Genomic DNA, 143,331 nt, shown 5'->3' with positions numbered 1-143,331 from the left:
GCTTGGGGAAAGGAGATTCGTCTCTTGTTTTCATGGGATGTTAGAATGGCTTAGGGACTTTGGCAATAATGCATAGCTACGTTTCTGACATTGTTGCTGTGTGATTTGCAAAGAAAAGATCAGTGAACATTTTGCAATGCATACCTCTTTTTTTTTTTTAACCTAGATCTCAGAAACTAATCACTTTAGCAAGAGGCCTGTCACCTGGGTACCTGAGATTTGGTGGAACTGGTGCTGACTTTATTCTATTTGAGCCAAATGATCATTCGTCCTTCCCTCAAGAACATGGCTGGAAATATCCAAACACTCAAGGTAAACTCTAGCCTAGGCATAAACCACAACACAATCATTTATACTACGATATTCTCTCTGGATTGAAAAGCATGTTGCAATTATTAAGTTAAGACCAGTATCAAAAGAATTGCTTGTGGTCTGACAAAAATGTTTTATATTTAGAATCATCGAATGGTTACAGCACAGAAGAAGGCCATCCAGCCTGTTGTGTCCATACTAATTCTGTATAAGAGCTACTCAGATAATTCCACACCCTGGCTTTTCCCTGTCGCCCTGCAAATATTTTCCCTTCAGATGCTTTACTAATTTGCTTTTGAAAGAACCAATGAATCTGCCTCTGCATCACACTGCATTCCAGATCCTACCCACCTGCTGCGTTTTATGCACAGGGAAAAAAAATCCTAATGTCACCTCTGGTTCTTGCCAATCATTTTAAGTTGGTATCCTATGATTTTCGACCCCTTTCTGCCAATGGGATCATTTCTTTCTATCTACTCCAGGCAGCTTCAAAACCTCTTCTCAACCTTCTCTCAGGAACACAGGCCCATCTATCCACTTTACTTACAATTTGGCTTTTTCCTCCATCGCGGCTTTTCCATCTCGAACCATGATGGATCTCGGTATATGATGATGCCGTTTCCCCTTGCCACAGCAGTGTCTAATATTCCTGGCCTGTGACTACTGGGTACTCTACCAATGTCTTCACATCCGTCCTAAAGAGTGCTGCTCAGTACTGGACACGCTACCTCAATTGAGGACAAGCCCCTGTTTCATAATGGTTCATCATGACTTACTTGCTTTTGCATTCTGTGCCCCTATTTATAAAGCCCAGGATCTATGCCTTGTTAAAAGCTTTCTCAGCCGGCACTGACACCTTCAACAATTTGTTCACTGCAACTCCTTTAGAAATCTATCATAGAAACATAGAGACTAGGAGCAGGAGGAGGCCATTCGGCCCTTCGAACCTGCTCCGCCATTCATTATGATCATGGCTGATCATCCAACTCAGTATCCTAATCCCGCTTTCACCCATAGCTTTTGATGGCCTTCATCCCAAGTGCTATATCTCACCTTTTTTGTTTATTTGCCTTTTACCATTTACCAGTTGCTTGACCAGCAGTTCTGTTTTTATTTGAAGAAAATTTCATTCCAATTCTCTTCCTAAACCTAATGATGCACTAAAGCAGACTTTTGTCTGTTTCCATAGCTCGTAATTCCCTGAACAGGACGCTAGTCTGTTGCCAGGATCTTGTAGCTTGAGAGGCGCCACTCCACATCAAGTGTGGCTGACCAGGAGTCTCTCCCACTCTTGCCGCCAGCCATTGGTGAGTTGGAAGGATTTGTAGGTCGACACTCCTCCCCCTGTTTGGCTGGGTTATAAGCTCCCCTCCCTTGGCCATCATGTTGGGCGGTGAGATTCAACCCTGCAGCTTCTGGCTCAGAAACAGGGGCACCACCCACTGCGCCACAAGACCCCGCTTGAAGAAAAAGTAACAGTAATACTCGCATTGGGTCTTGCTACCAAATTAGAGGACATTGCAACTGAAGGAGGATGCAACGTTCACTAAGTAGGGAGATAGATGTCAGTTCGCAGCAGTTCAGCGCGGAGCAATGTAAAATAGCACATTTCTGGAGAAGGAATGTTGAAAGAAAGGATATTCTAAATCCTAAATTACTGGGGTGGTGGCCGTGCATGCAGTAAGCTCCTCACAGCTACACTTTATCAATTATAAGGTATGAATATTGAAAATGGCTTTTTGGACACGCCCAAATCAAAAAATAAATCCGTGTTTCCACCCCCCCTTACAAATCATGATTTAATATAACAAATGACTGATATTTACACGTTTAAAATCACCATGATCTGCCTGTGACTAGGATAACAGCCCAATTTAAAACTAGACACAAAGGCAAAAACCTTGTTTGAACATGCTAAATGTCTGCTGCATTCCTGTCTCTCAGATGTGAATTGTTTTATTATTGTTTCTCCCATACCCTTGAGGCAGTGTAGCAGTGTCCTAAGCCATAGACCAAACAAGTCAACAGTTCAACTTGCCTACACCCGAGGAATAAGCATGGATTGCAGAGTAAGCGAGTGTGCTGGATGCAAATCGCACATGAAATGAAAAAATGAAATGAAAATCGCTTATTGTCACAAGTAGGCTTCAAATGAAGTTACTGTGAAAAGCCCCTAGTCGCCACATTCCGGCACCTGTTCAGGGAGGCTGATACAGGAATCAAACCGTGCTGCTGGCCTGCCTTGGTCTGCTTTCAAAGCCAGCGATTTAGCCCTGTGCTAAACCAGCCCCTGTTACCAGACGATCGTTTGTTTTTGACAGTGGCCGACAGGTAAAGTGAGGAGACCCTTTTCTATTGAATGGTAATAATTTTTCAGAACCGCACACTGCTGCTGTTCTGTGCTGACACTGGGTTTTAATATTCACACCAGTGTGTCACAACAAGGCGAGTGTGACTTGAGCAAATCAGCGGTGAATCACGTGCTGACTCATCTTTACTGCTACAGTTCCCTGAAAGGAGCCTGTGGCAAAAAAAAGTTCAGTGGCTTTGACGTTCTCCTGCTGCTGATAGCACACTGTTCAAGTCACATGTTACCCCTCAGTGAGTTCTCTGTTTCTTGCAGCTGACATCCTGCCTGTGATGCTGTGTGTTACTTCCTCTTTACAGTTGCAAGGGCGTGCCATCTTGGACCTATATTTGAGTCATCGGAATTTCTCCAGCTTTGTTCCATTGCTAGATCTATGAGTCTTTGCACCCTTGATGCCAGTGTGATGGGATGGGGCTGGGGCTCACTTGATGAGTGAACAGCTGGATGTGGCAATGTTCACATTCTCCTTTTTAATTTGTGTTTAACGAAACCCTCATCCCTCCGACATGATGGGTGAGGTTTTAACCCACCCAAAATGCATTCAATTTCACAAGAGGGTGCGAGTTCAATGAAAAAAGTTCAGAGTCTGTTTTTGGGCGCGTTTAGCGGGGTGTTTCTCGGTACTGAAAGATCCGCTATTCAACTGCACCTTGCCTTTTTTTGGGCCTTGGCGAGTGTGGTAGTACCAGGTATTGCGGTACCTGAGAGGCTGATGACCATTGGTTAGACCCTGGAGTCTACCATTGGCTGTATTGCGTAGCTCCGCCCTGAAGGTGGGGTATAAGAGATGGCGCCGTCCCAGCAGCCTTCACTTTCTGTATCGAAACTGCTGTGGAAAATGCTAGCAAATTTGCTAGCAAATGCAATGTTGTCATTTATCTCAAGAGGCTTGGAATATAAAAGCAGGGATGTACTTCTGAAGCTTTATAAAGCATTAGTTAGGCCCCATTTAGAATACTGTGAGCAATTTTGGGCCCCAAACCTCAGGAAGGACATACTGCCACTGGAGCGGGTCCAGCGGAGATTCACACGGATGATCACAGGAATGGTCAGCCTAACATACGATGAACGTCTGAGGAACCTGGGATTATATTCATTAGAGTTTAGGAGGTTGAGGGGAGATCTAATAGAAACTTACAAGATAATGAATGGCTTAGATAGGGTGGACGTAGCGAAGTTGTTTCCATTAGCAGGGGAGACTAGGACCCGGGGGCACAGCCTTGGAATAAAAGGGAGTCACTTTTGAACAGAGATGAGGAGAAATTTCTTCAGCCAGAGAGTGGTGGGTCTGTGGAATTCATTGCCACAGAGGGCGGTGGAGGCCGGGACGTTGAGTGTCTTTAAGACAGAAGTTGATAAATTCTTGATTTCTCGAGGAATTAAGGGCTATGGAGAGAGAGCGGGTAAATGGAGTTGAAATCAGCCATGATTGAATGGTGGAGTGGGCTCGATGGGCTGAATGGCCTTACTTCCGCTCCTATGTCTTATGGTCTTATGGAAAAGGTTCCAGCAGATTAAAGCCTTCAGTTATGGAATCACTTCGTTTTAGTGTAATTGATTGCGCATCAATTTAATCTGCTACAACTTAAGTTGGAAGGATGGATCTCCGCATCAAACCGGAGTGCCTCCAGCTCAGCCCCCACGCGGATAACTCTGCTGCTATTTTTAAACACTGGCTGGCGTGTTTTAAGGGCCACCTCGACACGGCCGTAGGCACCCCCACGGAAGGACAGAAGATGCATCTCCTGCGCTCCCGGGTCAGCACTGGGATCTACCCCCTTATCGAGGAGGCGGAGAACTATGCTGCCGCTATCGAACTGCTAGAAGGACATTACATCCGCCCGGTAAACCAGGTCTACGCTCGTCACCTGCTTGCGACTAAGTGGCAAAGCCCTGAGGAAACGTTGGAAGATTTCTACCGGGCGCTACTGGTGCTGGGCCGAAACTGTGGCTGCCCTCAAGTTTCGGGGAGCGAGCACACGGAACTTTTAATCAGAGATGCTTTCGTTGCAGGTATGAGCCCCCGATATCCGCCAAAGACTCCTAGAAAGGGACACTCTGGGACTTACAGAGGCACGGGCCCTGGCAGGGTCCATGGACGTTACCTATAAAATCGCGCGGCGGGCCCCTGGGCTGTGTGGCACCCTGCAGCGGCAGCCCCTCAGACCTCCCCCCTGACCCCGCAAGCCTGCATGGCGAGACGGCCCACTAACTCCGCCGGGCCCCGCTGTTTCTTCTGCGGGCAGGCGAATCATCCCCGCCCGCGCTGCCCGGCCCACACCGCCACCTGCAAAGGGTGCGGCAAGAAGGGCTCTTTGTGGGGGTCTGCCAGGCCCGCGTCATGGCCGCGGTCTCCAGCGACTATGGACCGCCGCGGCAACCCTCCCTTCAGGCCCCGACGGGCCAGCGCTCACCACCACCCCCTATCCTAACGCCACGTGCGACCCTCGGGCCATCTTGCCCCCCAGACTCCACGCTGGACGGGTGGGCGCCGCCATTTTGTCCATCGCCACCGCCATCTTCTTCATCCCCAGACACCATGTGCGACCCATGGGTGACGCCATCTTGGTTGGGGCCCCAGGCCCCCAGCTCGGTCGACTACACGCTGCCCGATCAGAATTCGCAACTGCTTCACCTGGCCTCGGTGACACTGGACCAAAGTCGACCCCGGACACTTGCAACGGCTACGACGGTCTTCATCAACGGCCACGAGACGTCGTGCCTGATTGACTCAGGGAGCAGGGAGCACGGAAAGCTTTGTTCACCCTGACACGGTAAGGCGTTGTTCACTTGTAACCCACCCTGTATATCAAAGGATCTCTCTAGCCTCCGGGTCACACTCGGTGGAGATACAGGGGTTCTGCTTAGCGAACCTCACTGTCCAAGGCAGGAAATTCAACAATTTCCGCCTGTACGTCCTGCCACACCTCTGCACGGCTACTCTTCTGGGGTTGGACTTCCAATGCCATTTGCAAAGCCTGACTTTTAAATTCGGCGGCCCTATACCTCCCCTTACTGTCTGCGGCCTCGCGACCTTTAAGGTCGACCCGCCTTCCCTGTTTGCGAACCTCACCCCGGATTGCAAACCTGTCGCCACCAGGAGCAGACGGTACAGTGCCCAGGACCGGACCTTCATCAGGTCAGAGGTCCGAAGGCTGCTGGGGGAAGGGGTCATCGAAGCGAGCAACAGTCCCTGGAGAGCTCAAGTAGTGGTGGTAAAGACCGGGGAGAAGCATTGGATGGTCATAGACAACAGCCAGACCATCAGCAGGTTTACGCAGCTGGATGCATACCCTCTCCCCCGTATAGCCGACCTGGTAAACAGGATCGCACAATACAAGGTCTTCTCCACGGCGTGACCGCAAGTACACTGCCTTCAAAGCAGATGGGCGGCTCTATCAATTTTTAAGAGTTCCCTTTAGTGTCGCTAATGGGGTCTCGGTCTTCCAGCGAGAGATGGACCGAATGATTGACGGTACGGCTTACGTGCAACGTTCCCGTATCTGGATAACGTCACCATCTGCGGCCATGACCAGCAGGACCACAACACCAACCTCCTCAAATTCCTCCAGACCGCGAAAATCCTTAATCTGACATACAATAAGGATAAATGCGTGTTTAGCACCGACCGCCTAGCCATTCGAGGCTACGTAGTGCGAAGTGGAGTCATAAGCCCCGACCTTGAGCGCATGCGCCCCCTTATGGAGTTCCCCCTCCCTCATTGCCCCAAGGCCCTGAAGCGCTGCCTCGGGTTCTTCAGCTATTATGCACAGTGGGTCCCCAATTACGCAGACAAAGCCCGACCTCTGATCCAGTCCACGACCTGCCCCCTGTCGACGGAGGCCCGCCAGACCTTCAAAGCAGACATTGCTAAGACCACGATGCGCGCTATCGACGAGTCCCTCCCCTTCCAGGTCGAGAGCGATACGTCCGACGTAGCTCTGGCGGCCACCCTCAACCAAGCGGGCAGGCCTGTGGCTTTCTTCTCCCGTACCCTCCATGCCTCCGAAATTCGCCACTCCTCAGTCGAAAAAGAAGCACAAGCCATAGTTGAAGCTGTGAGACATCGGAGGCATTACCTGGTCGGCAGGAGATTCACTCTCCTCACTGACCAACGGTCGGTTGCCTTCATGTTCGATAATGCACAGCGGGGCAAGATTAAAAACGACAGGATCTTGCGGTGGAGGATAGAACTCTCCACCTTCAACTACGAGATCTTGTACCGTCCGGGGAAGCTGAACGAGCCTCCTGTGCCCTGTCCCGCGGCACTTGTGCCACTGCACAAGAGGACCGCCTCCGAGCCCTCCACGAGGACCTCTGCCACCCAGGGGTCACTCGTTTTTTCCATTTCGTCAAGACCCGCAACCTGCTCTACTCAATCGAGGAGGCCAGGACAGTCACCAGGGACTGCCAAATCTGCGCGGAGTGCAAACTGCACTTCTACCGGCCAGAGAGGGCGCACCTGATAAAGGCTTCCCGTCCCTTTGAACGCCTCAGCATGGACTTCAAAGGCCCCCTCCCCTCCACCGACCGCAACACGTACTTCCTGAACGTGATTGATGAGTACCCCCGGTTCCCATTCGCCATCCCCTGCCCAGACATGACCACAACCACCGTCATCAAGGCCCTCCAGGGTATCTTTACACTGTTCGGTTTCCCCGCATACATTCATAGTGATAGGGGGTCCTCCTTTATTTTTTTTTAATAAATATTTTATTGAAAATTTTTGGTCAACCAACACAGTACATTGTGCATCCTTTACACAATATTATAACAACACAAATAACAATGACCTATTTTATTTTTAACAAACAATGAATAAATAATAAATAACAAAAATGAAAACTAACCCTAATTGGCAACTGCCTTATCACAAGTAACACTCTCCAAAAATATAATTTAACAGTCCAATATATAATTATCTGTCGCAACAACCTATACATATTATACAGTATATATTAACAACCCTGAGAGTCCTTCTGGTTCCTCCTCCCCCCCCCCCCTCCCCCCCCCTCCCCACCCCCCTCTTCCCCACCCCCCCCCCCCCATCCCCCCGATCCTGGGCTGCTGCTGCTGCCTTCTTTTTTCCATTCCATCTATCTTTCTGCGAGGTATTCGACGAACGGTTGCCACCGCCTGGTGAACCCTTGAGCCGACCCCCTTAGAACAAACTTAATCCGCTCTAGCTTTATAAACCCTGCCATGTCATTTATCCAGGTCTCCACCCCCGGGGGCTTGGCTTCTTTCCACATTAACAATATCCTGCGCCGGGCTACTAGGGACGCAAAGGCCAAAACATCGGCCTCTCTCGCCTCCTGCACTCCCGGCTCTTGTGCAACCCCAAATATAGCCAACCCCCAGCTTGGTTCAAGCCGGACCCCCACTACTTTTGAAAGCACCTTTGTCACCCCCATCCAAAACCCCTGTAGTGCCGGGCATGACCAAAACATATGGGTATGATTCGCTGGGCTTCTCGAGCACCTCGCACACCTATCCTCCACCCCAAAAAATTTACTGAGCCGTGCTCCAGTCATATGCGCCCTGTGTAATACCTTAAACTGAATCAGGCTTAGCCTGGCACACGAGGACGACGAGTTTACCCTGCTTAGGGCATCTGCCCACAGCCCCTCCTCGATCTCCTCCCCCAGCTCTTCTTCCCATTTCCCTTTTAGTTCATCTACCATAGTCTCCCCTTCGTCCCTCATTTCCCTATATATATCTGACACCTTACCATCCCCCACCCATGTATTTGAGATAACTCTGTCCTGCACCTCTTGTGTCGGGAGCAGCGGGAATTCCCTCACCTGTTGCCTCGCAAAAGCCCTCAGTTGCATATACCTGAATGCATTCCCTTGGGGCAACCCATATTTCTCGGTCAGCGCTCCCAGACTCGCGAACTTCCCATCCACAAACAGATCTTTCAGTTGCGTTATTCCTGCTCTTTGCCACATTCCATATCCCCCATCCATTCGCCCCGGGGCAAACCTATGGTTGTTTCTTATCGGGGACCCCCCAAGGCTCCAGTCTTTCCCCTATGCCGTCTCCACTGTCCCCAAATCTTCAGTGTAGCCACCACCACCGGGCTTGTGGTGTGTTCCTCGGTGAGAACGGCAATGGGGCTGTCACCATAGCCTGTAGGCTAGTCCCCCTACAGGACGCCCTCTCTAATCTCTTCCACGCCGCTCCCTCCTCCTCTCCGATCCACTTACTCACCATTGAAATATTAGCGGCCCAATAATGCTCACTTAGGCTCGGTAGTGCCAGCCCCCCCCCTATCCCTGCTACGCTGTAAGAATCCCTTCCTCACTCTCGGGGTCTTCCCGGCCCACACAAAACCCATGATGCTCTTTTCAATCCTTTTAAAAAAAGCCTTCGTGATCACCACCGGGAGGCACTGAAACACAAAGAGGAATCTCGGGAGGACCACCATCTTAACCGCCTGCACCCTCCCTGCCAGTGACAGGGATACCATATCCCATCTCTTGAAATCCTCCTCCATTTGTTCCACCAACCGCGTTAAATTTAACCTATGCAATGTGCCCCAATTCTTGGCTATCTGGATCCCCAGGTAACGAAAGTCCCTTGTTACCTTCCTCAACGGTAGGTCCTCTGTTTCTCTACTCTGCTCCCCTGGATGCACCACAAACAACTCACTTTTCCCCATGTTCAATTTATACCCTGAAAAATCCCCAAACTCCCCAAGTATCCGCATTATTTCTGGCATCCCCTCCGCCGGGTCTGCCACGTATAGTAGCAAATCGTCCGCATACAATGATACCCGGTGCTCTTCTCCTCCTCTAAGTACTCCCCTCCACTTCTTGGAACCCCTCAACGCTATCGCCAGGGGCTCAATCGCCAGTGCAAACAATAATGGGGACAGAGGGCATCCCTGCCTTGTCCCTCTATGGAGCCGAAAATATGCAGATCCCCGTCCATTCGTGACCACGCTCGCCATCGGGGCCCTATACAACAGCTGCACCCATCTAACATATCCCTCTCCAAAACCAAATCTCCTCAACACCTCCCACAAATAATCCCACTCCACTCTATCAAATGCTTTCTCGGCATCCATCGCCACTACTATCTCCGTTTCCCCCTCTGGTGGGGCCATCATCATTACCCCTAACAACCTCCGTATATTCGTGTTCAGCTGTCTCCGCTTCACAAACCCAGTTTGGTCCTCGTGGACCACCCCCGGGACACATTCCTCTATTCTCATTGCCATTACCTTGGCCAGGATCTTGGCATCTACATTTAGGAGGGAAATAGGTCTATAGGACCCGCATTGTAGCGGGTCCTTTTCCTTCTTTAAGAGAAGCGATATCGTTGCTTCAGACATAGTCGGGGGCAGTTGTCCCCTTTCCTTTGCCTCATTAAAGGTCCTCGTCAATACCGGGGCGAGCAAGTCCACATATTTTCTATAGAATTCGACTGGGAATCCATCCGGTCCCGGGGCCTTTCCCGCCTGCATGCTCCTAATTCCTTTCACCACTTCTTCTACCTCGATCTGTGCTCCCAGTCCCACCCTTTCCTGCTCTTCCACCTTGGAAAATTGAGCCGATCCAAGAAGCCCATCATTCTCTCCCTCCCATCCGGGGGTTGAGCTTCATATAATTTTTTATAAAATGTCTTGAACACTCCATTCACTCTCTCCGCTCCCCGCTCCATCTCTCCCTCCTCATCCCTCACTCCTCCTATTTCCCTCGCTGCTCCACTTTTCCTCAATTGGTGTGCCAGCAACCTGCTCGCCTTCTCCCCATATTCGTACTGTACACCCTGTGCCTTCCTCCATTGTGCCTCTGCAGTGCCCGTAGTCAGCAAGTCAAATTCTACATGTAGCCTTTGCCTTTCCCTGTACAGTCCCTCCTCCGGTGCTTCTGCATATTGTCTGTCCACCCTCAAAAGTTCTTGCAGCAACCGCTCCCGTTCCTTACTCTCCTGCTTCCCTTTATGTGCCCTTATTGATATCAGCTCCCCTCTAACCACCGCCTTCAACGCCTCCCAGACCACTCCCACCTCGACCTCCCCATTATCATTGAGTTCCAAGTACTTGTCAATGCACCCCCTCACCCTTAGACACACCCCCTCATCTGCCATTAGTCCCATGTCCATTCTCCAGGGTGGGCGCCCTCCTGTTTCCTCCCCTATCTCCAAGTCCACCCAGTGTGGAGCGTGATCCGAAATGGCTATAGCCGTATACTCCGTTCCCCTCACCTTCGGGATCAGCGCCCTTCCCAGCACAAAAAAGTCTATTCGCGAGTAGACTTTATGGACATAGGAGAAAAACGAGAACTCCTTACTCCTAGGTCTGCTAAATCTCCACGGGTCTACACCTCCCATCTGCTCCATAAAATCTTTAAGTACCTTGGCTGCTGCCGGCCTCCTTCCAGTCCTGGACTTCGACCTATCCAGCCCTGGTTCCAACACCGTATTAAAATCTCCCCCCATTATCAGCTTTCCCATCTCTAGGTCCGGAATGCGTCCTAGCATCCGCCTCATAAAATTGGCATCATCCCAGTTCGGGGCATATACGTTTACCAAAACCACCGTCTCCCCCTGTAGTTTGCCACTCACCATCACGTGTCTGCCCCCGTTATCCGCCACTATAGTCTTTGCCTCGAACATTACCCGCTTTCCCACTAATATAGCCACCCCCCTGTTTTTCGCATCTAGCCCCGAATGGAACACCTGCCCCACCCATCCTTTGCGTAGCCTAACTTGGTCTATCAGTTTCAGGTGCGTTTCCTGTAACATAACCACATCTGCCTTAAGTTTCTTAAGGTGTGCGAGTACCCGTGCCCTCTTTAATCGGCCCGTTCAGCCCTCTCACGTTCCACATGATCAGCCGGGTTGGGGGGCTTCCTACCCCCCTTGTCGATTAGCCATCCCCTTTTTCCAGCTCCTCACCCGGTTCCCACGCAGCTGTATCTCCCCCAGGCGGTGCCCCCCTGCCCATCCCCTCCCATACCAGCTCCCCCCTCTCCCCAGCAGCAGCAACCCAGTAATTCCCCCCTCCTACACCCACCGCTAGATCCCCCGCTAGCGTAATTACTCCCCCCATGTTGCTCCCAGAAGTCAGCAAACTCTGGCCGACCTCGGCTTCCCCCCGTGACCTCGGCTCGCACCGTGCGACGCCCCCTCCTTCCTGCTTCTCTATTCCCGCCATGATTATCATAGCGCGGGAACCAAGCCCGCGCTTCTCCCTTGGCCCCGCCCCCAATGGCCAACGCCCCATCTCCTCCACCTCCCCTCCTCCCCCCATCACCACCTGTGGAAGAGAGAAAAGTTACCACATCGCAGGATTAGTACATAAAACTCCTCTTTCCCCCCTTTTTAACCCCCCTCTTCGCCCCCCACATTCGCCCCACCACTTTGTTCAAACGTTCTTTTTAATAACCCGCTCATTCCAGTTTTTCTTCCACAATAAAAGTCCGCGCTTCATCCGCCGTCTCAAAGTAGTGGTGCCTCCCTCGATATGTGACCCACAGTCTTGCCGGTTGCAGCATTCCAAATTTGACCTTCTTTTTATGAAGCACCGCCTTGGCCCGATTAAAGCTCGCCCTCCTTCTCGCCACCCCCGCACTCCAGTCTTGATAAACGCGGATCACCGCGTTCTCCCATTTACTGCTCCGAGTTTTCTTTGCCCATCTAAGGACCATTTCTCTATCCTTAAAACGGAGGAATCTCACCATTATGGCTCTGGGAATTTCTCCTGCTCTCGGTCCTCGCGCCATCACTCGGTATGCTCCCTCCACCTCCAACGGACCCGCCGGGGCCTCCGCTCCCATTAACGAGTGCAGCATCGTGCTCACATATGCCCCGACGTCCGCTCCCTCCGCACCTTCAGGAAGACCAAGAATCCTCAGGTTGTTCCTCCTTGCGTTGTTTTCCAGTGCCTCCAACCTTTCCACACATCGTTTCTGATGTGCCTCATGCGTCTCCGTCTTCACCACCAGGCCCTGTATGTCGTCCTTATTCTCGGCTGCCTTTGCCTTCACGACCCGAAGCTCCCGCTCCTGGGTCTTTTGTTCCTCCTTTAGCCCTTCGATCGCCTGTAGTATCGGGGCCAACAGCTCTTTCTTCATTTCCTTTTTGAGCTCTTCCACACAGCATTTCAAGAACTCTTGTTGTTCAGGGCCCCATGTTAAACTGCCACCTTCCGACGCCATCTTGGTTTTTGCTTGCCTTCCTTGCCGCTGTGCTAAAGGATCCACTGCAATCCGGCCACTTTCTCCTCCTTTTTTCATCCGTATCCAGGGGGGATTCCCTTCTGGTTTACCGCAGTGTTTTTAGCCGTCAAAATTGCCGTTGGGGCTCCTATCAAGAGCCCAAAAGTCCGTTTCACCGGGAGCTGCCGAAACGTGCGACTCAGCTGGTCATCGCCGCACCCGGAAGTCCCCGGGGGTCCTCCTTTATGAGCGACGAACTGCGTCAATTCCTGCTCAGCAAGGGCATCGCCTCAAGCAGGACGACCAGTTACAACCCCTGGGGAAACGGGCAGGTAGAAAGGGAGAACGGAACTGTCTGGAAGACCGTCCTACAGGCCCTGCGGTCCAGGAATCTCCTGGTCTCCCGCTGGCAGGAAGTCCTCCCGGTGGCCCTCCACGCCATCCGGTCACTGCTCTGTACAACCACAAATCAGACGCCTCATGAACGTCTCCTTGTTTTCCCCAGGAAGTCCACCTCCGGGACCTCGCTCCCAACCTGGCTAGCGACACCCGGACCCATCCTGCTTCGGAAGCACGTGTGGGCGCACAAGTCGGACCCGTTGGTCGAGGGGGTCCACATGCTGCACGCTAACCCCCAGTACGCCTACGTGGCATTCCCTGACGGCCGACAAGACACAGTTTCCCTTCGGGACCTGCCGCCTGCCGGATCCCCACACGCACCCGAGCAGTTGCCCCCACCCCCGCCTCCCCCACAGCCCCTCACTGGAGGGTCAATGCTCCCGCCGCTCCTGCCCAGGCCCGGCCACCCACCGGCGCCCCCTACAGGCGCCCCCCGCCTGTTAATCTTTTGCCCTACAGCGCCGCCTAGGGGTGACGAAGTTGCCAGGGAGGACGACACCATGCTCCCGGAGTCGCAACCGCCGGGACCCTCGTCAGAATCACCGCCGAAGCCCAGACGCTCCAGAAGGACGACCAGGCCGCCCGATCGACTGATTGCTGCACTATGAACACTTTGTACATATCCTCGACATCACGGTACCTCCATACCTGGTCATACCATGCTAAAGGCGACTATTAACGCTGGCCACCACCCCACCGGGCTCTTTTTTAACAGGGGGTGAATGTGGTAGTACCAAGTATTGCGGTACCTGAGAGGCTGATGACCATTGGTTAGACCCTGGAGTCTACCATTGGCTGTATTGCGTAGCTCCGCCCTGAAAGCGGAGTATAAGAACCGGTGCCATCCCAGCAGCCTTCACTTTCTGTATCGAAGCTGCTGGGGAAAAGGTTCTAGCAGATTAAAGCCTTCAGTTATGGAATCACTTCGTCTTGAGTGTAATTGATTGCGCATCAGCGAGGAACACGTTGTCAGTGCAGGAAGACTACTCATGGATTGGACTGCCTTTTTAAATGCCTTTCGACCATTCCCACCGCGGCCTCCCCCTCCCCACCCTCGCACCCAACTTGCCTCTTCCGGGTCCTCGAGCCCCGATCACCCCACCTGTTAAGGGCAAGGCATCCTGGCAGTGCCCCTGCCAACGCCACCCTGGCAGTAACAGGATGCCCAGGTGGCAGTGTCAGGCTAACAGTGCCAAGGCGCCCATGTGCCAGCTGGAGTATCACCCTGCCCAGAGCCCAACCTCACGAGGGGGTCTCCAATGGCCTGGGAGACACCCCCAGTTAACATTACGACTGGTCCACCTTTGTGGGGACCAGTGCTAAACTGCATCCAGTCGAGGTCTCGCTGGGGAGGCTGGTAGTTCCCGGGCCCTGGGAGAATACGACACAGATATATTTAAATAAGCCTAATGGCTCAGTTAGATGTGCTGCTCTGGATCACGCCCAGTGAGGGCGAGATCCAGATTGCAACGTCTGGTGAGATTCTGTTGAATCTCACGAGATGTCTCCAACATCGCAAATCTCATGAGAGGCTTTACGAGAGATTCAACAACTTTGTCTCGTCATAAAGTCAGGCGCGACAAGGTCGGTACATCCTGCCCAATGTGTTGACATGTATTCAACTAATCCACTCGGGAGCAATTTTGGGAGCGTGGGGAAAAATAATGTGCTATGGCTTCAATCATGCTCATACACCAGTGACACATTAAAGGCAGTCACTGCTAATGTCACCTTTAAAGCACTTAGTAATGCAACCCCATAGCGAGTTTCCAGTTTATTAGGCGTTGCGGTGCTGAGGAGGGTGGAGAAGGTGCAATGCCACATTTAGGTTCAGATGCTGAGTACAAATGAGACATTCTAACACATCTTATTGCAAGCAGTGAGACATCTGCTGTTTTCCATAGATTGGAAGATCAGAGGTCAGGAAATAAGGGTGGATGGGAGAAGGAGGCAGTGTGAGCAAGTATCTTGTTCACTAGCTCTGACACCTCAGTCTTCATCCTCTCCAGGGGAACAAATAGCAGCTTAGGATATTTAAGTGAAAAGTGGTTTGAATAGAAACTCCAATCATAGAATCCCTGCAGTGCAGAAGGAGGCCTTTCGGCCCATTGAGTCTGCTCCGACCCTCCGAAAGTGCACCCTATTAGCCCCAATCCCCCACCCTATCCCTGTCATCCTACTTTTTTTTTTAAATAGTACCCATTTTAAAAAAAAATTCCAATTAAGGGGCAATTTAGCGTGGCCAATCCACCTAACCTGCACATCTTTGGGTTGTGAGAGTGAAACCCACGCAGCCATGGGGCGAATGTGCAAACAATTTTGTCGAGGAGAATACTGAGATTCAGGCTACTAGACTAGAAGGGCTTGAGGTTCATAAGGAGGAGGTGTTAACAATTCTGGAAAGTGTGAAAATAGATAAGTCCCCTGGGCCGGATGGGATTTATCCTAGGATTCTCTGGGAAGCTAGGGACGAGATTGCTGAGCCTTTGGCTTTGATCTTTAAGTCATCTTTGTCTACAGGAATAGTGCCAGAAGACTGGAGGATAGCAAATGTTGTCCCCTTGTTCAAGAAGGGGAGTAGAGACAACCCCAGTAACTATAGACCAGTGAGCCTTACTTCTGTTGTGGGCAAAATCTTGGAAAGGTTTATAAGAGATAGGGTGTATAATCATCTGGAAAGGAATAATTTGATCAGACATAGTCAACACGGTTTTGTGAAGGGTAGGTCGTGCCTCACAAACCTTATTGAGTTCTTTGAGAAGGTGACCAAACAGGTGGATGAGGGTAAAGCAGTTGATGTGGCGTATATGGATTTCAGTAAAGCGTTTGATAAGGTTCCCCATGGTAGGCTACTGCAGAAATTACGGAAGCATGGGATTCAGGGAGATTTAGCAGTTTGGATCAGAAATTGGCTAGCTGGAAGAAGACAAAGGGTGGTGGTTGATGGGAAGTGTTCAGACTGGAGTCCAGTTACTAGTGGTGTACCACAAGGATCTGTTTTGGGGCCACTGCTGTTTGTCATTTTTATAAATGACCTGGAGGAGGGCGTAGAAGGATGGGTGAGTAAACTTGCAGGTGACACTAAAGTCGGTGGAGTTGTGGACAGTGCGGAAGGCTGTTACAAGTTACAGAGGGACATAGATAAGCTGCAGCGCTGGGCTAAGAGGTGGCAAATGGAGTTTAATGCAGAAAAGTGTGAGGTGATTCATTTTGGAGGGAATAACAGGAAGACAGAGTACTGGGCTAATGGTAAGATTCTTGGCAGTGTGGATGAGCAGAGAGATCTCGGTGTCCATGTACATAGATCTCTGAAAGTTGCCACTCAGGTTGAGAGGGTTGTTAAGAAGGCGTACGGTGTGTTAGCTTTTATTGGTAGAGGGATTGAGTTTCGGAGCCATGAGGTCATGTTGCAGCTGTACAAAACTCTGGTGTGGCCGCATTTGGAGTATTGCGTGCAATTCTGGTCGCCGCATTATAAGAAGGATGTGGAAGCATTGGAAAGGGTGCAGAGGAGATTTACCAGAATGTTGCCTGGTATGGAGGGAAGATCTTATGAGGAAAGGCTGAGGGACCTGAGGCTGTTTTCGTTAGAGAGAAGAAGGTTAAGAGGTGACTTAATTGAGGCATACAAGATGATCAGAGGATTGGATAGGGTGGACAGTGAGAGCCTTTTTCCTTGGATGGTGATGTCCAGCACGAGGGGACCTAGCTTTAAATTGAGGGGAGATAGATATAAGACAGATGTCAGAGGTAGGTTCTTTACTCAGAGAGTAGTAAGGGCGTGGAATGCCCTGCCTGCAACAGTAGTGGCTCGCCAACACTAAGGGCATTCGAATGGTCATTGGAGAGACATATGGACGATAAGGGAATAGTGTAGATGGGATTTAGAGTGGTTTCACAGGTCGGCGCAACATTGAGGGCCGAAGGGCCTGTACTGCGCTGTTATGTTCTATGTTCCACATGGCCAGTGACCCAGGGCCGGGATTCGACCTGTCATCCCACTTAACCTACACATCTGTCACCCCACTTAATCTACACATCTTTGGACACTGAGGGACAATTTAGCACGGCCAATCCACCTAACCTACACATTTCTGGACTGTGGGAGGAAACAGGAGCACCCGGAGGAAACCCACGCAGACACGGGGAGAACGTGCAGACTCCGCACGGTCACTCAAGATCAGATTCAACCCATGTCCCTGGTGCTGTGAGGCAGCAGTGCTAACTGCTGTGCCACCTTTAATCCTGTTTAAAATACACTATGAACAGAAACTGTGCTGAGCATTACTAGAAAAGTTATATGGTGAAATGCCCCACCTTATTTTTGTTTGGCGTGAATAGTTGGAATTAGACAAAGCTTTGAAGCCATTTATGTAAAATGAAATTACTGCCATTCATCAAATTAACCAATTGCCTACACACTGGACCTGCACCCCAAATGCAGTAATCATTGATTTTGTGGCAATTTTGCAATAAACCTCCAGCTTATCTTTCCAAACTTTATTATGTTTACGATATTTATGATGAGAATATGATTCATATGAACACACTGAGCCTCTGGTTTGACACAAGACCAGACTAGAATCTGCGGAACAAGCAATGGTGCATTGAAACCTAACTGAATAGATTTTGTTAATTCATTGCTAAATTATAGGAATGGATTTTTTCTCCCCCTTCTCTGCCTCTGTTCTTCTATTCCCTCTACATCTCCAGGATGAACTTCACTCCTGAAGTGGTCCTTAAACAAATACAGATGCAAGCAGGAAGATGGCAATCTTCAGGGCATTCAACTTTTTTTTAAATTCTAAAATGGCTGCTCAGTTTCCCCAAGGATCAACTTTTTTACCTTTCCCCCAACAGCTCCCAAGGTTATTTTGGAGCCTGAGATGCCAAGTGAGACTAATCATTCACTTTTGTGTCGCTTCGAAATGAACAGTGGCTCCCTTCTGCCGCTGATTGCTGTACTATTTAGACATAATAAACCTTCTATGTTATTTGCATGGAATGTCTGAGCTAGCCATACTTTTCTTGAAATAATCAGTTTGTGTCTGCAAGAGGGTTACGTTTTAACCCTAGTAATTTCTGTGTAATCTCCCCCCAGATGAGCATGTTTTTAAAAATCTAATTTTGGTCTGCATCTATCCCATTGATGTACTGCAGACTGGATGGTGGAAACAAAAGATGTCTGGGGGGATGGGGATGGGGATAGGGAGAGGGGATGGGGAATGGGTTGGGGAGTGTAGTGATCTGTACATCTGCTGGTATGTAACGGGTTAACATCTGTATTATAGTGCTAGACAGCCACTAGTTGGCAGCACCAGATCCATGTATATAAACTGCACTCAGAGGAGATTCCCGCCTCTTCGTATCAGGAGTGACTAGTGAGCAGAGTGTTAGAGATATAGCTTAGTTGGCACGTGTAGTTAAACATTATTTATACTTATACTTTTAAAGGATTTAAAAAATAAATTTAGAGTATGCAATTCATTTTTTCCAATTAAGGGGCAATTTAGCTTAGGGTTCAATCCACCAACCTTGCACATCTTTGGATTGTGGGGGCGAAACCCCCGGTAACTATAGACCAGTGAGGTCTTGGAAAGTTTATAAGAGATAGGATGTATAATCATCTGGAAAGGAATAATTTGATTAGAGACACTGTCTGTGTGGAGACTGCACATTCTTCCCGTGATTGGGTGGGTTTCCTCCGGGTGCTCCGGTTTCCTTTCACAGTCCAAAGATGTGCAGGTTAGGCGGATTGGCCAAGCAAAATTGCCCTTCGTGTCCAAAAAGGTTAGGTGGGGTTACTGGGTTATGGGAATAGGGAGGAGGTGTGGGCTTAAGGGGCGGTACAGACTCAATGGCTTGGGGTGGCACAGTGGCATAGTGGTTGGCACAGTTGCTTCGCGGCTCCAGGATCCCGGGTTCAATTCCCGGCTTGGGTCGCTGTCTGTGCAGAGTCTGCGCGTTCTCCTCGTGTGTGCGTGGGTTTCGTCCGGGTGCTCCGGTTTCCGCCCACGACCCGGGGATGTGCAGGTTAGGTGGATTGGCCCTGCTAAAGTGCCCTTAGTGTCCAAAAATTGCCCTTAGTGTTGGGTGGGGTTACTGGATTATGGGGATAGGGTGGAGGTGTGGGCTTGGGTAGGGTGCTCTTTCCAAGAGCCGGTGCAGACTCGATGGGCTGAATGGCCTCCTTCTGCACTGTAAATTCTATGATTCTATAGTCAACTCGGTTTTGTGAAGGGTAGGTCGTGCCTCACAAACCTTATTGAGTTCTTTGAGAAGGTGACCAAACAGGTGGATGAGGGTAAAGCAGTTGATGTGGTGTATATGGATTTCAGTAAAGCGTTTGATGAGGTTCCCCACGGTAGGCTATTACAGAAAATACGGAGGCATGGGATTCAGGGTGATTTAGCAGTTTGGATCAGAAATTGGCTAGCTGGAAGAAGACAAAGGGTGGTGGTTGATGGGAAATGTTCAGACTGGAGTCCAGTTACTAGTGATGTACCACAAGGATCTGTTTTGGGGCCGCTGCTGTTTGTCATTTTTATAAATGACCTGGACGAGGGCGTAGAAGGATGGGTGAGTAAATTTGCAGATGACACTAAAGTCGGTGGAGTTGTGGACAGTGCGGAAGGATGTTACAAGTTACAGAGGGACATAGATAAGCTGCAGCGCTGGGCTGAGAGGTGCAAATGAAGTTTAATGCAGAAAAGTGTGAGGTGATTCATTTTGGAAGGAATAACAGGAAGACAGAGTACTGGGCTAATGGTAGGATTCTTGGTAGTGTGGATGAGCAGAGAGATCTCGGTGTCCATGTACATAGATCCCTGAAAGTTGCCACCCAGGTTGAGAGGGTTGTTAGAAGGCGTACGGTGTGTTAGCTTTTATTGGTAGAGGGATTGAGTTTCGGATCCATGAGGTCATGTTGCAGCTGTACAAAACCCTGGTGCGGCTGCATTTGGAGTATTGCGTGCAATTCTGGTCGCCGCATTATAGAAAGGATGTGGAAGCATTGGAAAGGGTGCAGAGGAGATTTACCAGAATGTTGCCTGGTATGGAGGGAAGATCTTATGAGGGAAGGCTGAGGGACTTGAGGCTGTTTTCGTTAGAGAGAAGAAGGTTAAGAGGTGACTTAATTGAGGCATACAAGATGATCAGAGGATTAGATAGGGTGGACAATGAGAGCCTTTTTCCTCGGATGGTGATGTCTAGCACGAGGGGACATAGCTTTAAATTGAGGGGAGATAGATATAGGACAGATGTCAGAGGTAGGTTCTTTACTCAGAGAGTAGTAAGGGCATGGAATGCCCTGCCTGCAACAGTAGTGGACTCGCCAACACTAAAGGCATTCAAATGGTCATTGGATAGACATATGGACGATAAGGGAATAGTGTAGATGGGCTTTAGAGTGGGTTCACAGGTCGGCGCAACATCGAGGGCCGAAGGGCCTGTACTGCGCTGTAATGTTCTATGTTCGATGTTCTAATGTGCAAACTCCACACAAGACAGTGACCAAGAGCCGGGATCGAACCTGGGGCCTCAGCGCCGTGAGACTGCAGTGCTACAACTGCGCCACCGTGCTGCCCCTTATTCTTATTTACTTAATCATCAGTCATAGTTGTAGAAGAGTGAACAAATTCACAGATATTTATATTCGTTATTCAATAAATGTTATTTGTTTAATTTGAAGACTGTTAGTTTTACTGAACTACAACCACCAGACCGTTCTGGAAGTAAGCAAAAGAGTAACGACATATTACTATCACGTAATAGGACAGGGAGAGTAAAAACAACACCCGATCCTAGCAAGAGGGAGAGACCAGAGAGACGGCATCGTGTAAATATCGACCCCGGCTCCGCAGTCTGTTTGTGTATCTTGATGTGTTTGTTTACACAAGGAGTTATGCAGAGAATTTTGCTATCCCTATCCCAAACTAAACACACGATCATGATGGTGTGAAGGTCGAATTTGCGGGTGGGTTCTGGGAGAAATAGAAGGAAAGGCTGAAGGAATGAATGAATGAATGGAAGTGCTTTGTTGACCATGAGTTTCCTCTATTGATATTTTTGGGATGGGGTAAATTTGAAAAGTTTTCCTTTATCCTTTTTGGGTGAAATGCCAAATGCTGGTTTTGGGAAGACCTGACATTTGCTTCTGTTTCTATTTTCTTATAAATTCAGTGTACCCATTTTTTTCCCCAATTAAGGGGCAATTTAGCGTGGCCAATCCACCTAGCCTGCCCATCTTTGGGTTGTGGGGGTGAGACCCTCGCAGACACGGGGCGAATGTGCAAACTCCACATAGGACAGTGACCCAGGGCTGGGATCGAACCCGGGTCCTCAGTGCCGTAGGCAGCAGTGCTAACCACTGTGCCACTGTGCCGCCCTCCTTCTGTTTCAGATCAGACTTGGTTGAGTTAGTGAACTCTGATTTTAAGTTGCCTTGTTTTTGATTGAGTCATGTGTTTTTGACACTTTTTTGTTCTTACCACCGGAACTCTTGGTTGCGCATCTGTGAAAAGCAGGGATAAGATTACACGGTGCAATATTGTCAAATGTTTCTTTTGTAAATGCAGTTGAAAGCAATGCTTGAATGCATAAACCCATTTGACACAAGAACATGTGTGTTTTTCACTCCAAGTGGAGCTTGTGTGACACTAAGTTCTGTCCCTGTATTGGATCATACTTTGTAAATTTAAAAAATCCAATCCCCTTCATTTGGGCTCCCAACTGCAATGGAGGAGCCTAATTTTAAATACAACAATAAGCCTCCCACCTCTCTATGCCAGAATACAATGGCATCCCAAAAACGGTGAGGCAATGTGGGTGGCATGTTGCGGTCTAGTCCTGGATTTTCACATGTCAACCCACTCACCCCCCCACCCCCTCTCAAACCAATCATTTTGGGGGGTGGGGATGTTGAGTCAATGAAATCCACTTAAAAATGAAATTCTGACGGGTGGCGCAATGCTGCCTTATGACACCTAGGACCCGGTTCGATCCCGGCCTGGGTCACTGTCTATGAGGAGTTTGCACATTCTCCCCGTGTCTGCGTGGATCCCACCCCCCACAACCCGAAAAGATGTACATGGTAGTTGAATTGGCCACGCTAAGTTGTCCCTCAATTGGAAAAAGAAGAATTGGGTACTCAAAATTCATTTTTTAAACTTCTGACAAATTGAAATAGATTCTCCATCAGCACTCGATAGTTTATATTAATTGTATTTTAGTTTGAAAATCAGTGTGAGTGGTGTCACCTTTTGAATATTTTAACAACATGCCTGACCTATTTTATTGGAGACAAGGGGCGGGATTCTCCTGGAATTCGCGGAGCGGGCAGAAATGGCGCAGTGGAGTGGCGGGAACCACTCCCGCGTTGGGCCGCCCCAAAGGTGCGGAATCCTCCCCTTCAGGGGCTAGGACGGCGGCGGAGTGGTTTGCACCCCGCCGGCCGGCGTGGGAGGTCTTTGGCGCCGCGCCAGCCAGGGCCGATGGGACTCCGCCGGCCGGCCTAGGTCCACGCATGCGCGGGAGCGTCAGCGTCTGCTGACGTCACTCCTGCACAGGTCCGCCCGCAGATCGGTGGGCCCTGACCACGGGCCAGGCCACCGTAGGGGCACCCCCCGGTGCCAGATCACCCCCCCCCCCCCGCCCCCACCGAGGACGCCCACGTAGGTGGGTTCCACCAGCAGGGACCCACCTTGATTTACACCAGCGGGACCCGGCAAAAACAGGCGGGAACTCGGCCCATGGCGGGCCGGGGAATTCAGGCGACCCCGGGACCCGTTGAGTCGCACCGGTCCCTGCCATTCTCCGAGGCGGGCGGCGATTCACGCCGCGGGAGAATTCGGAGACCGGCGGGGGCGGGATTCACGCCGACCCCCAGCCATTCTCCGACCCGGCTGGGGAGTGGGGGGGCAGAGAATCCTGCCCAAGGACTGTGGGGGGAAAATTGCGAGGAGTTTGATATAAAAATACCAACACTGCGCGATAAATCGCTCATTCCAGTATGAAGATGCCCATACACATTGGGTGTGATTTCCATTCTCGGCTTCTGCTACTCCTGTGAAGATCAGAGTTTATTTTTAAAATGGAGAGCAGAAACTTTTTTTATTGGTTCATGGGATCGTTTTATATTGCCCATCCCTGAGGGCATTTAAGAGGCAACCAACCACATTGCTATTTATCTGCAGTCACAAAGGACAACAGATCTTCTTCCCTAAAAACATGAGTGAACCAGATGGGTTTTTCGAACAATCGACAATGGTTGGACTTTTAATTCCAGATTTTATTTTAATCACGGTGGGATTCAAATCCAGTCTCTGGATTACTAGTTCAACGACAATACCACCACGCCACTGCCTCCTTTTCAAGCAACTGACCATTATTGTGCTTTATCTCCTGGCAGGTGATTGTCTAAATACAATTCCTTTCAACGTAGAAAAGTATCTGACGTACCTTTTGGCCTTGCAAGCACCTGTCGTCCTGAAAGAGGAATTCCAAAAGGACTTTAAGAATATTACAATTTCAGGTAATATAAGAATTTTTCTACCATTTTTGTACAAAAACTGTAGTGATATTAACATTCTATAAAAACAGGTTTTCTTCACTATTTGACTTTTGGTGTTGGGTTGCGTATCTTAAAAGGTTCTACTCAATCGCTGGAAAATATAAGTCTCAGTGTGTGATTGAGCATGTGCTGTGGGTAAAATTAATTGCAAAGCTGAACAATGCACCATTATTGTGTCAGTGAAGTGTATGAACACAAGAATCTAATGTGACCTATAATTGACTTGTTTTTAACTTGTAGAAAGATCTGTGGATATCTTGCACAGTTTTGCAAACTGCTCTGGACTTCACTTAATCTTTGGTCTCAATGCCTTATTGAGGAAACACCATGCATGGGACAGTTCAAACGCTCAAAAGCTTCTGCGGTACTGTGCATCGAGACAATATAACATGTCCTGGGAACTTGGCAATGGTAGGTTAATGCTAATTTGTCTCAGGAAATGGAGACAGAGGAAATATATCATTAAAGAGATTCTCTTTGGAAAAAGCTACAAATGTGTTTATGAAGTTCATGTTCCAATGTATATTAATGATTTAGACGAAGAGACCGAGGGTAATGTATCTATGTTTGCTGCTGATACAAAGTAAGTTGGGATTGTAAGCTAGGGAGGACCCAAATATGCTGCATTCAGGAAACTAAAGTAAATGAGCAACAAGTGAATGGGGTGGCACAGTGGTTAGCACTACTACCTCACAGCGCCAGGGACCTGGATTCGAATCCAACCTCGGGTTGGACTGTCTGTGTCGAGTTTGAATTTTCTCCCAGTGTCTGCGTGGATTTCCTCCGGGCGTTCTGATTTCCTCCCACAGTCCAAAAATGTGCAGGTTAGGTGGATTGACCATGCTAAATTGTCCCTTAGGTGTCCAAAGGTGTGCAGGTTAGGTGGAGTTACAGGGATAGGGTGGGGGATTAGGGTGCTCTTTCGGAGGGTCGTTGCAGACCCGGTGGGCCGAATGGCCTCCTTCTGCACTGTAGGAATTCTATTCTATGAACAAGTTGGTAAGTGAAGTATGAGGTCATTCACTTTGGGTAGCAAGAACAGAAAAGCGTAAATATTTTTCAAAAGGTGCAAACGTCTTCTCCGATCTCGTACAAGAGACTCAAGGTAGCATGCAGGTACAGCAGGCAATTAGGAAATCACATGGCATGTTGGTCTTTATTAAAAGGGATTTGGAGTACAAGAATAAGGAAGTCTTGCTTCAGTTGTATAGGGCTATGGTGAGACCACACCTGGTGTACCGAGTAGGGTTTGTCTCCATATTACTGAAGGAAATACTTGGTAATGGAGGCGGTAGAAGTGAAGATTTGGTTGGTTGGTTCCTGGGATGAGAGGCTGAGTAACAATCTCTTTGAAACATACAGGATTCTGAAGGAACTTGCCAGGATAGACACATGCAGGATTCTGAAGGAGCTTGCCAGGCTAGACACGAGAGGTTGTTTTCCCTGGCTTGGGAATCTGGATCACGGTGGTCACATTCCCAGAATACGGGGTTGATCATTTGGGTCTGAGTTGAGAATAATTTTCTGTATCCCTTCGGAACTCCTTATCCCCACAGGGTTAAGGATGCTCCATCATTGAAGGAAATGGATGGTATTCAAGCAGTAAACTTAGCGGCACTCGAATTGATCCCACTCTCACTGGATTGAAGAAGTTGTTACTACCATTAGTTTGCATTTATATCGGTTTGCTCTTCTCATACATTACATATATGCATGGCAGGTAGGGTCCTTTTACTGAAACACTCAAACCTACTTAGTTCTGTGAAGATGGCAACAAGTTGTTATCAGTTGTGGCCAGATCAGTTGTTCTTCAGGGTTTTGGTGGTATCATAACCGGTACAGGCTTGGAGGGCCGAAGGGCCTGTCCCTGTGCTGTATTGTTCTTTGTTCTATACAAAAGAAGAAGCAGAGGTCAGGTAGACAATATGCAACTTTGTCACTTGGTCATCTTTCTTTTTTTAAAATTTTGTGTGTGTTTACAGAGCCCAACAGTTTTAGAAAGAAGGCTCACATAAAAATTCGTGGCACCCAGCTTGGTGAAGACTTTGATCATTTGTATAGTCTGCTACACACATTCAGGACCTTCAACCACACAGGGCTCTATGGGCCTGATATCGGGCAGCCCGGGAGACGGGCGACAATCGCCTTGCTGAAAGGGTGAGTTAGTTGTCAATTTTCTGAATGTCTGTTTGCTCCAGGATCAATATTGGAGGTATTGTGGGAGTGGGAACGTCCCTACCTCTGGACCAGAAGCCTTCGGTTCAAGTTCAGCACCAGGACTTGTCAGCCATGGAAGGAGTGTTCATAAACGTGGTTCAACGGGCTGATAATCTGCTCAGAAATCCTTCCAGCACTTTCCCACTATTGTCCAAAGGGAAAGAAATGTGTGTGTGGAGATGTGCATTAAAAAAAATTGTCCCCCATGACTTTACACTTGTTAATTTCCAGTGATTTTGTGCGTTCATTAGTGTTATATTACATGATCGTAATAAGTCGTTACTTTTTGCTTTACTTCCAGAATGATCTGATGGTTAGATTTCAATGAAACTACCAATCTTCAATTTAAAGCAAATAACATTTAATGAATAACGAATATAAATACTCATGAGTTTGTTCACTCTACATAATTATAACTGGTGATAAAGCAAATCAGAAGTATTAACTATGTTTAACTACACGTACCAGCTAAGCTGTATCTCTCTAACATGCTGCTGTCTAGTTACTCCTGGTTCGAAGAGGGGGAGGATCTTCCAGGTTCAGTTTATATACCTGAATCTAGTGCTGCCATCTAGTGGTTGGCTAACACTGTGATGCAGTTGTTAACCTTTCATATACCATCAGATATACAGATCACTACAATAAGGATCGACCTTTCAACTGCTCCTCCAATGAAGTGGTACATAGGAAAAGAGCCCAAAGAGAGAAAATGCTGGAAAATCTCACCAAGTCTACGTTTGATCTCTTCGATATCTCCGAAACTCTTTTGATTTCAGATTCGAGCACCTGCAGTAATTTGCTTTTATTTATATAGGAAAGGAAAACCCATGGTGGCATTTCAAGAATTTGTTTGATTGGTTGTTTCCTGGGATGAGAGGCTGAGTAAATTGAATCTATATTCTCTGGAGGTTTAGAAGGATGAGAGGTGATCTCATTGAAACAGCCAGGATTTTGAAGGGATTTGACAGGGTAGACGCAGATTTTTTAAAAATAATTCATGGGATGTGAGCCTCGCTGGCTGGGCCAGCATTTATTGCCCTAATTGCCTTTGAACTGAATGGCTTGCTGGGCCATTTCAGAGGGCATTTAAGAGTCAACCACATTGCTACCTCTGGTTTGGGAATCTAGAACACGGTGGCCACAATCTCAGAATATGGGGCCGATCATTTGGGACTGAGCTGAGAAGAAACTTCTTTGTGTACCTTTGGAATTCTCTACCCTCATGGGGTTCTGGATGGCCCAACATTGAAGTAAATGGATGATATTCAAGCAGTAAATTTATGAACACCGAGCCCTCACTTCTACAATGGGCCAATTAAGGATTTTGGAATAAAGAAAAGAGGGAAGTTGCACGTGTATAACTTCACGTCCACAGAACATGCCAAAGTGCGTCACAGCCAATAAAATACTGAAGTGGTGTCACCATTTAAATATAGGGAAACACAGCGAATCCCAGGAACAGTGTGAGGCAACTGACCAATTAATATAATTTAGTTATGATGAGGGACAAGTATTGACAAAGACATTAGAGGGTGCTCCCATGCTCCTTCGTCGACTATGATGGCAGACCTCCCTTTCTGAAAAAATGATTCGGCTCACAAATTGGAACTAGACAATCATAGAATTGTTTCCTACGCATCAAATCTACTTGATAGGGTTTGTTAGTGCACTTTTAAAAACATTTGCAACTGTAACATTTAGAATAGCTCCCATTTATGCCATCTCAATTCTTGATTATCAGGCAACGAATCTCCCACGTGCACTTAAGGAGGGCGTGGTGACGGCTGAGATCAGCAGTGCACTAAGCCAATCCTCAATGTCAAGCTCGGGGAAAGGGTCAGGACATCAAGGACAACTTGTGTGTCTGTTCCCGGGTCCAGCAGTTTGAAATAGTAAGACATTCTGGGGTTTTTGTTTTGTTCCAAAATGATTTTTAACCAATATTTTCCCTTATTTTATCATAGGTTTCTTAAAACTGGAGGGAAAGTGCTTGATGCAATCACCTGGCATCAGTAGGTAACCTTTTTGTGCTTGGGGAGGGGGAGGGTGGGGGGGGGGGGTAGTTCCGGCTGGACAACTATACTAAATATTCACTGCATTTGGTGACTTGGAGAATTGAGTAGGTTGCGCTTTCCTATCATGTAGGTTGCATTTCCCTTGAGAAGAGGGAATGCGGCACAAGTCCAGCAAGTGATCTGTAATGTTAGTGCAAGCATTGTTCCACCATAGAATCATAGAATTCCTACAGTGCAGAAGGGGGCCATTCGGCCCATCGAGTCTGCACTGATCTTCTGAAAGAGCACCGTACCTAGGCCCGCTGCCCCCGCCCTATCCCAGTAACCCCACCCAATCTGCAAAACGTTCGACACCCAAGGGGCAATTTAGCAGGGCCAATCCACCTAACCTGCACATCTTTGGACTGTGGGAGGAAACCCACACAGACACAGGGAGAAAGTGCAAGCTCCACACAGACAGTTGCCCAAGGCTGGAATTGAACCCGGATCCCTGGCACCTGCGAGACAGCAGTGCTAACCGCTGTGCCACTGCACTTCCCTCATCTTGACAATTCTGCAAAGTTCTGGGTATTGATCCAAATGGGTAAACATCTGGAATTTGGAGGAAGCATAATGTAGAGTAACTGAATTTGATCATTGGGATTGGGCTTTGAGGAGAGACAATGGGCATTGAACGTATTTACGTGACCTGGAGGTGATGTTGCTGAGGTAGTTACAGTCTGAAACTGGAGAGCAAAAGGATGTTCAATATTATCAATATGGGCGGCATGGTAGCACAGTGGTTAGCACTGTTGCTTCACAGCTCCAGGGTCCCAGGTTCGATTTCCGGCTTGGGTCACTGTCTGTGCAGAGTCTGCACGTTCTCCCTATATCTACGTGGGTTTTCTCCGGGTGCTCCAGTTTCCTCCCACAGTCCAAAGATATGCAGGTTAGGTGGATTGGCCATGCTAAATTGCCCTTCGTGTTCAAAAAGGTTAGGTGGGGTTACTGGGTTTTGGGGATAGGGTGGAGGTGTGGGCTTAAGTGGGATGCTCTTTCCAAGGGCTGGTGCGGACTCAATGGGCCAAATAGCCTCTCTGCACTGTAGATTCTATGATTATCAATATATTTTAACACGAGCTGTAGAACGAAAGGAACACCAAAGCTGGAGACATTGAATACAGAGTTTAAAAAGCTATGACATCCTACACCGAAGCTCGGTGAATATGGATGACAAATTTTAGAAATAATGGATACACCTTTTGGCTGATGGGGATCTTGGAAAGATATGTGAGGAAAAAAGTGGGACATTGACGTCTGTGATCCTTTGACCATTTTGATGAATAGAAAAGGTCTCTCCATCTGCACTGTTCAATATTCCTAAGTATAATGGGACGAACGGCAAACATACTGACGTGCATTACTAATGTCCTCTGAAATGCATGCAGTCTCAATAAAATGCTCCATCCTTTTCCAGTTATTATGTGAATGGGCGGAATGCATCGCTGAAAGACTTCCTCAGCCCCCAGGTGTTGGACAGCCTCGTGCTTAAAATTAATCAAATTTTTGAGGTAAGCAAACATTCATTTTCAACATCAAGCAAAATGCATGACTGACGGAAGTTAAAAATGTAACCCTTCCCCACTGCCAGATGTTTGGTAATAATGGAAAGTTATAACTAAAGATTAGAAAATCTGCTACAAAATATAAATAATTGAAGGACGGTTTGCAGCAGTGTTTATATTGCTCAGTTGTCACTGCTACCTCGCTGCAGAAACCATGGGCGGGATTTACCGGTCACATTGCGCCCGAAAAGCAGCGTGGGGCAACGCGACCATTAGAAGCTGGGAGATCCCACATCAGGATCTACCCTGCCCGCCATGCCTCGAGAGATCTTTTTATTTATTTATTTTTTTTTTAAAATTTTAAAACACTGACATTTTTTTTTCCAATTAAGAGGCAATTTAGAGTGGCTAATCCACCTGGCCTGTACATTTTTGGGTTGTGGGTGTGAGACCCACACAGACACAGGGAAAATGTGCAAACTCCACATGGACAGTGACCCGGGGCCGGGATTGAACCCAGGGCCTCAGCGCTGTGAGGCAGCAGTGCTAACCGCGGCACCACCGTGCCGCCCTCCTCGCGGGATCTAACGCGATTTACGGAATTGTGGGCGGGATCACTTTCTGGCAATCTGTATAGTAGAGTGAGAAAGCTAGTCTCACTCTAATATGCGTTCCCGAGATCTAACCAAGGAGTCGGATCTAACTCCCTCGCCTTGGAGACCTCAGGCAAGCGCCATTCAGTGCTAGTGTTCACAAGTGGGGACCAGATGGAATGGCACTCGTCCAAGGTCTCCCAGGGGATTGGAGTCCCCCACGTGCATGCCATCAGGAAAGGGTGGTACCCTGGCACTGTTGGTGCCATCTGGGTACCATGGTGCTGCCAGCCTAGCACCCTGGCAGTGCCACCTGGGTGCCAGCCTGGTACTGCCAAGGTGCCAGGATGGCACTGCCAAGCTGGCATTTTTTGTGCAGCGGTGATCAGGTCGGCTGGTGCCCAATACGGGTGCGCGGGGGGGTGGCCAGTGACCCCACCTTATAGTGAGTAGGGGCTTGGGGGTTGGGGGTCATGTCGGGAGGTCGAGAGATCAGTATGCCATTTAAAAATGGTGTCCTGATCTCTCAGTGCACTGAGGTGTTCCAGCAAGTGAAATATCAGATCTAAGTCCCAACACTTCTTAGCTTCTCAGACTTACGGGACAGAATTTTACACTCCTCCTCCCAAGCATTCTGAGGCGGTTGGGGAATTAATGGATGGGAACCCCACCTTTGCCACGGTCCCGCAACTTGGTTCCAGGCAGAGCACTGTAGTACCAATTCTGGCCACTGCAGTGCGGTGCCTGGCCAGGTTGAAGATCTGATTGGCCGACCACCCTCCTGGATGGGACTATTTTTCCAAGGGTGGGCAGAGGTCCCGCCCATTGCCAATCAACGCCCAAGTGAACATTAATTGGCAGTGGGAGTTTGAGAGCTGGTGATTGCGTGTTACACACCAACTTTTGACCTTAAAGTCTTGCCCACTGTCTCATGGAGCAATTCATGCTACAATTTCTTTGTACGGTACATCAACTAATGGTATTGATCTATACATTAACATGACCTCTTATTCTTCCCTCACCACAGGTTGCATCTAAAATTGCTCCTGATAAGAAGGTGTGGTTAGGGGAGACCAGTTCAGCTTTTGGAGGAGGCGCTCCTGATCTCTCAGACAAATATGTAGCTGGTTTTATGTGAGTAGGAAACATCTATTATCCTGTAAGTCACTTGGAGACTGATTCCTGTTATTTTTAGCGCAATGGTAAACACATTTGCATCTGAATCTGAAACCAGATGTAGATTACAACTCTTCTAGTCTGCTGCAAAACGTGGGTTAAGTTCACTCTCAGAAGGTCACCCTGCTGCATCTGCGCAGATGTTCAGCTATCCCTTCAGCTAGCCCTTCTCCACAGGTGGACATTGTGACACTTACCTTGCGTTGAAGCTGGTTTGAGGTAACCTAAACCCAATTGATGTAGGACCTTGATAGCTTGAGAAACTTTCACTCCGTGGTCTGACTGAATTGCACCAATTAAACTGGAGGTGAAAGTCTAGTTCACTGGGAAATCTTGCCCTCCCAATCCTCAGACTGTGTCCCTCACACTGAATCGGCCTTAAAACCTTCTTTATTATCTTATCAATATTTTTAAACTCTTCCCCCCCCCCCCTGTAGTTTTGCGCGAACCCTATTTGGACGCGGTTCAAAAATGACTCAAATCATAGATTATCACAGAATTTACAGTGCAGAAGGAGGCCATTCGGCCCATCGAGTCTGCACCGGCTCTTGGAAAGAGCATCCTACCCAAGGTCAACACCTCCACCCTATCCCCATAACCCAGTAACCCCACCCAACACTAAGGGCAATTTTGGACACTAAGGGCAATTTATCATGGCCAATCCGCCTAACCTGCACATCTTTGGACTGTGGGAGGAAACCGGAACACCCGGAGGAAACCCACGCACACACGGGGAGGATGTGCAGACTCCGCACAGACAGTGACCCAAGCTGGAATCGAACCTGGGCCCCTGGAGCTGTGAAGCAATTGTGCTATCCACAATGCTACCGTGCTGCCCAAATGGCAAACTGCGAAAATGTGTATCTATCTCCAGATGAAACAACGGCAGTAGAATTACCAGCCGGTACCTAGGAGACTTGGGATACTCATCAGGCCTTGACTCCTTGCAAAGTGAAGTTTGGCTGCATGGATGACAATCGCCCTCCAGTACCTCAGCCAACTGGCCATTCTTCATGTGTGAGCCCCGACTTGCTAGAACATCTTTTTCGCTGAATCACAGCCAAAGTCAATCCTGTCTTTGCATCATCAACCCCCCCCCCCCCCCCCCCCCCCAAACATCTACAACACGCTTCCAAAAGATGTTGCAGGATTGCAATTGGTAATTGAAATCCTGATTAATTATATCCCCTTCCCTGATTGGCATGCTTGGGATGGCGCTGCTGAGATTTATACTCTTCCTGTCACTATTACAATTTAGAATTGCTAATTAGCATGGGGAATTGAACATTTTGCTATCCTAACTCAGTCTGGCTTACAATTCTGTGGGAAGCTTGAGCTTCATTGCTTTGGAGTCTGCTACTCGCATCTCTTAGTGTTTCAATTCAGAAAACCATCGTAGAACTACAGATTCCCTACAGTGCAGAAAGAGGCTAATTGGCCCATCGAGTCTGCACTGACCCTCTGAAAGAGCGGCCTACCTAGGCCCACTCCCCCACCCTATCCCTGTAACCCCACCTAATCTACACAACTTTTGGACACTAAGGAGCAGTTTTGGCATTGCCGATCCACCTATCCTGCACATCTTTGGACTGTGGGAGGAAACCGGAGCACCCGGAGGAAACCCTCGCACACACTGGGAGAAAGTGCAAATTCCACACAGTCCTCCGAGGCCGGAATTGAATCCGGTTCCTGGCGCTGTGAGGCAGCGGTGCTAACCAGTGTGCCACCTTAAATCGAGCCAAATTCTACTCACTTTTATTTTATAGATCAATGCATCACAGGCAGATATCCCCAACTCAACGATTATTATTTTAGTCTGTGTGTATTTCTAGGGGCCCAAGCGAACCCATAGTTAACACCCACTATCTGTACACACTTCGAAAATACCTGTATATGCTGAATTTTAAGAAGAGTATTTCATCTTTTGAGCAGATTTGATCAGCCTATCTCCTCATCCACTCTGCATTGTTTTACAGGTGGTTGGACAAACTTGGACTGTCGGCTAAATTGGGCATTGATGTTGTTATCAGACAGGCTTTGTTTGGTGCAGGATTTTACCAGCTGGTGGATAGGATGCTTGACCCATTGCCTGTACGTATTGTTTAAGGAAGTAAGAGATTGCCTTTTTATGATGCAAAGTATCAAAAAAAAGCACTTGCGTTCCCCCGGTCCTCCCTCGCTTTCCTCTTTCTATCTTGTACTGGCTACTTCTCCCTGGCTACTGGCTATTTATTTATTTATGTGTTGACCACAAACAGGTCTTGGAACAGCCGGGTGAATGGCTCCCATGTTTTGTGGAAGCCTTCTTCCAACCCACGGATGGTGAATTTGATTTTCCCCATTTGAGAAATTCTGATAGGTCGGACAGCCAGTCTGCAGCTTTAGGTGGTGCTGCTGATCGCCAACCGAGCAGGATTCTACGGTGGGCGATCAGTGAGACAAAGGCAAGACGACTGCCCTCCTCCCCATGAAGAGATCTGGCTAGTCTGATACCCCGAAGACCGCCACTTTTGGGCATGGCTCCACCCTCATCCCCACCACTTTGGACCTTGCTTCGAAGAAGGCTGTCCAGTGCCCAGAAAGTCTGGGGCAAGACCAGAACATGTGGGCGTGGTTGGCTGGGCTTCCTTGGCACTGTTACCAGAATCTTTTATTGAGTCTTGTGTGTTAAGATAGCAATCTGATACAGAGCACGTTATCATGGAGTCTGCTAACTACTACTCTGGAACTTGCACCTCGCACTGACCGTTCACTTGTATTACCCTCTCAATATTCTTTTCCAAGTGGCCAGATGTGTCTCCCTTTATATCTGAGTCACAGGTCACATGACCTTAGTCTAGAAACTGCAGAGTGTGGTGAACTCAGCCCACCACATCACACAAGCTTGCCACCCTCACATTGATTCTGTATACAGCCGGCCGTCCCAGGGAGGGTTAAGGGAATCAAAGGTTATAAGTCGGAAAAGTGGAGTTGAGGATTATTTCAGATCAGCCATGATCTCATTGAATGGTGGAGCAGACTCAATGGGCCGAATAGCCTATTTGCTCCTAGGTCTTCTGGTCTAAATGAGGAAACATGATATTATGTATTCGGATTTGGTTCCTAATTATCTGATACTTTTGACAAAATGGGCAACTCATTGGATAAATAGAACATTACCAAAGAGTTTACACTTTTGGTACATTACTCTCCATTTTAGTTGTTTTAAAATAAAATGTTGGTATGTGGGCGTCACTGACAACACTGGCATTTATTGTCTATACCTCACTACCCTCAAGATTGAGATGGCAATGCTTCTTGAATTGCTGGTAGGTGTTTAATGGCCGGGTTTTGCGGCAACGCCAGGCACATACATTTCTTTTTTAAAAAAATAAATTTAGGGTACCCAATTCATTTTTCCAATTAAGGGACAATTTAGCCTGGCCATTCCACCTACCCAGCACATCTTTCAGTTGTGGGGAGAATGTGCAAACTCCACACGGACAGTGACCCAGAGCCGGGATCGAACCTGGGACCTCGGTGCCGTGAGGCAGCTGTGCTAACCACTGTGCCACCATGCTGCCCCAGGCACATGCATTTCTAGTATTACCATATGAAGCAGCTTTGCGGTAATTTTTCCAAAGGCATCTTTTCGATTTCCTTTTTTTTTGTTTTGCATATGAGTTCTCAAGCTGCCAGGCTGGGATTTGAGGTCTCATTCAATTCAGCATTACTAGGGTGTGTGGTACCACAGTAGTTACATCACTGACCTAGGAATCTGCAGACCTGAATTAATGATCGAGAGATGGCAGTTCAACTCCCACACAGCTACTGGGGAATTTAAATTTATGTAATTAAATAAAATGTGAAATAAAAGTGGTGACCACATAACCAAGGGATTAGTTGTTCTTTTCAAAAAACAAAAAAAGTTTGAGTTCATTAATATCATTCAGGGAAGGAAATCTGCTGGCCTTGTTCAGTCTTGAATATATGCCACTTCATGGGCAGCACGGTAGCATTGTGGATAGCACAATTGCTTCACAGCTCCAGGGTCCCAGGTTCGATTCCGGCTTGGGTCACGTTCTGTGTGGAGTCTGCACATCCTCCCCGTGTGTGCGTGGGTTTCCTCCGGGTGCTCCGGTTTCCTCCCACAGTCCAAAGATGTGCAGGTTAGGTGGATTGGCCATGCTAAATTGCCCTTAGTGTTGGGTGGGGTTACTGAGTTATGGGGATGGGGCAGAGGTGTTGACCTTGGGTAGGGTGCTCTTTCAAGAGCCGGTGCAGACTCGATGGGCCGAATGGCCTCCTTCTGCACTGTAAATTCTATGAAACTATACCCAAGGGCAAAGTGGTTAGCTCTTGACTTCCCACTGACGTAGCCAAGCAAACCACATGATTGTACTTAAGAAAGTGAATCATCGCCTCTTTCACACAAAAGAAAGAAAGCTCGCATAGCAAGACATGAACATGGCAATTCGATTTTCTGGATCATTCATGTATTTTCTTGCTCAAATGCCCCCCAGAAAGACCCCCCTTCCCCCCTCCCTCCCTCTTTCAACATCTTAACAGTTTAGTACTTGTCTTCTGGTTTTTAGAAATTCCTGATTCAAACACATGTATGTAATCTTTGTTTCTGATTTTGTGCAGGATTATTGGCTTTCTTTCATTTACAAAAAGCTCGTGGGCGCCAAGGTGCTGAATGTATCTGCAGTGCACGGAGATGCAGCCAACAATGGGACACTGCGTGTGTACATGCATTGTACCAACCCCCATAGGTAAAGAATCCCCCTCAATACTTTTCTCCACTAATACTGGCCCAGTGGTGGTTGAGGCAGATACGTTAGCAACCATTAAGACTTATCTGGATCGGCACATGAATAGATGGGTATAGGATACAGGCAGTTGGTCTAGATGGGACTCGTGATCAGCACAGGCTTAGAGGGCCGTAGGGCCTGTTCCTATGCTGTATTGTTCTTTGAGCTTATTTGAATGGGATGCACCAACTGGTTGCTGCTGTTCTCATAACCGTCATGACAGAAGGTCCAGATTAATATTTTTTATAATAAATTTAGTGTACCCAATTCATTTTTTCCAATTTAAGGGGCAATTTAGCATGGCCAATCCACCTAACCTGCATATCTTTTGGGTTGTGGGGGCGAAACCCACGCAAACATGGGGAGAATGTGCAAACTCCACACAGCCAGTGATCCAGAGCCAGGATCGAACCTGGGACCTCAGCGCCATGAGGCAGCAGTGCTTTTTTTAAAAAAAATTTATTCGCCTCCTTTTTCACATTTTCTCCCACATTTACATCCATCAACAATAAACAATAATCAGCAAGATATGTCAGTCCCCATAATAACAACGATCCCATCTACCCACCAACCCCCAAACCTCAACCCGCATGTTTACATAAACAAATGACAAAAAGGAATCAGGGATTACCCGTAGTCACCCTTAATCTTACACAGCCCCCCCACCCCAAGTCTCCAGCTCCTCCCGTCCACTGCCTCTTGTAAAACTCCTCCTCCCAACCTCGGTTCCTTCCCCCCCAACTTTCCACCCCGGCTAGACCACTCGGACCCTGTTCTGCCAGGCTCCGATGGCCGCAGCCCCTCCCCCCCCACCTCACTCCCGTTCACTGGCCGACTTAAACCGGCCAGCGTGGAGGCCCCCCGCCCAGGTCCCTTTCCCCCTTGCCCGGCCCTAGGAAAGCCCAAAGATCCCCTTTTAGCACACCAACCCCGCATATCCACCTACACCACAAAGAGCCCTCATTTAGAGTGAAAGTCCCGTCCCTTCCCTTGTCCAAATATATACCACATTGGCTCCTTTAGTCTCTACACCCGCGCGCAGTGATACAAAAAAGAAGAAAATACAGTCATGAGGTTACATCGGCACATGGCCATTCCTCAATTTGTCAGTTTCTGCCACAGTCCTTCTGCTTTCACAAACTCCTCCGCTGCTTCCGCCGTTCCAAAATAAAAGTCCCTGAGCTTGTAAGTCACCCTCAGCTTCACTGGATATACAATGCCGCACCGCACCTTTCTAATGTACAGTGCCCTCTTCATCAGGTTAAAGGCAGCCCGCCTCCTCGCCAGCTCCACCTTAAAGTCCTGGTATACACGTATACCAGCTCCAGCCCACTGCACCACCCGCTTCTGCTTGGCCCAGCTCAGGACCTTCTCCTTCACACTGTACCTACGGAAGCACAGAGTCACTGCCCTTGGTGGCTCACTCGCCTTTGGTACAGGCCTCCACGACCGATGAGCCCGATCCAGTTCATATCGGGAGGGATCCTTCCCCTCCCCCAATAGTTTTGCCAGCATCGCGGCAAAATACTCAGTCGGCTTCGGTCCTTCAACTCCTTCGGGCAGCCCCACAATCCTCAAATTCTGTCGCCTGGATCTGTTTTCCAGGTCTTCCATTTTTCCTCGCAGATCCTTGTTAGTGCCCATCACCTTCCGCATCTCTTTCCCCATCGAGGCAAGTTGATCACCGTGCTGCAATAACGTCTCCTCCGCTTCCTTCAGCGCCTCCCCTTGCGCTCGCACCTCCGCCACTGCGCTCGCCACCTCCGTCCTCACCGGGGAAACCGCCTCCTCCACCAGCACACTCAAAACCTCCCTCATCTCCTTCCTCACCGTCTCCATGCATTTCGCAATCTGCGCCAACTGCTTTTCGAATTGCGCCGCCATCACCTTAGTTATTTCTTCAGCCGTAAGCAATGCGGCCTCCCCTGGTGCTCCAGCCTCCATTTTCCTTGGTGACCCCGCGGTGACCTTTCCACTCCCCGACGGACCTTCAGCTGTTTTTCTAACTGCCGTTTTTTTTGCTCACCCTCGACATTTTTCTTTTTTTTCCTGTGCCTTCACTGTGCCTCCTCCGTGCCTTCTCCCTGCTCTGGCGCCTCCGTGGACCCTGGGACCGGGCTTAAAGCCCCGAAAATGCCGTTCCCGAACGGGAGCCCTCCATTGTGCGGCCGCCTCCCGCCCGCCGTCACCGGAAGTCCTGAGGCAGCAATGCTAACCACTGTGCCACCGTGCTGCCCGCAGAAGGTCCAGATTAATGACCAGCATTTCATTTACCTCTGTTTATTGATTTAAAACGTCTACCTTATCCCATGCCTACTTAAGAAGAAAGAAATAACTTGCATTTCTATAGCACCGTTCACAACCTCGGTGCCCCAATGCACCTTCCAGACAATTAAGTACTTTTGAATAAAAGCAAAACAAAAACTGCGGACGCTGGGATCTGAAACAAAAACAGAAAAAGCTGGAAAAACCTAGTCGGGCAGCATGTGTGGAGCAAGAGATGAGAAGGAATTTCTTCTCTTAAGAGGGTTGTGGACCACAGAGAGCTGTAGAGGCTGCGTGGTTAAGTATGTTCAAGGCAGGGCAGCACGGTGGCGCAGTGGTTAGTGCTGCTGCCTCATGGCGCGAGGTCCCAGGTTCGATCCCGGCTCTGGGTCACTGTCTATATGGAGTTTGCACATTTTCCCCGTGCTTGCGTGGGTTTCGCCCCCACAACCCAAAAGATGTTCGTAGGTTAAATGGCCACGCTAAATTGCCCCTTAATTGGAAAAAATGAATTGGATAATCTAAATTCTAAAACAAAGGAAGTATGTTCAAGGCTGAGACAGACAGATTTTTAATCAGTAATGGAATCTAGGGTTGTGGGGATAAGGTGGGAAAATGGGGTTGATTATATCAGATCAGCCATTATCCCATTGAATGGCGGCATAGGCTCGATGGGCTGAATGGCCTAGTTCTGCTCCAACATCTGATGGTCTTATAATAAGGTGTAGTCACTGTAATGTATGAAACACCGCAAACAATGTGAAATAGCAAGGTGATGATGTTGGGATAATGTGTTGCCGAGTGAGATTGATTAATGGAAAAATGTTGGCCAGTACATTGAGGAGAACTCTACTGCTCTTATTCAAAATTGTGACATGGGATCTTTTGTGCCACCTGCTGCTATTTGAAAGTGTAATTTGCAAACGTTTTGTTCTCTATCTAAATTGTCTTCGACATGTACTTTAATGCACTCTTTTCATAAAGATTTCAATGAAGAGTTAACCTGAAGATCATACATTCAGCAGGCCTCGCCTTTAAAGGCCCCTGTAATTCTGAATTGAAGGCATGCAGGTTCTATTAAAACAAAACATTCAATCGAAGCCCAGAATCATCTAAGTGCAGTGAAGCAGGTTTTTAATGTATACCTCATCGGGGAGCACATGAATTACTGGTGTTTGCTGCTGCTAAGTAGAAGGTTCCATACATTATCCCACTTCAAAAGCTGTTTCTTTATTTTTGCTGATGAAGTAAACATGGATTTATAAACCCAAGTTCTATCACGTCTGACCACACATTCCAGATTAGTTCATTGTTGATTAGATACTTGGTGGCACCCTTCTCCTTCCAACCCAACAAACAGCAAGAAGCCGCTAATCTGTTCTTGGTGATGGGAGTTGAGGGCGGAATATTATCAAGGTTTCATTTAAACCTAGGTGGATCTTGTTAGAATGGGCCCTGTATTCTTTCACATCCGCCTGAATGAAAAAGACAGACTTGTTTTAGCATGACTTCCGAACATCCCAAAGCTCTTTAAAAACCATGAAGGGCTGTTAAATTATAATCACTGTATTAAAGTAGGATGCATGCGGAGTGAAAATCATGATCTTCCCAGCTGAGTTTTACTGAGATTTGAAAGTCGATTGTAAAAATTCTAAAGGGTTCTTGTGGGTATGGACCAGAGGATTTTTGAACCAGCCTATCATTCATGTGCAGAGGAGCTCGACTGTTATATTATTTAGCAATGATTAAACAATTTAGATCTCTTTTAGTTTTAAGCGCTTGGTAATGTAGATTGTAATGATCCATAAAATTTTAGGGAGAAATTTCACACTTCGTTACTTCGAACCATAGAAAAGCTCCAGCACAGAAGGAGGCCATCCGACCCATCTTGTCCACGCCCACCCAGGTGCCCTTTCCAATCCCACCTTCTTGCACCCAGCCGATAGCCCTGTAGTTTACAACACCGGTGCAGATCAGGTACTTTTAAAGAGTTCAGAGTCTCTGCCTCCACCACCAACTCGGGCAGTGAATTCCAGACCTCCACGACCTACTGCATAAAATAGTTCTTCCTCTCGTCCCCTCTACACCTTCTGCCGCTTAACTTGAATCTATATCCCTCTGGTTCCAGAATTCTCCGCCAAGGGAAATTGTTTTATTCTGTCCACTCTATCTCTTCCCCACAATTTTGAAAAACCTCAATCAAGTGACCCCTCAACCTTCTTTGTTCCAAGGAAAATAACCCCAACCTATCCAATCTCTCCTCGTAGCTACACTTTTCTAGCCCTGGCAACATTCTTGTAAGTCTCCTCTGCGCACTCTCCAGAGCAATTAAGTCCTTCCTTTAATGTGGTGACCAGAACTGCACATACAACTCCAGTTATGGCGTCACCTGTATTTTTATACAATTCCAACATTGTATCCTTACTCTGCCAATGAAGGAGAGCATTCCATATGTCTTCTTTACAACCTTGTCTACTTAAACTGCTGCCTTTAGGGACCTGTGAACCTGTACGCCAAGATCTCTCACTTCATCTACCCCTCTTAGTACATTCCCATTTATTGTGTACTCCCTACAACTGTTTGACCTTCCTAAATGCATGACCTCACATTTCACTGTGTTAAAATCCATCTGCCACTGTACTCACCACTCCTCCAATCCACCAATATCGTTTTGGAGATTATAACTATCCTCTACAATATCGACTACTCTGCCAATCTTGCTGTCGTCTGCAAATTTCCCAATGGTGCCCCCATTATTCACGTCCAAACTGTTAATATATAACGCAAACAGGAAGGGTCCCAACACCGAGCCCTGTGGAACACCACTTGAAACAACTTTCCAATTGCAAGGGCAGCCATCGACCATTACCCTTTGTTCCCTGTTACTAAGCCAACTTTTTATCCAGTTTGCCACATGCCCTGTATACCATGGCCTTTTACCTTTTTTGACCAATCTACCATGTGGCACCTTGTGAAAATCCATGTACACAACATCCACTGCACTGCCTTCACAACCCTTCTTGTCACTTCCTCTCAGAATTCAATCAAAATTTGTGAGGCAAGACCTTCCTTTAACAAATCTATGTTGACCATCCTTGACTAGTCCATGTCTTTCTATTTGACAGTTAATCCTATCTCTCAAGGTGAATTCTACTAATTTGCCCACCACCGATGTAAGATTAACTGGCTTATAATTGTTTGGCATTTCCTTCAATTCCGTTTTAAACAATGGAACTACGTTTGCATTTCTCCAGTCGTCCGGTACCTCCACTCTATCTTGTGAGGATCCTCCGAGCATCTGCTATCTCCTCCCTGGCCTCCTCGGCAGCCTTGGAAACAATCCATCTGGCCCGGGTAACTCATCAATTTTCATGGATTCTAACCCTTTGAGTACTTTCTTTATGGTTATTCACATTGAAAGAATAATACAGTGCCGAAGAGGCCTTTCGGCCTATCGAGTCTGCACCAACGCATGGAAAACACGCATGACCTGCCTTCTGAGTTCCATTTGCCAGCACTTGGCCCAAAGCCTTGAATGTTAAGACATGCCAAGTGCTCATCCAGGTTCTTTTAAAAGGAGGTGAGGCAACCCGCCTCTACTACCCTCCCAGGCAGTGCATTCCAGACTGCCACCGCCCTCCGGGTAAAAAAAGCTTTTCCTCAAATCCCCCGCCCCACTAAACCTCCTGACCCTGAACTTGTGTCCCCTCATACCTGACCCTTCAACTAAGGGGAAAAGGGACTTCCGGGTGCCGCAATGATCAGCTAAGTCGCACGTTTCGGCACCTCCCGTTTTAACGGACTTTTGGGCTCTTATCGGGAGCCCCAACGGCAATTTTCGAAGGCTAAACCCACTGTGAGGCGACATAGAAGGGAGTCCCACCGGATGTGAATGGACAGAAGAGATAATAGTGGCCAGATTGCGGAGGATCCTCTGGAGCAGCGGCAAAGAAGGGAAGTGAGAAGCAAGATGGCGGCGGAGGGAGGCCAGTTGGTATGGGGCCTGGAACAGCAGGAGTTCCTCCGGCGATGTGTGGAGGAGCTCAAGAAGGAGGTGCTGGCGCCGATGCTGCAGGCAATTGAGGGGTTAAAGGAGGCGCTGAAGACCCAAGAGATGGAGCTCCGTGGAGTGAAGGCAAAAGCTGCCGAAAATGAGGACGAGATACAGGGCTTGGTGGTGAAGACGGAGACGCACGAGGCACTGCATAAGAGGTGTATGGAGAGACTAGAAGCCCTGGAAAATAGCTCGAGGAGGAAGAACTTAAGAATCTTGGGTCTTCCCGAAGGGGCAGAGGGAGCGGACGTTGGGGCGTATGTGAGCACGATGCTCCATACCTTAATGGGAGCTGAGGCCCCGACGGGCCCCCTGGAAGTGGAGGGAGCGTATCCTCGTGAGAAGACCAAAGGCAAGAGAAATACCTCGAGCAATAGTGGTGAGGTTCCACCGCTACAAGGACAGGGAGATGGTCCTGAGATGGGAGAAAAAGACACTGAGCAGCAGGTGGGAGAACGCGGTTATCCGCGTGTATCAGGATTGGAGTGCGGAGGTGGCGAGAAGGAGGGCGAGTTTCAATCGGGCCAAGCGGTGCTCCACAAGAGGAAAGTGAAGTTCGGAATGTTGCAGCCGGCAAGACTGTGGGTTACACACCAGGGTAAACACCACTACTTCGAGGCGGCAGAAGAGGCGTGGACATTTATTGAAGAAGAGAAGTTGGACTAGATTGGAGAAAGAGTGTTTGAAATGAAGTAGTGAGGTGGAGGCAAGGGACTGTGAATCAGATGGGGGAAAATTTTCTTTCCCCTCGAAGGGGGGGGGACACAAAGAAATGTGGGCGCCGGTGGGGAAGGGGAGGGGGAAGGAGAGAGGGAGCTGCGCCATCAGGGGCGGGGCCGAGAGGGAAGCGCGGGCTTTGTTCTCGCGCTATGGAAATTGTGGCGGGAAAAGGGGGCGCAGGAAGGAGGGGGCCTCACATAATGGGAGGCTAAGGATAAACGGGGGAAGCCGAGGTCAGCCAGAGCTTGCTGACTTCCGGAAAAAATATGGGGGGAGCAACTAAGCTAGAGAGGGATCTAGCGGGGGGGGGTTAACTGGGTTGCTGCTGCTAAGGGGAAGGGGGAGCTGTTACGGGATGGGATGGTCGGGACGGGAGGGCGCCGTCGGGGGGATAAGCGGGTGCGTGGGAACCGGGCGAGGAGCTGGTCTAAAAAAGGGGATGGCTAGTCGACGAGGGGAGGGGGGGGGGGGGGTAAAGAGCCCCCCAACCCGGTTGATCACGTGGAACGTGAGAGGGTTGAATGGGCCGATTAAGAGGGCAAGGGTACTTGCGCACCTAAAGAAGCTAAAGGCAGACGTGGTCATGCTTCAGGAGACGCACCTGAAACTGGCGGATCAGGTCAGATTAAGAAAAGGATGGGTGGGACAGGTATTCCACTCGGGCTTGGATGCGAAAAATAGAGGGGTGGCAATACTGGTGGGGAAACGGGTATTGTTTGAGGCGAAGACCATAGTGGCGGACAGTGGGGGTAGATACGTGATGGTGAGTGGCAGATTGCAAGGTGAGACGGTGGTGCTGGTGAATGTATATGCCCCGAACTGGGATGACGCAAACTTTATGAAGCGTATGTTGGGGCACATCCCGGACCTGGAGATGGGAAAGTTGGTAATGGGGGGGGGACTTCAACACGGTGCTGGACCCAGGGCTGGACCGGTCCAGATCTAGGACCGGGAGGAGGCCGGCAGCGGCCAAGGTGCTTAAGGGCTTTATGGAGCAGATGGGAGGAGTGGATCCCTGGAGATTTACTAGGCCAAGGAGTAAAGAGTTTTCCTTCTTCTCCCATGTCCACAGAGTGTACTCCCAGATAGACTTCTTTGTCCTGGGAAGGGCGCTGATCCCGAAGGTGGCAAGAAAGGAGTATTCGGCTATAGCCATTTCAGATCATGCACCACATTGGGTAGATCTGGAAGTAGGAGAGGAAAAGGAACAGCGCCCACTCTGGAGATTAGATATGGGACTGTTGGCGGACGAGGGGGTATGTGTAAGGGTGAGGGGATGTATTGAAAGGTACCTAGAGATTAATGATGACGGAGAGGTCCAGGTGGGAGTGGTCTGGGAGGCGCTGAAGGCGGTGGTTAGAGGGGAACTGATCTCCATAAGGGCCCATAAGGGGAAACAAGAGGGTAAAGAAAGGGAGAGATTGTTGAGGGAGATTTTGAGGGTGGATAGGCAATATGCGGAGGCTCCAGATGAAGGGCTATACAGGGAAAGACGGAGATTGCACACGGACTTTGGCTTGTTGACCACGGGTAAGGCGGAGGCACAATGGAGGAACAACAGGGAGTGCAGTATGAATATGGAGAGAAGGCGAGCCGGCTGCTGGCCCAACAACTTAGGAAGAGGGGGGCGGCGAGAGAGATCGGAAGGGTTAGGGACGAGGAGGGAAAGATGGAACGGGGAGCGGAGAGGGTGAACGGGGTGCTTAAGGTATTTTACGAGAGGCTATATAAGGCTCAACCCCCGGAAGGGAAAGAGGGAATGATGCGTTTCCTAGACCAGCTGGAGTTCCCAAAGGTTGAGGAACAGGAGATGACAGGACTGGGAGTGCAGATTGAAGTGGAGGAGGTGGTAAAAGGAATTGGGAACATGCAGGCAGGGAAGGCCCCGGGACCGGATGGGTTCCCGGTGGAGTTCTATAGGAAATACGTGGACCTGCTGGCCCCACTTCTGACGAGAACCTTTAATGAGGCTAGGGAAAGGGGGACACTACCTCCGACGATGTCGGAGGCGACGATATCGCTGATCCTGAAAAGAGACAAAGACCCGCTGTAGTGCGGGTCATACAGGCCTATTTCCCTCTTGAACATAGATGCCAAGCTTTTGGCCAAGGGGATGGCGACGAGGATAGAGGACTGTGTCCCAGGGGTGGTGCATGATGATCAAACGGGGTTTGTTAAAGGGAGGCAATTGAATGCTAATATACGGAGACTGCTGGGGGTGATGATGATGCCCCCACCGGAGGGGGAGATAGTGGTGGCGATGGATGCAGAGAAAGAGTGGAGTGGGACTACCTGTGGGAAGTACTGAGGAGATTTGGATTTGGAGAGGGGTTCATTAGATGGGTTCAGCTCCTACTCAGGGCCCCGGTGGCAAGTGTGATTACAAATAGGCAACGATCTGACCACTTCCGACTATATAGGGGTACAAGACAGGGATGTCCCCTGTCCCCGTTACTGTTTGCGCTGGCAATTGAGCCATTGGCCATAGCGCTGAGGGGCTCTAGGAAGTGGAGGGGGGTACTTAGAGGAGGAGAAGAGCATCGGGTGTCATTATACGCGGATGATTTGTTGTTGTATGTCGCGGACCCAGTGGAGGGGATGCCTGAGATAATGCAGACACTCAGGGAGTTTGGAGAATTTTCAGGATATAAATTGAATATGGGGAAGAGTGAACTGTTTGTGATGCACCCCGGGGAACAGGGCAGGGGAATAGATGATTTACCGTTGAGGAGGGTAACAAGGGATTTCCGGTATTTAGGGATCCAGGTGGCCAGGAACTGGGGAACCTTGCATAAGCTTAACTTGGCACGACTGGTAGAGCAGATGGAAGAGGACTTTAGGAGGTGGGACATGGCGCCCCTGTCATTGGCGGACAGGGTGCAGGCGGTTAAAATGGTGGTCCTTCCGAGGTTTCTTTTTGTGTTCCAGTGCCTCCCTGTACTGATTACAAAGGCCTTTTTTAAGAAGGTGGACAAGAGTATTATGAGCTTTGTGTGGGCTGGAAAGACCCCAAGAGTAAAGAGGGGGTTCCTGCAGCGCAGTAGGGACAGAGGGGGACTGGCACTGCCGAGTCTAAGTGATTATTATTGGGCCGCCAACGTGTCAATGATATGTAAGTGGATGAGGGAAGGGGAAGGAGCGGCGTGGAAAAGACTGGAGATGGCGTCCTGTAGGGCAACTAGCCTAAAAGCACTGGCGACGGCGCCTTTACCGTTCTCCCCGAAAAAATACACCACAAACCCAGTGGTGGAGGCAACTCTGAAAATTTGGGGGCAGTGGAGACGACATAAGGGAGTGACGGGTGCCTCAGTGTGGTCCCCGATAAGGAACAACCATAGGTTCGTCCCGGGAAAGATAGATGAGGGATTTAAATTGTGGCAGCGAGCAGGAATTGCGAAATTGAAGGACTTGTTCTTAGACGGGATGTTCGCGAGTCTGGGAGCACTGACAGAAAAATATGGGTTGCCACCTGGGAATGCATTTCGCTATATGCAAGTGAGGGCATTTGTGAGGCAACAGGTGAGGGAATTTCCGCAGCTCCTGGCGCAAGAGATCCAGGACAGAGTGATTTTGGGGGCATGGGTTGGTGATGGTAGGGTGTCAGATATATATAGGGAAATGAGAGACGAGGGGGAGACGATGGTAGAGGAGCTGAAGGGAAAATGGGAGGAGGAGCTGGGGGAAGAGATTGAGGAGGGGCTGTGGGCAGATGCCCTAAGTCGGGTAAACTCTTCGTCCTCGTGTGCCAGGCTCAGCCTGATACAATTCAAGGTTCTACACAGGGCGCATATGACTGGAGCAAGGCTGAGTAGATTTTTTGGAGTGGAGGATAGGTGCGGGAGGTGCGCGGGAAGCCCGGCGAACCACACCCACATGTTTTGGTCATGTCCGGTATTGCATGGGTTCTTGGTGGGTGTGGCAAAAGTGATTTCAAAGGTGGTGGGGGTCCGAGTCGAACCAGGCTGGGGGTTGGCTATATTTGGGGTTGCAGATGAGCCGGGAGTGCAGGAGGCGAGAGAGGCCGATGTTTTGGCCTTTGCGTCCCTAGTAGCCCGGTGAAGGATTCTACTTATGTGGAAAGAAGCTAAACCCCCGGGTGTGGAGGCCTGGATAAACGACATGGCAGGGTTCATAAAATTGGAGCGGATAAAGTACGCACTAAGAGGTTCGGCTCAAGGGTTCACCGGGCGGTGGCAACCGTTCCTCGACTATCTCGCAGAGCAATAAGGGAAAATAGGAAAGGTACCAGCAGCAACCCAGGGGGGAGGGGGGGGGGAGGACTCATTTGGGTCCTCAGGGGTTTTATGTGTGTGTTTATATATTAGTTATTTATATTAGATTTTACGAAGTTACTATTTTAGTTACTATTTCTGTTGTTTCTTATTTTGTTGTTGGCAGTTGCCGTTAGTTAGCATATTATTTATTTAAAAAACGATCAATGTATATATTATTACAAAGTTGTAAAATGGGAAAATTTTGTTTTTGTTTGATCGAAAAACTTTAATAAAATATATATTTTTTAAAAACTAAGGGGAAAAGCTGCTCCCTACCCAATATCTCGGGTGGACTACTATCTCTGCATCTTCCCTTTCCTTGGAAGGTTTATCAGTAACTATCCATTCTGTCTATGTTCTATGAGGTTCTGTGATCAAAACTGAACAAGTAGGGGGCGAGGATAATGTTAGACACACCTTAATAATATTTTTTCTGCTATATTATTGGATTGCTACAATCCAAATTGAATTAAATTAGGTACAACTGTGGCCCTATCTACTGATCTCTGATTCAGTATTCCTTCCTTCCCCACCCCATTCTTCTAACAATTCCCTGTTGTTCTTTTTAACCTTATTGATGCCCAAGGCTTGCTCTTTACCCCCACTAATATGCACATGAGGCGTCAAAACCAAGTTTATTATTCAGATGATGTGGGGTTAGAGTGCAGGGCATGCAAGTGTAATTCAGTTCAATCTTTACGCTTTTTATTATGCTTCGATTTTATATTATTTCAGTTTTTTTATTTATATAGCGAGACCTAATGGCACTTCTCCACTGTCCTAGATGAGTGGAAGATGCAAAACTGAGGTATTATGGCACCACCATTGGCAGGAGGGTGTAATTACAGGGTGACACTTTTACATAAGCAGTTTACATTATAAATTCCTGTATGCATATTTATAATGGGCGGGGGGGGGGGGGTGAGTTGGCAATACACAATCAAGGATGCCAATGTAATTTACGCCTTAAATTAAATTGTTCTTTGACTTTAAATGTTACCCATTTATAATTTATTTTTAAAAAAATTTAGAAGACCCAATTAATTTTTTCCAATTAAGGGACAATTTAGCGTGACCAATCCACCTAACCTGCACATCTTTGGGTAGTGGGGGCGAAACCCACGCAAACAAGAGGAGAATGTGCAAACTCCACACGGACAGTGACCCAGAGCCGGGATCGAACCTGGGACCTCGGCGCCATGACGCTGCAGGGCTAACCCACTGCGCCACCGTGTTGCCCACACATTTATAATTTTTAAAAGTAAATTTAGAGTACCCAATTATTTTTTTCCAATTAAGGGGCAATTTAGTGTGGCCAATCCACCTATCCTGCACATCTTTGGGTTGTGGGGGTGAAACCCACGCAGGCACTGGGTGAATGAGCAAACTCCACATGGACAGTGACCCGGGGCCGGGATCGAACCCAGGTCCTCAGTGCCACAGGAAACAGTGCTAACCACTGTGCCACCGTGTCGCCCGTTACCCATTTATTTTTATTTTAAAAAAAAAATTTAGAAGACCCAATTTATTTTTTCCAATTAAGGGGCAATTTAGCGTGGCCAATCCACCTAGCCTGCACTACTTTGGGTTGTGGGGGCGAAACCCATGCAAACACGGGGAGAATGTGCAAACTCCACATGGACAGTGACCCAGAGTCGGGATCAAACCTGGGACCTCGGCGCCGTGAGACTATAGGGCTAACCCACTGCACCACCGTGCTGCCCACTGTTACCCATTGATAGTAAATGAGTTAATATTTCCATTAAAATAAAGGAACATGCTGAACATTTCTACAGCAAGATCATTCAGTCACTGTCAAACTTCAGGACCTTGTGCTTCTGTTAATTGTGAGAGAAGGAAACAGTGCAATAGTTATTGATGGACAGTCTAATTCCAAGGTATAAATCTGAAAATACTGGCAGTCCATCCAATTATTAATTTGGTTTGTGTTTTATTTTCATTCTGAAGGGTGAGATGAAATTGTCTCAATCTAAATGTAACTGGGTTATGCTGGGACAAAAATCAGAGCAGCTTGCTATTTATCTTGCTATTTTTACGTTTCAGTTTTCCAGAAAGATTGCAGATGGAACCTGCAATGGTTTCGCAGGGAGAAACTCGTGGACAGCCTCTCCTACCCTGCCGCCAACTGAGGCTCTTAAGTGGGCAATTAATGTCCACTAAAAGGCCTCACCCCAGCTCCGCTGGTTTATACCCAGCGGTGGCTGAGGGACTCGATGTGCAAGATGTCCAAAGATGTCCAACCCCTATTGGGGTTGTTTCCAGGGTGCTTCATTCAAAGGCACTCGGTGCCTGATTGGGGTCCTGGGCATCAGAAAGAGGATGCCAGCTGAGAGCCGCGCCCCTGCCCTTTCTGCCAACTCCCCCGCAACCCTCTCCCACCTTCGGTGATCACAAGCCTCGGGCCAGTGCCTCTGCCCGCTTCATTAAATGCTACCCTGTGTGTGTGTCACTGTTTCTTTTGAGGAGTGTGTTTCCTTGCACACCTCGCAAACGGTATTGGAACTAAACATTGAGAGCCACTTATTAGCAACCACAGTATGTGAGTGTACGCTACAGATTGGGAGGAGCAGCGGAACAATCTGAATCTACAATTAATACTAATTCCAATTTTTTTTTTCACTTTCAGTCAAATCTACCAAAAGGGATCAGTAACAATGTTTGTTTTAAATTTGAGTGATCAAGACAAACACGTTCTCCTGTGTTGCAGTGTGTTCAACAAAACTGTTCAGTTCTTGCTCCAACCTGGCGACAGTGAGGAAGGATTATATTCCCAGTAAGAAACCCTTTGTTTTTAAACAACTTGAAATAACCTGGATTGTCCAAACCTAAATATTTAGCATTGTGCCAATGTTTCTGTTTTGAGCTCTCTCTCTCCCCTCTTCGCTCTCTCTCATATGAAACAAGTTGAAGAATTAAGCCAAATTATGGGCCTTTTCTGTGGCAACCATTTTTACTGCCTGCCCCGCTGCTACCCCTTGATGTGCCATCAACGAACACAAGACGAGTAGTGAACTACCTAGATTTGGTGCTCAAATGTGGCTTGCACCCATTATTTTTATTCCGAGGCAAGAATGCAACTGACGATATTATGCAAATATTCTATCTCCTGCGTTTGTATCCTTGTCTGGAAGTCATAAAAAGGGGCATTGTTGCAATTTATAACATTGTTAGTTTCTAATTATAACTCAATTAATCAAAAAGCAAATAAATATGGGTCCCTGGGAAGCTATGGGTGGGCATGCTCGCAACCTATAACGCACTCTATTTTTGAACCAGCCACAAAAGTCTTATTTTATCTAAATATATTCATAAACAAGCCATAGCAAGGTACTAATTGCTTGTTTGAAGATGACAAATCTCTGGTCTCTGCCTTCATGTTGGAGGATGCCTGCGCTAGCTACCAGATACAAACACTTCTCACAGTGCTATGTGGAAGGCAGAGGTCCTGGTCAGGAGTGCCAGCAGAAACGCTCACTCACTCAGAGCGCCAGTATCTGGGAAAGTGAGAGATCTAGTGGGTGATGACCAGATGAGAACCAACAGGTGTGAAAGAAGGCTGCAAGATGATTGCCCCAGGAAGATCTATCAAGAGTAGAGACAAGAGCAACCACACCTACATGTTCTGGGCTTGTCCCAAACTTGAAGGACAGAGAGGAAGAGAGGAGGAAACTCTGGGGAACCAAAGGGAGAAACACGGAGGGAGTGCGAGGGGGCAGAAGGCCCCTCCCCCAAACCCGGAAGGCAGGCATCAGAAAGCATAACAGAAAGAGGGGGAGGATAGGCTGGAATAAGAGCCAGGGGACTGTACACCCTGAATGAAATAGGGAGATACCCAGGAGGGGGAGGGGGAGAAGGGAGGGAGGGGGAGAAGGGGGGGGGGGGGGGAGAAGGGGAGGGGGGGGAATATTAGAAGGGGGGAAGGCACACCGAGACAGACAATATCAATGTGTATATAAGAACCACGCGTACTGTAAATATTAAACGTAAAGTGTTACTGTGTATAAATTGAAAATACCAATAAAAATATTTTTTTTTAAAGAGCAGAGACAGGGCAGCTTGGTGGCACATTGGTTAGCATTGTTGCCTACGGCGCTGAGGACCCGGGTTCGAATCTCGGCCCTGGGTCAGTGTCCGTGTGGAGTTTGCACATTCTCCCATTCGGCATTTTGAAAAACTTGAGGATAGACAAGTCCCCCGGGCCTGACGGGATATATCCAAGGATTCTATGGGAAGCAAGAGATGAAATTGCAGAGCCGTTGGCAATGATCTTTTCGTTCTCACTGTCAACAGGGGTGGTACCAGGGGATTGGAGAATGGCGAATGCCATGCCCCTGTTCAAAAAAGGGACTAGGGGTAACACTGGGAATTACAGGCCAGTTAGTCTTACTTCGGTGGTAGGCAAAGTAATGGAAAGGGTACTGAAGGATAGGATTCCTGAGCATCTGGAAAGACACTGCTTGATTAGGGATAGTCAGCACGGATTTGTGAGGGGTAGGTCTTGCCTTACAAGTCTTATTGAATTCTTTGAGGAGGTGACCAAGCATGTGGGTGAAGGTAAAGCAGTGGATGTAGTGTACATGGATTTTAGTAAGGCATTTGATAAGGTTCCCCATGGTAGGCTTCTGCAGAAAGTATGAAGGCATGGGATAGTGGGAAATTTGGCCAGTTGGATAATGAACTGGCTAACCGATAGAAGTCAGAGAGTGGTGGTGGATGGCAAATATTCAGCCTGGATCCCAGTTACCAGTGACGTACCGCAGGGATCAGTTCTGGGTCCTCTGCTGTTTGTGATTTTCATCAATGACTTGGATGAGGGAGTTGAAGGGTGGGTCAGTAAATTTGCAGACGATACGAAGATTGGTGGAGTTGTGGATAGTAAGGAGGGCTGTTGTTGGCTGCAAAGAGACATAGAAAGGATGCAGAGCTGGGCTGAAAAGTGGCAGATGGAGTTTAACCCTGAAAAGTGTGAGGTTGTCCATTGTGGAAGGACAAATATGAATGCGGAATACAGGGTTAACGGTAGAGTTCTTGGCAATGTGGAGGAGCAGAGAGATCTTGGGGTCTATGTTCATACATCTTTGAAAGTTGCCACTCAAGTGGATAGAGCTGTGAAGAAGGCCTATGGTGTACTCGCGTTCATTAACAGAGGGATTGAATTTAAGAGCCGTGAGGTGATGATGCAGCTGTACAAAACTTTGGTAAGGCCACATTTGGAGTACTGTGTACAGTTCTGGTCGCCTCATTTTAGGAAGGATGTGGAAGCTTTAGAAAAGGTGCAAAGGAGATTTACCAGGATGTTGCCTGGAATGGAGAGTAGGTCTTACGAGGAAAGGTTGAGGGTGCTAGGTCTTTTCTCATTAGAACGGAGAAGGATGAGGGGCGACTTGATAGAGGTTTATAAGATGATCAGGGGAATAGATTGAGTAGACAGTCAGAGACTTTTTCCCCGGTTGGAACAAACCATTACAAGGGGACATAAATTTAAGGTGAAAGGTGGAAGATATAGGAGGGATATCAGAGGTAGGTTCTTTACCCAGAGAGTAGTGGGAGCATGGAATGCACTGCCTGTGGAAGTAGTTGAGTCGGAAACATTAGGGACCTTCAAGCAGCTATTGGATAGGTACATGGATTACAGTAAAATGATATAGTGTAGATTTATTTGTTCTTAAGGGCAACACGGTAGCATTGTGGATAGCACAATTGCTTCACAGCTCCAGGATCCCAGGTTCGATTCCGGCTTGGGTCACTGTCTGTGCGGAGTCTGAACATCCTCCCGTGTCTGCGTGAGTTTCCTCCGGGTGCTCCGGTTTCCTCCCACAGATCAAAGATGTGCAGCTTAGGTGGATTGGCCATGATAAATTGCCCTTAGTGTCCAAAATTGCCCTTGGTGTTGGGTGGAGGTGTTGAGTTTGGGTAGGGTGCTCTTTCCAAGAGCCGGTGCAGACTCAAAGGGCCGAATGGCCTCCTTCTGCACTGTAAATTCAATGATAATCTATGATTAATCTAGGACAAAGGTTCGGCACAACATCGTGGGCCGAAGGGCCTGTTCTGTGCTGTATTTTCTATGTTCTATGTTCTCCCCGTGTCTGCATGGGTTTCGCCCCCACAATCCAAAAGATGTGCAGGATAGATGGATTGGCCACGCTAAATTGCCCCTTAATTGGAAAAAATAATTGGGTACTCTAAACTTATAAAATAAAACGCAAAAAAAAAAGCAGAGACGAGAGTGTAGTTTGGAGACCTGACAGGCGTTTCGGTGAGAAGGTCTGGCTATAGCGTAGTAGTGTAGGGGCTAAGGACTCTAGTCGGGAGTTCTGGCTATCATAGAATTTACAGTGCAGAAGGAGACCATTCAGCCAATTGAGTCTGCACCGGCCCTTACAAAAGAGCACCCTACTGAAGTCCACATAACTATCCCATCCCCGTAACCCCCACTTAACATTTTTGGACACTGCGGGCAATTTAGCATGGCCAATCCACCTAACCCGCACATCTTTGGTCTGTGGGAGGAAACCGGAGCACCCGGAGGAAACCCACGCAGACACTGGGAGAACGTGCAGACTCCACACAGACAGTGGCCCAGCCGGGAATCAAACCTGGGACCCTGGAGCTGTGAAGCAACTGTGCTAACCACTATGCTACCATGCTGTCCATGTGGATTGGAGGGGAGGGTGACCCCTTCTATCAAATGGATTGGTCAGTGTGGTGGTGCTGCCATTTCCTAATTACCTGAGTATATAATCTGGTGTCATTCTGCACGTGGTTACCAAAGTCTCCGTGACTCTGCGAAACTCCAGCCCAATGTGTCAGATGGAGAAACGCGTAATCAATAGAACTTCTGTCTGTTTCTTAGGTCTGTTCAACTCAACGGTGAGCTTCTCAAAATGGTGGACAGGAAGACCATGCCAATCATCAAGGGAAAAGCACTTCAGCCAGGAAGTCCAATCATTCTCCCTGCACATTCTTACGCATTCTACGTGGTACAAGATGCCAAGGCTCCTGCTTGTCAATGAAACCGCATCAATACAGTAATACAACTAGCAATAGTTTGAACTTTTTTTATATAAGTTTAAAGTACCCAATTCTTTTTTTCCAATTTAAGGGGCGATTTAGCGTGGCCAATCCACCTGCACACCTTTGGGTTATGGAGGTGAGACCCACGCAGACACGGGGAGAATGTGCAAACTCCACATGGACATGGGGACCGGGATCAAACCTGGGTCCTCGGTGCCGTGAGGCAGCAGTGCTAACCACTGCGCCACCGTGCCGCCCTTGAACTTCTTTGCAGATAAGCAAGTATTTACTGTGGAACTACAAAATGCAATCACTTGAGGAATAAAAACTCCATGGAAAAAGTGATTCAACCACTGCGAACAAAAATGGTCAATATGGTAGTAAATTAAAGGATAAAACCAATTTACTGCGGATGCTGGAATCTGAACCAAAAATAGAAAATGCTGGAAAATCTCAGCAAGTCTGACAGCATCTGTGGAGAGAGAACAGCACTAACAGTGAGTCTGGATGACACTTCTGTTTTTGTATTCAATTAAAGGAAATTACTTATGTCGTCAAAAAGAATAGTTAGCCTGGGAATTGGGAGAATTTTAAAATTCATTAAAGGATGACCAAAACGTGATAAAGAGAAAATGGGATGAGAATAAACTAGCTAGAAACATATTGGGTGCGATCTACCGGCCATGTATCATACAACGGGGCGCAACGCGGCCGGTAGATGCTGGGAGAGGCCTCTTCCGGGATTTACCTGGCTCGCCGCACTTCTCGAGATCTAACGGGATCTCGTGAGGTGTCGCGATCTGAATGCTGCCCATTGTGGGTGGGATCAGTATTTGGCAAATCTGCATATTAGAGTGAGTAGCTAGTTTCCCTCTAATATGCAGCTCACCTGATCTACCCGAGTTGTTGGCATCTAACCCCTTCAGCTTGGCGAGTGCAGTTCAATACTGGTCCCCGCTAAAAGGGACCAGGCGGAATGGCTTTTTTGGGGGAGGGACTCCCAGGGGATCGGAGACTCCCAGGTGATTAGCCTCCATGCAGGGTGTCACCCTGGCGCTGGTGCCACTGGGGCACCCTGGCACTGCCAAGATGCCCAGGTGGTTCGGCCAGGCTGACATTGTGTCCGCGCCGGGGATCAGGCCTGGGGATGCCCAGCTCGTGTGAGGTGGGATGCAGGGGAACCCAATACTGGTGGATGCATAGGTTTTCATCTTTCAGAATTCCTCTAGACTGCAAGGTAACAAATTTAACCCTGCTACTCGAGAAAAGATCGAGAGACAGAAAATAGGGAACTATAGGCCAGTAAGCCTTACATAAGTAGCAGGAAAGGTTTAGGGACATGATAATAGGGCACTTTGGGAGTCAACACAGATTTATTAACAGGAAATCCTGCTTGATAATCTATCAGCTGTTTTGTTGGGGTTGTAACTGAAAGGGTGGCTAAATGGAAACCAGTGGATGTAGTGTATTTGGATTTTCAAAACGTATTTGATGAGGTATTGGGCAAAACAGAAAAATGGGGATCATGGTATTGGGGGTAATATATTGGGATAATTGGGGATTGGTTAGTATCAGAAAGTTTGGGGCTGGTTTAGTTCAGTTGGTTGGACAGCTGGTTCGTGATGCAGAGTGGGGCCAACGCGCAGACTCAATTCCTGTACTGGCTGAGGTTTTCGTGAAGGCATCGCTTTCTCAACCTCGCCCCTTGCCTGAGGTGTTGTGATCCTCAGGTTAAATCACCACCAGTCAGCTCTCCCCCTCAAAAGGGAAAGCAGCCTATGGTCATCTGAGACTACAGCGACTTTACTTTGCTTTTAATATCCAAAAACAGCGTAGGAATAAATGGGGTTATTTTCGTGTTACCACACTGCAATTAGTGGGGTATCGCAAGAATCTGTGTAAATGTCTGGAGCACAAACAATCTATAGCAATGACTTAGATGAGAGGATGGAGTGTATTGCAACCAACTAAGTTAATTGGGGAAAATAAGCTGTGAAAAGGACGTAAAGAGACTGCAAAATGATTTAGACAGCTTGAATGAATGGGCAAGGATGTGACAAATGGGAGGTAATATGTAGTAATGTAGGACCCCAGATCTTGTTCAGAGGCTGACTGCTAGTATAAGGAGGGTGCTTGAAGCCTTCTCATGATGTTCCTCGATCAGCCATTTTAAACAAGCTGTTAACACATTTGAACTAATCAAGTTGACGCTACTGACATAGCACACGGCAGAACTTTGAATATTGAACATTTACTCTGATTATAATTTCTAAGTCTCTTACTCTGTTTGGAAAAGCAGTGTGTTCAAGTTCTAACTTGAGTTCTTCATCAACTGGATAAATATTTCCCTGTTGCTGATGATTGCTTGGCGAATCTCCTACTCTATCATTTTGTCATGCCTGACTTTTGCAAGATAAATGAAATACAATTGGTCTGATACATTCTCATGAAATCTCCTTTTGTACTTGGTCATTTTTAGTACTGGAGTTTTAAAGGAGTATAATGTGGTGTTGTGTTTTGAAAATGATACTATATTTTTGGTAAATTATGTATCTGCATATGTTTGGTCATTTTTAAATATTTCTTTTTGAATAAAAACTTATTGGCCTGTGTTTTTTTAAATGTGTGCTTTTGTTTAAAAAAATGTCCAGAATGACAGAACATGCTGGAGCTTTTCTCTATAAAAGTGATGACTTGAGGGGTAACATGACCAAAATCTTTCTGATTATGAAAGGATTTGATGGGCTACACATGAGGGAAAATGTTTCCACTTCTGGGCAAGACCATATCCAGGAGCTACAAATAGAAGATGGTCGAAAATAGATCCAGTATGAAATTCAGGAGAGAAACCTCTTCACCCATAGAGAGGTCAGAATGTGCAACGAACTCGCTACCACGCTGAGAATTTGAGGCAAATAGCATAAATGCATTAGGAGGAAGCAAGATGAACAGGAATGTAATATAGCAGGGGTTGATGCAGGTAGAACAGTGATGGGCAACCTGCGGCCCAGGTGCCACGTGCGGCCCATCAGGGTTCTGAGTGTGGCCCATGAGACATTTTGTTGACGGTTGCTTTTGTGAGGGCCACGAAGAATCCAGCACGAGTTTTAAGGATACAAAGAAATAATATTTATTTACAATAATATATATATATACACAACAGCAGCAGCAACTTCGCTTGCTGCTCACGTCTTCCTGCTGGTTCCAAACTGGCCAGCTTTATTTATACAGGGAGTCTGCTAATGATTTCTCCACCCCCCCCTCTTAGGGGAAGCTCATACTCCCACAGGATTGTGGGGTTGTCATTAGTCCCCAGCCAATGGTAAGCAGGCAGGTTATAACATCCCACCCCCCCCCAAAGTCCAAGGAATCCACCGAAGACCCTGGCGAAGGAGGTGTCGGACTCGTTTTACCGCAGGCCGGACACCATTTGCACGAGGCGCTGGATCGAGCGGCGTGTAACGAGACGGAGACCAGCGCTTCCGTGCTGAACGGCGTAACGGTTGTACATCAAGGATTCCCCCTCTGATGCGTCCGGTGTCTCCATCTCGGAGTCCGAGTCTGCTGCCTCCATCATCTCGGCGTCTCTATCTCCACGCGGTTCTGTAACGACCTGCGCAGGCTTTGAGTGAGGCACCAGAGGAAGATTGTGAGGACTACCTTCCCTTGTCTCTGGTCTCTGTGACTGTAGAAATGAGCTCCGGGGGCGGGGAATCTTTGGAAGGGATAGTCTTCTGGACCGAACGTGGTCTACATGTTTGCGCTGGAGACGACTCTGGGCTTGGACCTGGTAAGATATAGGGCCCGTTTGGCGAAAGATTGCGCCAGGGACCCACTGGGCACCACCAGCAAAATTCCAAACGAACACTGGGGCGCCGGGTGCAAACTGCCGAATCGGCTGATGCCGAGAAAAACCATGTCCCTGCCGTTCTTGTGTGCGGCGTACTTTTGCGCCAATGTCCAGGAAAACCATGCTAAGGCGGGTGCGATGTCTCCGGCCCATTAGGAGTTCTGCGGGTGCTACCCCAGTCACCGCATGGGGGGTGGTCCTATACAAAAACAAAATGCGAGCCAGTCTCATGTCCATTGACCCGGAATACTGCTTCTTTAGGCCTCATTTGAATGTCTGCACTGCGCGCTCCGCCAACCCATTTGAAGCCGGGTGGTAAGGGGCAGTGCGGATATGGAGTGTGCCGTTCATCTTCATGAACCTCGCAAACTCCTCACTTGTGAATGGAGTGCCGTTATCCGTGACCAGCACCTCGGGGAGGCCATGCATACTAAAAGACAAACGCATCTTCTCAATTGTTGCGCAGGACGTTGTGCCTCACATCTTATGCACCTCTAGCCATTTAGACTGGGCGTCGATTAATAAAAGGAACATGGATCCTTGAAAAGGGCCGGCGAAATCCGCATGCAAGCGTGCACAAGGCCGCCCTGGCCATTCCCAGTGATGTAGGGGAGCGGCCGGTGGAAGCTTCTGATGCTCCTGGCAAATGGAGCTGTTTTGGGCCATCTTCTCAATGTCGGTGTCGAGGCCTGGCCACCAGACATAACTCCGGGCCAACATTTTCATTTTGGTCACACCTGGATGCCCATTGTGCAAGTCTCTTAGTATCAGCTCCTGTCCTTTTTCCGCGACAATCACACGTGTCCCCCACAAGAGGATGCCGTCTTCCATGCTGAATTCTGACAGCTTGGAGGGAAATGCCCACAACTCGCCTGGGAGCTGTCTATGCTGCCCACCATACAGGACTAGGTGCCGAACCTTTGACAGGACTGGCTCCGTCTGGGTCCACTCACAGATCTGTGATGCCGTGACAGGCAAGGTGTCCATAGAAATTAGGGCTGCAACCACCACACCGGTCGTGGGGCTCGACATGGGGCCGGTCGATAAAGGCAATCGGCTCAGTGCGTCGGCATTTGCTATCTGCGTTCCTGGTTTGTGCTCCAGAGAGTACTCGTATGCAGCGAGCAACAAAGCCCAGCGCTGGATCCGTGCAGAAGCAATGGGCGGCATTGGCTTATCCTCTCTGAAAAGTCCCAGCGGAGGCTTATGATCAGTCATGATCGTGAAGTGGCAGGCATACACATGCTGGTGGAAACGTTTCACCGCAAAGACCACCGCCAGGCCCTCCTTCTCGATCTGCGCGTACTTTTTTTCTGCTGCAGTCAATGTGCGGGAGGCGAAAGCTATCGGCCGCTCGGCCCTGTTCTCCATCTTGTGGGACAGGTCGGCCCCAATACCATACGGGGATGCATCACACGTGATGAGCAAAGGCTTTACAGGATCATAGTGGGTTAGTAACCCAGACAACGACAATTGTTGTTTTACCCGCCGGAATGCGGTTTCTTGCAGCTGACCCCACACCCAGGTGTGATTTTTCTTTAGCAGAAGGTGCAACGGGGCCAGCGTAGTTGCCAGATTGGGGAGGAACTTCCCGTAATAGTTTACGAGGCCGAGAAAAGAACGAAGATGCGAAGTGTCAGTCGGGGCGGGGCCTTGTTGAATCGCGCGCACCTTCTCTGTGACGGGGTGCAAACTTTCGCGGTCCACCCGATAACCCAGGTAGACTACTTCCTTCACCTGAAAGACGCACTTTGTGCGACGTACACGTAATCCAGCCTCCGAAAATCATCTGAGGACAGCCTCCAGATTTTCCAAATGTTCTTGCTCTGACGTCCCTGTGATCAAAACGTCATCTAAGTAGACAGCGACACGCGGTAAACCTCTCAAAATGCCCTCCATAACGCGTTGAAAAATAGCGCAGGCAGAGGATACTCCAAAGGGAAACATATATATTCATACAGGCCCCGGTGTGTAGTAATCGTTACATATGGTCGGGAGGCAGGGTCCAGCTCCAACTGTAGGTAGGCGTGACTCATATCTAATTCTGTGAACGAGAGTCCGCCTGCAAGCTTTGCGTAGAGATCCTCTATGCGAGGCATTGGATATCGGTCGAGTCGGGAAGCCGTATTCACTGTAAGTTTATAGTCGCCGCACAAGCGAACTGTGGCATCTGGCTTCATTACAGGTACAATTGGTGCTGCCCAGTCAGCGAAACGGACGGGCCTGATAATACCCAAAGTCTCCAAACGAGTGAGCTCCCCTTCTACCTTCGCGAGAAAGGCGTAAGGCACCGGGTGCGCCCGGAAATGCGGCGTGGCTCCTGGTTCGACTTGGATACGTGCTACGGCCCCTTTTATTTTCCCCAAACTGGGCTGCAATACATATGGGTATCGTCCTAGCACCTCAGTCAACCCTCCAGAAACTGTTTGGAGGATGTGCTGCCACTGCAACCGCAGATGGCGCAACCAGTCCCGACCCAACAGGCTGCGCACCACGATAAGTGGGAAATGCCCCTCCTGGCGTCCATAAACAACAGGGGTCATCGTAGTTCCTGCAATGTCCAATGGTTCCCCCGTGTAGGTGGCCTGTGTGTTGGTTAATGTAAGGGTCTGTATACCCTGCTTGATGCGGTCGAATGTCCTCTGGGCAATCACGGAGACTAATGCGCCAGTGTCCAACTCCATCTCAAGCGGGTGACCATTGACCCGTACTGTCACCTTAATGGGGGCCACACGGGGAGCTGCCACACAATGCAGCTGCAGGCAGTCGTCCTCCGTCTCCACGTCCTCAGGAGTAGTTGCCATAGGTTCATCCACTTGGAAGGTACGGCCCCTGGATGATCCCAGTTTCGGTCGGAACGACGGCGCCTCTGGCGCCCCCAGGACCAGCGTCCGCGACGGGGTCGGCGCCTACAAGTCTGACACGGACATGGCTCCTCATCCATTGGTTCTGGAGAAGGCTCCCTTCGGGGAGGAATGTCCAACGGCACTGGCGTCGATCCGGATGTCGCCTCGCCCAAGGTACCGCAGGAGTGCGGGGTGACGTTTTCGGATGGAAGGGGTTGCGTCCCAAGGCATGCACCTCCATTCCCTGTAACTCCTGCACACCTCGTTCTGCGCTCTCTCAGGACAATACTATTTGGATGGCCTGTTGAAAAGTCAATGTTGGCTCAGCTAACAACTTTCTCTGGGTGGCCGCATTGTTAATACCGCAAACCAAACGGTCGGCTAACATTTCTGACAAGATCTCACCATAGTCACAGTACTCCGCAATCCTGCGTAGCCTGGATAGAAAGTTGGCAAGGGATTCTCCTGGGGTCCTCTCAGCGGTATTAAACCGGTAACGTTGGACTATCGTGGACGGGGTTGGGTTAAAATGTTGCCCCACTAAATTCACAAGTTCATCAAACGTTTTGGTGTCCGGCGCAGCTGGGTACGTAAGGCTCCTAATCACCCCAAACGTATGCAGGCCGCAGGCGGTGAGCAATATGACCACCTGGCGCTCGTTTTCGGTGGTATTGATTGCCCGGAAATAGTAACGCATCCGTTGTGCATACTGGTTCCAGCTTTCCAGCGCAGCATCAAAAACATCCAAACGTCCATACAGAGGCATGGTGTAATAGAAAACAACTTCCAACCTGTATTCAACAAAAATCCAGGGAGGTGACTTCAGCAGTGTAGGCAGCTATTCACTTTAACCCTCGTCGCCAGTTTTGTGAGGGCCACGAAGAATCCAGCATGAGTTTTAAGGATACAAAGAAATAACATTTATTTACAATAATATACATATACAGGGAGTTTGCTAATGATTTCTCCGCCCCTCTCATTGGGGAAGCTCATACTCCCACAGGATTGTGGGATTGTCATTAGTCCCCAGGCAATGGTAAGCAATCAGGTTATAACAGTTGCCCACCCTCAGGGTTGCCACATTCCTCTGATTTCCATCCATGTAGTTTTATTCCTACCGGAATGACTGCAGTGATTTGCACGTAAAGCAAGGGCAAGTGAAGGGAGGTGCGTACTGATTGCTCACAACATTGACTGTGAGAGCCGTGCGCTCTCTCTGTGGCCGAAGTGTAAATATTTATTTTGTTTCACCATTTGAAGTTGATCATTCTACTAATATAGAAATGGTTAAGCATTTTCTATCACCTGTTATGGAATATTCGGTGTCTATTCAATCTTATTCATGGGGGCAGGGTTAGTGAACAAGCCTGATTTCAATCTTGTGACCCACTGAGATGAAGGAGGGCCACTCATGAGGCCAACTCACTAGCCTCGGTTGCCTATCAGTGAGTTAGATGGAGATAGGTAGGAGGAGGCTGGTGTGTGTGCAGCATAAACACCAGCATTGACTTGGTCTTTGTTCTATTTAAGTCTAGCTAACCTCTCGCTTGAATGAAATGAAAATCGCTTATTGTCACAAGTAGGCTTCAAATGAAGTCACTGTGAAAAGCCCCTAGTCACCACATTCCGGCACCTGTTCGGGGAGGCTGGTACGGGAATTGAACCGCGCTGCTGGCCTGCCTTGGTCTGCTTTCAAAGCCAGTGATTTAGCCCTGTGCTAAACCAGCCCTTTTGGCCTGTATTTTTGCCAATCTTCACAATAATTTTGTGATAACTTAAAAATAAGACTGGGTTGCATTCGGTTAAATGAAAATTTTTAAAAATATATTTTTATTCAAGACATTTTCATTTTGTATACAAAGTAAACAAGACAATTTTTATACCATTGTCTTAAAACAAAGAACCCGGTCCACCTTAAACCCTATTTGCCCCATTTTATGACTAAAATACAATAATACAGAAAAGAAAACATCAAATATCACAACCACCTCTGACCCTCTGATGGCAAACTTTATGTTCTCCAGATGCAAGAATTCCACCAAGTCGCTCACCCAACCCCCTACCTTAGGCGTCTCCGGAGCCCGCACCCTAACGAGATCCTCCTCTGGGCTATCAGGAGGCAAAGGCCAAGACAGCCTCTCTCCCCACCCGAACTCCTGATCCTCCGAGACCCCAAATATCACCACCCACGAGCTCAGAGCCATCTTTTACCCCTAAAATCTCTCACCTAATCCCCGCAAAAGACTCCCCAAAACTCCATCAATTTTGGGCAGGACCAAAACATGTGAGTGTGATTCGCCAGCCCCCTAGAACATCACCCACATCTATCCTCCACCTGCGGCAAAAACCGACTCATACGCGACTTTGTCACGTGCACGCTATGCACCACCTTAAATTGAATTAAACTCAATCTTGTACACAAGGTCAAATTTATCCTCCCCAGGACTTCACTCCAACCCCCCCTTCAAATGCTCCACCATCCACTTCCTCTTTATCTCCTCCAACGAAGCCCGTTTCCTTTCCATTAACTGCCCAGTAATGTCGGAGACCTTGCTCTCCCTATCTCGTCCTCCGACACAACCTTTTCGAGCTAAAGGGGGCGGCAACTGCGGAAACATAATCAGCTCCTTCCTCACAAAATCCCTGATCTGCAGGTACCGAAACCCATTCCCCTTCGGCAATTGGAACTTCTCTACCAGGTCTCCCAACTCTGCAAACCTACCGTCCATGAACAGATTCTTAAACCTCTTTATTCCCTCCGGCTCCCACACTCTGTATGTTGAATCCAACCCTGCTGGTCTGGATCTATGATTACCACAGATGGGTGTCCACAGTGACATTCCCTCTATCTTATAATGTTGCCTGAACTGATTCCAGACCCTTAATGAGGCAACCACCACCAGACACGTGGAGTATTCCGCCGATGAGAACAGAAGAGGCGCCAAGACCAATTGCCCTCAAACTTGTCCCCCTGCACAAAGCCTCCTTCATCCGCCCCCACACCAACCTTTCCTCCACGACCCACTTCTGAACCGTCCCCATGTATGCTGCCCAATAATAATTCAGCAATTTCGGCAGTGCCAAGCCGCTTGTCCCTCTCCAAGGGTAGCACAAGTGGATAGCACTGTAGCTTCACGGCACCAGAGTCCCAGGTTTGATTCCCCGCTGGGTCACTGTCTGTGCGGAGTCTGCACATTCTCCCCGTGTGTGCGTGGGTTTCCTCCGGGTGCTCCGGTTTCCTCCCACAGTCCAAAGGCGTGCAGGTTAGGTGGATTGGCCATGATAAATTGCCCTTGGTGTCCAAAAAAAAAGGTTAGGATGGGGTTATTGGGTGACGGGGATGGGGTGGAAGTGAGGGCTTAAGTGGGTCGGTGCAGACTCGATGGGACGAATGGCTTCCTTCTGCAATGTATGTTCTATGTTCTAAGAATACCCACCTAATCCAAAGTACTTCACCTGCCCATATAAAAAGATTCTGCACTGTAAGTTCTATGAAATCTATGAAATTTGGCAAGGAAAATCAGGACATTCTGAAAGATAAACAAAAACTTCAGGAGAACCGTTTTCGTGGACCTGCCCCACCACCGGAAGAACATTCCACCTCTTAAAATCCTCCTTCACCCCCGCCACCAAATTAGCCAAATTCAATTTATGCATTATAATAATAATAATCGCTTATTGTCACAAGTAGGCTTCAATGAAGTTACTGTGAAAAGCCCCTAGTCGCCACATTCCGGCGCCTGTTCGGGGAGGCCGGTACAGGAATTGAACCCGCGCTGCTGGCATTGTTCTGCATTACAAGCCAGCTTGTTAGCCCACTGTGCTAAACCAGCCCCTAAACCAACTGAGCCCGACTATGTATATTCCCAGATACCGAAAACTCGACTTAACCAACTGAAACGGCAACTTCTCCAATCCCCTCCCCATTTACCGGGAACACCTCGCTCTTTCCTGCATCGAGCTTATGCCCGGAAATGACCCAAATTTCATCAGAATTCCCATAATCCCATCTATACTAGAAATCTGGTCTGTAATACATAGAAGTAGATCATCTGTATACAGGGACACTCGGTGCTCCATCCACCCCCCTCTATTCCTCTCCACTCCGTTGAAGCCCTAAGTGCCATCACCAATGGTTCAATTGCCAAAGTAAAAAGCAATGGAGACAGTGGACATCCCTGCCTCGTTCCCCGGTGCAAACAGAAATACTCCGACCTCGTGGTGTTCGTGTGCGCACTTGCCGTGAGGGCCCTACACAACATCCTAATCCAGCCAACAAACGCTGGTCCAAAACCAAACCACCTCATTACTTCAAAAAGGTACTCCCACTCCACCCTGTTAAACACCTGCTCCACGTCCATCGATAGTATCACCTCTGTTTTCTGACCCATAGGGGGCATCATCACCACATTCAACAACCTCCTAATGTTTGACGATCACTGTCGCCCCTTCACAAACGGCATCTGATCCCCAGCTAACACCCCTGGCACACAATCCTCCAGGCATGTTGCCAACAACTTTGCATCCACGTTCAAAAGCAATATCGGTCGATCAACCACACTCCTCTGGATCTTTGTTTTTCTTCAAAATGAGCAAAACCGAGGCTTGTGCCACTGTAGGCTGGAGCTCCCCTTGCTCCCACACATAATTAAACATTTCTACTATCAAAGGCCCCAACTCTGTCGCAAACATTTTACAAAATTCCGCTGGGAATCCGTCCAACCCCGGGGCCTTCCCAGACTGCATCAACCCAATACATCTCATCAGCTACTTGAGCCCAAGTGGGGCTCCCAGCCCCCCGCACTTTCTCCTCCTCCATCACCGGGAAATCAAAGCCATCCAAAAACTTCACCATGCCCGGGTCTCCACCCCCCCCCCCCCCCCCCCCCCCCCCCGCTGCCACCACCCCCCGGTCCAACCTATACAGTCCCCAGTAGAATGCTTCAAACACCCTATTCACCTTCCTTGGTTCAGTGATGCCTGGCCCCCGGAGTCCTTTATCTGCCCAATCTCCCTCGCTGCCGCCTGTCGCCTCAACTGGTACACGAGCAACTTATTGGCCTTCCCCTCGTGCTCATAAAATGCTCCTCTAACCCAATGCAACTGCCCCACCGCCTTCCCCGTCGATACAAGCTCAAACTCTTATCTGGAGCTTCCTCCTCTCCTTCAAGAATCCTTCAGGGATTGCTGAGTGCTGCCTGTCCACTGCTAAAATCGCCTCAGCCAGCCTCTGCCTTTCCATCCTATTCCTGTGCACCTTAATCGAGATTAGCTCCCCACTAATTAACACCTTCTACACTTCCCAAAACACAGAGGGAAATCCCCATTTTTCTTCAATTCAACATAGATACCTATAGCCGCCCCAATCTTTTCACATGCCCCCTTATCCGCCCACAGTCCCACATCCAACCTCCACTGCGGTTACTGGGAGCCCTCCTTCTCCACATATTGATCCATGAGGTGCGGTGCGTGGTCCGACACAACAATCGCTGAATATGCCGATCCTATCGACCCTGTCAACAATGTCTTATCCATAACAGAACAGTTGAGAAAGGAGTACACCCGATGCATGTGTGAAAAAAAGAAGAAAACTCCATTGCCTTCGGGTGCCCAAATCGCCTCAGCCCCCAGCTGCTCCTTAAACCCCAGCAGCTCCTTCACCACCACGGACGCCTTCAAAGACTTGGGACACGACCAATACAACCTAGGGTCAAGCAGAGTATTAAAATACGACCCCCCATAATCAAATAATGCGTGCCTAAATCCAGAATCTTCTCCAGCATCCTCTTCACAAAGTCTGCGTCATCCCAATTGAGGACATAGACATTCACCAATAACCTCCAACCTTCCACTCACCATCACAAATCTACCCCTGAGATCCCCCACTGATACCTGCCTAGAAAGCCACCCTCTTGTTTATCAACACCGCAGTCCCACTCGCCTTCATATCCAACCGTGAGTGGAACACTTGCCCCATCCACTCTTTCCTCAACCTCGTTTGGTCTTTAAACCTCAGGTGAGTTTCTTGCATAAAAACCACGTCTGCCATTAAACTCTTTAAATAGGCGAACACCTGAGACCTCTTGATCGGCTCATTCAGTCCCCTCACATTCCATGAGAGCTGTCTGGTCGGGTGGTCCCAATCCAACCCCGCCCCCCACCACCCTGATCAGCCATATCCAAATATCTTTTTTTTTTAAATAATATTTTATTGAAAATTTTTGGTCAACCAACACAGTACATTGTGCATCCTTTACACAACATTATAACAATACAGATAATAATGACCTTTTTTATTTAAACAAGAACAAAAGAAAACAACAACAAATAAATAAATATTAAATAACAAAAATAAAAACTAGCCCTAATTGGCAACTGCCTTGTCTCAGGCCACCCCCCCCCCCCCCCCCCACACCCCCCAAGTTCTGGGCTGCTGCTGCTGCCTTCTTTGTTCTCCCCTATCTATCTTTCCGCAAGATATTCGACGAACGGTTGCCACCGCCTTGTAAACCCTTGAGCCGACCCCCTTAGGACGAACTTAATCCGCTCTAACTTTATGAACCCCGCCATATCATTTATCCAGGTCTCCACCCCCGGGGGCTTGGCTTCTTTCCACATTAGCAATATTCTGCGCCGGGCTACTAGGGACGCAAAGGCCAAAACATCGGCCTCTTTCGCCTCCTGCACTCCCGGCTCTTGTGCAACCCCAAATATAGCCAACCCCCAGCTTGGTTCGACCCGGACTCCTACTACTTTCGAAAGCACCTTTGTCACCCCCATCCAAAACCCCTGTAGTGCCGGGCATGACCAAAACATATGGGTATGATTCGCTGGGCTTCTCGAGCACCTCGCACACCTATCCTCCACCCCAAAAAATTTACTGAGCCGTGTTCCAGTCATATGTGCCCTGTGTAATACCTTAAACTGAATCAGGCTTAGCCTGGCGCACGAGGACGACGAGTTTACCCTGTTTAGGGCATCTGCCCACATCCCCTCCTCAATCTCCTCCCCTAGCTCTTCTTCCCATTTCCCTTTTAGTTCGTCCATCATAGTCTCCCCTTCGTCTCTCATTTCCCTATATATATCCGACACCTTACCGTCCCCCACCCATTTCTTTGAGATGACTCTGTCCTGCACCTCTTGTGTCGGGAGCTGCAGGAATTCCCTCACCTGCTGCCTCGCAAAAGCCCTCAATTGCATGTACCTGAATGCATTCCCTTGGGGCAACCCATATTTCTCGGTCAGCGCTCCCAGACTCGCAAACTTCCCATCCACAAATAGATCTTTCAATTGCGTTATACCTGCTCTTTGCCACATTCCATATCCCCCATCCATTCCCCCCGGGGCAAACCTATGGTTGTTTCTTATCGGGGACCCCCCCAGTGCTCCGGTCTTTCCCCTATGTCGTCTCCACTGTCCCCAAATCTTCAGTGTAGCTACCACCACCGGACTCGTGGTATAGTTCCTTGGTGAGAACGGCAATGGGGCTGTCACCATAGCCTGCAGGCTGGTCCCCCTACAGGACGCCCTCTCTAATCTCTTCCACGCCGCTCCTTCCTCCTCTCCCATCCACTTACTCACCATTGAAATATTAGCGGCCCAATAATACTCACTTAGGCTCGGTAGTGCCAGCCCCCCCCTATCCCTACTACGCTGTAAGAATCCCTTCCTCACTCTCGGAGTCTTCCCGGCCCAAACAAAACCCATAATACTCTTTTCTATCCTTTTGAAAAAAGCCTTCGTGATCACCACCGGGAGACACTGAAACACAAAAAGGAATCTCGGGAGGACCACCATCTTAACTGCCTGCACCCTCCCTGCCATTGACAATGCTACCATGTCCCATCTCTTGAAATCTTCCTCCATCTGTTCCACCAACCGCGTCAAATTTAGCCTGTGCAATGTGCCCCAATTCTTAGCTATCTGGATCCCCAGGTAACGAAAGTCTCTTGTTACCTTCCTCAACGGTAGGTCTTCTATTTCTCTACTCTGCTCCCCTGGATGCACCACAAACAGCTCACTCTTTCCCATGTTCAATTTATACCCTGAAAAATCCCCAAACTCCCCAAGTATCCGCATTATTTCTGGCATCCCCTCCGCTGGATCCGCCACATATAGTAGCAGATCATCCGCATATAAAGATACCCGGTGTTCTTCTCCTCCCCTAAGTATTCCCCTCCATCCCTTGGAACCTCTCAGCGCTATCGCCAGGGGCTCAATCGCCAGTGCAAACAGTAATGGGGACAGAGGACATCCCTGCCTTGTCCCTCTGTGGAGCCGAAAATATGCCGATCCCCATCCATTCGTGACCACACTCGCCACTGGGGCCCTATACAACAGCTGCACCCATCTAACATACCCCTCTCCGAACCCAAATCTCCTCAACACCTCCCACAGATAATCCCACTCCACTCTATCAAATGCTTTCTCGGCATCCATCGCCACTACTATCTCCGTTTCACCCTCTGGTGGGGCCATCATCATTACGCCTAACAACCTCCGTATGTTCGTGTTCAGCTGTCTCCCCTTCACAAACCCAGTTTGGTCCTCATGAACCACCCCCGGGACACATTCCTCTATTCTCATTGCCATTACCTTGGCCAAGACCTTGGCATCTACATTGAGGAGGGAGATTGGTCTGTAGGACCCGCATTGTAGCGGATCCTTTTCCTTCTTTAAAAGAAGCGATATCGTTGCTTCTGACATAGTCGGGGGCAGTTGTCCCCTTTCCTTTGCCTCGTTGAAGGTCCTCGTCAGTAGCGGGGCGAGCAAGTCCAAATATTTTCTGTAAAATTCAACTGGGAATCCGTCCGGTCCCGGGGCCTTTCCCGTCTGCATGTTCCTAATTCCTTTCACCACTTCTTCTACCGTGATCTGTGCTCCCAATCCCATCCTTTCCTGCTCTTCCACCTTGGGAATTTCCAGCCGATCCAAAAACTCCATCATTCTCTCCCTCCCATCCGGGGGTTGAGCTTCATACAATTTTTTATAAAATGTCTTGAACACTTCATTCACTCTCTCCGCTCCCCGCTCCGTCTCTCCATCTTCGTCTCTCACCCCCCCTATTTCCCTCGCTGCTCCCCTTTTCCTCAATTGGTGTGCCAGCAATCTGCTCGCCTTCTCTCCATATTCATACTGTACACCCTGCGCCTTCCGCCATTGTGCCTCTGCAGTGCCTGTGGTCAGCAAGTCAAATTCCACATGCAGCCTTTGCCTTTCCCTATACAGTCCCTCCTCCGGTGCTTCCGCATACTGTCTGTCCACCCTCAAAAGTTCTTGCAACAACCGCTCCCGTTCCTTACTCTCCTGCTTCCCTTTATGTGTCCTTATTGATATCAGCTCCCCCCTAACCACCGCCTTCAACGCCTCCCAGACCACTCCCACCTGAACCTCCCCATTGTCATTGAGTTCCAAGTACTTTTCAATGCATCCCCTCACCCTTAAGCACACCCCCTCATCCGCCATTAGTCCCATATCCATTCTCCAGGGTGGACGCCCTCTTGTTTCCTCCCCTATCTCCAAGTCTACCCAGTGTGGGGCATGATCCGAAATGGCTATAGCCGTATATTCCGTTCCCCTCACCCTCGGGATCAATGCCCTACCCAACACAAAAAAGTCTATGCGTGAATAGACTTTATGGACATAGGAGAAAAACGAGAACTCCTTACTCCTAGGTCTACTGAATCTCCACGGGTCCACCCCTCCCATCTGCTCCATAAAATCCTTAAGCACCTTGGCTGCTGCCGGCCTCCTACCAGTCCTGGACTTCGACCTATCCAGCCTTGGTTCCAACACCGTGTTAAAGTCTCCCCCCATTATCAGCTTTCCGGTCTCTAGGTCTGGGATGCGTCCTAGCATTCGCCTCATAAAATTGGCATCGTCCCAATTCGGGGCATACACGTTTACCAACACCACCATCTCTCCCTGTAATTTGCCACTCACCATCACGTATCTGCCCCCGTTATCCGCCACTATAGTCTTTGCCTCGAACATTACCCGCTTCCCCACTAATATAGCCACCCCCCTGTTTTTCGCATCCAGCCCCGAATGGAACACCTGCCCTACCCATCCTTTGCGCAACCTAACCTGATCTATCAGTTTCAGGTGCGTTTCCTGTAACATGACCACATCTGCTTTAAGTTTCTTAAGGTGTGCGAGTACTCGTGCCCTCTTTATCGGCCCGTTAAGCCCCCTCACGTTCCACGTGATCAGCCGAGTTGGGGGGCTTCCCACCCCCCCCCCCCCCTTGCCGGTTAGCCATCATCTTTTTCCAGCTTCTCGCCCAGTTCCCACGCGGCTGTATTTCTCCCAGACGGTGCCCCCCCGCCCATCCTTTCCCGCACCCACTCCCCCCTTTCCCCAGCAGCAGCAACCCAGTAATTCCCCCCTCCCCCCCCCCCCGCTAGACCCCCCGCTAGCGTAATTACTCCCCCCATGTTGCTCCCAGAAGTCAGCAAACTCTGGCTGACCTCGGCTTCCCCCCGTGATCACGGCTCGCCCCGTGCGGTGCCCCCTCCTTCCTGCTTCTCTATTCCCGCCATAATTATCATAGCGCGGGAACCAAGCCCGCGCCTCTCCCTCGGCCCCGCCTCCCATGGCCAACGCCCCATCTCCTCTCCCTCCCCCCCTCCCCCCATCACCACCTGTGGGAGAAAGAAAAGTTACCATACCGCAGGATTAATCATACAATCCCTCTTCGCCCCCCCCCCCCCCCCACTCATCCCACCACTTTGTCCAAACGTTCATTTTCGTAGTCCAATCATTCCAATTTTTCTTCTACAATAAAAGTCCACGCTTCATCCGCCGTCTCAAAGTAGTGGTGCCTCCCTTGATATGTGACCCACAGTCTTGCCGGTTGCAGCATTCCAAACTTTATCTTTTTTTTGTGAAGTACCGCTTTGGCCCGATTAAAGCTCGCCCTCCTTCTCGCCACCTCCGCACTCCAATCTTGATAGACGCGGATCACCGCGTTCTCCCATTTACTACACCGAGTTTTCTTCGCCCATCTAAGGACCATTTCTCTATCCTTAAAACGGAGAAATCTCACCACTATGGCTCTGGGAGCTTCTCCTGCTCTCGGTCCTCGCACCATAACTCGGTATGCTCCCTCCACCTCCAACGGACCCGTCGGGGCCTCCACTCCCATTAACGAGTGCAGCATCGTGCTCACATATGCCCCGACGTCCGCCCCCTCCACACCTTCAGGAAGGCCAAGAATCCTCAAGTTGTTCCTCCTTGCGTTATTTTCCAGTGCCTCCAACCTCTCCACAGATCGTTTCTGGTGTGCCTCCTGTATCTCCGACTTCACCACCAGGCCCTGTATGTCGTTTTCATTCTCTGCTGCTTTCGCCTTCACGACCCGAAGCTCCTGCTCCTGGGTCTTTTGTTCCTCTTTCAGCCCTTCAATCGCCTGTAATATCGGGGCCAACAACTCTTTCTTCATTTCCTTTTTTATCTCCTCTACGCAGCGTTTCAAAAACTCTTGTTGTTCAGGGCCCCATATGAAACTGCCACCTTCCGACGCCATCTTGGTTTCTGCTTGCCTTCCTTGCCGTTGTTCCAAAGGATCCGCTGCAATCCGGCCACTTTCCTCTCCTTTTTCCATCCGTGTCCAGGGGGAACACCCTTCTGGTTTACCGCACGGTGTTTTCAGCCGTTAAAATTGCCGTTGGGGCTCCTATCAAGAGCCCAAAAGTCCGTTTCACAGGGAGCTGCCGAAACGTGCGACTCAGCTGGTCATCGCCGCACCCGGAAACCAGCCATATCCAAATATCAATGGACTCCTCCAGACCCCTTTCTTGCCCACCACCCAGGACCTCCCAAGATGGCCACCTCCAACCCCCTCCACCCAGCTAACCCATAAAAAAAACATTTCACGTTAGCAGCCCCCCCTGCCCCCGCACCCCCCCCCCCAACTCCTGAATCCCACACAGCCAAGCAGGGTACATCATGCCAAGTTGTACCTTACCCCTGAAAAGAACAGCCTTGGCCCTGTTGAATCCAGCCTTTCCCCTGGCCAAGTCTGACCCTGGGTCTTGGTAGATACGGACTGTGTGGCCTTCCCAGGTACATTCACAAGTCTCCTCTGCCCACTTCAGGATCTTTTCCTTATCCACGTACCAATGGAGGCGTACGATGATTGCCCGTGGCAGCTCCCCAACTCTTGGCTTCTTCCTTAACAACTGAGGAGCCTGATCCACTTCAGGAGAGCAGTCAAAGACCCCCTCCCCCACCAACTTCTCAAACATCTTGGTCACATACTCCATGGACCTTGCTCCCTCAATGCCTTCAGGCAGCCCCACGATGCACAGATTCTGCCTCCTGGAGTGATTCTCGAGGTCGTTAACCTTCTCCTTCAGCTTTTTCTGCCCCTCGGACATCATCAGCATTTCTGCCACTAGTGAGGTGATCCAATCCTCATGGTCAGCCAGCGTCGCCTCCACTTTCTGTATCGACGCATTCTGCACCTCCAGCGCTCCACTCTCTCCAGGGCAGCCTGAATCGGCTCTGCCACTCTTGCCATGTCTTCCGAGGCCACCCAACCTCTGTTTCTTCAACTTGGTCAAGAGAAATTTGACCAACTGCTCCGTCAACGCTGTTCAGGCAACGATGCCACAGGTCCCTCTGCCATCTTTTCCCCTACAGCGCCTCCTGGTCCAAAGAGTGCACCTTATTCGACGTACTCCTCGTCTGGTAACTCTTCGACATTACCCATTGAAAGAGAATACCTAGTGCTTCAATCCTAGCATGTTTTCCACCTGCAATACTCCCATAAAATGGCCAGAAAGGACCAAAGAATCAGACCTCAGGAAGGAGCCATCTTATATGCGACCACTCACTCCATGGCCGCCACTGGAAGTCTGTTAAATGAATTATAACATTGTTCCAAATAATTGATTTCTCCACGTTTTTCCTTTTTGTTTTGTCAAATCTGAGTTGGAAATTACACTCTGAAAATCTTACACTTGCTCAAATTTACATCTCTAAATATGGCCCAGATTCCAGTTGAGCAATTTGTCACTGGGAGGCTGGACACAAAGTTGGAAGCCGCTGTCGATGTGAATATTTGCACCTGGTTCATGTTAATGTCATTGGCCATATGCATGAGTATTGATTATGGGACCAGCAGCAGAGTCTCGTAACTATCTCAAAAGGCTGGATGTCTGAGATGGTGTGACAACTAATTTTGACTGATCCCGGAACTCCAGCATTTCCTTAATAGCACATATGACCATTTCCTGAACAATTCTGGTTTGATGCACCAATTAGGGCAGAGTAAATGAGGGGAAAGATACATATTGTTGAGGACAGTGTCATCCCTCTGGGCCCAAGTAGCAGCTGTTTCAGATGCCAAATCCAAGGGCTTAAAGTAAAGGACCACAGTCAAAAAGTGAGAACAGATGATTCACGAGTGACAGTACAGGACATGTAGGGTAAGTGGGAAGGAGCAACTTGACCTATGTGAATTAACAAGTTTTAAGTAGGCCAGCTCTGATACTTCACAAAATACATCTTGGATTAATATCTGCTGCAGTTTTCTTGCTGCACTAGTTGTTTATAACTATTATAGATGGTTTTCTTACTTTGGCCTACCTCTCTCCCAAGCATGGGAACACTTTTTAAATAATAATAATCTTTATTGTCACATTACATTAACACTGCAATGAAGTTACTGTGAAAAGTCCCTAGTCGCCACAATCCGGCGCCTGTTCAGGTACACTGAGGGAGTATTCAGAATGTCCAATTCACCCTAGCACGTCTTTCGGGACTTGTGGGAGGAAACCGGAGCACCCGGAGGAAACCCACGCAGACACAGGGAGAACGTGCAGACTCCGCACAGACAATGACCCAAGCCGGGAATCGAACCTGGGACCCTGGTGCTGTGAAGCAACAGTGCTACCCACTGTGCTACCTCCCTCTTAAGGCTACTGAGTGCATATGTTTATGACATTTCATTGTAGCATGTACTGTACCTCTCTCTTGTTTTACCTACACTCAGCTCCTGCTTGTCGTTGGTATCAGGTAAACTGGATGGACCTTGGTCTTTTTCTCAGCTTGCAATCCTTCAGCCAGAGGGTGGTGAATCTGTGGAACTCTTTACCAGAGAAGGCTGTGGAGGTCAAATCACTGAGTGTCTTTAAGACAGAGATAGATAGGTTCTTGATTAATAAGGGGACCAGGGGTTATGGGGAGAAGGCAGGAGAATGGGGATGAAAAAATATCAGCCATGATTGAATGGCGGAACAGACTCGATGGGCCGAGTGGCCTAATTCAGCTCCAATGTCTTATGGTCAGCTGCACAGTTGTGACTTATCATAGCCATGGAAGGACTTAGTCCTAATTCAGCTCCATGTTTAATGTGAGTGGCAGACAGGAGGCGAACACCACCTGCAGCTGATACATCTGGGATGTAGATCCCAAATTCAGATCTAGATCGTTCTAGATGCAGCTGTAAATCCAGGTGTAAATCTAGCTCCGGGGTCAGATCTTGATCCAGATCTAGTTCTAGGCTCACATCTAGTCAGATGGAAATCTAGATCCAGAGCTGTCTCTAGGGTTAGATGCAGGCTTAGCTGCAGCTCCAGATCTAGAGTCTTAACTTTACCCAGATTTATATCTAGATTCAGATCTAGCTCTGGGCTCAGATCTAGACCCACTCTAGTTCTAAATTCTGGTCTGGATTATGAGCTAGATTCAGCTCTAAGGTAAGATCTAGATTCAGATGCTAATCTAGATGCTGGACTTTGTTGTTGTTCTAGATCCAGCTTCTGATCTTGATTTAGCTCGAGGTTCCGATCCGAATGTACTCTAGAGTCAGTTCTAGGTCTAACTCTTGCTTCATATCGAGCTCTACACCAGCTCTAGATCCAGATTCTGGTCCAGATTGAGAGCTACCTCTGGGTCCATATTGATTTGGATCTGGCTTAATCTAGGTTCAGATCCGAATGGGTTCTAGAGTCGGTTCAGATCTAGCTCGACACCAGCTCTGGATCCAGATTCTGGTCCAGATTGAGAGCTTCCTCTGAGTCCATATCGATTCAGATCTGGCTTAATCTAGGTTCAGATCCGAATGGGTTCTAGAGTCGGTTCGGATCTAGGTCTACACCAGCTCTGGATCCAGATTGAGAGCTACATCTAGGTCCATATCGATTCGGATCTGGCTTAATCTAGGTTCAGATCCGAATGTGTTCTAGAGTCAGTTCGGATCTAGCTCTACAGCAGCTCTGGATCCAGATTGAGAGCTACCTCTGGGTCCATATCGATTCGGATCTGGTTTACTCTAGGTTCCGCTCACGAATTGATTGGGCTGGAGGGGTCGGCTGAGCTGCAGGGTCCGGGCTGGCAGCCGGCTTTGATCCGGGATTGATCCCGGTTCTCTGTCACTCGGCGGCGGGAAGTGACGTTCGGGCGGGCCGGGGATGGCGGCAGCGGCTGAGCGGGAGGTTGAGAGCGGGGCCCAGGGAGAGGCGGCTCCGGGAGCAGCCGAGCTGGAACCTCAGCTGCAGGGCCCGACCTGGGAAGAGCTGAACGTGGAGGGCGGGCGGCGGGCCTCCGGGGACTCGGAAAGCGGAGCAGGAGGTCGGAGGGGCGACGGATACTCCTTCTACAGGTGAGGGCCTGGGGCAGATGAACTGGGTCAGGGGGACTGGGCCTGGGGGTGGGGGGCTGCGTCGGGGGACTGGGACTGGGGGTGGGGGGCTGCGTCGGGGGACTGGGCCTGGGGGTGGGGGGCTGCGCCTGGGGGTGGGGGGCTGCGTCGGGGGGTGGGGGGCTGCGCCTGGGGGTGGGGGGCTGCGTCGGGGGCCTGGGCCTGGGGGTGGGGGGCTGCGCCTGGGGGTGGGGGGCTGCGTCGGGGGGGGCTGGATCGGGGGGACTGGGGTGGGGGGCTGGATTGGGGGGACTGGGGGTGGGGGGCTGGATCGGGGGGACTGGGGTGGGGGGCTGGGTCGGGGGGGACTGGGGTGGGGGGCTGGGTCGGGGGGGACTGGGGGTGGGGGGCTGGGTCGGGTGGACTGGGCCTGGGGGTGGGGGCTGGGCCTGGGGCACTGGGGGTGGGGGGGACTGGGGGTGGGGGGCTGGGTCGGGGGGACTGGGACTGGGGGTGGGGGGGGGGCTGGGTCGGGGGGACTGGGACTGGGGATGGGGGCTGGGCCTGGGGCACTGGGGGTGGGGGGGGGCTGGGTCAGGGGGACTGGGACTGGGGGTGGGGGGGGGGCTGGGTCGGGGGGACTGGGACTGGGGGTGGGGGGCTGGGTCGGGGGGACTGGGCCTGGGGGTGGTGGGCTGGGTCGGGGGGACTGGGCCTGGGGGTGGTGGGCTGGGTCGGGGGGACTGGGCCTGGGGGTGGGTGGCTGGGACTGGGGGGCTTCGTCCGGGGAACTGGGCCTGGGGGTGGGTGCCTGGGCCTGGTGGCTGGGCTTGGGGGACTGGGCATGGGGTTGGGGGGACTGGGCATGGGGGGGTTGGGCTTGGGGTTGGGGGACTGGGCTTGGGGGTCGGGTTGTGGTGGGCTGGGGTGGGGGACTGGGGGTGGAGTGCTGGGGTGGAAGGACTGGGCCTGGGGGTGGGGGGCCTGGGGGTGGGGCGGGGGGATTGGGCCTGGGGTTGGGGAACTGGGCCTGGGGTGGGGGGCCTGGGGGTGGGGGACTGGGGCAGGGGGGCTGGGGTGGAAGGACTGGGGGTGGGGGGACAGGGGATGGGGCGGGGGGTGGGGGGCGAGGGGACTGGGGGTGGGGTGCTGGGGTGGAAGGACTGGGCCTGGGGGTGGGGGGACTGGGCCTGGGGGTGGAGCGGGGGGATTGGGCCTGGGGTTGGGGGACTGGGCCTGGGGTTGGGGGACTGGGGGACCTGTAGCACATTGCTTAGCACTGTTGCTTCACACAGCCAGGGTCCCAGGTTCGATTCCCGGCTTGGGTCACTGTCTGCGGAGTCTGCATGTTCTCCTTGTGTCTGCATGGGTTTTCTCCGGGTGCTCCGGTTTCCTCCCACAGTCCAAAGATGTGCAGGTTAGGTGAATTGGACATTCTAAATTCTCCCTCAGTGTCCCCGAACAGGCGCCGGAATGTGGCGACTGGGGGCTTTTCGCAGTAACTTCACTGCAGAATTCATGTAAGCCTACTTGTGAGAATGATAAAGATTATTATTACCTTGGACTGGGGGACCTGAGCCAGGAGCTGAGCCAGGCACTGGGAGGCTGGGCATGGGCGAATGGGCCTAGAACTCTTGCGGGCTTAGAATGGGGGACTAGGTCTGGGAATGGGGCTGAGGGACGCCCAGACAATTGCTCTGGAACGGGCGTCTATGGCCTGCAGCTTCTCTGTACCTACCAGGGGTCCTAACTCCCTGGTCTGAGCCCAGCCCCTGTTTAAGTTGTGGTTTATAGTGAATGGAGCTCATCATTCCCAAAGACTGCTGGAATTGGATAGATGTGGGATTTGCAATGTGCAATGCAGTTCATTCATGTTTGTTGTACAACTTGGAAACTGTTTGGCACTGATGTCCCAAATTGAAATAATTGCAAAGAGCAGGCAGAAAATTCCACTGAAGTCACACATTACAATGTGGGTTGGACTTCGCTAATACTGTTCCTCAACCCCAGTGATGGCAGAAGCAATAGTTTGTGCTCTTGAGTCTGACCGTTGGCTGATAAGACCAGGATTATTTTAGTAATTTGGAGTACTGGTGTTTTAAGGGAAAAGGGGGTTCCCAGGTCCATCTCTATGGAAATGTAAATTCTCATCATGGGGTACCATAGCCCGTGGAGAAGCCTGAAACCCAAGCTACCTTGTTGCAAATACAGTACAGACTGCCATGTCAGAGTGGATGACCTGGGCCACATCAGGCGATGCTTAACACAGAGTTGACCAGCACAGTGCAAATCATCGTCTTACGAGATGGAAGGCTGATAATATCTTGAAATTGTAGTGCTCAAAGTTTTGACTAATACTGTAGATAACCCACCTTGTCGACTAGCCAGGTTAGCTACAGAGAAGCTGTATTTCTAGGTCATGGTTTTAATGATTTCCAAACTGATGAACTCAGAATATCATCATTATTCACTAGCAGTGGCTACTCCAGGACTGTACAGTTTATAATGAGGAGTAGTTCAGGTCTAAGCTTGTACCTGTTGTAACCATCATCTGTAGTTCTGTGTTTTCGCTGATTTAAATTCTGGGTAAAGGCAATTTTTTTCAGATGTTTAATCTTCGGAGCTGGTATTTTGAGGATTGCATTATTCTTCATTGCGCAGTTGATGTGTAGTATCATCCAAGCAATGGTTTGTAAACTCCCTAGTTCATAGTACGCTCTCCAAGGATTATATAGAATGCTGTTGATTTCAAATAAAGTAGGAAATGGTAAGCAAATTATTTTAAAATATAGAGTGTGTCCCCCTCCAACCCTTCTCTCCCACTCCCAAATAACTCTGTGTGGTGAATGTGGGGCTGCCACTGACCGATTAAAGACTGGGAGCACCGGAGACAATCCTTCCTTGGAGCAAAATAACTGACCTTGGTTTGTGAGGCTGCAGTTATATTCAGCATCCTAGGCTATGGAAGGGAAAAATGATCCACTGCTGGTGGCTATCCAGTGACTCCTGTGAGCAAATGTCTACATGGACGCCAGATAAGGGTTGATCCAAGAGGTTCAATACCCAGGCTCTCCTTGCATGATACTTTAAGAAACCCTGATCAAATTATCATCCTTTTTCTAGAGACCGGAAGGAATGGGCTGATATTAAGCCAGTTCCCCAGGATGATGGCCCCAATCCAGTTGTTCAGATCGCTTATTCTGAGAATTGTAAGTATTGAATTGGAGTTAAATTAATTTTGTGGCTGAATTAATTCTGAACCTGATGGCATCAAAACATCTTGGTCTCTGATATTGTCCTTTTATAAATGATTGTTTTGAATTGCTAATGAAAAATTGATTGCTACCATTTCTGAACTTGGCACTTTTCCAAGTCTGTCTGTCACTGATACCATTGCCTGTGATGTTGTCACCTCCAGGGTCAACTCTCTCAATGCATGTCTGGCCAGCCTCCCATTCTGCACTGCCTGTAAACACCAGCTTATACAAAATTCTGCTGCCCGTACCCACACTTGAAGCAAGTTCTGTTCACCCATCATTCCTTTTTAAAAATACCCAATTCATTTTTTCCAATTAAGGGGCAATTTAGCGTGGCCAAGCCACCTACCCTGCAAATCTTTCGGTTGTGGGGGCGAAACCCACGCAAACACGGGGAGAATGTGCAAACTCCACACGGACAGTGACACAGAGCCAGTATCGAACATGGGACCTCGGCGCCGTGAGGCAACAGTGCTAACCACTGCGCCAAGGTGCTGCCGTAACAGCCTCCCCGAACAGGCGCCGGAATGTGGCGACTAGGGGCTTTTCACAGTAACTTCGTTGAAGCCTACTTGTGACAATAAGCGATTTTCATTTCATTTCACCCATCATTCCTGCCCTTGCTGGCCAATATTGGTTCCTGGTCCCTAATTGCATCAAATGTGCAATTCTTATCCTTGCATTTAAACTCCCCTCTTCCTGGTGCTGTTAAATTATCCCCCCCCCCCCCGCCCTGCACCCTCAAAAAAACTCTGTATCTCTGATTCTTGCCTCATGAGCACCCACTGACTATTGGTTGCCACAAATTTAGTTGCATTGGATTTACATTCTGCAATCTCTCTGCTCTCCACCTTCCTCTCTCCCATTAAGCCCTTTCTCAAAAGCTCTCCTCTTTGACCAAGCTTTGGTCACTCATACTGATAGCCACTTTTGGGTTTGCCTTTCATTTGTTTTGTGAACCACTCAAGCCCCCTGGGATATTTTTTTGAGGTTAAAGGCGCTGTTAAAAAAGGAGGTAGGCAAAAAGCGGGTAATTCTAGGCCAGTGAGCTTAACTTCGGTAGTAGGGAAGATGCTGGAATCTATCATCAAGGAAGAAATAGCGAGGCATCTGGATGGAAATTGTCCCATTGGGCAGACGCAGCATGGGTTCATAAAGGGCAGGTCGTGCCTAACTAATTTAGTGGAATTTTTTGAGGACATTAACAGTGCGGTAGATAACGGGGAGCCAATGGATGTGGTATATCTGGATTTCCAGAAAGCCTTTGACAAGGTACCACACAAAAGGTTGTTGCATAAGATAAAGATGCATGGCATTAAGGGGAAAGTAGTAGCATGGATAGAGGATTGGTTAATTAATAGAAAGCAAAGAGTGGGGATTAATGGGTGTTTCTCTGGTTGGCAATCAGTAGCTAGTGGTGTCCCTCAGGGATCAGTGTTGGGCCCACAACTGTTCACAATTTACATAGATGATTTGGAGTTGGGGACCAAGGGCAATGTGTCCAAGTTTGCAGACGACACTGAGATAAGTGGTAAAGCAAAAAGTGCAGAGGATACTGGAAGTCTGCAGAGGGATTTGGATAGGCTAAGTGAATGGGCTAGTGTCTGGCAGATGGAATACAATGTTGACAAATGTGAGGTTATCCATTTTGGTAGGAATAACAGCAAAAGGGATTATTATTTAAATGATAAAATATTAAAACATGCTGCTGTGCAGAGAGACCTGGGTGTGCTAGTGCATGAGTCGCAGAAATTTGGTTTACAGGTGCAACAGGTGATTAAAAAGGCAAATGGAATTTTGTCCTTCATTGCTAGAGGGATGGAGTTTAAGACTAGATAGGTTCTGCTGCAATTGTATAAGGTGTTAGTGAGGCCACACCTGGAGTATTGTGTTCAGTTTTGGTCTCCTTGAGAAAGGACGTACTGGCACTGGAGGGTGTGCAGAGGAGATTCACTAGGTTAATCCCAGAGCTGAAGGAGTTGGATTATGAGGAGAGGTTGAGTAGACTGGGACTGTACTCGTTGGAATTTAGAAGGATGAGGGGGGACCTTCTAGAAATATATAAGATTATGAAGGGAATAGATAGGATAGATGCGGGCAGGTTGTTTCCACTGGTGGGTGAAAGCAGAACTAGGGGGCATAGCCTCAAAATAAGGGGAAGTAGATTTAGGACTGAGTTTAGGAGGAACTTCTTCACCCAAAGGGTTGTGAATCTATGGAATTCCTTGCCCAGTGAAGCAGTAGAGGCTCCTTCATTAAATGTTTTTAAGATAAAGATAGATAGTTTTTTGAAGAATAAAGGGATTAAGGGTTATGGTGTTCGGGCTGGAAAGTGGAGCTGAGTCCACAAAAGATCAGCCATGATCTCATTGAATGGTGGAGCAGGCTCGAGTGGCCAGATGGCCTACTCCTGCTCCTAGTTCTTATGTTATAAATGTACGCTGTTGCTACAACACTGCAATTTACAGTGCTTTTTATAGTTTTTCATTGGAGTCCTCAATCGCAAGTCTGCAAAACTTTGAATTAACTTTTCCATATTCAAACCAGTTTTCTTACCAGAATAAACCATCATTATTGAGAGGAAACGTATCCATTGGTCTCTCGCTCTACTCCCAGTGCTTACTTGAAAAATGCCTCTTCGAAGGGCAGCACAATTCTTGGCACTGCTGCCTCACGCCTCCAGGGACCCGGATTCGATCCTGGCCCCAGGTCGCTGTCCGTGTGGAATTTGGACATTCTCACTGCCTGCGTGGGTCTCACCCTAACAACCCAGAGAAGCGCAGGGTAGGTGGATTGGCCACGCTAAATTGCCCCTTAATTGGGGGAAAAAAATGAATTGGGTACTTTAAATTTATTTTTTAAAAAGAAAAATGCCTCTTCGAAATTCGTATTTTTAAATTCTAGACTGTTCAGTTGTTGGCAATTTGGTTGTAAACTGGCTTTGAACTCTAACTTTCTAAACTTTTTTTCCCCCCATTCTAGTTAAAGATGTATATGATTACTTCAGGGCTGTCCTAAAGCTTGATGAACGCAGTGAGCGAACACTGAATCTGACAACAGACGCAATAGAACTGAACGCTGCAAATTACACAGTATGGTAAGGCAGTTAGAACCGGCAATCAGTTTCCTTTGTGAAAAGTAACAGAAAAAAAATTGCAGTAATCCTTTACGCCCAAGCCGGTGCATTTTTGATTTTAATATCATTATTTATCTGATGAAGAATGTTTGGTGCATGGTAGGTTTCTTTCTAAAGTAGCATTGAGATGTAAAATAAATTGTGATTAAAGACACCTGTGTAATTCAGGCTTGTTCTTTTAATCTGCTTGTATTATTGCTGATTTGTAAAGATAAAGAGGATTCTCTTGAGTGTAGTGAGTGTGGAAATTAAATTCTAAGGCCAAAGAGGGTCTTAATCTTGAGCGAATTGGGAATTTATCAGTTAATAGTGCAGTGATGGGGGAGGCAGGTGGGGCAGTGGTTAGCACTGCTGCCTCACGGCACCAAGGACCCAGGTTTGATCCTGGCCCCGGGTCATTGTCCGTGTGAAATTTGCACATTCTCCCGTGTCTGCGTGGGTCTCATCCCCATAACCCAAAGATGTGCAGTGTAGGTGGATTGGCCACGCCAAATTGCCCCTCAATTGGAATTTTTAAAAAAAATTAAAATAATGCAGTGATGCCTGTTGAAAAATATTTTCTGTTACATTTCTCCCCTGATTCACCTTATTTGTTTGAAAAAAAAATATGGCTGAGTTACCCCTCTGGGTTCTTGAGCATATTCCATTGTAATTGATCGATTGTGTTCTAACTCCTCACTTTGAACCGTATGAATTCTCAGCCTGATCATCAGTTTTGTATAGCATCACCAGTCTTCACTGCTATCACAGTCCAACTGCTCCTAAAATTCTCGTTCATCTCTTTGTCATTTCTAAAAGGTCATATGTATTGGTCCTTCAATGCTAGCAAATACCCCCTTCTTGAACCACAACAGTACTCGTGGTGAAGGGGCTCCCACAAATTAGTTATGTAGGAATTGGGCGGCACGGTGGCACATTGGTTAGCACTGCTTCCTCACAGGACCAGGGGCTTGGGTTCAATTCCGGCCTTGGGTGAGTGCCTGTGTGAAGTTTGCACTTTCTCCCCGGGTCTGCGTGGATTTCGTCCGGGTGCTCCGGTTTCCACCCACAGCCCAAAGATGTGCAGGTTAGGTGGATTGGCCATGAAATATTACCCCTTAGTGTCGAGGGATGTGCAGGTTAGGTGCGGTGGACGGGGAAATGGGCCTTGGTAGGATGCTCTAGCAGAGTAAGTGCAGACCTGATGGACGGAAGGGCCTCGTTCTGCACTGTAGGAATTCTATGAATTCTGGGATATAGGCTTAATGATGATGAAGGAACGTTGATATATGTTCAAGTGAGGATGGTGTGTAATTTGGAGTTGATGGCATTGTTGCCCTAATCCCCCTTGGTGGTTGAAGTAGCAGAAGAGGGAGAATCTTTCAAGGTAAACATTATGTTGAGGGCAAGTATATTTACCTGTTATAGCTGCATTGTATATGTTTTCACCCCTACTGTTTCAACTCGTGTTACTTTGAGGCTGTTAAAGTACATGGAGTAAATAAATTCTTCTTCATCTCTGTTTTAGGTTTACTTTTTACAAATTTAGATGGGCTTTTGTAGAAGCCAGGTATTTCTGATACAACTAGTATAGGTAAAAGATTGCTGTTTAAGCCCCAGTTTTAAATACCCATTTTAAAATGAGGATTTCAGCACTCATAACCTCAGGTTATCTCTGGACATGCAGAGACACAAAACAATGTGAAACAGCATAATTCCATCATAGATTAAAACAGCAAGTTGCAAAACAATTTGACACTATGCTTGTGCTACTGTCAAGGACAAGGGCTGAATTCCATGGCAACGAGGTGGCAGGAGTCCAGTGCAGTTTGTAGAGCATTGAATCAAATATATATTTGATTCCAGCTTTCTCGATATGAAGTCTCTATTGTTACATTAGCCAAGCTAGCTTAAAACCAGTTTATTGCTGGTAAAGATTAGCAGAATATCACATGCCATAACATGCAGACATGAAACAATTAAAAGCTAATGTTGCACATTGAAGATGGATGGCTTGCCATCAAATCAAATGTGTTTGAGTCTAACCCAAATCAATTAGGATTATATTCGGGTGTGATTAGATGACTTAAGACAGATATGGAAGTGTATAACTGAAAGGTTTCCCCCCCCCGCCATGTTAGTATGTCAGTCTGTCCTTAATTCTGAGTCTGTTGGTCTGTTAGTCTGTCTGTCTGTCAGTCTGTCTTTGTAGTGATGTAGTGTTTTAGTGTGTTTCTGTAGTGATGTAGTGTGTTTTTGGAGTGTGTTTTTGAGGTCTTGACGTTTAGTTTTAGTTTAGCTCTCTCTCTTTTTTTTCATGTTTCATTTCCAGACTTTGACTTTCGAGCTGTCTGCCTAAGCAAGAAAATAATGTCTTTAATTCTCTGAAAGCTTCAAATTGTCTACGAATTGCCTTTTAAATGACTTTCAAATTGTAATCAATAGTAGAAACATAAAACAATTCTTATTGGCACCTGAGAAGTTTTAACTGCAAATTTCTGCTGAGTCCCAGTATTCACAAAGTGCTACTGGTAACCGAATAGTAGGAATAATATAAATTCCTTCAACTTTACACAGTCGAATAATAGTAGGAATCTAACAACTTGGCGTAATCCAAAAATATTATAGATTCTTTCAACTTGTCGTAGTTCGGCAGGACTTTGATCCTTCAACTAAGATTCCTTCAGCTTTCCTTGGCCTTCTCACTTGGCTTTGACTTGAAAGGAATATTCTGGGTTGAAGTAGATGTGTCTTTGCTGCATGATGACCAGACAGTTCTGTACAGTGCTGAGGGATCGATGTATGTTAGAGGTGTCGAGTTTGGGCTGTATACTATATCGAGTTGCCCAGATGGGTGGTAAAAGTCTTACGTCACTGTTGAAAGAAAGCCAGGGAGTTCTCCAGGCTGTGCTGAGCCAACGCTCTCTCATCTCTCCCTTGACGATTAACAGGTCATTGGTGTTGGCAGGATCTTGCTGTGCACAAATATGCTGCCTACCCAATGACAAGTGACTGCATTTCAAAAATAATTTGAATGAAGCTTCTAGACGTGTCCCTCAGCGGTGTTGTACGAAAACTGGGACTCTCGTCCCCAAATGGATCTGTATGCTGAGGCATTTGGATCAGTCACGAGTGAGGTGGACTGTTTTTTTTTTAGTTTAGGGTATCCAGGGATCTGGAACAAAGGCGGCTAAGTGAAGTTTAGATCCAGTTGCACCACGATCTAATGGAATAGTGAAACACACTCGAAGAGCTGGATGACCTCCTCCTGCTCCTGCACGAATGCAAATTTCTTTCCATCAGAACTTGCTGTGCTAATTTGCAATCACTGTTATCCAGCACACCACCAACCGGAATTTCTGATGGTGTAACTGGATCTAAACTTCACTTAGCCGCCTTTGCTCAAGATCTCTGGATACTGTTCTTTGAGTGTCTGCATATTAGTTCATGCTACAAGTATTGTGCTGTATTCTATTGGTAAATGGAACTCTCCGTTAACCGCCTTTTTTGATTAACCGGCGCCACTCATTCCCCACGCACGCCCAGATAATAAAGATTTGACGCTGCTTTTATTCCATTCAGGCATTTCCGCAGAGTGGTGTTGCAGTCATTGAGCAAGGACCTCCACGAGGAATTAATTTACATCTCAGATATCATTGAGGACCAACCCAAGAACTATCAAGTTTGGTAGGTAAAAACAAGGCTGCTTGCCATGTTAGTCGGCAAAAAACAGGTGATGAGAGAATAAATAAAAAACATGAGGCATTGTAACTCCTGTTGTTCCCCCTAGGTATCACAGACAGAAGATTGTAGAATGGTTAAAAGATGCTTCGCAGGAACTGGGATTTATTTCTGGGATCCTCAAACAAGATGCAAAAAACTACCATGCCTGGCAGCACAGACAATGGGTGATTAAGGTACTCCACTTGTATCTTATTCTTTTTCCATTCTTTTATCTTATTCTTTTTCCATTCTTTTGAGGTTCACAAGAACAAAGGACTTGTCATATGAGGAGCGATTGAGAACTCTGGGTCTGTACTTGATGGGGTTTATTTTTTTTTTTAAATTTAGAGTACCCAATTAATTTTTTCCAATTAAGGGGCAATTTAAAGTGGCCAATCCACCTACCCTGCACATCTTTTGGGTTGTGGGGGCAAAACCCACACAAGCATGGGGAGAATGTGCAGACTCCACATGGACAGTGACCCAGAGCCGGGATTGAATCTGGGACCTTGGCGCCGTGAGGCAGCAGTGCTATCCACTGCGCCACCGTGCTGCCCCTACTCGATGGAGTTTAGAAGCATGAGGGGAGATCTCATTGAAACTTATAGAATACTGAGGCCTAGATAGAGTGAAAATGGAGAGGGTATTTCCACTTGTAGGAGAAACTAGAACCAGAGGGCACAGCCTCAGACTGAAGGGCCGATCCTTTAAAACAGAGATGAGAAGGAATTTCATCAGCCAGAGGATGGTGAATCTGTGGAACTCATTGCTGCATAAGATTGTGGAGACCAAGTCACTGAGTTTTTTTTATTCGTTCATGGAGCGCGGAGCCGCTGGCTGAGTCAGCATTTATTGCCCATCCCTAATTGCCCTTGAGGGGGCAGTTAAGAGTCAACCACATTGCTGAGAGTCTGGAGTCACATATAGGCCAGACCAAGTAAGGATGGCAGATTTCCTTCCTTAAAGGACATTAGTGAACCAGATGGGCTTTTATGACAATTGGCAATGGTTTCATGGTCATCGTTAGACTTCATTCCAGATTTTTGTGAATTCAAATTTCACCGTCTGCATTGGTGGGATTCGAACCTGGGTTTCTGGTTTACTGGCCCAGTGATAATACTACTATGCCACTGCCTCCCCAGTGTCATTAAAACAAAAATAGATAGGTTCTTGATTAATAAGTGGATTAAGGGTTAGAATGATTGAATGGTGGAACAGACATGATGGGCTGAATGGCCTAATTCTGCTCCTATGTCTTATGAAGCTTAACCCAGTACAGAGCTTTTTCTTCTAACCAGTTAAGGTTCGCAGGGCAGAAATAAAGTTGGATGGGGGAGGTGATGGGATATGTTGAGGTCAGGTGATACCAAGCTTGGGTTTTAAAAGTGTCAGTTGTAAGGAAGGGAAAGCTGAGGGATTAATTATGTAGGATACACAGCACAGAAACAGGCCACTGGGATATACAGCACAGAAACAGGCCATTCATTTCAAACAGTCTATGCAGGTGTTTATCCTCCACTAGATCTGCCTGCCATCTTTTCTCATCCAAATCTGCAGAAGTAACCATTTGTTCCTTTCTCCATCATAAGCTCATTTAGCTTCTCCTTAAATTATCCATACTATTCACCTCAACCACTGACTTGTCCAAAACTTTCTCAGCTCTTTGGATAGAGAAGTATTTTTCTGAATTCCTTATTGGATTTCTTGATGACTATCTGATATTGATGGTCTCTGGTTCGGCTCTTCTGCACAAGAGGAAACATTCTCTCTGTATCCATTGTCTCAATATCTCTCATAATTTTAAAGGTCTCTGTAAGGCCGCCTCCTCGGCTTTCTTTTTCAAGAGAAGAGATCCAACCTGTCTGTACTTTCTTGACTTGTATACCCACGCATTTCTGGTCTCATCCTTGTAAATCTTCTCTGCTTCCTCACCGTGCCTCTGTTTTTCATAATGTGGCAATCAGAATTGCACATAGTACTCTAATGTACCATCTAACCAAGATTTGACCTGAGTTTAGCATAACTGTCCTATTTTTCAATTCTATCCCTCTATAAATAAAACCTAGTGCTCATTTTGTTTTTAAAGGCCTTCCTAACCTGTGGTTCAGCTGTTAGTGATTGGTGTATTTCTATTTTTTTTTAATTTAGAGTACCCAATTTTTTTTTTTCCCAATTAAGAGACAGTTTAGTGTGGCCAATCTACCGAACCTGCACATCTTTGGGTTGCGGGGGTGAAACCCACGCAAGCATGGGGAGAATGTGCAAACTCCACATGGACAGTGACCCAGAGCCGGGATTCGAACCCGGGTCCTCAGCGCCGCAGTCTCAGTGCGAACTACTGCGCCACATGCCGCTCTTTGGAGTAATTCTATTTTAAGATTCCTTTGTTTCTCCACCCCACCTAGACTTTCAGGTTCCAAATAATCAGTGGCCTCCCTATTCTTCCTACCAAAATATACGGTCCCACGTTTATCCGTGATGCACTGTATTTGCTAATCATTTGCCCGTTCTGTAAGTTTATTAATGTCCTCCCTGTAATTTGTTGCAATCCTCCTCGGTATTGACCATCTCCCTGCACCACCCTCCTAATTTTATTGTCATCTGCAAATCTAGTGTTGGGTATTTGATTCCAAAGTCCAAATTATTAAACATGAATTGTGAACAGCAGTGGTCCCAGCACTGATCCTGGTGGAACACCTCTTTCCATCTTCTGTCACTCTGAATAACTACTCTTTATTCTCACTCTCTCCTTTCTGTGTTGAAGCCAGCTAGCAATCCATTATGTCATTTGTCCCCTGGCTCTACATACTCTGACCTTCGTTTTACATGGGGCACCTTATCAAAGGCCTTTTGAAAATCCAGATAAATTATATCTACCGCATTGCTATTCTTGTCTACTCTCTTTGTTCCCTCATCAAATAATTTAACAAACTGAGTCAAGCAAAATTTTCCTTTTTGAAACCCATACTGACTATTCAACATTATATTTCTCATAATGTTCTTTTATTCTCTGCTTTAGTAAGGATTCCATTGTTTTCCCCCATCGCTGATGTTCAGATGGCTGGTGTATAATGTTCTGATCCCTTCTTTCATTTGAGTTCCATTTATGAGACTTGAATGCCTGGAAAGAGTGATTAAAGTAGAAAATGACAGTGATCTCAGGGAGGTTGATCAATAAGGATTGAGATGTCCCTTCATTTGCAGGGCTGTGACTCTTTGGAATTATTTACCCTAGGGAGCTGTGCATCGTCACCTGTTGAGCATACTCTAGACTGCGATCGATAAATTCTTTTTTTTAAAATAATTTTTATTCAAGGTTTTCATAAAATATTAATATCAAAATGAGAAAGAAAAAAGAACCCAACAGGGTTAAGTACAAAACACAATCTAAAAAAGCAACCCCCCCTGTACATAAATAATCAATTAACATTAACACCCCGACTTAACACAACAGGTGTATACACCCTCTCAAACCCTCCAGTGTAAATAACATAAACAAAAATAAAGTAACCCCCCCCCCCGAGCTGCTGCTGCCATTGACCAATGACTATCGTTCTGCCAGAAAGTCTAAGAACGGTTTCCACCGCCTAAAGAACCCTTGTACAGACCCTCTCAAGGCGAATTTCACCCTCTCCAATTTAATGAATCTGCCATATCGCTGATCCAGGATTCCACGCTTGGGGGCCTCGCATCTTTCCACTGAAGGAGAATCCTTCGCCGGGCTACCAGGGACGCAAAGGCCAGAATTCCGGCCTCTTTCGCCTCCTGCACTCCCGGCTCCTCTGCCACCCCAAATATTGCGAACCCCCAGCCCGGTCTGACCCTGGATCCTACCACCCTCGACACCGTCCTCGCTACGCCCTTCCAAAATTCCTCCAGCGCTGGGCATGCCCAGAACATGTGGGTGTGATTTGCTGGGCTCCCTGAGCACCTAATACAACTGTCCTTGCCCCCAAAGAACTGGCTCATCCTTGTCCTGGTCATGTGTGCCCTGTGCAGCACCTTAAACTGTACGAGGCCGAGCCTTGCCCACGTCCCCTCTTCGATCTCCTCTCCCAACTCCTCCTCCCACTTACCTTTCAACTCCACCACCGAGGCCTCCTCCTCCTCCTCCTCCTGCATCACCTGGTAAGTTTCCGAGATCTTCCCCACTCCCACCCACCCCCCCGAGAGCACCCTGTCCTGTACTGAGTGTGGCAGTAGCCGTGGGAATTCCACCACCTGCCGTCTGGCAAACGCCCTTACCTGTAAGTACCTGAAGGTGTTCCCCGGGGGGAGCCCGTACTTCTCCTCCAGCTCACCCAAGCTCGCGAACTTCCCGTCCACAAACAGGTCCCCCAACTTTCGTATCCCTGCCCTGTGCCACCCCAAAAACCCTCTACCTGTTCTTCCTGGGGCGAACCGGTGGCTCCCCCGTAATGGGGTCCACGGCGAGGCCCCAACTTCCCCCTATGCCGCCTCCACTGCCCCCAAATTTTGAGGGCTGCCACCACCACCGGGTTCGTGGTATACCTCCTTGGAGGGAGCGGCAGCGGCGCCGTTGCCAGCGCCCCCAGATTCGTACCCACACAGGACGCTATCTCCAGTCTCTTCCATGCAGCCCCCTCCCCCTCCATCACCCACTTGCGCACCATCGTCGCATTGGCGGCCCAGTAGTACCCACAAAGGTTGGGTAGCGCCAGCCCCCCCCATATCTCTACTCTGCTCCAGGAACACCCTTCTCACCCTCGGAGTCCCTCGCGCCCACACAAACCCCATTATACTCCTGTTAACCCGCCTGAAAAAAGCGTTCGGGATAAACATGGGGAGGCACTGGAATAGGAACAAAAACCTTGGGAGCACCGTCATTTTGATTGACTGCACCCTACCCGCCAAGGACAGCGGCAACGCATCCCACCTCTTGAACTCCTCCTCCATTTGCTCCACCAGCCTTGTAAAATTAAGCCTATGCAGGGCCCCCCAGCTGCTGGCCACCTGGACCCCCAAATATCTGAAGCTCCTCTCCGCCCTTTTTAGTGGGAGCTCGCCAATCCCCCTCTCCTGGTCCCCTAGCTGAACTACGAACAGCTCGCTCTTCCCCATATTGAGCTTGTACACTGAAAAGTCCCCGAATTCCCTAAGGATCCTCATTACCACTGGCATTCCTCCCACCGGGTCCGCCACATACAGCAGCAGGTCGTCCGCATAAAGCGACACCCTATGCTCCTCCCCACCCCGCACCAACCCCCTCCAGTTCCTCGACTCTCTCAGTGCCATAGCCAGGGGTTCAATCGCCAGTGCGAAGAGCAGGGGGGACAGGGGACACCCCTCTCGTTCCTCGGTGCAACTGAAAGTACTCGGACCTCCTCCTATTTGTGGCCACACTCGCCATCGGGACCTCATACAACAGCCTAACCCACCTGACAAACCCCGCCCCAAACCCAAACCTCTTCAGCCCCTCCCACAGGTACCCCCACTCTACCCTATCAAAGGCTTTCTCAGCGTCCATCGCCACCACTATCTCTGCCTCCCCCTCCCTCGCCGGCATCATGATAACGTTCAAAAGCCTCCGCACATTCGCGTTCAACTGTCTCCCCTTCACAAACCCTGTCTGGTCTTCATGGATGATCTGCGCCACACAATCCTCAATCCTCGTGGCTAAGACCTTCGCCAGCACCTTGGCATCTACATTCAGCAAGGAAATCTGTCTGTAAGACCCACATTGCAGGGGCTCCTTGTCCCGCTTCAGGATCAAGGAGATCAGTGCCCGGGACATCGTCGGGGGGTAAAGCCCCCCCCTCCCTTGCCTCATTAAAGGTCCTAACTAACAGCGGGTCCAACAGGTCCATATATTTTTTACCGAACTCGACCGGGAAACCGTCCGGCCCCGGTGCCTTCCCCGCCTGCATGCTTCCTATCCCTTTGATCAGCTCCTCCAGCCCAATCGGGGCCCCCAGTCCCGCCACCAGTCCCTGTTCCACCTTTGGAAACCTCAATTGGTCCAGGAAATGGCCCATCCCTCCCTCCACCCGTGGGGGCTCGGATCGGTACAATTCCTCGTAGAAGTCCCTGAAGACCCCATTGATGCCAATCCCACTCTGCACCACACTCCCTCCCCTGTCCTTAACTCCCCCGATCTCCCTAGCTGCGTCCCGCTTCCGAAGCTGATGCGCCAGCATCCGGCTTGCCTTTTCCCCATACTCGTAGACCGCCCCCTGGGCCTTCCTCCAGTGCACCTCCGCCTTCCTGGTGGTCACCAGGTCGAATTCGGCCTGGATGTTGCGCCTCTTCCTCAACAATCCTTCCTCAGGCTCTTCCGCATACCTCCTGTCTACCCCCCCCCCCCCCCCCCACCAGCCTCCTCCCCCCCCCCCCCCCCCCCCCCCCCCGCTCCCTCCGCTTCTTGTGGGCCCTAATGGAGATCAGGTCTCCCCTCACCACCACCTTCAGTGCCTCCCATACCATCCCCACTCGGACCTCCCCGTTGTCGTTGGTCTCCAAGTACCTCTCTATACTTCCTCGGACCCGCTCGTTCACCTCCTCGTCCGCCAACAGCCCCACCTCCAAGTGCCACAGCAGGCGCTGGTCCCTCTCCTCCCCCATCTCCAAGTCCACCCAATGCGGGGCGTGGTCCAAAATGGCTATTGCCGAATACTCGGTAGCCTCTACTCTCGCTATCAGCGCCCTACTCAAAATGAAAAAGTCGATTCGAGAATAAGCCTTATGGACATGTGAGAAGAATGAAAATTCCCTAGCTCCTGGCCTTCCAAATCTCTAAGGGTCCACCCCTCCCATTTGGTCCATAAATCCCCTCCACACTCTAGCCGCCACCGGCTTCCTACCCGTCCTAGACCTGGAGCGATCCAGTGCCGGATCCAACACCGTGTTAAAGTCTCCCCCCATTATCAGGCCCCCCACTTCCAAGTCTGGGATCCGACACAACATACGCCGCATAAAACCCGCATCGCCCCAGTTCGGAGCATACACATTGACCAATACCACCCTCTCTCCCTGCAAGTTACCACTTACCATTATGTACCTACCGCCATTATCTGCCACAATGCTCGACGCCTCGAATGACACCTTCTTTCCCACCAAGATCACCACCCCTCGATTTTTGGCATCTAGCCCCGAGTGAAACACCTGACCTCGATCGATAAATTCTTGACCACCAAGGGAATCGAGGAAGGAAATGGAGTTGATGTAGTTCAGCCGTGATCTTATTGAATGTTGGAGCAGGCTCGAGTGGCTGTGTCTCCTCCTGTTTTTATGTTGCAAAGACATGGGGGGGTTGGATGGAGGAAGAGGTTGAACCAGGCATCACCTTGTTCGGTATGACTCGATCCTCTCATATTATCGAGCTTCGCTACCAAGAGATATAAACATATTATTTTTTAACCATCCTTTCGTTGGTGTGTTTTGAATTGTCTCTTTGGTTGATTCATCCTATGAAACCTATTCTTGAGTCAGGATGTAGTAGTACACGAGTTGTAGATTAGCTACTAAGAACGCTAGTCTTCATTCTTTGAAATATACTGTACACGCACACAACTGTCTATTGTATCCCTTTTGCAAGTGTAGTATTGTAGATCCTTCCACATTGTAGGTATCACTCAGTTGTAACCTTTGGAAAAGGGATTGGACATGCTTCCCGTAGGCAGCATGGGCATGGTTCTGTTGAGTGAGATGCTGATTTTTCTCACATTCTGTGTTTTACAGGAATTCAACCTTTGGAACAATGAACTGGAGTATGTGGATCAGCTGCTGGAAGAGGATGTGCGAAATAACTCCGCATGGAACCAGCGATATTTCGTCATTTCAAACACCAGTGGCTTTGATGACGCTGCAGTACTTGATCGTGAAGTCGAGTTAGTCTTCTTTTAATTATCCCCACTCGCAAATAATTCAACGCTAAAACTTCTGCCTCCAGTTAGGGTGGTGTTCAGTCGGGAGTATTTCCATAAGTCACCGTACTTGGAACTCGACTAATGTGTGGAATACCATTACAGTAAACTGAAAATAATTTCCAGTGCAATAGTGCACATGTTCCAGGGTGGTGAGGCCAAACCTTCTTACTGATAGCAGGAAACTTTTCTTTACACAAAAGAAAGAACTTGGGCAGCACGGTAGCATTGTGGATAGCACAATTGCTTTACAGCTCCAGGGTCCCAGGTTCGATTCCCGGCTTGGGTCACTGTCTGTGCGGAGTCTGCACGTTCTCCCTGTGTCTGCGTGGGGTTCCTCCGGGTGCTCCAGTTTCCTCCCACAGTCCAAAGATGTGCAGGTTAGGTGGATTGGCCATGCTAAATTGCCCATTGTGTCCAAAATTGCCCTTAGTGTTGGGTGGGGTTACTGGGGGGTTATGGGGATAGGGTGGAGGTGTGGACCTTGGGTAGGGTGCTCTTTCCAAGAGCCGGTGCAGACTCGATGGGCCGAATGGCGGCCTCCTGCACTGTAAATTCTATGAAATTTAGCGCCTTTCGTGTGTCTCAAAGTGACTTGCAGCCACTGAATTACTTTTGTAACATAGGAAGTAGGGCAGCCAGACTGCACAGAGCAGGCCTCCCAAAACAGCAGTGTGACAATGACCAGCTGATCTGATACAGCGATGCTAGTGGAAAGATAAATATCGGCCAGATCACTAGGAGATCGCTGCTGCTCTTCACCAGTAAGGGAAAATGACATATCGGGTTAAATGTCTCACTCCCTCAGTCCTGCTCTGAAATGTCTGATCCTGGGGTGGGGCTTGAATCCAAGATTTTCCAGAATGATTTTTCATTATTCTTTTATTGGATGCGGGCGTCACCAGCAATGCCCATTTGTTGCCCGTCCCAAATTGCCATTGAACTGAACATTTCAGAGGGCAGTTAAGGGTCAGCCACACTGCAGGTCGGGAATCACATTTCCCGCAGAGGGGTAAGGGGATGGCAGATTTCTTCCCCTAAAGGGATGAATGGGTTTTTACAAAAATCGATGTTAGCTGTCGTGGTAACCTTTACTGAGGCATTACTTTATATTCCAGATTTATTAACTTGGATTCAAATTCCATCAGCTGCTGTTGTGGGATTCGACACGTGTCCCAAGAGCATTTAGCTGGGCCCCTGGATTACTAGTCCAGTGGCGTTCCCATTGTGCCACCATCTCCCCAGTTCACTCTTCAATCAAGCTGTTACTTTTAAAAATATAAATTTAGAGTTCCAAATTCTTGTTTTTTCGATTAAGGGGCAATTTAGCGTGGCCAATTCACCTACAAATCTTTTTTGTTGTGGGGCTTAGACCCACGCAGACACCGGGAGAATGCGCAAGCTCCACACGGACAGTGACCCTGGGCCGGGATCGAACCCGGGTCCTCGGTGCTGCGAGGCAGCAGTGCCAACCACTGTGCCACCGTGCTGCCCCTTGTCAAGCTGTTATTTGATGAGAAGGCAATATAATTTAGTATTCTGTATTTTTGAGCTCCAACAGATTGAAGGGCCTCCTTGATTTGAACTTTAGTTGTGAACATAGATTATTTTTTCATTGCAAGTTTTGAGTTCCTTTTGGAAAGAGCATTTTGAGGTGCATGACACTGGGATGAACTAGTGGTAATGGGAGCAATTTGAGAAACTCAGAGTATCACACAAGAAATCCATGTATTGGTACAAAATGTTTTTAGTATATTGGTCCAAGTGTTCTTTTCCCTGTTGCAGTTTCTTATCAATTTTCTAAATATGTCCCGTGACAATACTGAGGTATGTATGTTCACTGTTCTAAAACACACTGATAGGCAATTAGAGTTTCGGTTTGAGGATATAGCATACTCGGGGTTAATGCAATCTGTTAAGTCGTACCTCTGCCAGAGCTAATGAAGCTTTTTGTTTTCATTAGCAGGTAAAACAATTCCCTCTCCCAAAAAAATGAATTTAAAATATATTGCCCTGAGGTTTAGCAGTATAATGAAGTTATTTTTAAATCATTGCTTTTGGGAAGTTTAGGGAAATGACTTAAAGATATAAGATTTTCCCATTTATTTTCAAATAACCTATCCTACAGTAGCAGCTACTGCATTTCAATTCCTCAGTAAAATGTGCCATCCGTTTTCTCCATTGGGATTGTAATAGATCATGGTTGTCACTAGAGGGAGCCACAGGCCTGTTTTAACTGCTGATGCAGTGAGTGTGAATATGGAAAATAGCAAACCCAGTTTCTGTGTCTGGACTTCAAGCTACCTGTGTAAACTTAGCACGCTTTAATTTTACCTTCCAGGAAAAGTTGTGGAGGGGAGGGGTGATTATGATGGTTAAAGTTGTTTCCTTTGTGGTAATGCAGCTAAGCTACTGAAAACGTACTAATTTAAAAACAAAAATCCGAGCAGTCTCGGCCTCGAATAAATCACACGCATTACTTTGAAAGGACAGTACTCGACTGCACCTGATAATGATCACTGAACTTATGTCTGTAAATGAAGTCTTTATTTTGTTTCTGCTCTCTAACATTGTTGTACACTACCTTACAGGTATACCCTGAAGTTGATCAAAAAGGCTCCTCATAATGAAAGTGCATGGAATTACTTGAAGGGGTAAGATTCAGTTTTTGCAGAAATGTGCATCATATTAATTCAAAGCTTAATCTTGCTGTAAAGCCACCGGAGAGATCAAAGTTTCAAGCCATTTGATCTTTTGGGTTTGATAAGGTTCAAAATTGCCTAAAGGCGATTGTTACGTCTATAACTAAGATCACAGGACTCTCTAGATGGGAAAAAGACCAAAGTTTGTCTTTGATCATCCTGGTGGTCACGTGATACAGTGATAATGGAATTGTTCACTAATCACAGCAATAAATCTCTATCAATGACTGTACAGTAGACTCCAACATGATGTGAGAGTCCCCTCTCCCAGTGGTTTTGGGAACCAGCAGACCAAGCTCGTCTTTTCCTCTGGAGGATGCTACACTTCCCGCGCATATACTGTAATCCAAAGTATAATCTGAAATAAATCTATCTAATTTATATTTGAATGAATGCTATTGGCTTCCGCTGTCTCCCTAGGGGAGCTTGTTGCACAGAGGGACCGCTCGCTTACTGAAATACTGTTTCCACGGATTAGTTTGAACTTAACCCCCCCCCCCCCCCCACCTTCTGAAGTATAGACTGTGTCCCTGTGTTCTACAGATCTGTACAAGGTGATCTAGCTTGTTATGGTCTAAGCTAGCTGGTCCCTTTAGAATTTCAGAAAATAACATTCACCTTCACATTGATTCTGTATGCACCTCACGCTGCCTCAGGAAGGCAGACAGAATTGTCAGAGTCCCCTCCCACCCAGGCATTGCCTTCTTCCAGACCCTTCCATCAGGCAGAAGGTACAGAAGTCAGAGACCTGCACATCCAGACATAGGAATAGCTTCTTCCCCACAGCTACAAGACTCCTCAACGACTCCCCCCCCCCCCCCCCCCCCTCGGACTGATCTGTTACCTGTAAGAACACTATTCACGAAGCCCTATGCTGCTCCTGCTTATGTATTTGCTTTGTTTGGCCCCTTGTTCCGCACTGTAACCAATCACTTTGTCGATGGACCATTTGTCAATGTACTCTGTTGATTATTCTTTTTGTCTACTATGTACGTACTGTGTACGTTCCCTCGGCTGCAGAAAAATACTTTTCACTGTACTTCGGTACATGCGACAATAAAAATCAAATCAAATATTAATCCGCAATATGGAATTAAATAAGTTAAATGTTCATTGCTTCATAATGATACTGCCAGATTACAAATCGCTACACGCAGTGGTGTTTTTCCCCCAAAACCACACCTCCCCATACAGAAACCAAAGAGAAAATGCTGGAAAATCTCAGTAGGTCTGGCAGCATCTGTAGGGAGAGAAAAGAGCTAACGTTTCGAGTCCTGATGACCCTTTGTCACAGCGGTCCCTATACTGTGTCACTTTACTGTGGAAGCTGCAGATTTCTGGTCTCCTTCAGTTGTGTCTACAGTAGCAGTAGAGTTTTGGGTTATTTTCTGTCTCTTAAATTGCAATCTGATGAAGGCATATTCTACTCTATGTCGCTATTTTATCTTTACATCTGTGTGACTGCATTTACATCTATTTTTATGCAATTGTTTTATAATGAGGTGCACATGAGCTCATTTTATGAAGCAATTATATTACAGTATATTCAGGTAGATATTTTCTGAGGTGGTGGTATATTGAAGCATACTGCCGCACACCTTTTATGAGCATATACATTTATGTAGATAGTTTATGGAATCACTGATCATCTTGACTGCCAGATATATGTGCAGGGAAAGTGTCTCCACATCAGGCTGATGGAATGGATGCTGTGCTGGTCAGGACCAAGGTAGCTTAAGCTTTGCGTTGAATTCGTGTTTTAAACAAAATGGTGGGAAAAGGCCCTTTGTGGTGTTCATGTCGGTTGGAGTTGGTGCCCTGCATCATCAGGGTGTGTGTCAATGCATTGAGGGGATAGTTTGTGTTAGATACATCTCCAAGGTCCCCAGCGTACACTATTCATTGTTAACCCCTTTTGGAATCAGACAGTAAATATTTTTGGGTCAGAGAGGACAATTCGAGACTCCCAATGAGTGTGGTGTGATTTTACTTTGTGCCATTTAATTTGAACTTGTTGGAATAAAACGGACAGTAGCAATGTGGATGCAAAATTAGCTGAATAATAGAAAGCAGCGAGTAATGGTCAATGGACATTTTCCAGGCTTCAGGAAGGTTTGTAGTGGTGTTCCCCAGGGGTCGGTATTGGGACCCTTGCTTTTCCTGATCAATATTAATGATCTAGATCTTGGTGTGCAGTGTGTAAGTTTACGGACGATACACAACTTGGAAGTATTGTAAACTGTAAAGATGACAATGTAGAACTTCAGAAGGACATATACAAGTCGGTGGAGTGGGCAGATGAAGTTCAATGCGGAGAATTGTGAGGTGATGCATTTTGGTAGGAAAAATATGGAGAGACAATGTAAAATAAGGGGTAAAATTCTTAGGGGGGTGCAGAAGCAGAGGGACCTGAGTGTATATGGGCATAGATCACTGAAGGTGGCAAGACAGGTGGAGAGGGCAGTTGATAAAGTATATAGTAGTCTGGCCTTCATTAATAGGGGCATAGAGTACAAGAGGAAGGAGGTTATGCTGTTCTTAGACAAAACACTACTTAGACCTCAGCTGGACTATTGTGTACAGTTCTGGGTGTCACACCATCAGAAGGATGTGAACACATTGGAGAGAGTGCATAAGAGGTTCATAAGAATGGTTCCAGGAATTAAAGACTTCAGTTATGAGGGTAAATTGGAGAGGTTGGGACTGTTCTCCTTGGAGAGAAGAAGGCTAAGAGGAGATTTGATACATATGTTCAAAATCACGAGGAGACTGGACAGAGTAGAAATGGAATAGCTGTTTCCCTCTTTATAAAAGGATCACGAATGGCAGGGCACAGATTTAAAGTGATTTTCAAAAGAAGTAAATGTGACGTGAGAAAAACCTTTTCACACAACGAGTGGCTGGGGTCTGGAATGCACTGCCTGTGTGGCAGAGGCAGGTTCAGTCGAGGCATTCAAGAGGGCATTGGATGGTTTCTGTCATGTGCAGATGTACGGGGAAAAGGCAGGGGAATGGCACTAAAGCCATGATGCTCGTTTGGAGAGCTGGTTTAGACATGATGCGTCAAATGATCTGCACCATGATGATTCTGTGGGTTCAAATCAACATTCTTGTAATTTGAAAAATTAATACGAGTTTCTGTCTCTCCTTCCCCAAGAATTCTACAGGATCAGATTCTCTCCAAGTATCCCAACCTTTTGGAACAGATTTTGCATTTGATGGAGCAATTTAGCTCTCCCTATTTGATTGCTTTTCTTATTGACATATATGAAGACCTCTTGGAGAACGACTGTGAAAACAGGGACGAGATCCTAAACAAAGCACTGGAGGTCAGTCAATGGGTCTTGGGTCACTGGCTGTGCGGAGTCTGGTCACTGTCTGTGCAGCGTCAGCATGTTCTCCCCATGTCTGCGTGGGTTTGTTCCGGGTGCCCGGTTTCCTCCCACAAGTCCTGAAAGATGTGCTTGTTAGGTGAATTGGACATTCTGAATTCTCCCTCCGTGTACCCGAACAGGCGCGGGAGCATGGCGACTAGGGGCTTTCCACAGTAACTTCATTTCAGTGTTACTGTAGGCCTACTTGTGACATTGATAATGATTATTATAGTATGATGGGACTAAGATAAGTAACAACAACAGGCCCCCATTGTGCCAAGAAAGAGACATCTTTCATTAGTTCAGCTTGGTGTTATGTTCACAAGGGCTATCTGTTGTGAAGCACGCTGAAATGTTATTCTGTGTTAAAGGTGCTGCATCAATGCAAGCTATTTAAATTAGTTTGGGCAGATGTGGGGAGTCAAAAGTTTAAGAAATTAGAAATGTATTTTAGATTTTTAATTTTCAATCCCTTTTCTCTTTCAGTTGTGTGAGAGTCTAGCTGTAAGACGGGACACGATCCGACAGGAATATTGGAGATATTTTGCAAGATGCCTGAACGATAAGTACGGTGTTAAGCAGGGAGACGCTGAGCCGACAGAACGTGAAGACTCCCTTCAGGAAGGTTGAAGTAACTGAAAGCCATTTCTGTCGTTTGCAGCTCCTGCATTCGGGGCGACAAATAGTGATCAATAATTGTTTTTACACATTCCTCTTTAATGTCTCTGTGTATGTAAATGTGTAAAAACATAACTCTACATGTATATATTATTTGAAGCACAAAGCTAGGAATAAGTAACAACTGTACAACCACATTTTGCCACTTTTGTGTCCTGAATGTACACTTACAAACTAAATACAATGCAAGAGAACTTAGTTTATAACTAAGTCAGCTTTATTCATGGAGCGGGTAGATATTGGAATTTATTTAAAATGTTACTTTATTAAAAAGTTGTCATAATTGCAGGTAAAATATTCACAAAGCTACATTGCCATTTCCAGTGCTTGTATAGTTTTTACTGTCTGCCAATAAAATATTCTGTGGAAGAGGTAAATGTTTTCAGTCCTGTTCATTAGAAAATACATGCAGCCAGTTTGTTTTTAATCAGTCAGTAATTAAACAGGAACTTTTAAGTAATGGCCACATTGTCATTTAGGTCAAATGGTCTTGGGTGTGAAATTCGGATCAGTGACAGTGCTAAGAAAGGCAGAGGACCTCTGGATAGGGCTCAAACAGCAGCTCCAGCCTCCTCCGGGAGCGCTGTCTGTGGTGGAACACCATGCTGGGATGGGGTCTCGTGAAGTGTACCCTGCAAGTGGCAGAATTCTCCCAACTGGTACAGTCATGGGAGCAAAAATCCACCCCTAGTTGTATCTACAAACTGGAGCCACTTTCTTCACACATCTTCACCTGACGCCTGTGTCTATATATTTACATTGTGTATTTTGTGTCTGCCCTGTTATGTCTTTTCTTTTCACGTATGGAATGATCTGTTTGAGCTGTACGCAGAACAATACTTTTCACTGTACCTCTGTACACGTGACAAACCCAAATCCAATCCATGAGGGTCCCAGCACCAGTTTTGAAGGGTCAGGCTCCCAATATGCGATTAAGCTCATTTAATTTTGTTCTGTCAAAATCTCAAAAGTACTGGGCACTTCCGGTGGCGGCCATGGAGTGAGTGGTCGCTTATTTGGTAGCTCCTGCTCGTGGTGGACCTTTGGAACCTTTTACCCCGATTTACGGCAGATTTGATCGACAAAACAGGAGACTGGGGAAGTAAAGGAGAAGGATTCCCCATCAGTATATGAATTCGTGGACCAGAAGTGGTCTGAAAAGGAGAGATCGTTGGTCGAACACTGAGTGGAGACTGCAACGCAGGGGAATATGGCGGAGGCCGAAATTGCCGGCCCAGTGGTCAACGGAGCAACTGGTGGCCTTTCTCCAGGAGAGCTTTGCAAAGAAAGGAATACCTGGATCCGGTTAAGACCGGGATTGACCATGTGGAGCAGAGATTGGAAGCCCAGGGCCAGGTGATCCAAAAGGTGGAAGAGGCGGTAGCTGAGCACGATGAGCAGCTAGCCGCGATGGCGGTGGAGATGGGGCTGATGAAGGACCACCAGAAGAGGCTGCAAGAGAAAGTGAAGGATTTGGAGAACAGATCACGCAGGCAGAACCTGAGGATTGTTGGACTCCCGGAGGGCAGCGAGGGATTGGACACGGGGACATGTGTGGCGCGTATGCTCAAGAAGCTGCTTGGGGAAGGGGCGTCTGCTCGACCCTTGGAGGTGGACAGGGCGCACAGAGCACTGATGAGGAAGCCGCTGAGGAATGAGCTGCCGAGGGCGATGGTGGTACGAATGTACCAATCTTGAGGTGGGCCAGGCAGACGAGGAGCTGCATATGGGAAGGCAACGAGCTGCGTTTTTACCAGGACTTGGGTGTGGAACTGGCCAAAAGAAGGACGAATTTCAACAAGGTGAAATCGGCCCTCTAAGAAGGGGGTGAAGTTCGGCAAGCTGTACCTAGCATGTTTGTGGGTCACTTATGAGGGCCAGGAACTTTATTTCGGATCTCCAGATGAGGCGATGAACTTTGTTAAGGCCAGGGGACTGTCAGGTGGTGGGTAGAATTTTCTTCTTTGTGTTTGTTGGGGATTGTGATGTTTTCCATATGTATGTACGAGCAGGGGGGAGGGAGATCAGTGGGGGTACAGTGCTTGGTGCTGTGGGCGCGGCTACCAGGCTAGCTGGGTGGGCTAGCTGACGGAAGCAGGTGATTAGTTTGTTGGGGGTTAGGATTGTTATTTTGTTGGGGTAGGGAGGGGGGCTATTAATCTGCTGACCGGGGAGGGACTGACGCTTGGAGACAAATTGGGGGTTGATGACAGTGGGTGCCTTAGGAGGCACGGGACACAGGCTGGAGCCTGGCCTAAGAAGGGTTATGGTTGATCAGCGGGGGGGGGGGTCTCTCCCTCTCCCCCCCCCCCCCAAGGCTGGTCACATGGAACGTGAGAGGGTTGAATGGGCCTGTTAAGAGGGCTTGCGTGTTCACGCATTTGAGGAGGTTGAAGGTGGACGTTACAAGAGACACACTTGAAGATAGTGGATCAGACTAGACTGAGGAAGGGGTGGGTCGGGCATGGGTATTTCATTCGGGGCTAGACTTGAAAACTAGGGGGTAGCGATCTTGATCACAAAGCGGGTGTCATTTTAGGTAGGGAGCATAGTGGCAGACTCTGGGGGGGTGGGGGTTGTAGGCTGTTATGGTAGTGGGAAGCTGAAGGGGGATGCCGGTGGTATGAGTGAATATCTATGCACCAAACTGGGATGACACGGAGTTTGAGGCAGGTGTTGGGGAGGATCCCAGACTTGGACTCACGTAGGCTGATCATGGCGGGGGGGGGAGACACTTTAATACGGTTAGAGATCTGAGGTTGGATTGGTCGAGTTCCAAGGACAGGGAGGGTGCCAGCCGCGGCGAAGGAGCTGAAGGGATTTATGGAGCAGGTGGAAGGGATAGATCCGTGGAGGTTCGAACGACCAAGAGTGAAGGAGATTTCTTTTTTTCTCCCATGAACACAAAGTGTACTCCAGGATTGATTTTTTTGTTTTGAACAGGGCTTTGCTGGCGGGTTGGTGGAGGCCGAGTATTCAGCGATTGTTGTGTCGGACCATGCCCCACACTGGGTGGATTTACGGGTGAGCAAGGAGGGGGGTCAACGCCTGCAATGGAGATTGGATGTAGGGCTGTTAGCGGATGAGGAGGTGCGTGCGGGTGAGAGGCCATTCAGAATTATTTGGAGATAAATGGCACGGGAGGTTTCAGCAGCAATGGTGTGGGAGGCACTGAAGGCAGTAATTAGGGGGGAGCTGATTTTGGTATGGATCATAGAGAGAAGGTGGAGCGAGCAGAGATGGACAGGCTGGTTAGGGAGATACTACAGGTGTGTAGAAGGTATTCTGAAGCCCGGAGGTGGGACAGTTGAAGGACAGCAGAAGCTGCAGATCGAATTTGTTCTGATATCCGCAGGGAAGGTGGTGGGTCAGTTGAGGATGGCGAGAGTGGTGGTGTATGAATATAAGGAGAAGGCCAATAGGATGCCGGCACTCCAGCTCAGGAAATGGGAGGCGGCCAGGGAGATAGGAAGGGTGAAGGTTTGAGGGGGGACTTGGACCCAGCGGGGGTGAACGGGGTATTCAAGGAATTTTACAGTTGGCTGTATGAGTTGGAGCCCCCAGCTGGGGTGGAGGGGATGAGGCAATTCTTGGGGAGTTTGGTGTTTCCGAAGGGGGAGTTAGGGTTGGTGGAGGGGCTGGGAACCCCGATCGGGATTGTGGAAGTAGAAGAGGGATTGGAGGCCATGCAGCCGGGCAAGGACCCGGCACTAGACGGCTACCCAGTGGAATTTTCTGGGGTGCTGGGTCTGCTGCTGGTGAGGGTGTTTAATGAGTCTAGGGAGTAGGGTGTTCTTTCCCAACAATGTCACAGGCTTCAATCTCATTGAACCTGAAGCGGGAGAAGGACCCAGAACAATGCGGGCCATACAGACTAATCTCCCTACTAAATGTTGACGCCAAATTGCTGGCCAAGGTTTTGGCCTCGAGAATGGAGGATTGTGTTCTGGGGGTGATGGGGAGGATCAGACAGGATTTGTCAAAGGTAGGCAGTTAATGGCCAAAGTTAGAAGGCTCTTGAATGTCATTATGATGCCCTCCGAGGGGAGGGAGGTGGAGGTGGTGGTCGCTATGGACGTGGAGAAGGCCTTTGAGTGGAAGTATTTGTGGGAGGTCCTGTGGCGGTTTGGGTTTGCGCAGAGTTTTGTTTACTGGGTGGATGCTGTACCAGGCGCTGGCGGCGAGTGTGCAGACGAACTGAGTGAGCTCTGAGTATTTTAGACTACCAGGGGACGAGGCAGGGATGTCCCCTTTCCCTACTGTTGTTTGCCTTGGCTATAAAGCCATTGGCGATGGCGCTGAAAGCATCAAAGGACTGGAAGGGGCTAGTCCGGAGGGGTGGAATACAGACTCTCGTTATATGCGGACGACCTACTCCTTTATATTTCTGACCCGCTAGGGGGGATGGGAGAGATTATGCGGACCTTAGGGGAATTTGGCCGGTTCTCGGGGTATAAATAGAATATGGGAAAAAGTGAGGTTTTTGTGATCCAGGCAAGGGGGCAGGAGAGGAGGCTGGGGGTGTTGCCGTTTAAAGTGGTGGGAGTGAGTTTTCAAAAGTTGGGAATTCAGGTGGCACCGGAGTGGGAGCAGTTCCATAAATTAAATCTGGCCCAGTTAGTTGAGGAGGACTTTCTGAGGTGTGATATGCGGGGTGGGGGTTTGCCCTGTTGAACTTTAGGAATTACTACTGGGCGCCAAATATAGCCATGATCAGGAAGTGGGTAGTGGGGGAGGGGTCGGTTTGGGAGCGGGTAGAGGTGGCATCATGTAGGGGCACAAGCTTGGGAGCACTGGTAATGGCGGTAACCCCTGCCATTCCCGCCGGCTCGGTACTCCACAAGACCGGTGGTGATGGCGGCTCTGAGAGATTGGGGGCAGTGGCAGAAGCATATGGGAGTGGAGGGAGCATCGGTGTGGGCTCCAATTTGTGGCAATCACCGGTTTGTCCGAGGGAGGTTTTGGAGTGGCAGAGAGCAGATAATGAGAGGCTGGGGGATCTGTTTATCGATGGGAGCTTTCCTTGTTTGGAGGAGGAGTTTGAATTGCCGGGTGGGGATGGGTTTCGCTGTCTGCAGGTGAGGGACTTTGTGCGAAAGCAGGTGTCGACCTTTCCGCTCCTACCGCCACAGGGGATACAGGATAAGGTAGTTTCTAAAACGGGGGTGGGGGAGAGGAAGGTTTCGGAAATTTATAAAGAGCTTATGGAGTGCGAGGAAACCCAGATCGGGGAGGTGAGCTGGGTAAGGAACTGGAGGCGGGTCTGTGGGAGGATGCTCCGAGTAGAGTCAACTCGTCCTCATCATGTGCCAGGCTCAGCCTGATCTAATTCATGGTGGTTCATCAGGCACACATGACGGTAGCCTGGATGAGCAGGTTTTTGGGGGGTAAAGGACAGGTGTGTGAGGTGTGCAGATGTCCACATGTTTTGGGCACGTCTGAAGCTTGGGGGATTCTGGCAGGGATTTGCCGATGTCATGTCCATGGTGCTAAAAATGAGGGTGGCGCCGAGTCCAGAAGTGGCGATCTTTGGAGTGTCGGAAGACCTGGGATTCCAGAAGGGGCAAGAGAGGCTCCTTGGTAGCATGGAGATGGATCCTATTGTCCTAGAGGGACTTGGAGCCCCCGAAATCTGGGTATGGGTTAGCGACGTGGCTGGATTGTTTTGGCCTGAAAAAATTAAGTTTGCCCTGAGAGGATCAATGTTAGGGTTCGTCCAGAGGTGGCAGCCGTTTATCGACTTCGGAGAAAGCTAAACTGTTAGCAGATACAATAAGGCGGGGGGGAGTTAGTTTAGTTCAGTTTAGGAGGGATCAACGTGAGAAGATGGAGGGACTTGGGGATTGAGTGTATAAACTATGTTGGCGGGGTATGGTTGTTTGTTGGGGGTTGTTACGTACTGAATTATGTTTACATTTGTATTTGTATCTTTTGTTATAAAACCATAAATGCCTTAATAAAATGTTTGTTAAAAAAAATCTCAAAAGGGCAGCACGGTGGCGCAGTGGTTAGCAATGCTGCCGCATGGCGCCGAGGTCCCAGGTTCAATCCCGGCTCTGGGTCACTGTCCATGTGGAGTTTGCACATTCTCCCCGTGTTTGCATGGGTTTTGCCCCCACAAGGTGTGCGAAACTCATGTGCAGGGTAGGTGGATTGGCCACGTTAAATTGCCCCTTAATTGGAAAAAATGAATTGTGTACTCTAAATTATTTTTTAAAATCTCAAACGTACTGTGGAGCGTTTTGAAGATGGTAACATTTTTTAAAAGTCTTGCCTTTATATAGCACTTCTATGATCACTGGATGTATTAAAACACTGTGCAGTTAGTGAAGTACGTTTTTGAAGTGTAGTCACTGTTACAACATAGGAATTATTTGCACACAGCCAGGTCCCAAAAACAGCCACATTCTGAGCAGATACTTTGCTTTTTTGTGATGTTAGTTGAGGGATAAATATTGGCTCACCCCTCTTTGAAATATCATCATGGGATCTTTTACATCCACACAAACAGGCAGATAGGGCCACCTCATTAGTGTCTTCTCCAAAAGGTTGCATCCCTGGTGATTGCAATGCTCCTTCAGTACTGCACTGGAGTATCATGCTTTATTTTTGTGATATGGTGAGTTCCTGGATTCTGGCAGGCAATGTTACTCCATCTTCACTGGAGGGACAGTGGTTTTGCTGATCCGTACACACACCGGCTGCAATTTAGTACTTCTGGGACTGCAACATGACAGGCAAAGGCTGCAGTAGGGGTAACATCTGCGGGATTGTACTTTGCCAAGTTGCGAGCTGGATTCCTCCCTGCTCATTGACACTGTCAGGCGGCCATCTGGCAGACTAGCCAATATACCTGTCTCATTGTGCATTCTCATCAACATTTCTTTGCCTACTGCCTCATCAAGGTCCTCATCCATAGTCCTCTGCAGCAGAACATATCTGTGACTTCTCCCTCTGGCACACAAACTACCCTTTCACCCTGGCCTTAATGCGGCCCACATTTCAGATGGTGAGTCACCATTTGCAGATCCCAATTCTACACGAGCCTCTGAGGTACACATAGTATCTCAGTCTGAGCTAATGGCAGTGTTGTCGGGTTAAAAAGACGGTCTGTTCATCAGTGCTATGCTGTTGCTAGCTCTTCTGTGTGCGTCGTGCGTGGGCAGACGGCAGTTCCTGTGTGTCTGAAAACGGGACATCTGAAGGTTGGGGAAAGGGAAGAGGGGTTGAGAAACTCCTATTGGCAGTTTGGTTATCATGGCAGATAAGGTTGAGCAGGTAGTTGAGAACCGCACAAGGCAGGGACATACTCATCCTCAATGTTCCCAGTGATACTCAATGCCATGAGCTGTGTTGTAGATAGCCCCATGGTGTGCTAATCATCTCCATCGGGTTCAGGAAATTCTGTATCCTTGACCTCCACCGGTTCAACTCTGCTCCCTTCTCACGTGTATCAACTTGCCCTGCAAGAGAGAGGGAAGAATGTCGTCATTGTGGTGATGTGCCTGCTGTAGCTGAATAGCTACATGGAAGCAGAAGGAGCTGGGTGAGAGTCTGGTGTCACTACAATGTGTGAGGGCCCGTTATTTCATCTTTTGATATTGTCAGCCTCATTATTCCACCTAACGCCAGGTATAGCTCACACCCCATTGATGAAGCTACCTCCATCTCTTTCCTGTCAAACATATCCACCCTCTAAAACTTGATCCATCCAAGTTTTGGTCAACAGTTATTCCTGGTCAGGGCTGGTCAGGTCAAGAGAAAACATATCACCTGGTCCCTTTCACTTTCATTGGGAGCATGTTACTCATTATTTGATCTGCAGTCAATCCAGTTCGGACCTTTCTTGCAAAGCAGCAAAACCCACACATTCCCTGTTGATTCTCCCTTTACCCTTGTAGCTGAAACTCATGACAAAGGCTCCAACACTAATCCGTTTCCCCAGTCTTCCAGAATGGTCCGCCCTCCCTATCCACGTGCCCTCCTTATCCACGCACCCTCCCTATCCATGCACTCTCCCTATTCTCCCTCCAGTAATCTAGGTTTAACAATGTGGCCAACTGCAGTTGTCTGTCTCTTCCACTCCCTCTGAGTCTGTGTCGGGAGTTGTCTGTCTCTCAATCTGTGCCTGGTGTTTTCTTTTTTTAAAAATATATTTTATTACACAATATTTCAAACACAATTTTTCCACCTTACAAATCAACATAAAAGATAACACAATAACTAATAAGTAACATTATTTAAATAAAATAGTGAACTAGCAAAGTAACAAAAAATAGTGCTCCCTCACCCCCCCCCTCTGGGCTGCTGCTGCTGACGATTCCCTTAACGTTCCGTGAGATAGTCAAGGAACGGTTGCCACCGCCTGGAGAACCCCTGAACCGATCCTCTCAACGCAAACTTCATCTGTTCCACTTTTATGAACCCTGCCATATTGTTTATCCAGGCCTCCACGCTGGGGGGTTTCGCTTCCTTCCACATGAGTAAGATCCTTCGCCGGGCTACCAGGGACACAAAGGCCAGAATGTCGGCCTCTTTCGCCTCCTGCACTCCCGGCTCCTCCGCTACCCCAAATATAGCTAACCCCCAGCCTGGCTTGACCCGGACCTTCACCACCTTTGAGATCACCTTTGCCACTCCCCTCCAGTACTCATCCAGTGCCGGACACGACCAGAACATGTGTGTGTGGTTCGCCGGGCTTCCCAAGCACCTCCCACACCTGTCCTCCACTCCGAAGAACCTGCTCAGCCTTGCTCCCGTCATGTGTGCTCTGTGTAGAACCTTGAATTGTATCAGGCTAAGCCTGGCACACGAGGAAGAGGAATTTACCCTACTTAGGGCATCAGCCCACAGACCCTCCTCAATCTCCTCCCCCAGCTCTTCCTCCCATTTTCCCTCCAGCTCCTCTACCAGCGCCTCCCCCTCGTCTCTCATCTCCTGATATATTTCGGACACTTTGCCCTCCCCGACCCATACCCCCGAAATGACTCTATCCTGGATCCCCTGTGTCGGGAGCAGCGGAAATTCCCTCACTTGTTGCCTCGTAAACGCCCTCACTTGCATGTATCTAAAGATATTCCCCGGAGGCAGCTCATACTTTTCCTCCAGCGCTCCCAGGCTTGCAAACACCCCGTCAATAAACAAGTCTCTCAATCTCCTAATTCCTGCCCGGTGCCAGCTCTGGAACCCTCCGTCTATCCTTCCTGGGACAAACCTATGGTTGTTCCTGATCGGGGACCACACCGAGGCACCCGTCACACCCCTATGTCGCCTCCATTGCCCCCAGATCCTTAAGGTTGCCGCCACCACTGGGTTCGTGGTGTACCTTTTCGGGGAGAGCGGTAGCGGCGCCGTCACTGCCTTTAGGCTCGTTCCTTTACAGGACGCCATCTCCAGCCTCTTCCACGCCACCCCCTCCCCCCTCCCTCATCCACTTGCGAACCATCGCCACATTGGCGGGCCCAGTAGTCGTCGTCCAGATTCGGCAACGCCAGTCCCCCTCTGTCCCTGCTGCGCTGCAGGAACCCTCCTTACCCTCGGGGTCTTCCCTGCCCACACAAAACTCATAACACTCCTATCTATTTTCTTAAAAAAGGCCTTAGTGATCAAAATGGGGAGACATTGAAACACAAAAAGAAACCTTGGGAGGACCATCATCTTGACCGCCTGCATTCTGCCCGCCAGTGAGAGCGGCAGCATATCCTACCTCTTGAAATCCTCCTCCATCTGCTCCACCAGCCGCGTCAGATTGAGTTTGTGTAGAGTTCCCCAGCTCCTGGCTACCTGAATCCCCAAATATTGGAAGCTCCTTTCTGCTCTCCTTAACGGCAGGCCGTCTATCCCTCTTCCCTGATCCCCGGGGTGTACTACGAAAAGCTCACTCTTCCCCATATTAAGCCTATATCCCGAAAAATCTCCAAACTCCCTCAATATCTGCATAACCTCTGTCATCCCCTCCACAGGATCCGCCACATACAGCAGTAGGTCATCTGCGTAGAATGACACTCGGTGTTCCTCTCCCCCTCTAACCACCCCCCTCCATTTCCTAGAGTCTCAGTAATGGGGACAGGGGGCACCCCTGCCTTGTTCCCCTATGTAACTAAAAATACTCCGATCTCTGCCGATTTGTAACTACACTTGCCACTGGGGCCCCATAGAGGAGTTTGATCCAACTGACAAACCCCTCCCCGAACCCAAACCTCCTCAACACCTCCCATAAATACTCCCACTCTACCCTATCAAATGCCTTCTCTGCATCCATCGCTGCCACTATCTCTGCCTCCCCCTCCGCTGGGGGCATCATTATCACCCCCAACAGCCGTCGCACGTTGACATTCAATTGTCTCCCCCTTTACAAACCCTGTCTGGTCTTCATGCACCACTCCCGGGACACAATCCTCGATCCTCGTCGCTAGCACTTTTGCCAGCAACTTGGCGTCTACATTCAGGAGCGAGATAGGCCTATATGACCCGCATTGCAGCGGATCTTTATCTCGCTTCAGGATTAATGATATCGTCGCCTCTGACATTGTCGGGGGTAGAGTCCCCCCTTCTCTGGCCTCATTAAAGGTTCTCGCCAGCAGCGGGGCCAACAAGTCCACATATTTCCGATAAAATTCCACCGGGAACCCATCTGGTCCCGGGGCCTCCCCTGCCTGCATGTTCCCCAGCCCTTTAGTCACCTCGTCCACCCCGATTGGCGCCCCCAGGCCTGTCACCTCCTGCTCCTCCACCCTCGGGAACCTTAGTTGGTCCAAAAACTGTTGCATCCCCTCTTTTCCCTCCGGGGGTTGGGACCTATATAGCCTCTCGTAGAAGGTCTTAAACACCTCATTTACCTTCCCTGCACTCCGCACCGTAGTTCCCGTTTCATCCTTAACTCCCCCTATTTCCCTCGCCACTATCCTCTTACGAAGCTGGTGGGCCAGCAGCCAGCTCGCCTTTTCCCCATATTCGTATCTCAACCCCTGTGCCTTCCTCCACTGTGCCTCTGCCTTCCCTGTGGTCAGCAGGTCAAACTCCGTCTGAAGTCTTCGCCTCTCTCTATATAGTCCTTCGTCCGGGGCCTCCGCATATCTTTTATCCACACTCAAAATCTCCCCCACTAATCTCTCCCTTTCTTTGCCCTCTTTTTTCTCCTTGTAAGCCCTAATGGAGATCAACTCTCCCCTAACCACCGCCTTCAGCGCTTCCCATACTACCCCCACCTGGACCACACCATCATCATTGGCCTCCAGGTACCTCTCAATACACCCCCGCACCCTTCCACAGACCCCCTCATCCGCCAATAGTCCCACATCCAGTCGCCAGAGTGGGCGCTGTTCCCTCTCCTCTCCTAGTTCCAGATCCACCCAGTGCGGGGCATGGTCTGAAACTGCTATGGCCGAATACTCCGTTCCTGCCACCCTCGAAATCAGTGCCCTGCTCAAAACAAAGAAATCTATCCGGGAGTATACCTTATGAACATGGGAGAAAAAGGAAAACTCTTTGGCCAACGGCCTAGCAAATCTCCACGGATCCACTCCCCCCATTTACTCCATAAACCCCCTGGGCACCTTGGCCGCTGCCGGCCTTCTTCCGGTCCTGGATCTAGACCGATCTAACTCTGGATCCAGCACAGTATTGAAATCCTCCCCCCATTACCAGGCATCCTACCTCCAGGTCCGGGATACGTCCCAGCATCCGCTTCATAAATCCCGCATCATCCCAGTTCGGGGCATATACATTTACCAGCACGCATTCCCTGCAATCTACCACTCACCATCACATATCTACCACCGTTGTCCACCACTATATTCCTAGCCTCAAACGACACCCGTTTCCCCACCAATATCGCCACCCCTCTATTTTTCGCGTCCAACCCTGAGTGGAACACCTGTCCCACCCATCCTTTCCTTAACCTAACCTGATCCGCCACCTTCAGGTGCGTCTCCTGAAGCATGACCACGTCTGCCTTCAGTCCTTTTAAGTGCACGAACACTTGGGCCCTCTTAATCGGCCCATTTAGGCCTCTCACATTCCACGTGACCAGCCGGATTGGCCCCCCCCATGCCGACTAGCCATCACCTATTCTAGGCCAGTCCCACATCCAGGTCCCGCGCACCCACCCGTCCCCCAGGCGGCGCACTCCCATCCCGACCACCTCTTCCCTTGCCAGCTCCCTCTCGCTCCCAGCAGCAGCAACCCAGTTGACCCCCACCCCCCTCCGCTAGATCCCCATCTAGCATGGTTACACCCCCCATAACGCTTCCGAAAGTCAGCTGACTCCAACTGACCCCGGCTTCCCCCGCTCTCTCCTAGACCCCCCCGTGTGTGGAACTCACATTCTCCTTGCGCCTATCTTCCCGCCATCATCTCCCTAGCGCGGGAAAAACCCGCGCTTTCCTGGATCAGCCCCGCCCCCTATGGCGCAGCTCCCCCATTCCCCATCCCCCACCTCTGTCCCTTTTTCCACCGGCGCCCACATTTCTCAGTGTCCCCCCGTCAAGAAGAGAAAAACCCCCATCTATCGTCCCGATACTGTGAACCTCCCATTCCCCAATTTACATTTCTGTACATCAACATGGTCATCTCCCCCACAGCTCAGTCCCTCAGTTCTGGTCCAATTTCTCTTTTTGGATGAAGGTCCATGCCTCGTCCGACGTTTCAAAGTAGTAGTGTCTATCTTGGTACGTGACCCACAATCGCGCCGGCTGCAGCATCCAAACTTTACTTTCTTCTTGTGAAGCGCCGCCTTGGCCCGATTAAAACTTGCTCTCCTTCTCGCCACCTCCGCGCTCCAGTCCTGATACACTCGTATCACCGCATTCTCCCACCTGCTACTCCGTGCCCAGCTAAAAACAGCCTCTCTGTTGGTGAAGCGGTGAAATCTCACCACTATCGCCCTTGGTGGTTCTCCAGCCTTTGGTCTCCTCGCAAGGACCCGGTGAGCCCCTTCCACCTCCAGGGGGCCCGAGGGGGCCTCAGTTCCCATTAGCGAATGGAGCATCGTGTTCACATAAGCCCCAACGTCAGCTCCCTGCACTCCCTCGGGGAGACCCAGAATCCGGAGGTTCTTTCTCCTCGAGCTGTTCTCCAGGACTTCGAGCCTTTCGATACACCTCTTATGTAGCGCCTCGTGCGTCTCCATTTTTACCGCAAGGCCCAGAATCTCATCCTCGTTCTCAGCTGCCTTCACCTTCACCCCACGGAGCTCTATCGCCTGGGCCTTTTGCGTTTCTTTTAGCCCTTCGATTGCCAATAACATCGGCGCCAGCACCTCCTTCTTTAATTCCTCCACACACCGTTGGAGGAATTCCTGCTGGTTCGAGCCCCATGTCGTCTGGGCTCCATCCGTCGCCATCTTGCTTCTTCCTTCTCTTCTCTCCCGCTGCTCCAAAGGATCCTTCGCAATCTGGCCACTACCACCGATCTTTTCCATACACACCAGGGGGGACTCCTTACTTCGTCACCCCACACTGGGTTTGGTCCGAAAAATTTCCGTTGGGGCTCCCAAAAAGAGCCCAAAAGTCCGTTAGAACGGGAGCTGCCGAAACGTGCGGCTTAGCAGTGCATCGCCGCAACCGGAAGTCCCCGTGCCTGGTGTTTTCTGTTTGTCTGTCTATCTGTCTCTCTCAGTCTGTGTCTGGGGTTGTCTGTCTCTCTCGGTCTGTGTCTGTCTGGGGTCCTCTGTCTCTCTCAGTCTGTGTCTGGGGATGTCTGTCTCTCGGTCTGTGTCTGTCTGGGATTCTCTGTCTCTCTCGGTCTGTGTCTGGGGTTCTCTGTTCTCTCGGTCTGTGTCTGGGGTTGTCTGTCTGAAAGGAAGGGTAAAACTACAGGAAGAATAATGGTTAATGGGAAGCAAAGCAGCAGATTAGCATGTGGGGAGGTGGGTTCAACTGCGGGGAAAATTATGAAAAATGTTAAAGGGAAGAAGAACTCAGGAGACGTTATTAATGGAGATGTTAGGATTCAAAAAGAATGTTAAAAAAACTAGCAGAAGGGCACTTTACCAGAATGCTCATAGCATTTGAAACAAGGTAAATGAATTGACGCCACAAATCATCGCGAATGAGTATGATTTAGTGGCTGTTACAGAGACATGGTTGTAGGGTGGTCACGACTGGGAGTTAAATATCCAGGGATATCAGACTATTCGGAAGGACAGACAGGAAGATAAGGGAGGTGGTGTAGCTCTGATATTTAAGGATGACATCAGGGCGGTAGTGACAGGTGATATAGGTTCTATGGAGAAAAGGTTGAATCCATTTGGGTGGAAATTAGAAATAGTGAGGAGAAAAGGATCACTGATAGGCATAGTCAAAAGCTACCAAATAATAACATCATGGTGGGGCGGACAATAAACAAAGAAATAACTGATGCATGTAATAATAATAATCTTTATTACTGTCACAGGTAGGTTACATTAACACTGCAATTAAGTTACTGTGAAAATCCCCTAGTCGCCACACTCCGGCGCCTATTCGGATACACGGAGAATTCGGAATGTCCGAATAACAAGCATATCTTTCTGGACTTGTGGGAGGAAACCAGAGCACCCGGAGGAAACCCACGCAGACACCGGGAGAACGTGCAGACTCCGCACAGACAGTGACCCAAGCGGGAATCGAACCTGGGTCCCTGGCGCTGTGAAGCAACAGTGCTAACCACTGTGCTACATGCCGCCATAAAAATGGTACAGCAATTATCATGGGGGATTTTAATCTACATGTCGATTGGTCAAACCAGGTCAGTCAAGGCAGCCTTGAGGAGAAGTTCATAGAATGTATCCGCGATAGTTTCCCTGAACAGTATGTAATGGAACCTATGAGGGAGCAAGGTATCCTAGATCTAATCCTCACAGAATTTACAGTGCAGAAGGGGGCCATTCGGCCCATCGAGTCTGCACCGGCTCTTTGAAAGAGCACCCTACCTAACCCCACACCTCCACCCTATCCCCACACTTCCATCCTATTTCCGTAACCCCACCTTACATTATCTTTTTTGGACACTAAGTGCAATCTAGCATAGCCAATCCACCTACCCCTGCCCATGTTTGGATTGTGGGAGGAAACCGGAGCACCCGGAAGAAACCCACGCAGACACGTAGAGAACGTGTAGACTCTGCACAGACAGTGACCCAAGACGGAATCAAACCTGAGACCCTGTGAAGCTGCTGTGAAGCCACAGTGCTAACCATTATGCCACCGTGCTGTCCTGTGTAATTAGACAAGAATAATTTGATCTCATAGTTAGGGATCCTCTTGAAGGAGCGATCACAGTATGGTTGAATTTAAAATGTAGATGGAGGGCGAGAAATTAAAATCCAATACCGGGTGTCTTATGCTTAAAGGAGACTACAATGGGATGAGGGAGGAGTTGGCTAAGGTAGACTGGGAGAAAAGACTTTATGGTGGGACAATTGAGGAACAGTGGAGAACTTTTAAAGTGATTTTTCACAGTGCTCAGCAAAGTATAGAGCAGTGAAAAGGAAGGACTGTAGGAAAAGGGATAATCAGCCATGGATATCTGAGGAAATAAAGGGGGGTATCAAATTGAAAGCAAAAGCATACAAAGTGGTAAAATTAGTGGGAAACTAGAGGATTTGGAAATCTTCAAAGGTGGTCAACAGAAAGTCATGAAAAAAGCTATGAAAAAGAAAAGTAAGATAGATTGTGAGAGCAAACTAGCTCAGAATATAAAAACCAATAGCAAAAGTTTCTACAAATACATAAAAGGAAAAAGAGTGCTAAAGGTAAACATTAGTCTTTCAGAAGATGAGAAAGGGGATTTAATTTTGTTTGTTTTTTCTTTTTTTAATATAAATTTAGAGTACCCAATTATTATTATTTTTTTTCTAATTAAGGGGCAATTTAGCATGGCCAATCCAACTAACCTGCACATCTTTCGGGTTCTGGGGGTGAAATCCATGCAGACACGGGGAGAATGTGCAAACTCCTCACGGACAGTGACCCAGGGCTGGGATTCAAACCCGGATCCTCAGCGCCGTAGTCCCAGTGCTATCCACTGCGCCACCGTGATGCCCGAAAGGGGATTTAATAATGGGAAATGAGGAAATGGCTGAGGAATTGAACAGGTATTTTGTGTCGGTCTTCACAGTGGAAGACACAAATAACATGCCAATAATTGATGGCAAGGAGGCTATGGCAGGTGAGGATCTAAAAACGATCATTATCACTAAAGAGGTATTACTGGGCAAGCTAATGGGGCTAAAGATAGACAAGTCTCATGGCCCTGATGGAATGTATCACAAGGTACTAAAAGAGATGTCGGGGGAAATTGCAAATGCGCTCATGGTAATTTACCAAAATTCGCTGGACCCTGGAGCAGTTCCGATAGCAAATGTGACGCCACTGTTTAAAAAAGGAGGTAGACTAAAGGCAGGTAACTATAAGCGAGTTAGTTGAACTTCTGTAGTGGGGAAAATGCTTGAATCTGTTATCAAGGAAGAAATAGTGAGACATCTGGGGTCAGCCGCAGTCTCCCGGCGAATACGGGCCAGACTTGCATCATTAGCTGGCAGATTGGCCGATGTGAAGGCCACATGCGCTTCGACCTGACATACAAGCCCCCCCCCGCCAATTTGGGCGGTGTGCTCACTGCTCTGGACAGGGCATCCGTGATGATGAGGTCCTTTCCCGGGGTGTAGACCAGTCGTACCTCCGGAGCTTGAGCAGAATGCGCTGGAGGCGAGGGGTCATCTCATTCAGGTCCTTTTGTATGATGCTGACCAGGGGGCGATGGTCGGTTTCCACAGTAGTCATGGAACTTATCTATGCCGGTTAACAAACCCAGGCACTCCTTCTCAATCTGCGCATAGCGCTGTTCTGTGGGGGTCATGGCCCGCGAGGCATAGGCGACCGGAACCCATGATGCTGTGTCGTCCCATTGCAGGAGTACCGCCCCAATGCCGGACTGGCTGGCATCAGTCGAGATCTTCGTATCTCGAGAAGTGTCGAAGAACGCCAAGACAGGGGCTGTGGTGAGCTTAATCTTGAGCACCTCCCATCCCTTCTGGTGTGCGGGCAGCCACTGGAACTCCGTAGTCTTCTTCACTAGGTGGCGAAGAGCCGTTGTGTGGGAGGCAAGGTTGGGAATGAACTTCCCCAGGAAGTTGACCATCCCGAGAAAGCGTAGCACTGCCTTCTGGACTGCCGGCTGCGGCATGGCTGTAATAGCTGTCACTTTGTCTGCATCCGGACGCACTCCTGACCGGGATATGTGGTCCCCAGAAACATTTAGCTCAGTTTGGCCAAAAGAACCCTTGGCTCGGTTGAGGCGCAGACCGTGCAAAGACGCGCTGGAGATGACTGATGTGCTCCTGTGGTGTGGTGGACCAGATGATGACGTCGTCAACATAGACACGCACCCCTTCGATGCCCTCCATCATCTGTTCCATGATTCTGTGAAACACCTCAGATGCCGAGATGATGCCAAACGGCATTCTGTTCTCGCAGAACCTGCCGAAAGGAGTGTTAAAGGTACACAGCTTTCGGCTGGACTGATCCAGTTGAATCTGCCAAAAACCCTTTGAGGCATCAAGCTTTGTAAAAATTTGAGCCTGGGCCATTTCGCTCATGATCTCTTCCCGTTTGGGTATGGGGTAGTGTTCCCTCATGATGTTATTGTTTAGGTCTTTCGGGTCGATGCAGATCCGGAGTTAATCAGAGGGCTTTCTTACGCACACCATGGAGCTGACCCATGGCGTGGGCTCCGTGACCCGGGAAAGCACTCCTTAGTCCTGGAGATCCTGCAGCTGCTGCTTGAGGCGGTCTTTGAGTGGTGCTGGGACTCTACGAGGTGCGTGAATGACCGGGGTGGCGTCCGGTTTGAGCCGTATTCTGTAAATGTAGGGCAGTGTGCCCATGCCCTCGAAAGCCTCCTGGTTGTGGGTGAGGAGCAAGTGGAGCTGTGCCCTAAAGTCTGCATCCTGGAAGTCGGACGTACCTCCTGGAGACAGAGTGTGTACCCGCTGAACGAGGTGGAGAACCTTGCATGCCTGTGCGCCGAGCAGGGAGTCCTTCGATGATCCAACTATCTCAAAGGACAGTGTGGCTGTGTATGCATTGTGTGTAACCTCAAGCTGGCAGGATCCCATGGCCGAGATAACATTCCCGTTGTAATCGACCATCTGACAGCGGGATGTCCGAATCGGTGGTTTGACCTTCAAGGCGTAGAAGGCTGACCATGCAATAAGGTTGGCGGAGGCACCAGTGTCTAGACAGAATGTGATTGGTGATCGGTTGACCGTTAGGGTGGCACACCATTCATCACCCGGATTAACGCTGTTCACTGGCATCGGCTGGTGGGTCGTCCTTGGGGACATCCGATTCCTGTCAATGACCGTAACGTGGAAGGCTTCCCGGTCGTCGGTATCACTGGTCTGTACATCGTCAGAGTATGACTCGGTGTATGGAGGCTGAATGGCCCGCATGTCCCTGCGAGGCTGGCAGAATTGGGGAACGTTGGCAGGTTGAGCTGCTCGACAGCAGGCAGCGTAGTGTCCCATCTTGCCACAGCGGAGGCATTGTCGATTCTTTGATGGACTTGTCGCTTTAAATGTGCGGATCCACAGTTGCCGCACGTCGTGACGTCATGGCGTTCGTTGCGCCACTGCGCGTGCGCAGTTTGGTCCTGCGTAGAGCGTGCCTGTGCGTCACGTCCCTCTGCGTCGACGTCTCTTTTGGCGCGTACAAGCGCGGGAGGCCGCGGAAAGCGCGCGAAACGGCTGCCCTCGTCCGGGCTGCGGGCCGGGACGAACTCGATCGACTGGACCCACTCGGCCTCATAGGACCCCTGCCGTGCCGATTCGGCCGCCTGGAATTGGGAGTACCGGCTGGTCGCGTTTTCATGGAGGATGCACGCTTCGATGGTGGTGGCTAGGGTGAGGCTCTTAATTTTGAAGAGCTGCTGCCGTAGGGTGCCTGAGGTGACCCCAAAAACTATCTGGTCCCGAATCATGGAATCGGAGATGGCCTCATAGCCGCAGGACTGCGCGAGGATACGGAGGTGTGTCAGGAAAGATTGAAAAGGCTCATCCTTACCCTGCAGGCACTGCTGGAAGAGGTACCTCTCGAAGCTCTCGTTCACCTCGACGCTGAAGTGTTGCTCGAGTTTGAGAAGGACCGTCTTGTACTTCGTCTTGTCCTCACCTTCCGCGAACACCAGGGAGTTGTAGATGTGGATGGCGTGTTGCCCTGCCGTGGAGAGGAGGAGGGGGATTTTCCTGGTGTCCGATACATTCTCCCTTTCTGTGGCTTCTAGGAAGAACTGGAAGCGCTGTTTAAACAGCTTCCAGTTGACTCTGCGGGCTGATGGTGTCCATGGCGCAGGATGGCGGATCCCTGAAGATGTGCAGGTAGGTCTCACAGTTGCTGGGTTCCAATCCTGGTACTATGTCGTGTTGGGTGTTCCGCTATACAGACGAACCAACACGGTTGTGGATGGCACAACTCTATTTTATTACTCTTGATAACAACATCTGTAAACTTATGACTGTGGTTCGTAATTTACCCGTTAACCTGTGGACCCAGCCCTAACACTATCTTGGAGAGGCACTCAGCACATGGTGAATGTCTGAGTGGCACGCTGAGAGCTCTGTGCCCTGAGCTGTCTCCTGCTGGAATGAGCGGGAACTGTGGTATTCCCTGTTTTATAGTGCGTGTGCTCTTACTGGTGATTGGCTGTGATGTTGCGTGTGTGTTGATTGGTCCGTTGATCTGTCCATCAGTGTGTATGTATGTTTGCACCATGATATGTTTATCTGAATATCATGACAGGCAAGGGTCTGACAGATGGAGTACAATGTTGGTAAATGTGAGGTCATCCATTTTGGGAGGAATATTTAAAAATAAATTTAGAGTACCCTATTCTTTTTTTTTTTTTAAAGGGCAATTTAGCGTGGCCAATCCACCTAGCCTGCACATCTTTGGGTTGTGGGGGTGACACCCATGCAGACACGGGGAGAATGTGCAAATTCCACGCGGACAGTGACCCGGGGCCAGGATCGAACCCAGGTCCTTGGCGTCATGAGGCAGCAGTGCTAACCACTGCACCATGACACCACCACGGTTCTGGTAGGAATAACAGCAAAATGGACTCTTATTTAAATGGTAACAAATTGCAGCATGCTGCTATGCAGAGAGACCTGGGTGTCCTTGTGCATGAATCTCAAAAAGTTGATTTGCAGGTGCAGTAGGTAATAAAGACGGCAAATGGAATTTTGTCCTTCATTGCTCGAGGGATGGTGTTTAAAAACAGTTGTATAGGGTGCTGGTGAGGCCACACCTGAGTACTGTGTATAGTTTTGGTCTCCTCACTTGAGAAAGGATGTACTGGCACTGGAGGGGGTGCAGAGGAGATTCACTCGGTTGATTCTGAAGTTGAGAGGATTGGTTTATGAGGAGAGACTCAGTAGACTGGGACTATACTCATTGGAATTTAGAAGAATGAGGGGGGATCTTATCGGAACAAAATTGTAAGGGATAGAAGCTGGGAGGTTGTTACCACTGGTGGGTGAAACTAGAACAAGGGGGCATAGCCTCAAAATAAGGGGAGCATATTTAGGTCTGAGTTGAGGAGGAACTTCTTCATCCAACGGTTTGTAAATCTGTGGAATTCCCTGCCCAGTGAAGCAGTTGAGGCTACCTCGTTAAATGTTTTTAAGGCAAAGATAGATAAAGTTTTGAGCAGTAAAGGAATTTTTTTTTAACAAACATTATATTAAGGCATATATTGTTTTTTATAACAACAAAATATACAAATACAAATGTAAACATAATTCAGTGTGTAATACCCCCCCAACCAACAACCATACCCTGCCAACTTGGCTTATACACACACTCCCCAAGTCCCTCCATCTCTTCTTGCTGTTCCCGCCTGAACTAAACTAAACTAACTCCCCTTGCCCCCCTTATTCCCTAACCCACCCCCCCCCACCCCCTCTATTGTATCTGCTGACAGTTTAGTTTCCCCCGAAGAAGTCGATAAACGGCTGCCACCTCCGAACGATCCCTAACACTGATCCTTTCAGGGCGAATTTAATTTTCTCAAGCCTGAGAAACCCAGCCATGTCGCTAACCCATACCCCCGGTTTCGGGGGCTCCGAGTCCCTCCACACTAATAAGATCCGTCTCCGGGCTACCAAGGGCAAAGGCCATAAACATCAGCCTCTCTCACCCCCTGGACTCTCGGGGAACAATAAAGGAATTAAGGGTTATGGTGAGCGAGCAGGTAAGTGGAGCTGAGACCACAAAAGGGTCAGCCATGATCTTATTGAATGGCGGAGCAGGCTCGCGAGGACAGGTGGTCTGAGATTGACCATCTCTCTCTCTCAGTCTGTATCTGGGCTTGTCTGTCTCTCTCTCAGTCTGTGTCTGGGCTTGTCTGTCTCTCTCTCAGTCTGTGTCTGGGCTTGTCTGTCTCTCTCTCAGTCTGTGTCTGGGTTTGTCTGTCTCACTCCCAGTCTGTGTCTGAGCTTGTCTGTCTCACTCTCAGTCTGTGTCTGGGCTTGTCTATCTCTCTCAGTCTGTATCTGGGCTTGTCTGCTCTCTCTCAGTCTGTGTCTGGGCTTGTCTGCTCTCTCTCAGTCTGTGTCTGGGCTTGTCTGTCTCACTCTCAGTCTGTGTCTGGGCTTGTCTATCTCTCTCAGTCTGTGTCTGGGCTTGTCTGTCTCTCTTTCTTTCAGTCTGTGTCTGGGCTTGTCTATCTCTCTCAGTCTGTGTCTGGGCTTGTCTATCTCTCTCAGTCTGTGTCTGGGCTTGTCTGTCTCACTCTCAGTCTGTGTCTGGGCTTGTCTATCTCTCTCAGTCTGTGTCTGGGCTTGTCTATCTCTCTCAGTCTGTGTCTGGGCTTGTCTGTCTCTCTTTCTTTCAGTCTGTGACTGGGCTTGTCTATCTCTCTCAGTCTGTGTCTGGGCTTGTCTGTCTCTCTCTCAGTCTGTGTCTGGGCTTGTCTATCTCTCTCAGTCTGTATCTGGGCTTGTCTGCTCTCTCTCAGTCTGTGTCTGGGCTTGTCTGTCTCACTCTCAGTCTGTGTCTGGGCTTGTCTATCTCTCTCAGTCTGTGTCTGGGCTTGTCTGTCTCTCTTTCTTTCAGTCTGTGTCTGGGCTTGTCTATCTCTCTCAGTCTGTGTCTGGGCTTGTCTATCTCTCTCAGTCTGTGTCTGGGCTTGTCTGTCTCACTCTCAGTCTGTGTCTGGGCTTGTCTATCTCTCTCAGTCTGTGTCTGGGCTTGTCTGTCTCTCTTTCTTTCAGTCTGTGTCTGGGCTTGTCTATCTCTCTCAGTCTGTGTCTGGGCTTGTCTATCTCTCTCAGTCTGTGTCTGGGCTTGTCTGTCTCACTCTCAGTCTGTGTGTGGGCTTGTCTATCTCTCTCAGTCTGTGTCTGGGCTTGTCTGTCTCTCTTTCTTTCAGTCTGTGACTGGGCTTGTCTATCTCTCTCAGTCTGTGTCTGGGCTTGTCTGTCTCTCTCTCAGTCTGTGTCTGGGGTTGTCTGTCTCTCTTTCTTTCAGTTTGTGTCTGGGGTTGTCTATCTCTCTCAGTCTGTGTCTGGGGTTGTCTGTCTCACTCCCAGTCTGTGTCTGAGCTTGTCTGTCTCACTCTCAGTCTGTGTCTGGGCTTGTCTATCTCTCTCAGTCTGTGTCTGGGCTTGTCTGTCTCTCTTTCTTTCAGTCTGTGTCTGGGGTTGTCTGTCTCACTCCCAGTCTGTGTCTGGGCTTGTCTGTCTCACTCTCAGTCTGTGACTGGGCTTGTCTGTCTCTCTCAGTCTGTGTCTGGGCTTGACTGTCTCACTCTCAGTCTGTGTCTGGGCTTGTCTGTCTCTCTCTCAGTCTGTGTCTGGGCTTGACTGTCTCACTCTCAGTCTGTGTCTGGGCTTGTCTGTCTCTCTCAGTCTGTGTCTGGGCTTGTCTGCCTCTCTCAGTCTGTATCTGGGGTTGTCTGTCTCACTCTCAGTCTGTGTCCGGGCTTGTCTATCTCTCTCAGTCTGTGTCTGGGCTTGTCTATCTCTCTCAGTCTGTATCTGGGGTTGTCTGTCTCTCTCTCAGTCTGTGTCTGGGCTTGTCTATCTCTCTTTCTTTCAGTCTGTGTCTGGGCTTGTCTGTCTCTCTCAGTCTGTGTCTGGGCGTGTCTGTCTCACTCTCAGTCTGTGTCTGGGCTTGTCTGCCTCTCTCAGTCTGTATCTGGGGTTGTCTGTCTCACTCTCAGTCTGTGTCTGGGCTTGTCTATCTCTCTCAGTCTGTATCTGGGCTTGTCTATCTCTCTTTCTTTCAGTCTGTGTCTGGGCTTGTCTGTCTCACTCTCAGTCTGTGTCCGGGCGTGTCTATCTCTCTCTCAGTCTGTGTCTGGGGTTGTCTATCTCTCTTTCTTTCAGTCTGTGTCTGGGCTTGTCTGTCTCACTCTCAGTCTGTGTCTGGGCTTGTCTGTCTCACTCTCAGTCTGTGTCCGGGCTTGTCTATCTCTCTTTCTTTCAGTCTGTGTCCGGGCTTGTCTATCTCTCTCTCAGTCTGTGTCCGGGCTTGTCTATCTCTCTTTCTTTCAGTCTGTGTCTGGGCTTGTCTGCCTCTCTCAGTCTGTATCTGGGGTTGACTGTCTCTCTCAGTCTGTATCTGGGGTTGTCTGTCTCACTCTCAGTCTGTGTCCGGGCTTGTCTATCTCTCTTTCTTTCAGTCTGTGTCTGGGCTTGTCTGCCTCTCTCAGTCTGTATCTGGGGTTGACTGTATCTCTCAGTCTGTATCTGGGGTTGTCTGTCTCACTCTCAGTCTGTGTCCGGGCTTGTCTATCTCTCTTTCTTTCAGTTTGTGTCTGGGCTTGTCTGCCTCACTCTCAGTCTGTGTCTGGGCTTGTCTGTCTCTCTTTCTTTCAGTCTGTGTCTGGGCTTGTCTATCTCTCTCTCAGTCTTGTCTGGGCTTGTCTGTCTCACTCTCAGTCTGTGTCTGGGGTTATCTGTCTCTCTCAGTCTGTGTCTGGGCTTGTCTGTCTCACTCTCAGTCTGTGTCTGGGCGTGTCTGTCTCTCTCTCAGTCTGTGTCTGGGCTTGTCTGTCTCTCTCTCAGTCTGTGTCTGGGCTTGTATGTCTCACTCTCAGTCTGTGTCTGGGTTAGTCTGTCTCACTCTTGGTCTATGTCTGTGGTTGTCTGACTATCTTTCCGTCTCTCTCTCTCTCTCAATCTGTGTCTGGGGTTGTCTGTCTGTCTCTCTCTATCTCTTTCGATCTGTGTCTGTGGTTGTCTATCTCTCTCTTTCAGTCTGTATCTGGTGTTATCTGTCTCTCTCTCTCGGCCTGTGTCTGGATTTGTATGTCTTCCTCTCTCAGTCTGTCTGGTGGTGTCTGTCTCGCTCTCAGTCTGTGTCTGGAGTTGTCTGTCTGTCTCTCTTGGACCTTTGTCTGGGGTTGTCCATCTCTCTTTCTCAGTCTGTGTCGGTGGTTGTCTGTCTCTCTCGGCCTGTCTTGGGTTCTCTCTCTTGCTGTCTGTGTCTGGGTTTGTCTGTCTGTCTCTCTGTCCTGGCCTGTTCTGGGCTTGTCTGTCTCTCCATCTCCTGGTCTGTGCCTGGTATTATCTGTCTCTCTCTCTCTGTCTGGGGTTGTCTGTCACTCTCGGTCTGTGTCTGGGGTTGTCTGTCTCACTCTCGGTCTCTGTCTGGGGTTGTCTCTCTCTCTCTCCGAGTCTGTTTATGGGGATGTCTATCTCCGAGTCTGTATCTTTTCAGCTCTGCAGACTGGTATTTTCTCTTTATCTATCTGTGGATTGGCGTTTTTCTCTCTAAATCTGTGTCTGTCTTTCCCCCTCAGAGTCTTTCCCTTTGTGCCTGTGTGGTTCTGTCTGTCTCGTTCTCTCTGAGTTTGTGTCTGGGGTGTCAATCTCTCTCTGAGCCTTTCTCGGAATGTCTGTGTGTGTCCGTCTCTCTCTGATTCTGTGTCTGGGGTGTCAATCACTCTCTGAGCCTTTCTGGGATTGTCTGTGTGTGTGTCTCTGATTCTGTGCCTGGGGTGTCTGTCTCTCTCTGAGCCTTTCTGGGATTGTCTGTGTGTGTCTGTCTCTGATTCTGTGTCTGGCGTGTCTGTCTCTCTCAGAGCCTTTCTGGGATTGTCTGTGTGTGTCTGTCTCTGATTCTGTGCCTGGGGTGCCTGTCTCTCTCTGAGCCTTTCTGGGATTGTCTGTGTCTGTGTCTGTGTCTCTCTTTGATTCTGTGTCTGGGGTGCCTGTCTCTCTCTGAGCCATTCTGGGATTGTGTATGTGTGTGTCTCTCTGATTCTGTGCCTGGGGTGCCCGTCTCTCTCTCAGTCTTTCTGGGATTGTGTATGTGTGTGTCTCTCTGATTCTGTGTCTGGGGTGTCTGTCTCTTTCTGAGCCTTTCTGGGATTGTGTATGTGTGTGTCTCTCTGATTCTGTGTCTGGAGTGTCTGTCTCTCTCTCTGAGCCTTTCTGGGATTGTGTGTGTGTGTCTGTCTCTGATTCTGTGCCTGGGGTGTCTGTCTCTCTCTCTGAGCCTTTCTGGGATTGTGTATGTGTGTGTCTCTCTGATTCTGTGTCTGGGGTGTCTGTCTCTCTCTGAGCCTTTCTGGGATTGTGTATGTGTGTGTCTCTCTGATTCTGTGTCTGGGGTGTCTGTCTCTCTCTCTGAGCCTTTCTGGGATTGTGTGTGTGTGTGTGTCTCTGATTCTGTGCCTGGGGTGTCTGTCTCTCTCTCTCAGCCTTTCTGGGATTGTGTGTGTGTCTGTCTCTCTCAGCGTTTCTGGGATAGTGTGTGTCTGTGTCTCTCTCTGATGCTGTGCCTGGGGTGTTTGTCTCTGGGCCTTTCTGGGATTGTGAATGTGTCTCTCTCTGATTCTGTGTCTGGTGTGGTCTGTCTCTGAGATCTCTCTGTTCAGGTCTGTGTATTTGGAGTCTCTTTGTCCAGCTCTGGATTTGGTGTCTCTCTCTCTCTCTCTCTGGGTCTGTGCCTGTCTCTCTCTGTCTCTGTGTGATTCTGGTCTTTGTGTCTCTGATTCACGGTGAGCCGCGGCACTGCGCGGGATTCCCAGCCGGGTGGGTGTTGGGGTTCCTCGGGTGGTTGCGCGTCCTGATGTCGGCCCGGCCCGGCTGTGATCCCCGGGACAGGGCGAGCCTGAGCCGGCCCAGGCCTCTTGGGCCGCGGGAGTGGCTTGATTCGGCCGGCGGCCGGAGTTCATCCCTGTACCCTGAAAAGACCGAGGATTCGACACCGGACCCTTCCAACCCCAAAAATGACCAAGCAGTGAATCAAACAGGCTTGCCAACCCCTCCCGGAATCCCCTGGAGTCTCCCGGAATTAAAGGGGAATGTCCTGACTACCTAGAGGAACAAACAACAATGATTTTATCTGTACACGTTCGTTTACTAATTAAGACAGTTAATTGTTGGAAATAAGACAGTTTTGTGGGGGCAAAGTATTTAGGTCGTGCTATGAAATCGCCAATGTGCCAGCAGAGTTGGCAACATTACCTCAATCCCATGCATACTCTTCGCGGAATCTTTCTTTCTGAGGTCAGTTTGAAGAGCATGTCCCACTTTTCGGGAAAGGTGCTTCCTCCTCTGGAGGAGGGAGGAGCTAATGTTGGAGGAAGATTCATTCAACAATGAATGCCATATACACTTTTAAGAAAGTATTGGCCTATGGGTGCAGTAGAATGACTCAAACAGCAGAACATTGATTTCCCTGCTTACCATAAGAAATGCTGGGTCTTGTGTTATAATCAATGTGCCTTGCCACCCCCACCAGTCAAAAGCTGTCCATTTAGGATTAGAGTAAAATACCACTGACCAGTCCTTTTTTAAATTTGAACCCTTTTTTGTGCAGGTAGCCAAGTGTTTGGAAGATGCTGGGGCTGTCAGCTGATAACCACCACCCTCTGATGCTGCAAAGGGTGACCCTGGGCCTTGTATCGCTTGTTGCTGCCTTCCTTACAGTCACCACATTCTTCAGGGTGGAGCTTCTTCACCACTTGCTTTGGTCGAATGGACCTGAAAACAACTCATCGTGCCCCTATGGCCATTTCCGGCTGGTAGGAATGAAGGATTGTCTCTCCTGGCTATCCTGTGAAATGATGCAGAGTGAGGTTACTGTGATGAAGCTGATAGGACAAGGTGCAGTCAAGCAGGTGAGCTCTCCCTGCCTTAATAAAAACAGGAAATACTTGCCAGGTCAGGCAAGATCTGTGGAAAGAGAAAGAGAGTTAACATTTCGGGTCAACAACCTATCGCCAGAACTGGGAAGAGTTAGAAACGTAATAGGCTTTCATAGAATTTACAGTGCAGAAGGAGGCCATTCGGCTCATCGAGTCTGCACCGGCTCTTAGAAAGAGCACCCTACCCAAGGTCAACACCGCCACCCTATCCCCATAACCCAGTAACCCCATAACCCAGTAACCCCACCCAACACTAAGGGCAATTTTGGACACTAAGGGCAATTTATCATGGCCAATCCACCTAACCTGCACATCTTTGGACTGTGGGAGGAAACCGGAGCACCCGGAGGAAACCCACGCACACATGGGGAGGATGTGCAGACTCCGCACAGACAGTGACCCAAGCTGGAATTGAACCTGGGACCCTGGAGCTGTGAAGCAATTGTGCTATCCACAAGGCTACCGTGCTGCCCCTGAGGCTTTGGCTGAGTGAAAAAGGGGAGATTGGATTACGGGAGACATTAACTGATGGGAATGGAACACGGGAGACATGGTGCAGAGCCGAAGGGATTGGTAATGGGACAAGTAAAGAAATAAAACGTGTGTAGAGGGGGCATGAATGGAAAATGATGAACAGCTACCACCTGAAAGCACAAACAAGAGTAAGGCTGAGACAGGCAAAGAAAAAGAAACAAAATAGTGGTCTGAAATTGTTGAACTTGCTGTTGAGTCCAGAAAGCTATAAAATGTCTAATTGAAAGATTAGCTGCTCTTTTTCATGCTTTTTAAATTTTAAAATAAAAAAAATAAAAATTTAGAGTACCCAATTAATTTTTTCCAATTAAGAGGAAATTTGGCATGGTCAATCCACCTACCCTGCACATCTTTGGGGTGTGGGGGCGAAACCCACGCAAACACGGGGAGAATGTGCAAACTCCACACGGCCAGTGACCCAGAGCCGGGATCGAACCTGGGACCTCGGCGCCGTGAGGCAGTGCTAACCACTGCAACGCCATGCTGCCCTTCTCTTCCTCATGCTTGCATTGAATTTCATTGAAACATTGCAATAGGCCGAGCTCAGTGCGGGTTTCTGTTTTGCTGAAGAGTTGGTTTCGGGAGTCGCAAACTGGTTGTGGATTGATCTAAGCAATGCTCCTTAAAGAGACCACATGAGGCTGCGCCCAAATAAAAGCCATTGATGTTGACTCGTCTGGGCCAGAAGGGGTGCACATAGAATCTCTACAGTGTAGAAGGAGGCCAATTGGTACATTGAGTCTGCACCGACCCTCTGAAAGAGTACCCTACCTAGGCCCACTCCCCCGTAACCCTACCCAACCAAAACATCCCTGGACACTAAGCAGCAATTTAGCATGACCAATCCACCTACCCTGCGCATCTTTGGACTGTGGAAGGAAACCGTCCACATAGTTTCATATGTTGCTCTTGATTTCACAAAGATCTACCCACCAGCTGCTCAGAGCCCCCTCCCTCCCTCAGATTGCCTCCCCAGCCCCCTTCTCCAAATGCTGACGTCCAGCTCAGTTTCATGGGGAGCTGCTGAAGTTTCTACCGCTGATCCCATACACATGCCGGGCACATCCACTTTGGCCTTTAGCTGGTGGCATCGGCGCTGGGGAAGGGGGAAATTGGTTGATGCCATTGTTTTGGAGGAACACATAGGACCCTCATTCAAGTCTTAATAGGCAGCCTTTCTATTTTGAGTGAAGTACTGGTCGTCCATTGCCATCCCCCCTTGATAATAGAATCAGCTAGGCCTCATTGCAGCATGTTTTTATTATCTATCACATGCCCTAATGGGAAGGCAATTAAAATAAGCATAACAATGTCGCCTTAACTTTCATTTGAACTTAGTTGATGTTTTTATTGTGTCCTGAAATCACCTGAGCTGAAGACAGCAGAAAAAAACACGTCACTGTTTCAGAACCAGGCACAACGCTCCAATACTGTAAATTTCTGAATCTCGGTAAATTCTGTCTTGAGAAAAATGATACAAAGTTTTATGAGAGCTTGACTATATTGTAAGTGTTCATCAAAAGATAAGAGGTGCTTTGAACATAAGATTCGTTCCTACGTGATATTGCAATTTTGCTGATACGAATTAGAATTAGATTACTGTCTCGTCAAGCGGTCTGTATATTACTCAGTGCCTCTGTTTGCTCCGCAGGTATTCCTGGCACACTGGAAAGGAAACAAAGTGGCCCTTTCTCGACTTGCCGTCTCCGAATTCAGCAACGATTTCTTTCATGGCTTGGAGATGCTGAAAGGCCTGCAGAGTGTGTATGTGGTCAAACTGCTGGGATACTGTGAAGATCACACCATTCTCACAGAGTATCACCGTTTCGGATCGTTAACCAACATTAACTCTATTTTAGAGCAAGAGGATCACCGCAGCTTCAATACTTGGGAAGTGCGATTTCGTTTGGCCATTGAATATGCAATGTTCCTGCATTTTCTACACAACAGCCCTTTGGGCCCCCGGGTTATGTGTGATTCCAATGACCTGGGGAAGACCTTGTCCCAGTATTTGTTAACTGCAGACTTGCATGTGGTAGCTAACGATTTAGATGCTTTACCCCTGGTCAATCGGAGCGCTGGTTTGTTAGTAAAATGTGGTGCCAGGCAGCTGCAGGGTGACTTTGTGTCCCCAGAGCAGCTTTGGCCGTTTGGTGATGACCTTCCATTTTCTGATGACCTCATGCCCCCATATGATGAGAAGACGGATATATGGAAGATTCCGGATGTTACGGATTTCCTGCTGGGGCAGGTCGAAGGAAGTGATGTTCTCAGGCTCCATTTGTTTCAGCTGCACCGAGACTGTAAGAGAAATCTACCACAGCAAAGGCCTTCAGCACTGAGGGTTGTCCAGACCTATAAAGCTGTTTATACGTTACTGACACAGGAGTCAGAACTGTCTGGTACTTACAGCGGCACATCACGTGATTTATAATTAATGGTGATATTCTGTTCTAATAGGATACAGGTATTTGATAGTATTGAAAATAATGGCGGGGGGGGGGGGGGGGGGGGGTCAGCGGGTGGTGTGGGACAGATGGGGAGATACTGTTCCCACTCATGAAAGAGTTGAGAACAAGGGGGCAGAGATTTAAAGTAATTGGCAAAAGAAGTAATTGGGGCAGCATGGTGGCACAGTGGTTAGCACTGCTGCCTCACAGCTCCAGGGTCCCAGGTTCAATTCCGGCCTCAGGTGACTGTGTGGAGTTTGCACTTTCTCCCCGTGTCTGCGTGGGTTTCCTCCGGGTGCTCCAGTTTCTTCCCACAGTCCAAAAATGTGCAGGTTAGGTGGATTGGCCATGCTAAATTGCCCCTTGGTGTCCAAAAGGTTAGGTCGGGTCACTGGGTTACGGGGATAGGGCGGAAGCCTGGGCTTGTGTGGGGTGCTCTTTTCAAGGGCCGGTGCAGACTTGATGGACAATATGGCCTTCTTCTGCACTGTAAATTCTATGATCAGCAATGGCAACATGAAGAAAAACATTTTCAGCCGGTGAGTATAGAATGCGCTGCCTGAGGGTTTGGCGGAGGCAGTTTCAATTGAGGCATTGAAAACGGAATTAGACTGTTATCTGAAAAGGAATAATGTGCAGGGTTAGGGGGAGAAGGAGAGATTGGCACTAATTGCATTGCTCATTTGGAGAGCGGGTGCAGACTTGATGGTCCACCTTCTGTGCTGTAACATTTCTGTGATTCTTTGAAGATGCTGTAATTTAACTCAAATAAAATCTTTTCTTTTAATAAACACCCTTTGTCAATCTGCAAGATCATGAATAATCCAAAGATAGAACAACAGGTAACAGCTGCTTTCATCTCCTCGGTTGATATTATTCAAAAAGGTGTTGCAACACCCGGACCAGAACCTAATTTATATTCCTTTTTAACCTGAGACAAACTCCTCTTAATATCTCCACCTGGACCTCGTTTGCCTTGACCACCTGTGGATTTCTCACTTCCCCAGTTTCTATCCCTCACAGTTCGAAATTAATGTTGAAAACCAAATCTTGATTTATGAACTAATTCAAAATCATCTGCCATTTCTGCGGCCTGTCTAGCAATTTTAACCCGTTGCTCTTCCACATGAGTTCTCACTACTGTGGGAAGTGAATCTTTAAAATCCTCCAAAATAACCGTTTCCTTAAGAGCATCATACGTTTGGTCTATTTTTAATACTCTTATCCACCTATCAAAATTGTTTTGTTTGATGTTTTTCAAATTCTATGTTCAAAGATTGAAACAAAACTAATTTATTATAATACTATTAATTAAATGAAGTTTGCACACTCTTCTGAGCAACAGATAATAATTAAATAATATTGAATCTGTCTAGCAGTACTCAATAATCAAAATATGTCACTAACGACACTATGGTCTAACCTCGTGCTAACTCTATCTACTCTAATCTTCTTCTGATGCTTTCACCATGCTTTCTCCTTATGCTACTCCCAGAATTTCCTCAGGGTCTGACTTAAATACAGAGAAGTGGTAACGCCCTCTAGTGTTTGATTTACACAGAGATGTAATTATTAACCCTTCACTAACCTGACTATATACATATCATTACAACCCCCACAACCCAAAAGATGTGCAGGGTAGATGGAATGACCACACTAAATTGCCGCTTAGTTGGAACAAAAAATAATTGGATACTCACTGTGAAAATCCCCCAGTTGCCACACTTCGGCGCCTGTTCGCGTACACGGAGGGAGAATTCAGAATGTCCAAATTACCTAACAACCACGTCTTTCAGGACTTGTGGGAGGAAACCCACACAGACACAGTTTCTGCACAGACAGTGACACAAGCCAGGAATCAAACCTTCATTATGATCATGGCTGATCATCCAACTCAATAAGCTATTCCTGCCTTCCCCTCATATCCTTTAATCCCTTTCGTCCCAAGAACTATATCTAACTCCTTGAAAACATACAATGCTTTTGACTCAAGTACTTTATGTGGTAGTGAATTCCACGGGCTCACCACTCTCTGGGTGAAGAAACTTTTCCTCATCTCTGTCCTAAATGGTTTACCCCTGGTGCTGGACTCCCCCAACATCAGGAACATGGGTGCTTTAAATTTCTTTTTTTTTAAAAGAATGCCTCTTCGAAATTTGAATTTGTAAATTCTAGATAGTTCAGTTGTTGGCAATTTGGTTGTAAATTGCCTTTGAACTCCAGCTTTCTAAAGTTTTTTCTCCCCCCTTCTAGTTAAAGAATTAGGCTAAGCCTAGCGCACAATGAGGATGCATTCACCCTCCTCGGAGTCTCCTCCCACAGCCCAGCCTCCAACTCCCTACCCAACTCTTCCTCCCACTTGCACTTCACTACCCTATCGGAACTCCCTCCCAATCCATCAGCTCCTTGTACATTTCTGACATTCTACCCTCCCCTACCCCTGTTCTTGACACCACCTTGTTCTGTAGCCCCTAGGGTGGCAGGTGAGGAAAAGACGGTACCTGCTTCCAGACAAAATCCCTCACCAGCAAATACCCATTCCTGGTGTGTAACTCAAACCACTCCACCAACTCCTTCAAGCTCGGAAAGCTGCTCTCAACGAACATATCCCCAAACTGCTCAATCCCTGCCCGTTGCCACCCCTGAAACCCTCATCCAGTACCCCGGAACAAACTGGTATTTCCCACAGATTGGTGCCCAAAACGAGGCCCCCTCCAGCCTCAAGTGCTGCCGCCACTGTCTCCACAGCCTCAGATTCGCCACCACCACCGGGCTTGTGGAGTACCTGGCCAGCGAGAACGGCAAAGTCGCCGTCAACAATGCCCCCAAACTCGTGTCCTTACAAGAGGCTGCCTCCATCCGCTCCCATACCGACCCATCCGCCACTACCCACTTCCTCACCATGGCTATGTTCGTCGCCCAATAGTAGTTCATGAAATTCAGAAGAGCTAACTGGCGTCCCCCCCCCACTTGACCCTGCTCCAGCAGCACCTTCTTCACCCACGGGGCTTTACCCGCCCAAACATACCCAGAAATTGGCGCATTCACCCTCCTGAAAAAAGCCTTAGGAATGAAGATAGGGAGATTCTTCTCCTGGCCCCTCGCTTGAATCGGAAAAAACTCGCTCTTCCCCATATTCAATTTGTATCCTGAGAACCGGCTGAATTCCTTCAAAATACCCATAATCCCCCAATACCTTCCAATGGGTTCAAAATATAAGGCAGCAACTTGTCCGCGTACAGCAAAACCCTATGCTCCACCCACCCCCCGTACTATCCCCTGCCAGTCCCTTGACGCTCTCAGCGCCATTGTCAATGGCTCTATAACAAAGGCAAATGTCAACGGAGAGAGTGGACATCCCTGCCTCGCCCCCCGCTGTACCCTGAAATATTCTGAACTCACCCGCTTCGTTCGCACACTCGCTACCGGCGCCCGGTACAACAGCTGGACCCAATCCACAAACCCCTGCCCAAACCCAAACCGCCTCAGCACCTCCCACAATTAGTCCCACTCCACCGGTTAAAGGCCTTCTCCGCATCCATGGCGACCACCACCTCCACACTTCGTCTCTCCGGGGGCATCCTTATAACATTTAGCAGCCGCCTGATGTTGGCCGACAAATGCCTCCCCTTAACAAACCCCGCCTGGCCCTCCTCTTTCACCCCCGGCACACAGCCCTCAATCCTTGAGACCAAGATCTTGGCCAGTAACTTGGTGTCCATATTTAACAGCCTGTAGGACCCACACTGCTCCGGATACTTGTCCCTCTTTAAAATTAAATAGACCGAGGCCTGCGATAGCGTCGGTTGGAGCGCCCCCTGCTCTTTCGCCTCATTAAATGCCCTTACGGACCTCCGGTTGCGGCTATACGGAGCTAAGCCGCACGATTCGGCAGCTCCCGCGAACACGGACTTTCGGGTTCGATAGAAGAGCCCCAACGGAACTTTTTTTACAGCCAACCCATGGGGAAGAGAGGAGAGAGGTCCCCTACCAACTTGTATGGACCGGACCCGCAGCGAAACGGCCAAAAAAGTGGCATTGGAGCAGCGGGAGAAGAGAGGGAAAACAAGCAAAATGGCGGCGGCCGGGGACAAAGAGGAGATGCAGGAATTCATCAAGCGCCGCTTCGAGGAGCTGCGTAAGAAGATGGTGGCGCCTATGTTGGCAATAATTGAAGGACTTGGGGCAACCCAGAAAGCCCACGAGGTGAAGATCCAGGAGATCCAGGACAAAGTGAGTGAGAATGAGGACGAGCTCTTGGGCCTGGCGGTGAGAGTGGAGCGGCACGAGGCGCTACACAAGACGTGGGCGGGAAGATTCAAAGACCCGGAGAACAGGTCGAGGAGAAATAATCTGAGGATCCTGGGTCTCCCAGAAGGAGTGGAGGGGGACGCCGCCGCGGCATATACGGGCACAATGATCGGGGCGCTGATGGGCGCGGAGGCCCCCCCGAGGTTGCTGGAGCTGGAAGGGGCGCACCGGGTGCTGGCGAGGAAGCCCAAGGCAAATGAGCTGCCAAGGGCGATGGTGGTGAGATTTCACCGGTTTACAGACAGAGAGAGGGTCCTGAAATGGGCCAAGAAGGAGCGGAGCAGCAAGTGGGACAATACAGAGATCAGAATATACCCGGACTGGAGCACGGAGGTCGCTAAGCGGAGAGCGGGTTTCAACTGGGCCAAAGCGGTGCTGCATCGGAAAGGAGTGAAATTTGGAATGTTGCAGCCAGCCCGACTGTGGGTTACACATAATGGCCAACACCACTACTTCGAAACGCCCGAAGAGGCGTGGACCTTTATACTAACTGAAAAGTTGGACTCTAATTGAGGGTTTGTGAGGGTGGGGGGTGTTTGAGGTTGAAGTATGATGGTCGTTGTTTATAGGGGTCAATCACGCGCAGGGAATGTTATATGGGCTGGGGGAGAGAGACAGGAGCTGCGCCAGAGGGGGTGGGGCAGGCTTTGGAAAGCGCGGGGTTCTTTTCCCGCGCGCGGGAAGAAAGGCGGGAAGGGGAACGAAGGAACGTATATTGATGGGGAGACTCCAACACGGGGGGGGGTTAAAGGGATGGCGGGGGAAGCCGGGGTCAGCAGGTGTCAGCTGACTTACGGGAGTGATATGGGGGCAGCAAAAAAGCTAGACAGGGATCTAGCGGGAAGGGGGGGAAAGGGGGGGAAAAGGGTTGCTGCTGCACTGGCCGAAAGGGAATGGGACACAGAAGAGGTGGTCGGGACGGAGGTCCCCTGGCTGGGGGACTGGAGGGTGAGGGAGACGCGGACACGGGATTGGCCCAGAAAAGGAGATGGCTAGTCGGCGGGTGCAGGGGGGGGGGGGGGGGGGGGGTGAGAGCCCCTCCAATCCGGCTGATAACGTGGAACGTGAGGGGCCTGAATGGGCTGGTGAAGAGGGCTCGAGTGTTCGCGCACTTGAAGGGACTGAAGGCAGACGTGGCTATGCTCCAAGAGACACACCTGATGGTGGCGGACCAGGTTAGGTTAAGAAGGGGATGGGTAGGACAGGTATTTCACTCGGAACTGGACGCGAAAGATAGAGGGGTGGCAATTCTGGTGGGAAAGCATGTGTCATTTGAGGCCAAGACTATCGTAGTGGATAACGGTGGGAGATATGTGATGGTGAGTGGTAGGTTGCAAGGGACGTGGGTGGTGTTGGTAAACGTGTACGCCCCGAACTGGGATGATGCTGGATTCATGAAGCGCATGTTGGGGCGCATTCCGGACCTGGAGGTAGGAGGACTGATAATGGGAGGGGACTTCAATACAGTGCTGGATCCAGCACTGGACCGCTCCAGATCAAGGACGGGAAAGAGGCTGGCGGCGGCCAAGGTGCTCAGGGGGTTTATGGATCAGATGGGGGGAGTGGACTCATGGAGGTTTGCAAGACCGCAGGCCAGGGAATTTTCTTTCTTTTCCCACGTGCACAAGGCCTACTCCCGGATAGATTTCTTTGTTCTGGGCAGGGCGCTCATCCCGAGGGTGGAGGGGATGGAGTATTCGGCCATAGCCGTTTCGGACCATGCCCCGCACTGGATGGAAATGGGGCTGGGAGAGGAGAGGGACCAACACCCGCTGTGGCGGCTGGATGTGAGACTGCTGGCAGATGAAGTGGTATGTGGGAAGGTGAGGGGGTGTATCGAAAGGTACTTGGAGGCCAACGACAACGGGGAGGTGCGAGTGGGGGTGGTATGGGAGGCATTGAAGGCGGTGGTCAGGGGAGAGCTAATCTCCATCAGGGCTCACAGGGAGAAGACAGAGGGCATGGAAAGGGAGAGGTTAGTGGGGGAGATTTTGCGAGTGGACAGGAGATACGCAGAGGCCCCGGAGGAAAGATTACTTGGGGAAAGGCGACGGCTCCAGACGGAGTTTGACCTGTTGACCACGGGGAAGGCGGAGGCACAGTGGAGGAAGGCGCAGGGGGCGACCTACGAGTACGGGGAAAAGGCCAGTCGGATGCTGGCACACCAGCTCTGTAAGAGGACGGCAGCGAGGGAAATAGGGGGAATCAAAGATGGAGGGGGAGCCACGGTTCAGAGTGCAACGAAAATAAACAAGGTATTCAAGGCCTTCTATGAAGAGCTGTACAGATCCCAGCCCCCAGGGGGGGAAGAGGGGATGAGCCGATTCCTAGACCAACTGCGGTTCCCGAGGGTGGAGGAGCAAGAGGCGGCTGGTTTGGGGGCACCAATCGGGTTGGAGGAGCTGAGTAAGGGTTTGGGGAGTATGCAGGCGGGGAAGGCCCCGGGGACGGACGGGTTCCCGGTGGAGATCTATAGAAAGTATGTGGACCTGTTGGCCCCGCTACTAGTGAGGACCTTTAACAAGGCAAGAGAGGAGGGAACCCTGCACCCGACAATGTCGGAGGCGACAATTTCCTTGATTCTGAAGCGAGACAAGGACCCACTGCAATGTGGATCGTACAGGCCGATTTCGCTCCTCAATGTGGACGCTAAGTTAATGGCAAAAGTGCTGGCCACGAGGATTGAGGACTGTGTCCCGGGGGTGATTCATGAGGACCAGACGGGATTCGTAAAGGGCAGGCAATTAAATACTAACGTGCGGCGGCTCTTAAACGTGATAATGATGACATCGGAGGAGGGAGAGGCGGAGATAGTGGCAGCTATGGACGCGGAAAAGGCCTTTGACCGAGTAGAGTGGGAGTACCTCTGGGAGGTGTTGCGTAGGTTTGGGTTCGGGGTAGGGTTTATTAGCTGGGTTAAGCTCCTTTACAGCGCCCTGGTGGCGAGTGTGGTGACGAACCAGCGGAGGTCGGAGTACTTTCGGCTGTACCGAGGAACGAGGCAGGGGTGCCCCCTGTCCCCCCTGTTGTTTGCCCTGGCGATCAAACCCTTGGCCATATCACTGAGGCAGTCTAATAAATGGAGGGGGGGTGGTACACGGGGGAGAAGAGCATTGGTTGTCGCTATACGCGGATGACCTGCTGCTGTACGTGGCGGATCCAATGGAGGGGATGGTGGAGGTCATGCAGACTCTGAGGGAGTTTGGGGAGTTCTCGGGCTATAAGCTCAATGTAGGGAAGAGTGAGCTTTTTGTATTACAGGCAGGGGACCAAGAAAGAGGGATAGGGGACCTACCGCTGAGGAGGGCGGTGGGGAGTTTCGGTATCTGGGGATCCAGATAGCCAGGAGTTGGGGGGCCCTACACAAATTGAATCTGACGAGGTTGGTGGACCAAATGGAGGTGGACTTCAAAAGATGGGACATGTTGCTGCTCTCGTTGGCGGGTAGAGTGCAGTCGGTCAAAATGGTGGTCCTTCCGAGGTTTTTGTTTGTGTTTCAGTGCCTTCCCATCGTGATCACCAAGGGCTTTTTCAAGAGAGTAGGTAGGAGTATTATGGGGTTTGTGTGGGCTAATAAGACCCCCGAGGGTAAGGAGAGGGTTCCTGGAACGCAGTCGGGACCGAGGAGGGCTGGCGCTGCCAAACCTAGGGAGCTACTACTGGGCAGCAAATGTGGCGATGATCCGCAAGCGGGTTATGGAGGGAGAGGGGGCGGCATGGAAGAGGATGGAGATGGCGTCCTGTAAAGGAACGAGCTTGGGGGCGTTGGTGACGGCAACGCTGCCGTTCTCGCCATCAGATTATACCACGAGCCCGGTGGTGGCGGCAACGTTAAGGATCTGGGGCCAGTGGAGACGGTGCAGTGGGAGCCTCGGTGTGGTCCCCGATCAGGGGTAACCACCGGTTTGTCCCGGGGAAGATGGACGGGGGGTTCCAGGGCTGGCATCGGGCGGGGATTAGAAGAATGGGGGACCTGTTCATTGACGGGACATTTGCGAGCCTAAGGGCACTGGAGAAGTTTGAGTTACCCCCGGGAAATGCATTTAGATATATGCAGGTGAGGGCTTTTGTGAGGCGACAGGTGAGGGAATTCCCGTTGCTCCCGGCATAAGAAATTCAAGACAGGGTGATCTCGGCTGTATGGGTCGGGGAGGGCAAGGTTTCGGCAATACACCAAGAGATGAAAGAAGAGGGGGAAGCCCTAGCAGAAGAGTTGAAGGGTAAATGGGAGGAGGGGCTGGGGGAGGAGATCGAGGGAGGTTTGTGGGCTGAGGCCCTGGGTAGGGTTAATTCCTCCTGCTCATGTGCCAGGCTCAGCCTGATACAATTTAAGGTGGTTCACAGAGCGCACTTGACGGGGGCGAGGTTGAGTAGGTTCTTTGGGGTAGAGGACAGATGTGGAAGATGTTCAGGGAGTCCCATGTTCACATGTTTTGGTCATGCCCGGCACTGGAGGGGTTCTGGAGAGGACTGGCGGGAGCAATATCTCAGGTGGTGAAAGTCCGGGTCAAGCCAAGCTGGGGGCTAGCAATATTTGGAGCAGTGGACGAGCCGGGAGTGCAGGAGGCGAAAGAGGCCGGCATTCTGGCCTTTGCGTCCCTAGTAGCCCGGCGAAGGATCTTGCTATTGTGGAAGGAGGCGAAGCCCCCTAGCCTGGAGGCCTGGATAAACGACACGGCTGGGTTCATAAAGCTGGAGAGGATTAAGTTTGCCTTGAGAGGGTCTGCGCAGGGCTTCTACAGGTGGTGGCAACCGTTCCCAGACTACCTCGCGGAGCGTTAGAGGAAGGTCGGTCAGCAGCAGCAACCCTGGGGGGGGGGGGGAGGGAGGGGGGAACGAGAGATTGTTTGAGGGGATGGAGGAGCAGGAGATAACACGGAGGGTGGGGGAAACTGGCACATGCGGGCGAGAGCCAGTGTATAAAGCTATGTAAATATACCATTTTGCCATGTATATATCTTGTGGCGATTTTGTGTTATTTTGTTACGGGGGGGGGGGGGGGGTTATTGTTTGTAGGGGGGAAAAATTGTGCTGTTAAAAAACTTTAATAAATATATATTTTTAAAAATTAAATGCCCTTACCAGGTCCCCCGAAAACCTTTTGTAAAATTCCACTGGAAACCCATCCGGGCCGGGGGCCTTCCTCTCCTGCATCACCCCCATACCCTCCACCACCACCACCTCCACCAACCCAATGGGGGCTCCCAGTTCCTCCACCAGGTCCTCCTCCACCCTCGGGAACTCCAACCCCTTCAAAAAACGCCTCATTCCTTCCACCCATGGCTGGGGGTTCCGACTCATACAGTCTCTTTTAAAAATCCCCCAAACACCCCATTCACCCCCATGGGGTCCAAAACCACCTTCCCTCCCCTATCCTTCACCTTCCTGATTTTCCTCGCTGCCTCCTGCTTCCTCAATTTATTTTAAATTTAGAGTACTCAATTATTTTTTTCTAATTAAGGGGCAATTTAGTGTGGCCAATCTACCTAAGCTACACATCTTTGGGTTCTGGGGGTGAAACCCATGCAGACACAGGGAGAATGTGCAAACTCCACACGGACAGTGACCCAGGGCCGCGATCGCACCCGGGTCCTCTGCGCCGTAGGCAACAGTGCTAACCACTGGGCCCTGCTTCCTCAATTGATGTGCCAACATCGTACTCGCCTTTTCCCCATATTCGTATACCGCCCCTTTAGCTCTAAACTGCCCCACCGCCTTACCCATGGATATCAGCCCAAACCCCATCTGTAGTTTCCGCCGCTCCCTCAGCAACCCTGCCTCCGAATACCTGCTATCCACCTGCAAAATCTCATCCATGAATCTCGCCATCTCCGTCTTATCCCAGTGTGCCCGTATCGAAATACACTCCCCCCTTACTACTGCCTTCAGTGCCTCACACAGCATGGCGGCTGAAACCTCACCCATATCATTCAGCTCCACATATCCCCGAATGGCAGCCCTCGCCTGCTACACACCTCCTCATCTGCCAACAGCCCCACTCTAACCTCCACTGTGGGCACTGTGGGCACTGCCCCCCCCTCCCCCCTCCGATTCACCTGCAAGTCCACCCAATATGGCGCATGGTCCGAAACCACAATTGCAGAGTACTCCGAACTGACCGCCCCTGCCAACAACGTCCTATCCAACACAAAATAGTCAATCTGGGAGTACATCCTATGCACGTGGGAGAAAAGCGAGAAATCCCTCGCCCTCGGCTTGCCAGATCTCCACAGATCCACCCCCCCCCCCCCCCCCCCCCCCCCCCCCGCTCCCCGATGCACTCCATAAACCCCCTCAGTTCTCCCGCCACCGCCAATACTCTGACCTCGGACTTGACCGATCCAATTTTGTTTCCAGAACTGTGTTAAAATCCCCCCCCCTCATTATCAACCGCTGCAAGTCCAGGTCCGGGATCTTCCCCAACACCCGCTTCACAAACTCTACATCGTCCCAGTTCAGGGCATGAACATTCACCAATACCACAACATCCACTCCAATTTCCCACTCACCATAACAAACCTCTCCCAAGAGTTTGCCACTATGTTCCCCACTTCAGAAGCTACCGTATATTTATCAAGACCGCCACCTTCCTGCTACTCCCAGAATTCCAATCCTGAGTGAAATACCTGCCCTACCCACCCTTTCCTAAGCCTAGTTTGATGCCCAATCTTCAAGTGCAATTCCTGTAAAAATGTCACGTCCGCCTTTAGGTACCTCAGATGCGCAATGACGTGAGCCCTCTTGACCGGCAGTCCCACGATCCTCGGGTTCTGTCTCCGGGATCGGTTCTCCAAATCCTCCACCATCTCCTGTAGCGCCTCTGAATATCCCGCATCACCCCCATCTCGGCCGACATTGAAGTAGGCTGCTCCTCATGCTCCCCCACCGTCTCATCCACCTTCTGGATCGCCTGGCTCTGATACTCCAACCTCATCTCCACACGGTCGATCCCCGCCTTAATCGGATCCACTGTCTTCGCCAGGTCCTCCACAATCTCCTTTCTCTGCTGGGTGAACTTCTCGTTCAAGAAGTCCACCGCTGCTCCATAGACCACTGAGACGTTAGGGCCGGTCCCTCACCCTCCGCCATCTTCCTCTGTGTCCCAGGTAGTTTGGCACTCCAACACCTCCTTTCACTTAAAACAGCTTCTGGAACACAAATCCATCCACCGGTGGAACACACTCTCCTTCCACCACTCCTGCACCTTTTTCCATCAACAAGTCTGCCCGGTAGCCGGGGAAAAGATCCAAAAACACCGCCACAAGCGGGAGCTACCAAATGTATGACCACTCATACCATGGCCACCACCTTCAGCCAATGACTAGACTGCTGCCTGGTGCTGATCATCAAACAGTGAGGCCCTGCCCCAGAACG

At 49.2% G+C, this 143,331-nt stretch overlaps 3 protein-coding genes and 1 long non-coding RNA gene across 6 annotated transcripts in view; 3 read left to right on the top strand and 1 right to left on the bottom strand.

The window, feature by feature from the left end:
• The window catches only part of hpse (heparanase), a 62,216-nt gene extending 5,100 nt beyond the window's left edge, over positions 1 to 57,116 (top strand). Inside the window, exons 2-12 of the mRNA XM_072495446.1 lie at positions 167 to 312; positions 23,657 to 23,779; positions 24,059 to 24,229; positions 25,801 to 25,975; positions 28,000 to 28,047; positions 29,507 to 29,600; positions 31,215 to 31,321; positions 33,340 to 33,454; positions 35,990 to 36,117; positions 50,117 to 50,263; positions 54,344 to 57,116. Of these exons, the coding sequence (XP_072351547.1) occupies positions 167 to 312; positions 23,657 to 23,779; positions 24,059 to 24,229; positions 25,801 to 25,975; positions 28,000 to 28,047; positions 29,507 to 29,600; positions 31,215 to 31,321; positions 33,340 to 33,454; positions 35,990 to 36,117; positions 50,117 to 50,263; positions 54,344 to 54,503 (1,414 nt within the window). The 3' untranslated portion in view covers positions 54,504 to 57,116. The remainder of the gene's footprint in view (positions 1 to 166; positions 313 to 23,656; positions 23,780 to 24,058; positions 24,230 to 25,800; positions 25,976 to 27,999; positions 28,048 to 29,506; positions 29,601 to 31,214; positions 31,322 to 33,339; positions 33,455 to 35,989; positions 36,118 to 50,116; positions 50,264 to 54,343) is intronic.
• A 19,352-nt stretch (positions 57,117 to 76,468) lies between these two features.
• On the top strand, positions 76,469 to 101,898 carry LOC140408357 (protein farnesyltransferase/geranylgeranyltransferase type-1 subunit alpha-like). Its single transcript, XM_072495447.1, has 9 exons — positions 76,469 to 76,810; positions 79,913 to 79,998; positions 83,029 to 83,143; positions 86,744 to 86,848; positions 86,952 to 87,078; positions 94,583 to 94,731; positions 97,359 to 97,421; positions 100,627 to 100,798; positions 101,330 to 101,898. Exons 1-9 carry the CDS (start codon positions 76,620 to 76,622, stop codon positions 101,471 to 101,473), a joined length of 1,152 nt encoding a protein of 383 aa, XP_072351548.1. The 5' UTR covers positions 76,469 to 76,619; the 3' UTR covers positions 101,474 to 101,898.
• On the bottom strand, positions 101,470 to 128,411 carry LOC140408359 (uncharacterized). Its single transcript, XR_011940095.1, has 2 exons — positions 127,980 to 128,411; positions 101,470 to 108,984 (listed from the first exon to the last, which is right to left on the bottom strand). It is a non-coding gene; the product is annotated as an uncharacterized lncRNA (long non-coding RNA).
• pomk (protein O-mannose kinase) lies at positions 126,635 to 131,690 on the top strand. 3 transcript variants are annotated; one of them, XM_072495450.1, is made up of 3 exons: positions 126,635 to 127,387; positions 128,335 to 128,635; positions 130,848 to 131,690. In XM_072495450.1, the coding sequence occupies exons 2-3, from the start codon at positions 128,354 to 128,356 to the stop codon at positions 131,628 to 131,630; spliced, it is 1,065 nt and encodes a 354-aa protein (XP_072351551.1). In that variant the 5' UTR covers positions 126,635 to 127,387; positions 128,335 to 128,353; the 3' UTR covers positions 131,631 to 131,690. The 3 variants fall into 3 exon arrangements, with proteins under 3 accessions (XP_072351551.1, XP_072351549.1, XP_072351550.1); XM_072495448.1 differs by having other exon boundaries at positions 126,635 to 127,510; XM_072495449.1 differs by having other exon boundaries at positions 126,635 to 127,544.
• Positions 131,691 to 143,331: the final 11,641 nt, after the last annotated feature.

Source organism: Scyliorhinus torazame, chromosome 3 (assembly GCF_047496885.1).
Source record: "Scyliorhinus torazame isolate Kashiwa2021f chromosome 3, sScyTor2.1, whole genome shotgun sequence".
NCBI lineage: Eukaryota > Metazoa > Chordata > Chondrichthyes > Carcharhiniformes > Scyliorhinidae > Scyliorhinus > Scyliorhinus torazame.
The sequence above is the reverse complement of the archived record's forward strand: the minus strand, read 5'-3'. Positions and strand labels throughout refer to the sequence as shown.

Bases quoted from the DNA above. Each gene is read 5' to 3' on its own strand.
- LOC140408357 (XM_072495447.1), top strand. From the start codon at position 76,620: ATGGCGGCAGCGGCTGAGCGGGAGGTTGAGAGCGGGGCCCAGGGAGAG. The intron at 76,811-79,912 runs GTGAGGGCCTGG...TCCTTTTTCTAG, and splicing joins GACGGATACTCCTTCTACAG to AGACCGGAAGGAATGGGCTG. The intron at 97,422-100,626 runs GTAAGATTCAGT...TCCTTCCCCAAG, and splicing joins GCATGGAATTACTTGAAGGG to AATTCTACAGGATCAGATTC.
- pomk (XM_072495450.1), top strand. From the start codon at position 128,354: ATGCTGGGGCTGTCAGCTGATAACCACCACCCTCTGATGCTGCAAAGG. The intron at 128,636-130,847 runs GTGAGCTCTCCC...TTTGCTCCGCAG, and splicing joins GACAAGGTGCAGTCAAGCAG to GTATTCCTGGCACACTGGAA.